This window comes from Antennarius striatus, chromosome 13 (assembly GCF_040054535.1).
Source record: "Antennarius striatus isolate MH-2024 chromosome 13, ASM4005453v1, whole genome shotgun sequence".
NCBI lineage: Eukaryota > Metazoa > Chordata > Actinopteri > Lophiiformes > Antennariidae > Antennarius > Antennarius striatus.
In genome coordinates this window covers 13,881,364-14,025,542 of record NC_090788.1, presented here as the reverse complement: position 1 = coordinate 14,025,542, position 144,179 = coordinate 13,881,364, and the positions used below count along the sequence as shown (strand labels likewise).

General features: G+C 40.4%; 2 protein-coding genes across 4 annotated transcripts; both read left to right on the top strand.

The window, feature by feature from the left end:
• Positions 1–3,863: 3,863 nt before the first annotated feature.
• yipf5 (Yip1 domain family, member 5) lies at positions 3,864–9,561 on the top strand. The gene is made up of 6 exons (XM_068331388.1): positions 3,864–3,951; positions 4,527–4,644; positions 4,769–4,938; positions 7,824–7,969; positions 8,079–8,260; positions 8,385–9,561. Exons 2-6 carry the CDS (start codon positions 4,535–4,537, stop codon positions 8,545–8,547), a joined length of 771 nt encoding a protein of 256 aa, XP_068187489.1. The 5' UTR covers positions 3,864–3,951; positions 4,527–4,534; the 3' UTR covers positions 8,548–9,561.
• A 52,298-nt stretch (positions 9,562–61,859) lies between these two features.
• LOC137606739 (glucocorticoid receptor-like) lies at positions 61,860–143,301 on the top strand. Of its 3 annotated transcripts, XM_068332133.1 has the most exons (10): positions 61,860–62,326; positions 64,899–66,097; positions 107,821–107,990; positions 111,450–111,476; positions 120,798–120,914; positions 131,029–131,301; positions 132,431–132,575; positions 137,096–137,226; positions 138,476–138,633; positions 139,330–143,301. In XM_068332133.1, the coding sequence occupies exons 2-10, from the start codon at positions 64,908–64,910 to the stop codon at positions 139,480–139,482; spliced, it is 2,364 nt and encodes a 787-aa protein (XP_068188234.1). In that variant the 5' UTR covers positions 61,860–62,326; positions 64,899–64,907; the 3' UTR covers positions 139,483–143,301. The 3 variants fall into 3 exon arrangements, with proteins under 3 accessions (XP_068188234.1, XP_068188236.1, XP_068188235.1); XM_068332135.1 differs by lacking the exons at positions 137,096–137,226; positions 138,476–138,633; positions 139,330–143,301 and adding an exon at positions 135,325–135,725; XM_068332134.1 differs by lacking the exons at positions 137,096–137,226; positions 138,476–138,633; positions 139,330–143,301 and adding an exon at positions 135,270–135,725.
• The last annotated feature ends 878 nt before the right edge of the window (positions 143,302–144,179 follow it).

Genomic DNA, 144,179 nt, shown 5'->3' with positions numbered 1-144,179 from the left:
CGAAAACGATTTGCGTCCACACGACAGCATTTTTTTTAAAAAATTCCGTCCACACGTAAATGCACCAGTGCGTTTCGAAGACGGCTATAAGCATGCCAAACCATGTGGTGGCAGTATTGAGTCAAATTTTATGCAATGGGAATCCTATTGGAAAAAATTTATAAATATGCTGTGATGTCATAAATATGACATCACAGCAGTTTTGTCGCAGGCAAGACGTCAGCTTTTTTAAAAAGTCGCGGATACGCCGTCCACTCGACAACGCAGACCCAGCGTTTTTTTAAAAATCCACCTCGGCCGGTGTTTTTAAAAAGTTGCGTTTTCGTTCCGGATATCTGCGTTGTCATGTGGATGGAAGGCGTTAAAAAATCCGTCATCGTTAGGACGGGGCCCTACATACAGGCCTCTAAGGCCCAGTGAAACAATTGAGGCATTTCTTTGTTTCAAACCTTCTGTCATGTGGCCCAATTCTCTGGAGACTGGAGTAGTGTGAACCAGGCGTAGATACAGTTCATGCAGTTGACAACTCTCCATTCAACCCCTGCAAAACTTACAAAGAAAGTAAGAAAAGAGAGACACTTGGTTACTAGGTGGTGGTATTATTGAACACATTTACTGCACATTTGCATGCTTTTTGTCTCTGCTGAGTAAAACCTTAAACAGATGAACATATACATCCATTTATTAATTTTCTTGAAGATGAGACAACCATAATCGTCCTGTCTTGTTGCTGTTCCACCATTGGAGTCATGGGTGTTACTAGAGCCTATCCCAGCTGGCTACCCCAGACATGTCACCAGCAAATCACAGGGCCACATAAAACACAAACAATCATTCATGCCTACGGTCAATCTGGAGTGACCAATTCACGTAAATTGCATGATTTTGGAATTGGGAGGAAGCCAGAGAGCCCCCCTGAAAACCCGCTCAGGCACAGAAAAGAATCAAAACCAGAACTTTCTTGCTGTGAAACGACAGCACGACCCGCTGCACATGAACACATATCACAACAAGAACCAATGCAGTCAGAGACTGCAACATCCCACGACACCCCTGAATTCAAAATTTTACCCTGTCATTTTCTCAGAGAAATATCTAATTTTGGAACAAACTGATTGTTGTTTCAGCGCTGATCTAGCCCCCTCACAGAGCAAAGAAAGCTGCTCTACACAAAGGACCCCACAAACACCAGATGCCCACTAGTTTATTATATGTGTGGTAGTCATATCAAGGGGATGGCAGAGAACTGAATAAAATGAATCAGATTAATTTATTTAATCTTGTAATTGCTCTGAGCAACTGTGCACATCAATGTCAAAAATAGAACTGTGTAGGTGTGCGTGTGAGTACGAGTGTGCATGCGTGCATGTGCCTGTGTGTGTGTGTGTGTGTGTGTGTGTGTGTGTGTGTGTGTGTGTGTGTGTGTGTGTGTGTGTGTGTGTGTGTGTGTGTGTGTGTGTGTGTGTGTGTGTGTGTGTGTGCAAGTGTGAGTGTTTTATGCTCATTCAAATGTTTGTGAATGATGCACAGAAGGAGCTAAATCTTATCGCCCATCTGCACATTTGTAGACAAGAACATATAAGACAGCTTGATTTAGTCCTTGTCTCTCTCTCTTTTTGATCCTGGAGAGGTAGGGAGACAAATCTTAATTGAGGGGACTGGTGGTTGGAGATGAGGGGCTGTGTCAGTAAAAAAAATTCAGTAATTTTAATCTACTCATCCACCCAAGCAGCGCCAGCAGGATTATAGTAGAGACTTTAGAAAAGAAGGCAATCATGAAAGTATGGCAATATACTGTCCTAAATTCAGTTACCCTCACTGGAACTTTTCAATTGTCATTCATTAAATAGATTAAGGACAAATGTTATTCAAGTTCAAAAATGAATAAATGTCCAAAGGAAGAAGAGAGGCAATAGCGGGAGGCAGCTTGTTTTTTCTCCTTATGTAGTTTGCCTTTTTTTTAATCCCGAAACAGGAAATTCTCTTATCACTCTTCAAGTAGTTAGACATGTACACATATATATGTGTTGTACAGGACCCTGAACAAACACACAACACACTAGGGGCCTGTACGCATGCAATTAGTATGTATATGTAAGGGGAGGCAAAGTGAATGGTCACGTAAGGGATCGCGCCCCAAATGAGCAGCTTGTGGGGGGGATGGCGCTTTGCTCAAGCGTGCCTCGGCAGTGGCTGGGAGGTGAGCTGACACCTCCCACCGTAAACTCACACTCTGCAGGATGTCTTGGCAGGAGCGGGAATTCAACCGCCAATGGCTGGGCGATGTCTGATCTTCCAAACGTCTGCTCTACTGCTGAGCCACTGCCGCCCGTCTCTTTTGCTGTGAAAAGACAATGGCGCTGTCTTTAAGCAATATTGGATTGAGTTTACATTTGGGCTGGGATTTAGTTGCCAGAATTTGATTCTAAGACCAAAATATGATGGATACTGATATCCTTGCAAGAAATGTCCTTATAACTGCATTGAAACAACTGCATTCTGCAGCACTTGCCTAAAGACCTCTCTCTGGAAAGCCAAGAATCAGGCATATTTTTTCTGTCAAAGACGAAAGCAGCTGCATAAGTCTCCTCTGAATAAGGATAATGTTTGACTCTACGCTTTTCCCCACTGCATTACTTCTATCATTTCTCATTTTGTATAGAATTCTGGAACTCCAGGCTAGGAGCAGAGCCAAATCTTTATAATTATGTTCCTTTGCCCACTGCACCAGTGAATCTGTGGTTAAAATTGTATTGTTACAGATGCCCAGGAGGGTTTTCAGCGCCGAGGCACAAATAAGTCTTTTTTAATAAACCGCATTTAAGATGCAGATGTAGTAGATTTTACAGAGGTGACAGGGGGATATTGGAACAATATATTGATTTCATAGTTCTTATAAAAGGTCAGTTTGAGGATTTATCATATTATTCATCTGATTTCACATATATTTTCTTGTCACAGTTACACATTTCACTTGCACTCTTTTTTTCTTTTAAATAATGATGATAAGAGAGTTGAAAGGATCTAATTTGTACCTTCAGTATTTGGCTGGCATTATGTGATTATTCACTCTTTTGCCTGTGCAACATATTTCAAAACATTTTGTCATTTTGATGATAATGTCGTCAGTTACTTTCATAGTACTGTGTTCAGTACTGTGTTCAGTACTCTTATCGCACTTGAATATAATATATTGGTCAGCCTAGAACTCCGGACCTTGATAGATCTGTACCTCTCCCCTGAGGGCAGCAGAGAGAACAAGCCTGTGGCCGTGGTGTGAACTGTCACCATGTCAGGTCCTGTGAGATGTGCATTCCCAGGAACTTGAAGTAACTGACCTGTTCCACCAGGTCCCCTCAGATTAGAAGAGGCATTGAATCCTCCTTCTTCCTCTGAAGTCCAACAGAAGGAAGGAGTTCAGTGCCAGGCTGTTGAGGGAGCACCAGGTGGTGAGGTTCATTGGTCATATGCCTTTACTATATGTTGGTTTAGAAATTTTCAATAGGATCAGGAGTTATTTTCTGATTTTTTATGTGCATATTACATAGCACTACAATATCCAGACCTACTCTTGATATACGTATATACAGTATATAAAATGCCTCTGTATTTCGTTTCCCTAGAAATAACAGCAAATCAAAAAATATTTGTCATTTCAATTACTTTAAACAGTAAAGTGCATTACGTAGAATTAAAGTCATGGTCGTTCCTATTTTTGTGAACCTAGACAGTTTTCCAGCTTTAAATTTCATATATTTCATAGGGATTATTGCGTAGTACAATTAGACGTCAGTAGAGAGCGCCCTTCCTGCTATTTTTGAAACGTAATTTTGATTGTACCTTCATGCTGTCCGTCGTTAACGTCTCACCCCGGAAGTTTAACTTTTATCTTGACACGTAGCAACCACAACCAAATTGGTCCGGTCCTGGGTAGATTGTCAAAAGTCACAGGTGAGTGTTATTGTTTTTGGATGCTTTTATATCTGAAGAAAGATCATTTTTCAGGAACATTTTGTTGGGATATAGAAGCCACTTTTTATCCTGAAAAAAATGAAAAACCACGTCCTAACATCTGTTATAGCTAGCATCAGCTAGCTAAGTCGCTGCAGACGTAATTTATCGTTAGCCACCCAAACATTTTTTGGCTTGTTCCAATTATCCTTTGGGACCAATGTGATTGACGAACAGTTTATGTTTTGTTGCAGTTATTTAATACAAACAGGGTGTTAGTGTACGAAATATGCTTTTTAATCCATCCTGGTCGTTGTGTGTTAAGCGAAGTTAGCTATAGTCTCGTTAGCTCACAGCTGTAACATTATTTAATCCATACGAAGGCAAATGACCTTTATTGATGGATGAATAACGCTTTTGCGTCAAGTTAATCTTAGGTAATGGTTAACGGCGTTGGTGTTCTTATTGTTCATGTGGGACTTTGACTATTTGGTCAAGAGAACATTTTTGTTGAGGTTTTACAAGTTTCAGCTGATTGTATCCCTCCATCAGTTTTTTTTTTTTTCATATGACAGACTGGGAGATGTCAGGATTTGATCATTTCAACGCAGACTTTTACCAGTCCAGCTACAGCGTAGATGACCAAAGCCAGGGTGGCTATGGCTACAGCAATGCAGAAAACCCCTATAACAAGTAAGTGATGAAATGCCTCTAATATTACGAGTATAAATGAAACTGCAAATCGGCAGTTTTAAATAGTGTGCGCTTTCACTTCAGTGGAAATGTATTGTTGAACTTACCATCTTTTGTTTTCCAGGCAATACGGACAGTATGACTACTCTCAGCCCATGGGCTACGCTTCACCAGGGATGATGCAACCCCAGCAACCATACACAGGACAAATCTTCCAACCCACGCAAACATACACTCCATCCCCAACACAATCCATGTACAGCAGTTTTGATGATGAACCACCACTGCTAGAAGGTTAGTAAAACACAAACCAATTCTATTTATTGACTCTGTTTTTTCCAGTCTGTGGCCCTTATGTAGCTCCTCTGATAGTAGTATATTACAGATATTGAAAATGAATTTTTTGAAGATGTCTCCGGGATTAATAAAGTATCTATCTATCTATCTATCTATCTATCTATCTATCTATCTATCTATCTATCTATCTATCTATCTATCTATCAATAATGACACTATTGCCAATCACCTTATACTATTTATCTCTCAACTTTATTTGGAATCAGTGTTGCACTATACTATTGGTTGGCTTATTACATCCCACTTTAAAGCGTTGATGTACAGTGCGCCCTCGCAAATTCGCGCATCAAGGATTTCGACTCCACCTCATCGTGGATTTTTAGTAGGCAGTCAATAGCCTGACGGCATCTGGAAGTGCAATCTGTTCCGTCAGTCTTCGACTTTCGTGAGACACAAAGAAGAAGTAGTAGTATACTGTATTTATCCCATGAGAAGCGCTTTAAACAGTCTATCAGAGTGTGGGAAAAGGTCATACAGATAGAAGGTGGTTTAATATCAGTATGGGGAGAGTTTATAAATGTTTAAATTACTGTAAAAAATAAGATAAATAGTTTGTATCTATATTGAGGAATTTGTGATTCGCATGTGGTGCCTGAAACACCTTAACCGCAAAGAACAGGTGCGAACACTGACAATATTGTTAGTGTTCGTATCTCCAGCAAATATCTTAGCAACCGTTGCAGATAGAAAGATGAAACAAAAAGCACATTACTCGAGCAGCAAAGGTGATGGAAATGAGATGACGACCTTGACCTAGAGAAAAACTAGGTCAAGGTCAAATTTCAACTTTTATACACTCAGAAACCGGATAAGATAGAAAGACAATGGAGAAGGTCACTGTGTGTGAGACCATAGATCAAAGCTAGTTCTTTAATCAATGACAGTAGGTCAGAGCACTAGCTTTGATCTTTGACCTTGCAATTAGGTTGGGGTAAAATTTTAACTTCAGGGTTGTTGTGGGATGTTGCAGTCTGTGACCGCATTGGTTCTTGTTACATCCCACTTCATAGCGGTGATGTATTATAATTGTCAGTGTTCGTGTGTTTGTCCGTTCGTTCGTCCATTTGTTAGTCCACCAAATATCTTTGCAACCGTTGCAGATAGAAAGATGAAACAAAAAGCACATTACTCTGGCGGAAAAGGGAATGAAAATGAGATGATGACCTTGACGTGGAGAAAACTAGGTCAAGATCAAATTTCAACTTTTGTACACTCAGGCACCGGATAAGATAGAAAGACGAGGGAGAAGGCCAGTGTGAATAAGACCATAGCTTTGATATATGAAAAGTAAGTCAGAGCACTTGCTTTGATGTTTTGACCTATGAAAGTAGATCAAGGTAAAATTTTGAATTTAGGGATGTAGCGGGATGTTGCAGTCTGCTTTGGTTGTAGTTCACTTTAATGACTGCAAATTGAAAACCTTTTTGCTCAGTGAAGTTTTAATCAGCTGATAATTATAAATGAACATTTTACAGCTTTTGGAACAATGCTGTTTCTTTAACTGTGCTATTTTAATTCCTAAAAATACAATCCTGCATTTGAAATTAATGCGTAGTGTCATGTTTAGGACATGAACCTGAGATGTGACATTAAAGGTTTTTAAAGTTTTACTTGCCTGTTGTAGTAATTGACAGTACTTATGGCAGTGATATTTATAATAACACAGAAAGGAATGATGAAACAGAGGGTGGGTATTTTATATAGTGATCATAAACCAGTCATGTAGTGAAAGAGGACATAAAGGTAGTTGGTGTGAGAGAGGAGGGTGAAGAAAACAGGGTTAAATGGAGGCAAATGATTCGCTGTGGTGATCCATGAAGGGAAAAGCCGAAAGGAAAAGAAGATCATAAACCAGTCAGATCTAGTCTGGCCAAACATTAGCGCTACCGTCTCTTTACATAAACCCATGAGAAAGCTTTTCTTTCAGGAATTGAAAGTAAATGGCTGCACTGTAAAATCAAATTGGATGCTTGGAGTGGATTTGCCAATTTTTCTCTTAAATTAATCACTGAGCTGATAAAGAAGTTGATTCTCTGCATTCACGTTGGAGTGGTGAAGCGTCATTTGAGAGTTCCTTGGTTTTTAATTGTACACAGTTGTTCTCTTATATATATTGAAAGGTTTTGCTACATACTATGTTGACTAAGTTGAAAGGGGTCACAAGAAGGATTATTATAGAAAGATACCAAGAGTGAAAACCAATAACTGACTCGTGACAATATCTTTAGTAAGAGATTCATGAAAGTGATTTTTGTTTTGTTAAGCTGCGTACAATTAAGGTCATTTCTAAAGAAAAACAGCAAAATAATCTTGTCTAAAATTTTGACTTTAAAATTTTATACAGCATCTGGTCATGTTTTGCTTTTGTTAATGATAATTGCAAATATTATCGACAATAAAGAATAGCTTTTCCTTCTAGGAGACATTTTAGACTCTGGACACTTAGGTATGTTAGGTATGTTTTCTGACATTTTGGTGGTTAAACTGAAAATTTTGATGACTACTCAAACCTCAAATACATACTGTACATACATCTTCAGTACCCACATTTTCCGCTGTTCCCCGAGACAAGATCAAAATTTGATCACAAAAAGACGCGTCTGCAGATCCTCTTGCAAATTTCTAAAAATAAAGTGTGTACTCCTGGAAGAGAGGAATCAAACGCTAACATTTGGTCGACATTTGTGTATCTGACGGGCCTTAAAATATTGCATTTTATACAGCACTAATGTACATATCCTTCATTTTTTTCTTTCCATCTGCTGTGTTTGATCATATTCTGTTGCCCAACATGTGTCTGATGCGTGTTTCTCCCTTCATAGAATTAGGAATCAACTTTGACCACATCTGGCAGAAGACTCTAACGGTGCTACATCCATTGAAGGCAGCAGATGGCAGCATAATGAACGAGACAGATCTGGCTGGTCCCATGGTCTTCTGTTTGGCCTTTGGAGCAACACTTCTCTTGGTAATTGCTTAGAAATTAGTTAAAAAAAACATTTTTCTGCACCACGTCATACAAACTAAAATAAAAATTGTTGTCACATAGGTCAATTAATGTTATCCTGTTATCCAAGTCAGGTAAAATCCAGTTTGGCTACGTGTACGGCATCAGTGCCATCGGCTGCCTTGGTATGTATTGTCTACTCAACCTCATGAGTATGACGGGCGTGTCCTTCGGCTGTGTGGCCAGTGTGTTGGGTTACTGCCTCCTACCAATGATCGTGCTCTCCAGCTTTGCAGTCCTCTTGTCTTTACAGTAAGTATACAGGAGAGCTACAATTTTGATAAATATCAATATAATCTATTATGGAATTAAATATCACTACCAGCTACAATTACCTTAAATTGATCCTAAGTGGTTGCATTGTTCTGTTTTTCAGGGGCATGATGGGAATTATTCTAACAGCAGCAATCATTGGCTGGTGCAGTTTCTCAGCCTCAAAAATATTCATTTCAGCATTGGCTATGGATGGGCAGCAGCTCCTGGTAGCTTACCCTTGTGCTCTCCTCTATGGGGTCTTCGCACTCATCTCAGTCTTCTAAAAAATAAAAAATTTGAGTAACAGTTCTAAATAAGGCTCCTCCCCCCACCCTCGCTTCCCTGTTTCTGTAATTTCAGTCGTACTTATGTCAGTGAAATGTCATTGCTAATTATGCTATTACAGAAAAATGGAAACCCATGTCTAAAACATCAGATTTTTTGTCCTTTTGTTTTGATAAGTCTTCATGTCTCACTTCATTCTGGCTTGACCATTCTGGACACTGCTTCCCTTCTACATCTTAAAGGAGAGTACTGTAAAATCAAGCTGGTGGAAAATGAACCAACCTGCGTGGACCATGTGAAGCCTTAAAATGACCAACTGCAGTCCTTGAATTTTAAGGTCATGAAGGGGAAGAAAACCAGCAGCTAGTTCACACAGTGGAAACCAGAGAGACAATTTAATGTGGGCACCGAATGGAAAATGCCTTTTTTTCCCCAACAAGGGCCAATAAACAACCATCGGCCAGCCCTGCAGTCTCATTTGGAGACTGTAAAATGCCACGTGTCATGATTGTTTCTTTGGCTGTTGCAAGTAAGTTGCTTGTGGTAAACACCTACAGCTGCAAGACTGGGGAAACATTTTCCTTTAGCACAAGACTACAATAGCTCATTATTATTCTCCACCCAGAAAGGGTAAAAGAAAACTGAACCTCTCTTGTTTTTGTCGGGACTGAGGAGCCACACAACGTGGTGGTGATCTGATCTAAGATGTAAAACGCAATGCAATGTCTTCTCGTGTGTTTTTTTTCTTGAGGTTCACTAGAATTGTAATGCCTTTCAAGAAGACAAAAACAGATTGCACATTGGCATTGTCTCTAGATTTCAAAAACCAAACTACTTTGAATAGTTTTTGAAAAGTATTAGTCTGAGCTATTCTGTATATATCTAAGTGCAGACATGTTTCTATAGGTTGATGGGATTGTCTGCATCACTTGCAGTTCTTACAACTCACTTTTTATGCTTTGATGTGTTGACTGTTCTTCATGTCTGCTCATGCATATTAAAATATGTCAAACAAACAATTTACTTGTAGCTGGTTGTGAGACTTCAGAAAGGCCAAAGTTGTAGATCAGGGAGAATATTGATCATGAAGTAGTTGGTCATAAGCATGCACGTTAGTCACTTGAACACAGTCATTCACATATTATATTGCATCTAAGATCACTAAGAGGTTTTCCTCAACCTCATAACTGCCAGTTTATGGTAATGATGGTGTGGCAGACAAATTATTGTCTCAAAGAATTTGCCTAGTCAGGATCGTATTTATCTCAATTCATTCTCACTTAGACTCACTGAGAAAGGACTCACGGTCTCGGGCTTGGCGGAGCCGAACATACACGAATCGCACACATCACTGGCTGCAGCTGATTAGGCTACATTGATTTGCCTACCTGTGCTACAGGGGATTTTGCGCGCTCAGTAGTCTATTGCCTGTCGTGATGGTAGTCGTCTGATTTCTTTATATTTTAATCCATACTGTATGCTGAGCAAAAAGCAAAACAAAACTGGTTTGACGAATATGTGCAAAATGGATTTAAGTGTATAACAACGTGATGGGAGTCAGCTTTCTGCATGATTTGCAATGCCAAGTTCAGGAACTCTAGTCCCGCAATGGCAAAAATAAAGGGACACCTCCTTAAGCTGCAAGGAAAAACAAAGAAACAGACTTTTCAGTGAAAATGACTTTAGCAATGTCAAGATGAATCCACACACATCTGAACTGGTCTCCCAAAAGCAACAGCAGAACTCACACTGATTTGCAGGTAGGTAATTTCATGTGTGTTCATGCACTGTCTTGGTTTTGTTCTTTGAGAAAGGTGACATTAATGCACAGTTCATTAAATACACCACTAAGACATACTTATGTCTTGAATTTGAAGAAAACAAACAAACATGTTTTTTACTAAAGGGTTCGGTGAGTGAGCATGTGAAACTGGCGGGGTTCAGTACCTCGAACAAGGTTAAGAACCACTTCTCTAATGCTTGTTAGCCCATGTGAAACCACTAGTGAATTACTTATGACCCCATTTAAGTTTGAGTGGCATGTTCTGACTTCAGTGGGATTATATAAGCACTCAGAGGAGTGAGGGATGTTGGCTGATGGATTTACAGACCGCATTTTTTGTCAGTATAATTGTATGATGCAATTATGACCCTTTAGGTTCAGCTGCCATACAGCCTACACATACATACCATACAGTTACACATCTGCTGCATGTCTGTATATTTTTATTATAAAAGCTAGGTTATCAACCTACCATATGTTGAAATTGTTTAAGAGCCACATAAGCTGGAAAAGCTTTGATTTATTCACTTATGAAACAACCATGTTGTTATTGAATGATTTCTATTCTTTTTCCAAGGAATTAATGGGTGCTCTCATTAAAAGTGTTTTTTGTTATGCATTTTTGGTTTATCATAAACCAAGGGATAATTACTGATACAGTACAATTGCCATCTTTATACCGTGGCACATGCAAGTGATAACAATATTCTAAAGCTATAATAAAGCTGTAATATGATTATTAAAAAAGTAGGATCCAACATTAAGAAGCAAAACACACAAACCTTTATGATGGAAAACACAGACCAGACTCCCACAGAGTTTATTGCTGCACATTTGTCAAATCCTGCCAAGTGGCTCCAGGTAACATAGGACCTAGTGATGCTAGGTGGAATTAAAACCACAACTCTGTTCATGATTTGAATAGATTAATAAATCTACAGCGAAAATATTTTCTCGTAGCCTTACAATTACAGATCCCACCTAAAAAGAAATATGTTATGGTCAGTACATAATCCTTATTTTTTTCTTCTCTGACGGTTTCTCTTTGCAATAACAAACAAAAGTCATACACCAGGGGACTGCTTATAAGTATAACCTACTTAGGACAAATAAATGATTTAGAAATGAAAACACAGTGGGGCTTTTTCATATTCAAGTAAATCAACATCAAGCAGATACTTCGTATTTCAAGTAAACTGAACAGAAGTCTGCTACTGTTATGCATCTTCTGTGTATGGTATTTCAATGTAAAAGACATTTGAAAACAAACTAATTTATGCCCATTGAATTTTTCTTTTCAGACTGATAAATGGTCTACTTTTGCAGTTATTAATTTGGCTGTTTTTTGTTGCTTGTGTGTCACAATTTGCTTTTTCAGCTCATTTTATTCTCACATACACAATTCAACTTCTGCATTTTTTGTATTCACAGCTCCGGCAATCTCAGAGACAGCTGGAGGAATTGTGGGAAGGGTGGAAGTCAGCAGGATGTTGACATTCTCACACGGTTTCTGGTTTCAGCCAGATGCTGTCAGTTTTTAATGTCTAGCATCTGGATTCACTCGCTGACATTTCATATTCTCACATTTTACTTCTTGGGCCAAGACTTAAGAGTTTATTCCAAATTCCATGTTTTTTCTTACATAAAACCCCATTCAAAGCTCCTCTCTGTCCTAACCTCGGGGTTCACAGTTTTCCCCACTGGGCGTTTCAGTGTAAAAACTATAATATCTATTTAAGATGCATTCTCATGATGTGTACAGCACCTGTGGAATACTTTGGGAAGGGAAATAGTTTGACCATGTCCCTGTGTAAATTTCCTGTAAAACTCTGAAGTGTTTTTGTAGTTTCATTTTTCAGGTTAGGTTTGACATGAAAAACTCCATATAAGCCATACACTGGCTTTTAAGATCACCTTTTTTGCATTTAGCCACCTTGTCAAAATATGCTCAATGTGCCGCTGTGAGCCAGGACTGTTTGATTCCCCCTGTGGGTTCTTCACTGCACTAAAAATTTAGAAATCTTGAAGGGAGGCATGTGGCTGATGAAACAACATGTACAATGATATCAGCAATAGGGAGGAGCTGTCACCTCCTGAATCACTTACACCTAATCCCCACCAGATGTCAGTCTTCTTCTTCTAGTTTCGGCTTTTCCCTTCATGGGGTTGCCACAGCGAATCAGTTGCCTCCATCTGTCTTCTGCATCCTCTTCTCTCACACCAACTACCTTCATGTCCGCCTTTCACTGCATCCATAAAACTCCTCTTTGGTCTTCCTCTAGGCCTCCTGCCTGACAGTTCCAAACTCAGCATCCTTCTACCAATATATTCACTATCTCTCCTCTGGACATGTTCAAACCATCTCAGTCTGGCCTCTCTGACTTTATCTCCAAAACCTCTAACATGTGCTGTCCCTCTGATGTACTCATTCCTGATCCTATCCTTTCTGGTCACTCCCAAAGAGAACCTCTGCATCTTCATCTCTGCTACCTCCAGTCTCCTGTCTCCTGTCTTTTCATCAGTGACACTGTCTCTAAACCAAGCAACATCGCTGGTCTCACCACAGTTTTGTACACCTTTCCTTTCATTTTAGCTGTAACTCTTCTATCACACATCACACCTGACACTTTTCTCCACCAGTTCCATCCTGCCTGTACACGCTTCTTCACCTCTTTCCACACTCTCCATTGCTCTGAACTGTTGACCCTAAGTACTTAAAATCCTCCACCTTCTTGATCGCTTCTCCCTCACTCTTCCACTTGGGTGCCTCTCATTCACACACATGTACTCTGTCTTATTGCGGCTAACCTTCATTCCTCTCCTTTCGAGGACAAACCTCCACCTCTCTAGCTTCTCCTCCACCTGTTCCTTGCTCTCACTACAGATCACAATGTCATCTGCAAACATCAGAGTCCATAGAGATCCCTGTCTAATCTTGTCTGTGAGCCTGTCCATCACTATAGCGAACAAGAAGGGGATCAGAGCTGATCCCTGATGCAGTCCCACCTCCACCTTGAACTACTCTATGACACCTACAGCACACTTCACCACTGTCTTACAGTCCTCACACATGTCTTTCATCGCTCTAACATACTTCTCTGCAACTCCAGACTTCCTCATACAATACCACAGTTCCTCTCTGGGCACCCTGTCATAAGCTTTCTCCAGATCTACAAAAACACAATGCAGCTCCCTCTGACTTTCTCTGTACTTCTCTGTCAACATCCACAATGCAAATACTGCATCTGTAGTACTCTTTTTTGGCATGAAACCATACTACAGCTCACAGATGCTCACTTCTGCCCTTAGTCTAGCTATAACTACTCTTTCACGTAACTTCATCGTATGGCTCATCAGCTTTATTCCTCTGTAGTTGCCAGATGGGCACCAGCACATCTCTCCATTCCTTAGGCATCTTCTCACTATCTAAGATCCCATTGAATAACCCAGTCAGAAGCTCTGCTGCCACTTCTCCGAGACACTTCCATTCTTCCGCAGGTATATCATCAGGACCGAGTGCCTTTCCACTCTGTATTCTCTTCAATGCCCTCCTCACTTCATCCTGACTAATCTTGGTACTTCCTGGTCCACAACAGCCACCTCTTCTAGTCTTTGTTCTCTCTCATTTTCCTTCTTCATCAACTCTTCAAAGTACTCTTTCCATCTTCCCATCACACTACTGGCACCTGTCAATACACTTCCATCTCTATCCTTAATCACCCTAACCTGCTGCACGTCCTTCCCATCTCTGTCTCTATCTTGCCAACCTGTATAGATCTCTCTGTACTCCTGTCAACTGTCCTCAGTCCTCTCAGTGTCCCACTTCTTCTTAGCTAACCTCTTTCTCTGTATACACTCCTGTACCTCCTCATTCCACCACCAAGTCTCCTTATCTACTTTCCTTCCAGGTAACACACCAAGTACTCTCCTACCTGTCTCCCTGATCACATTACCTGTAGTAGTCCAGTCATCTGGAAGCACCTCCTGGTCATCCAGAGCCTGGCTTAACTCCTTCCTAAAAGTCATGCAACACTCTTCCCTTTTCAGCTTCTACCATTTTGTCCTGTGCTCTGTCTTTGCCCTCTTCATCTTCCTCACCACCAGAGTCATCCTACACACCACCATCCTATGCTGTTTGGCTATACTCTCGCCTACCACTACTTTGCAGTCACTGATCTCCTTCAGATTACACCATCCACACAAGATGTAGTCTGCCTGTGTGCTCCTACCTCCACTTATAGGTCACCCTATGTTCCTGCCTCTTCTGGAATAAAGTATTTACTATAGCTGTTTCCATCCTTTTTGCAAAGTCAACTACCATATCTCCTTCTGCATTCCTCTCCTGGTTATCAAACCTGCTCATCACCTCCTCATCACCTCTGCTTCCCGCACCAAAATGTCCAATGAAGTCTGCACCAATGACAACTCTCACTTTTAGGTATGCTCTGCATCACTTCATCAAAGTCCAACCAGAATTTCTCCTTCCCCCTCCAGCTCACATCCTACCTGTGTAACATACCCACTAACAACATTGAACATCACAACTTAGATTTCTAGCTTCAGACTCATCACTCTACCTGACACTCTTTTTACCTCCAGGACATTCCTAACAAACTCCTCCTTCAAGATAACTCCTACTCCATTTCTTTTCCTATCTACACCATGATAGAACAACTTGAACCCTGCTCCTAAACTTATAGCCTTGCTACCTTTCCACCTGGTCTCCTGGACACACAGTATGTCTACCTTCCTTCTCTGCATCATGTCAACCAACTCTCTACCTTTTTCTGTCATAGTTCCAACATTCAACGTCCCTACTCTCTCAGTCCTATACTCTTGGCGTTCCTCTTCTCTACCCTCCTACGAACCCACTTTCCTCCTCTCTTTCTTCGACCAACAGTCGTCCAATTTCCACCGGCCACCTGTAGGTCAACAGCACCGATGGCGGTCGTTGTTAACCCGGGCCTCAACCGATCCGGTATGGAAGTCATAGATTTGATTTGCATTTGATTTGGCAAAAGTTTCACATTGGATGCCCTTCCTGACACAACCCTCTGTATTTTTCCAGGTTTGGGACAGGCACAATAAGACACCGGCTTGTGGCCGCTTGTGGCTACATTCTCCACCAGATGTCAGTGTTCAGTCATATATGAGCTCTTCTACCAGCTGGTTGTATATTGTGTTTGTTGTGACCGATGGTTACAGCTTGATATTTCCACTTGAGTAATGACTAAATCACCTCTTCTTTTTCAAAACTTCCCTGCGGTCATTATCAGGAGATTTATGGCTCACTCTGGCCCCAACTATCATTTACCAAGAGCATCAACCTGACACGCATTGCTCAATACTGTACCCAGATTTTTTTCAAAGTTGTTTTTCCTTTTTTTTATTGCTTAGGTTTTAGACTAACATAGCATCTGGTGGACCTGTTTATTTTACATGGTTTAAGTGTCCATAATACAAATGCTGTACATTGGATTGGGCCTTGAGAAATTCTAAACAGCCTCAAATTATGTCCTTGGAAATGCCCATTGAGCAAAATAAGATCATTATTAAACTGATTCTAAGTAGACACACAAATGAGAGCACAGCAAACACTTCAATATAAAGAAGGAATGTTGATAAGTAGTATAAAACACTGTCCTGGAAAGACAGGAGTATTCATGTAAATCATAACTTGAAGAATATACATTATGAATCATCTTTTGCAACTGTGCATCCAATAAGAAATCCTCAATGGCGCCAGAATCAACAAGAATATAATTTAAAAAAGTGTCTTTATTATCTTAAACCTTTTTAGAGAGCGAACCAGTTTACCGGTCATTATATCTCCAGGCAATGAAGACTCCCGGCCTAAATGTTATCTAATGGAGGATAATCTCACCTCCATCTGGCCGACTTGAGCCACGGTCTGTCCAGCAAGCTGGCACAGTTGGTTGGTGAATAACAGTTAACAGTGAAACTGATTTTTGTTCTGAAACACATAGAGTGACTGATGAGAGAAGGGATGGGGGTGGGAGTTGAGCTACAGACTGAGATAATAAAGATGTATTATAAATTCATAGCTATAAAACAGTACATAATTATGTTTGCAAAAGCAACATAGTTTGTCGTATTAAGGAACCTTTGAAGCATCTAGATATATCTCAGTTGATGGGGCTACATATTACTAAGTTCATCAAATGTTATATATTTAGAACTGGAAACCGTATAATTAAAGTCTTACTACATTTTACATCATGAGTTTTAAACTTGCACTGCTGGAGTAGACATAAGTTTAACATATAATATGAAGCGACATCAAGCAAAGATTTTTTTTCCATTCCCTTATCATCAAATCACTTTAAGAATATTTTGTTAAATACATTGTGACATGCAAGCCATAGGTAATTGTACCTCCACTGAGAATCTAAAAGACAATGTGATTTAAACAAACTGTTTTCTTTTTGTTCTGCATTCATGCAATGGCAGACTCTATACCAAATGTTTTCAAATACATAGAATTATATAATACATAGGGGTGACACTGTCAATACTGACACTAATTTGGATTTCTTAAAAATAATCAAAGATTATGTTTGTTGTATGCATATTAATAATGCATAAAGAATATAGTCTGTATTTTGAGCCTCATGGTTATTTCATTGATCAGTTTTTCTGGTTGTTTTTCTACAAATTAAAATTGCTGTAAAGGTATACGTATAGCTGTCTCAGTGGTGCGTTTGAGTGCTTGTTCCTGTGCTACTGAGTAAGAAGGAAGTATGGTTTTTGTTTTTGTATCGTTGTTTTGTTTTTGTTTTTTAAATGGACATCAATCCATGGAATCAAACCATGAGTCAGAATTCTCTGGCATGTACTTATCAGTGACTCAGTCCAAATGGATGTCTGGTCTGTTCTCTCTACCTGCCCTTACACAAATAGCAGCTGCCTATAAAAGCAGTGTACTACACTGGCCTCTGTACACTTGACGTCCTAAGTAGCTGCCAGAGGAAGAGGGCTCAGATGAAATCTCATATTGCCAGAGAAATATCTGAATGTCAAATATCTAATGCAGATTTAGAGTTAAAGTAGAAATCTTCCAATGGGAAATTATAACAAAATATAAATTAATTGGGATGTGAAAAAAATGGAAGGTGCCGTTCAGGTTAGTATCATACCATTATAAAGTTGGTCCAAGAGGTCAACATTTTTTCTGATAAAAATAAAACATCCAAAAATGAGTATTGTATAATTGTAACATATTTTAGCAAATTAAACACGTTTTTTGTAAAAGCAGCACTTGTCACTGTGGAAAAATCAGAATCTGTATTCTGTCAAAGGGTTAGGCAAGAGTACAGCAGTGAAGAAGGTCAACAAGGACGCTATACAGGCAGCGGGAATGGAGGCCGGATGTGGGAGATTTTGGTGGAGACAAGAAACAGTGCGCGACTGACACAGGATCACAGGTACAATCCCAGGAACTGACAACCGCTAGGATCCATCGAAGCTTTTTAATTTAAAAGCAGCTGAGGTTGAGGAGGTTGATGCAGTGGAGGAGCAGCAGTCAAATTCCCATCAAGAAAAAGGGGACTGGTGCCGCTCGATTGTAGATTGTTGTAGCACAGGATGTTTAGCTCTGTGGAGTGGTGAAACATAGAAACAGGAACCTGATACTGCAGCACATGAACTGGAAAGCTGTAGGTCAGCATGAACAAGAGGGTTTGGAAGCTTGGCAGCCACTGAGAACCAGGACATAGAACTGCCCGGACCACTGACCAGGAACCAGAAAGTGGAGCTAGTCAGGCTGCACAAGGGGGATCAAAGCAGAGCTGGTGGCACTATGCCTCTGAGCTCTGGCCCTGAGCCTCCAGGGTATCGAGAAACTAAGTCCCAATAAGTCATCAGGAACTTAATTTCTTCTGGGGGTATTTCTATTGCCGGTTAGTCCCCCAGAGAGCAGATTCCTGGGAAGAATTTAAATTTAGCCAATTCAGGGACAGGAACTTGTTGGAGGCTAGTGGGTATGACCATGACTGCACAGACGGCTAGTATGCCAGGAAACAGACAGATACAAAAGAAAGAATGAGACTGGCAGCTAGCCAGGCCCGAGCAAAGTGGATGGTATCAGGCCAAGTTGTATATTGGAATATCATATTTAGAGGAGGAAAAAATACATTGTCAAGGTCAAACATACTATATCCTTAACAAATGGCTGTGATGTGTCTTAATTATTTGAAAAAAAAAGTAGAAATTGTGGGCAGTTGCAGATGCAGCAAGAATGTAGAGTAACAAATGTGGCCTTGGTACACAAGGGGACCAAAAACCTCATAGCAATGAGGCTGATTAGGACCTAATCTTCTCTGAGGGAGCAGTTGAGTGACAGGTGGAAATGTGAAGATTGGTATTCAGAAACGCAGTGCCACCTTGTAATGCATCTGCAAAGCCAATGCCACATGAATATTCACTCAGCAACTGTTAGCCCAGTACTGATTGTGATTTGCCCCTGAGCCTCATTAGTATAATTGTCCCCCCTCATTGCACTGCAGGCTCTTCTGCTAGTTGATTCAGAACTCAGTGAACTAATACAAACAATGGAATGGACGATCAGCAATGTCCAGTGTGTGTGTGTGTGTGTGTGTGTGTGTGTGTGTATGTGTGTGTGTGTGTGTACATGAATGCATGCTCATATGTATTGCAGATGTGTAAGTTGTGTGTGCTTGTACTGTGAAGAGTAATTGATAAGATTGTGCTACTGTGTACACACACACTTTATTTGCGTGAATCTTGGAGGAAGCAGACAAGAAATAATAATATACAGCATGACAGATCATTTGAACCATGTTTAATCTCACTGCAGTGTGCAAAAACAACTATGTGCATAAAGTACTTGCAAGATACAAGTAAAGATTCATCCATTCATTTACTCGTCTACAACTACCTTTCTGCATAGCGGGTCATTAGACTGCTGGAGCTCATTCCAGGTGTTTATGGGTGACAAGTGGGGTACACCAGTGATAAGATGCCAGCTCGTTACTTTTTCTACAAATCAAAACATGCAAGATATGGCCTCAATTTTCTACAGGAAAATGCACATCATGTACAGAAACACACACTGGAGTGGTCTATAAATGCACAAATGATTGTTAAGGCATACTGATTTCACATCATTTCAGATCATGATTGCTGCAAATCAACACTTACTGCAACTTGTCTGTATGCTATGACTGTAGCTACGACTTGCATCAAAACTAAAACCATATATATGTGAAATACGAAAACTTCAATTTGTGTCTGATCAAAATTGTAGCTGTTAGCTCTGTAGACCAATATGACTTCAAAATTAAATAGAAGACAATTAAAAAAACATAACATAAACATGACAAATTCCTACCATCAATAACCACATTTAGCTGTTCTGTGTGGAACTCCATATGATATCAGCATAACAAGACTACAAAATTTAACAAAAACACATTATATAATAGTAATATGGATAAGCTGGAAACAGAAACTGTGATAAAATATTAAGAGTAAAAATATGTCACATGCTTACCTATTTTTTTCAATTTTATGAAAAATACAATATTTATCAGACCATTCCTGTTCTTGTTTGTGTAGGTTCTCATTCGGCCAGGTTATGGTTAACCAAAGTTGTTTAAATCAATCCACTTAAGAACAGTCCTTAAAAACCTTTCATCTCTCATCCAATCCTCTTCTCGTTTAATTTTTATATTACAAAAACCAGACAGAAGCATTCCATTCTAGTTATGTAACACACAACATAAATGCTGTGCATTGATATTATACATATTGGTAAGAATTCAGTGTAACTAATAATTATTTTGTTTAAAATATTCTTCCTAAATATCTAACATAGACACATCAGAGCAGCTTCAAAGACTGGAAACCTTTCTGCTCTTAATCACTTTGCATGACTTTAAACAGCATACAGCAAATCAGCTGACATCATTTTATATTTGTGTTTCCACCAGGATAAATGTGACTCATCATCTTTATTCCATTGTTTCCCTCCCTGAGACATTAATTGAAGAAAATCAGTGATAATCAAACACAGCTGATGAAATAAATGTGTTGTGCAAACAATATACCTGTTAAATTTCGCAGTGAAGCAAATGAAAATTATGGAAGCACATAAAAGTTAACCTGACTGCCTGTATGATGTGAATATTGTGCTTCCAATAATAAGTAATGAATCACAATTATTGGCATTCTTATATTGTTTCTCATGTTGTTTCTTGCACTACACCAGATATTAATAATATAAATGCATTTAATCATGTTGCCTCTTTATTTATTAATGTAACCAATTGCACAGTATTTATAGAGAGGTTTTTGGTTCTCTTTAAATTATACGTATATTACAGCTCGATGATCAAAATCTCACTATTAACTCACTACTTTATCTCCTGGTCATTTTAATACATAGTAAGCCATAATATATTTGGAACATGTAATTTGTAACACACAGTGTTTGAAATTCACCTTTCGCAGCAGCGTCTTGTGGATTTATGACACTAAATCTCTGTCAATGTTTGCTGACTAAGGCACATGGACTGCAAAGGTTTAGCAACTTATTGAGCACAGCACACATGCACTGCATTGCTGACACACTCATCCAAATGTGTACACCATATGTGTGGCATGGCATACACATACAGTAGTTTAAGTGATTAAAAAATAAAAAAATAAAGCTGCACACTTCCCTGCCCCTCATATAATAATTATACTTTATCTATTATTAATAAATGGTCCTGTGGATGGTTCTGGGATGCTGGAGCTATCCATCCATCCATCCATCCATCCATCCATCCATCCATCCATTTAATCCCTGATTATATTTGATAAGAACAGTAAACACCAGTCTTCAAAATAAGTACTTTTCACACATCTTTTGACACAGAAGGATACATCCTGGGACTGGATAAGACACACCAGGTTGTGGTTCGGGAGATATAGCAATAAATCAGTTATAAATTATTGGGTTGTGTTGTTTAATACAAAGTGCACTGGGGAAAGATATTGAACTTGTAGTGCTCAAAAATTAATTCTCCAACATGTGGATGTGTTTCCTGTGAATGGCTATCACTTCTGATGAGCAGGTAGCACCTTGTCACCTTCTGTATGAATTTGTGTGTGTGTGTGTGTGTGGGGGGGGGGGGGTCAATACTAGTTGGTCAAAGTACATAAACGCAGTAAATTTACCCTTCAATACACCGCTAAAGAAAACATACCCATGTCAGTGACACATGAGCCATTCTTCTTTTTTTTTTAAATCCAGGAAGTCAAAGATAAGAGGTGGATCACACTCTTCACTTTCAATACATTTGGCTGCATCTATTATTCGTTGTCCTGATATCTGACATTACCACAGCATTATTTGTGTTCTCCATATATACATGAACGAAATAAATGTACGCTGCTTTTTCGCAACAATAATCACTTTCACGTTTCGTGCCTCAAAAAACATACTGCTTCATTCTAATCATGTGTTTGAGAGTCTTTGTCGCAGGAAGCCACTAGACGCTGTGACGTATCCCTGAGTAACAAGCTGTAATGAAAACATGCTGACTGGGGAAGGCTGGCAGTTCATCACAGTCATAGAATCAAATAACTGGTAATGCTAGGGTTCACATCAATGTGAAATTCTGAGTAGCAGATTAAACTGAAAGACAGAGAAAGATGTTTTTACACTCAACACAGAGATAAGATTTATCCTCTTCTGTCCAGTGGGGTAAGGATAACGTCATAAATATTTTAAGATTCATCAGTGGCACATGCAATGGCAGCAGTATTCGCTCCTGCTTCCCTACACTGGAAACATTTGGATGAATGTCAGAGAGACACAGAGGGATTGGTGGACCTCATAGGGAAAACCTCAAAATTTTCATTATTTATTTACTGGCTATTGTGCTGGATTTTACACTCTGCCCTGAAACACAATGAATGTCAAAGAGGAAGAATATATAGAACACTGACAGACAGGAAACCCTAATCATAAATGATGTAGAACTTACGAAATAACAATGAGATACACACAGTTTGTGGGAAATACAAAGAATGTAAGATGGAAATTATGTTAAAATATACAGCATACAGTTTAGAATCAACCATCAATGAAAGGTCCAGTAAACTATCATACTACCAGATCAAAAGGAAAAAGATTTGGAAATAGTGTACAATCATGTCCTGTATATTTCACTATACATTTCACTATACCCAAACTTAACCAGGCCTGTTTATTTTTTATTTCTATGCCTATTTATGATTTTCTATTCATATATTCTTGATGGGTTATTTATTACTCTTTCTATTTGGTTTTGTACTACTTTCTATGTGCTGGTGCTTTCTGTGTGCTTTTTTTTCTTCTTCTGTGTTTTGTGTACTTACTGTGCTGTGTGCGACTGAGAAATTAATTTCCCTAATGGAACCTCCTAAAGGGATAAATAAAGTTATACTCTATTCCTTTGTCATAGACTTGTTATATGTTCATGCTACTAAATATATACTTTAATTTAAAATATATACTTTATTTTTTGCACTATAAGGCACACCTAAAAGCCTAAAATTTTCTCATAAACCCGTGGTGCACCTTATAATCCGTTGCGTCTTATATATGGATTAATATTCATATTAATATTGGTTAAAAACGTGATCGCTGAAAAAAAGCCGGCAGTCTGGCCGCCAGTCATGCCGAATACCGCCACCAGAGGAGCACCCTCACAAGGCACTCGGGCCCACGCCCCCTAACAACGGTAGTCAAGGCACGTCGCCGAAGTCCCGGCTCTGACTGAGCTGCTCTCAGACGGTAGAGCAGACTGTAGGAGCACCGGTGATTACGTAGCAAAACATACGGAACTTTCAACAATTCTATTAATAAAGTCTGACTGACTGACTGATCTCAGTATTTCCTAACTATTTGGCGTCGGAAATAACCCACTTTAAACTTAATTGGTCTAAAAAATGCCATTGTGCTGTCATCTGGATTCTAGTGACGGTCCATTCTATTAGTCTGTGGAAACATGGAGAAACTGGCATAATGGTGAATGAAAGACCCTCAAAGCTGAACTTCCAGCCTTTTCTGAAATTTCTAGAGCAGAGTCACTGCTTGACAAAGGTGTCTACTGTACTGCAATTGATTTACAAATGTTTCCTAAATTTCCCAGTTTGGGATTAAAAAAAAGTATATCTATCTATCTAGTTGATAGCTCTGGGCGGGCTGCGGTTCTAGGAGTAAAACAGCGTCATATTTGCCAGTAAATTAGCAGCCTGACATTAAAAATTTGTTAAAAAATTGTTTAGGACACACAGCAGCATATAGCTGCACCTCACCTCCGACTGGACTACCGATCGATCAAAACAATATTTAATTAATAAACGAGGACGAACGTCGGAGCTTAAATATCTGCTTCGAACTTCAGATCAGGAAATAATCCGCTCTGTTAGCACTGACTGCACTCGTAATGAATTTAACCAGTTTTTAATGTCAGGTTTTTTAATATGTATGTTGACTTCTTTCTAAGATGACAAAGTGATCAAGTGATCAGGTTTCCTTGATGAGGCTCAGAATGGCCTATTGACATAACAATAGGGGCCACTCCAAGGTAGTCAGGAAGTCATGAATGCAATCATTACTGCTTGAGCAGCACAGCTCTATCTAGTGGACGGATTGCACAACTACAGCTGCTGCAGTTTATCAAATAAATTTTATTCATTTTTTATTGTGTGTGCCTTATAATCCGGTGCGCCTTATACATGAAATAAATTATAAAACAAACAAATTATTGAGGGTGTGCCTTATAGTCCAGTGCACCTTATAGTGCGGAAAATACTGTATATAAAATCTTTCACCTAGCGTGGTGTTGCTGCAAAATCCCTGTTGAGAAACCAAAACTCTTTTGAACTTGTCTTATAAGTAAAAAAAAACCTGCAGTGGAATGCTTAAAACTAATTATAGAATTACCCTTTTGTTTCCAGTATGGTATAGACACATGATGTTAGACATTAGAATATGACAGCTAATTAACATGTGTGCTCTGAAGCTCAGCAGATACTGAATGAGAATGCTTTCATTTTCAGTTTCCTTTTTCTAATGAAGAGTTTTCCTTTTTTGATTAGCTGTGTTTTCCGTTGTGTTGATGTATAAAATTCATAGAACCACTTTTTGTTCATATGTAGGTATGCTATTGGAAAATAAATGTGTATATATGAATTTAATATATACAGAGCACAACGTGTATAAAGAAATTACACAAACGTTCTCAATTACAGACTAAGTGGTTAGCTCAATAGTATGAAAAAGACTTCACTTCTGTGCCACAATGAGGTTTTTTTTGTGCTGCATTCCTCTGTTTCAACTGTGTGATGAATGTCACTAATTAACGGGTAGAGACTCGCTCAATAAATCCCTGGTGTTTATTGGGTCATATGATGCACTAAAACGCAAACCAAACAACTTTGCACAGCAGGTCACACGAAAGTAATCTGCAAATATTTTTCTTTACTTGTATATTTTGATAGGAATCAATCTGACTAATTTAATGTTCTACTTGTACCTTGTACTTTTTCTGGTGATGTAATTTCTAACCATCCCCATAGTCCATATTGTTGTTCTGTCCTCATAGTACTGTACAAGCAGTGCTTGTCTGTGTCATCATCCTTGCATGTATGATGCACAACTTAACAGCAAATTAGATCCCTGTGGTCTGATTGTTGGGGTATTAATGAACCAGAACAGGGAACTGCTGCCTCTCTGAGAGGAAAGTAAGCTATTACATGTGTCTTAGAACCAGGGGGATGGACAGTAGGCTACAGTAATGTTTCCTTTATCAACAGTGCAGCTGTAGAACGTCAGTTTTAGTCAAAAGTGAAAATGTCGCATGTCAGATTCACCCTGCAGTTGGATGAAGTGACTACTTTCTTTGTTTGTTTGTTAGTTAGTTTGTTTGTTTGTTCTCCTCAATTCTATGCAATATGAGCTTTTGGATTTTGTGAAGCAAATATTTGTTGTTTTGCTGCGGGCAGTTTGAGGCCATTGCAACAAAGGTTTTGTTATTCTCTGAGTTGATTGGGACTTTCGCTTCACTTCATTCAGTGTTGGTGTTTGTCCACATTACACACACTGTCAACCAGTTTCTCGCCTCCGTTGTTGTCTGTGTTGGTGTGTTTAACATTAGCTAACTTATATAAACTAATACTTAAACCAAACCTATATTTAAATGGGTCTTCTTGTGGAAAACATGTTTTTTCAGGTCTCTACAAATATGCTGTATAGTGGTCCTTCCTAACCCTACCAACTACTAGAATCTGGAAAACAAATCCACTGTACACTCGAAAAGCTGTCCAAGAGTCCAACAAAATGGCTTGTTTCTGATCGGCGCCCATCGTGACGTCAAGTAGTAGTAGTAGTAGCAACAAAGCTATTAAAACTAAAAGCGACCAGACCTGGGAGTGTGCACGTGTACATAAGCACCACATCGATAGGGGCATGTAGAAGGCTTTGAGAGAGAGAGCTCATTAACACTTAATGGAAAGCCCAAAGAGAATATTGTGAAGCAAGCTCATTTCAGCAACTTTCAATAGCAGAAATTAAAGAGCACGGATTGGTTTGGTGCAATACATTTCAAATACAGTGGTCGGACATCTGGCAGCTGTGTGAAATTAATTAAAAAGTCACTTTTAAGTATTATTAGTGATAATTTCTTGATTCTTAGCAAATTTGCTTTCTTTTTTGGTATTATTGATGCTTTGATGAAGAAGGCTGCTTTTGGCTGAAAATGTTTTAAAGCGGTCATATTATGACTAACACATTTTTTTGGTCTCTACATTCATATAGTGATCCTCCCTAACCCCACCAACAACTAGACTGTGAAAACAGACATGTCCTGTATTATCTGTACAGCCCTCAAACACGTGAAATGGTGCTCAACCACGCTGATTAGAATCAGCTCCTGTCATGACATAATGACTGTAAAATTAAAGAATGATAGCTTGATATCCCTATACCAAAGTGATTCCTCTGTGACGGCACCTCCCTGGGAAACTAGACACATTATGGTTACACACAGGAGAGATAATTACATTCACATCCAATGCCACATGTTGTTATCACAACATCAGACAAAAACTGCACCTACCGAAAAGCAGAAGAGTTGATCCACAGGAGTTTTTGAGATGCTTCATCAGGATCCAATCACACTATTGCTGTTATGTGAAATGTGCACATAAATATTTTTTATTAAAACCTTGTTTTTGTTAATATTTGGACTAAGCCCAATTATATATTCCCATCCATTTAATCCTCAGGTCAGAAGCACTCATCCTTCATTCATGTAGCAAACTTAAATCTTTCAGTAAATCTTTCATAATAGCTGTGTCCGACCTGGAGGCATGGGAACATTCTCTCTTTTGCATCCTAACAGCAGATTAAAGCACCATTGGTCTAATCAGTTCTAATTGACACATCTAATTACTGCTCTTGAGCAAACACGATTCTAATTAGTGTGACAATTAGCCAAGTAATGAAACCCTTGTTTTTAGATAATTTCTCAATAGCATAATTTTTTAAAGGGAGGGGAAAAATAAAGATGATATATTTAGGAAAAAAAGTCCTATTTATGAACCTTTACTGAAGGGCAAGGTTGCCCATTCAGGCTATATCTTCTACCTTCAAGAAAATTTTAAAATATCTGACTTTACATATTCACCGCTATGCACTGGCTTCGTGCCCAGAGTGTCCACCGCCTCACGCCCTATGCCGCCGAGATAGGCTCTGGCTCCCCGTGACCCGCTGTGGCGGATATAGCGGTGGTAATCTGAAGATGACTGACTGACTGACTTTACATATTTAATTTGATGGATTATCAATACAGATTTTATATAGCCTTTCCCTAGAAATCAACATAGGACACAATTACACAATTATCTGCATTAATTGCTTTTGGTTTGTATTTCGCGTGAATATAACCTGACTGCTGGTGATTGTGCACTTTCAGTCTGTGCAATGCAATAATAATGCTTTCCTTTGTCATAAGTTTTTTATGACGTGTTTATAAATTGTTAGTCATATCTACAGGGTTTTTTTTCTCATGTCAACTTATTAAAATATTTTCATTGTAATTTAATGTCATAGACATTCACGGACATGTAGCATCTACTGTTTGTGAGTGTAAAACCAATATTCCTATTCCTTTCAGCATAGTTTTGGTCAAAACAAAATGGGGAAGCCATTAACTCAATCCAACAAGCTAAATTGTATTAAAACTCTTAGTCAAGCTGCAAGGCAGCTGGGTTTATCTGTGCTTGTACTTACAATTAGCAGATGCAAAGCAGTCAACATTTTTTTGTGAAAATGGTTAGTGTTTAGTTTCTTGATAAACTCCTGTTGAATCTTCCTGTCAAACAACATCTGTCAAACAAACCTAAAAAACATTAACAATTTTGATGCCTGGTCTTTCTCTGCACATGCGTGTAACAAATTGTGTGTGTGTGTGCGTGCGTGCGTGCGTGTGTGTGTGTGTTGCATTCTGCCAACACAACTCTACACTAAGCTGTGTCCTCAGTGTTGTGTACACCAACCACTTAGCACATGATGGGTCCACACTGAAAGGTCACAACATAACATGTCTCCATGGTGACAGCTTTGCAGGTAGAAAAATGAGCTTGAATAAGAGATCAGCACCCAGATATATGTGTGCAAGGAGATAAATACACACATACATACTCCTGTTATTATGGAGGGATGAGGAAGTTAGAGGGCCGAAGCAGAAAGCAGGAAGGAGCAATGTGAGAGAATGATAATTTTAACCAAAGACCCTGCTGGGATACTCTATCCATTCTTTACTTTCATCCTCTCAGAGCTGCAAAGAGCAGGAGGACTAGCAGATATGACTCCTCCATAACCATTTGTATTTTTTTGATACACTTTTTTGATAATTGGAAAGACATGTCTTCCTGAAATACTCACAAATAAGTTCAGTGTTCCTCTCAGTTAACTCAGTAAGTGAGGCAGCTTAGCTATCACACTGAATGCATAATGCAAATGGATCCTGACAAAGACAGAGACTAAGTTGGACAACATATTGCACATATGAATGTGCATTATGTTGTTCTGGTTGCAATTAAATACTTTGTTTTTTGGTCCCCCTGTTTAATCCATAAAAACTCACTACAAGATAATATAATAAATATAATATTATTACTTATATTATCAATCATGTGCCTGTACTGTGACTAAAATGCTGTGGATGCAATTACCATAAAGTCCCTCGCTTAGGCAGGCTAAACCATCACTCCCCAGGTATTGAAACTTTAAAAGATTGTTATTCCCTCTGAGAAGTCTGTTGTCTGTTCTCCCAGTTAAAGGCTCACTTTATCCCACAGCCATTTTACTGCACCACTTCTGAATGTAAGAGAAAACAATTGTGTTCTGATAGAAACAGATTCATGTACTCTAGTTAAGAGTAAACAGAAGCCAGTCAAGATGCACACATCAAGAGCCACTTGTTGTGATTGTTTTATGAGATCGAACTATAAAATATGTTCCTTCCTCATTATTCTTAAACTATGTGTATTGAAAGATCACCTTTTTAGATGCAGTGGTTGTGAAACCTCCATAATCCAGTTCCATTGAACTGGGGATTTGTTACTTGATCCTGATTCACTCTTTCTCTCTTGCATAAAGGAATAAGGGAGTGTGATCTCCATCTCTCTCTCCCTGTCTGTCTCTGTGTTTGGAAGGTGAATGAGTCACCTTGTTGAATAGAACATCTGTGAGCCACACATCAGCTGTGAAAACAACAGCTTGCTAAACCCTAAAAACTAAATTGGCAAAAATCCTCATGTACAAATTTGAGTAGGTAATCACCAAACTATCAAGTATCCCTCCCCAGTCATTTTTGTTTGACTAGCTATATACACGTGTTCTGTGGATATTTTACTGATGAAAGCTGCTCTCTTCTGAGGAAAATAACAAAGAAGTAATCATTCATCATTAATGTACAATAGTTTTTTTTGTCTCACACAGTGACTATCAAACCTTAGTTTGACATTTCAACCAGGAGAGACAGGTGAGTGAATGCAGTCAAGATATATATTTTATGTTATAATTAGTCTGTCAGAAAGACTTGACTGTTGAAGAAAGGGCATCGGTACTGAACAGAAGAGCATACATTCCCACCAGATGCTGTTAGTGGTTATAAATGTCCTGAGACTGATGAGATTGATGAAATGATGTGGGTGTATCTGTGAAGAATTGGTGGTGATGGGGAAGTATAGGACCCTCATTACAGTGACATGAAGGAAGTAGCGGCAGACAGAGTAACTCTGTGGGCAAGACGACGACAGGCTGACTATGTAAGTGAGACACCGTGGTGATGGATGGATATAGATTTCATTCAGGGGTGTCAGAATCAAGGGCACTGAATACATATATAATGAATATATGTATGTGTGTGTGTATATACAGTATTTTTATACAGTATACCTCAACATACATATATATGTAGATATATGCATACTGTATATATATATATATATACATATATATATATGTACATATATATATATGTACATATATATATATATATATGTACATATATATATATATATATACAACACACACACACACACATACAAGCGGGAACCCATGGAAATTCCACGGTAAAACAATAATATCACTTTGTTTTGGTTTTTTTCTTGACTGTCATGAGAAAACAAACCGCTGTGTCCGATGAAGCCGTAACGGCTCCGTGTGTGTGGGACGGATGAATGCAAAAACAAAGGCCTCTCCGGCTTTACGGTCCGGCCATCTGGGTAGAAACTTTGATAATTCGGTCCTGGTGAATAAAGCATCCTGGTTCCCAACACAACATCGTGATGTCCGTAGGAAAGGATATGTTTGACGAAGCCAAAACGGCTCCATAAGTGAGAGACATGGACAAATGTGAAGAACGGAGCAAATTTGGCTAGCGGCTCGAACTTCAGGGTAGACGCCAGAAACGTGACAGCGTGAGGTTTTCGAATGAGCTTATTCAAATACAGTATATAAGTGGGGAGTGGATGTACAAGTGGATGTACCACAACCAAAAATGTATTCAGAGCAGCATAATATACTCAACAAAAATATAAACGCAACACTTTGCTCCCATTTTTCATGAGATGGACTTAGATCTATAATTCATTCCAGATACACAATATTACCATTTCTCTCAAACACTGTTCACAAATCTGTCTAAATGTGTGATAGTGAGCACTTCTGCTTTGCTGAGATAATCTATCCCACCTCACAGGTGTGCCACATCAAGATGCTGATCTGACATCATGATTAGCGCACAGGTGTACCTTATACTGCCCACGATAAAAGGCCACCCTGAAATTTGTAGTTTTTTGGCTTTATTGGGGGTCTGGGCACTCAGAACCAGTCGGTATCTGGTGTGACTACCATTTGCCTCATGCAGTGCAACACATCTTCTTCGCATAGAGTTTATCAGATTGTCTATTGTGGCCTGTGGAATGTTGGTCCACTCCTTTTAAATGACTGTGCGAAGTTGCTGGATATTAGTGGGAACTGGTACACGCTGTCGTATACGCCGGTCAAGCACATCCCAAACATGCTAAATGGGTGACATGTCCAGTGAGTATGCTGGCCATGCAAGAACTGGGAAATTTTCAGCTTCCAAGAATTGTGTACAGATCCTTGCAAAATGGAGCCGTGCATTACTTTGCTGAAACATGAGGGGATGTTCATGGATGTATGGCACAACAATGGGCCTCAGGATCTCATCACGGTATCTCTGTGCATTCAAAATGCCATCAATGAAATGCACCTGTGTTCTTCGTCCATAACAGATGCCTGCCTATACCATAACCCGACCACCACCATGGGCCACTCGATCTACAACATTGGCATCAGCAAAGCGCTCACCCACACGACGCCACACACGCTGTCTGCCATCTGCCCTGAACAATGTAAAATGAGACTCATCCATGAAGAGAACATCTCTCCAATGTGCCAGACGCCATCGAATGCGAGCATTTGCCCACTCAAGTCTGTTACGGCGATGATCTGGAGTCAGGTTAAGACCCCGATGAGGACGACGAGCATGCAGTTGAGCTTCCCTGAGATGGTTTCTGACAGTTTGTGCAGAAATTGTTTGGTTATACAAACCAATTGTTTCAGCAGCTGTCTGAGTGGCTGGTCTCAGACGATCTTGGAGGTGAACCTGCTGGATGTGGAGGTCCTGGGCTGGTGTGGTTACACGTGGTCTGTGGTTGTGAGGCTGGTTGGATGTACTGCCATATTCTCTGAAACGCCTTTGGAGACGGCTTATGGTGGAGAAATGAACATTCAATGCACGAGCAACAGATCAGGTTGACATTCCTGCTGTCAGCATGCCAATTGCACGTTCCCTCAATGCTTGTGGCATCTATGGCATTTTGCTGTGAAACAAAACTGCACATTTCAGAGTGGCCTTTTATTGTGGGCAGTATAAAGTACACCTGTGCACTAATTATGATGTCATATCAGCATCTTGATGTGGCACACCTGTGAGGTGGGATGGATTATCTCAGCAAAGCAGAAGTGCTCACTATCACACATTTAGACAGTTTTATGAACAACGTTTGAGATAAATGGTAATATTTTGTATCTGGAATGAATTTTAGATCTTTAAGTCCATCTCATGAAAAATGGGAGCAAAAACAAAAGTGTTGCATTTATATTTTTGTTGAGTGTACATTCATTCATGGAAAGAAGGAACTGTCATCTGGCCAAGGCTAAATGTCAAAAAATACTTTACAGACCTTAGAAATGAGAAAATGTTTCAGACATGGTGCTGATGATACAGCAGTTTCATTTCTCTTCAGCATTTAAGTTTTTTTTGCACAAGTTATGTTTTTTGGTCCGTTGTTCGGATCTCTTTAGCTGTGGTAGCTTATTACTAATGCTCCCAAAAAGACAGCATTAAAGTTTTTTTTGCACAATTATGTTTTTAGGCCTGTTGTTCAGTTCTCTGTAGGTATGGTAGCTTATTACGAATGCTTCCAAATATGCAGTGTTGTTTATTTTTGATGCATTTCACATATTTTGTGATGCAAAGTAAAACTAATGAAGAATTTTATGCTAAACCTTGTTATATGTCACAGTTTTGATACATGTTATAGGAAAGCAAATAAAAAGGCACTTTTGTGTTAGCAAGCAGTAAAAACTGTCAGGTTTACTTATTATCAAATCGGTAACATGTTTATCACTTATGCCCAATGTGACATATATGTAACAAACCAGATCTATAGTACTAAAACTTAATGTTCTGAAAAAAACTTCAGAAATATGTTTTATGTGGTCCACTTGGTCTGTGTTATAACCCACATAATTTTCCTGTAAGGATAAATGGGTGTGGGTTCTCTAGGGTTAACTGGAGTATGGAGTACAGACTTTTGAATGGCAGTCGATGTATTTCTGTCCATGTAGTTGCCATCTACAAGCGGTGATGCATGTATTCACATGATTCAAACATGTCTCGTGATTCGTGTATTTTACGTGGCACTGTGTCTTATTTTGAAAAACATAGTGGCATAAATGACACAAACTGTATATAATTATGTTAGAAGCCTATGGCAACCTTTTTGGAGTTCAAAATCAAATTGATGAGCATGTTTTTGGTTTCTATATGCAATAAAATACAATTTTACTATTTTTGAATTTGACTGTGTGTCTATTTTGCCCCAATGTGTCAATATATTAAGTTATAGAGAAATAATAACTATCTTTTCATAGAGCTGAAGTTGCGCCGAAGATAAACATACCAAACATGGGTATGTTAAATTATTTTTAATGTGGTATATAGAGAGAAATATCAAATGTACCAAAAACATCCAAAACAGGTCAGGGGTCTAAGAGTTAATTTGCATTTATATATGATGTGCTGTCTCGTGGAATATGCAAATTTATAAGTGTGTGTGAATGTATAAGAGCCGTGTATATATGCCATTTCCTACCCATCTATCTAACCATCCATCCATCCAGTGCAGAGCACAATTGTGACATTCACAACGAAGTCACAACAATTGTGACATTGTTGTGAATGTCAACTGCGAATACATGCACATCAAATATTTGCACATTAAACATTTTAATATTTGTATGGTCTTTACAGCCACAATGATTTCCTCTTTTATCAGCAGTGTTGTGTGCCGCGAGGCAAAAACTAGACTAAGACCCTGGATGCAGAGTACAAGAGCAAACAGTTTATTAAGCACATTTATTACGTAGAAACAGAAAATCACTTTCTAAAGAAAGGCTAACCTAATAAAGTAACAACATTAAATCATCTAACATATAACTGTAGCCAAGTAAGTAACAATGAAAATTCACTTTATTCAGGGTGAAACTAGTGAAGACCAAAAACAAATAGGCCCCAGATAAGGAGCCTGATGAAACTCAGACACACGTATATGTGTGTGTCTGTGTGTGTGTGTGTGTGTGTGTGTGTGTGTGTGTGTGTGTGTGTGTGTGTGTGTGTGTGTGTGTGTGTGTGTGTGTGTGTGTGTGTTTACGGAAAATGCATTTAAATAGAATTACCTTTTATCATAAATATTATTATGATCTCTGGTTATATTAGGCCAGCAGAGACGGTCTCGCTGGTCCTGACAGCACAGCAGTCACAATAAATAAATGTAGCAGGTACAATGTATATCTAGTTATATCAAGTAGAGTACAAGTTGCAAAAGACAATTAATAGAGTCAACGCTAGTAAAATTCCCATGTTATGTGCCTAATGAGTGTTTTATCTGAGGATAAGACAGTAATGTGACATATTTGGTGAGCTAGGAGATAGCATGCCTCATCGCCATGCTTGTAACAAGAAGAGCGAGAGCGTAACATAAGGCATTCTACTTTAGTGATAACAATAAGATTAAAGTCAGTTTGGAATTCAACACACTATGACTACATGGTCCAAGGTTTTTCAAAAAAGAAAGGCCTAGACTGTTTCAATGGCTAGTAGAGGTTTATATGTAAGATCTAAATCCTGGACCAAGATCAATGGTATTACAAGGAAGACTGCATTTCCCAGGTTTAAAAATGAGAGACCTCTGCCACCCACATTATATTGCAAGAGCCAGCTAAAGACACCACTCTCAAAGCATATTCAGACGAGCTGCCATCTAATCACCCCAACAACATATGCTTTCAGGTCCCGGGACTTGGAGAACCAAGTCGGAGAAAGGAGGAAGAATCCTCTCAAACCCACACAAAGTAAGAGGCTTTATGTCTTGGCAGAGTAAATCAGTGATGTAATGTTTGACCAGTTATTAAGCTGTATATAATTTCTTACTGTGAGTTGTCAGTGTTATAAACACACCAGTCACTGCACACAATTGCTGTATCCCCTTCCATCTTCTCTGCCCTTGTTGTTTCTCTCTCCCTCTCTCTCTCTGTCTCTTGCAGTCCTTTATAAAGGACTTCAGATTGGAAATCTGCCTTGGTCGTTCCACTTTTTAAAGGTGGCTCTAGCTCTGATCCCAACTGTTACAGACCTATATCCATCCTGCCGTGCTTGGCCAAGATCCTAGAAAAATTGGTTCATAGACAGCTCAGCCACTTCATTGCTTCAAACGATATTCTGTCCAACCTACAGTCTGGTTTCCGGCCTGGCCACGGGTGCACTACAGCCACTTTGAAGGTTCTGGATGATGTTGTTACCTCCTTGGACTCTAAACAGATCTGCATTGCTGCCTTTATTGACTTATCCAAAGCCTTCGACTCTGTCATCCACTCCATCCTCCTGCAGAGGCTCACTACCATCGGTCTGTCATCACACTCCTGCAACTGGTTCGCTAGCTACCTAAACAACAGAGTTCAGCAAGTAAAGTCTGTAAATGTCTTGTCTGACCCTCTTCCCATCGTGAAAGGGGTGCCTCAAGGTTCCATCCTGGGCCCAACGTTGTTCTCCATCTACATCATCAATGTAGCTAGGTTTGCCGGTAATTCCAAGATTCATCTATATGCTGATGATACCATCTTATACTCAGAGGGCCCTTCTCTCCACTCTGCAGCATCCACACTCCAACTCAGTCTCACTTCTGTCGAGCAGTACTTTCATGGCCTTCATCTCTCACTCAATTCCAAAAAAAACCAAATGCATTATTTTTCACCGGAAACAGGATTCCACCACTGCCCCTAAAATCCTCTGTGCCGATGGCTCTGAACTGGAGTTTGTGACCAGCTATAAATACTTTGGTCTCTGGTTGGACTCATCTCTCTCCTTCTCCACCCACATCAAGCACTTGCAATCAAAAGTCAAAGCTCGGCTGAGCTTCCTCTACCGGAATAAGGCCTCCTTCACCCGTTCAGCCAAACGCACGCTTGTGAAAATGACCATCCTGCCCATATTCGATTATGGTGACACCATCTATAGGATGGCTTCTCAATCTACTCTTAGCAAACTGGACACTCTCCACCACTCTGCCATCCGTTTTGCCACAGGAGCTCCATTCAGAACTCACCACTGTGACCTGTACAACCTGGTAGACTGGACATCCCTCCACACCAGACGGCTCCACCACTGGCTTCACCTCATTTACAAATCCATACTAGGAAAAACACCTCCCTACCTCTCCTCCCTTCTACACCACTTCCGTCCTGCCCGCAATCTTAGGTCCAGCAAGCTCATCAAACTCTCCATCCCTAAAGCCCGTACTGTCTTTGGTCGCAGTGCCTTTCGATTCGCTGCAGCTAATGATTGGAACAATTTTCAAAACTGCAAAACTCTCTCTCTCTTTCTCTCTCTCTCTTTCTCGGCCTCGTTCTCTTGTCTTGTATTTATTTTTCTTATATTTTCTGTATAGTGTATGTCTTTGTGTTTATTTTAGACTTCCTCCCCACCCCCACACCTCTAAGAGCCACTGCTCTTAGCTCAGGCAGCATTTGTAAATAAGAACCTGTTCTTAATTGCTTGCCTGGTTAAATAAAGGTTAAATAAATAAAAAATAAAATAAAATAAACTCCCCTCTCACATGTCCCCGTCTAGTGTGGGACATCTCACTCGGCCTCTATTCCTGATCTTATTAGAACTCATACAGATACATCAACACACATTCACCCACAGATTCACACATAAGCATACACTCCCTTCACACTGCTGTTTCAGTTGTTTTTTGGATATGCATGGGAATGTTAGAGCTGTAGATGTATCAAATATATTAATTAACTTCCAGTGTTTATTAATTGCCACTGTTAATAAAATATGTTATGTATTTAAGCCGCTATTTGTATTTTTTTTGTAATTACTGCTATTAGGGTTAGTTTAGCAGGGCTCAAAATTAACTTTTTTTTCTAGGTAGCACTGGTGCTCCCAAATTTAGAAGTTAGTAGCACTAGCAAAGACTTTTTGAGCACCTACCCAAAAGCAGGGCAGTGACGGAGTGATAGAGACCGCTCTGTCCATCTCCATCTTCCGCGCGCTTCTCTCCCTCGCCCAAGAGAGAAGCTGCGCTCTCATTGTTTCCTGGCAGGAGCGCAGTCTTACCCAGACTGTTTTGCGCACATTCTCCTGCAGGTCCACATTCACGTGTCCGCATCAAACAAACTGTTGCAGTAATGCGTTCGAGGGTGCACACTCGGCGCCTACGCGTTTTTCCCACATCCACACAAAACTTTATGAGAGACGCTCACCTGAGGATGCTGCGTTGGTCCGCCTCTTGGTCAGGGGCCAAACTGAGGCACTACCTGGGTGTGGCTTAAATAGCGCATTGTGGCAGTACCTGGACTGAACCATTTTGGTTATTATTGGATTGTTTTGTATTTTAAAACATCACTAAAAGATGTTGTATGTTGCCCCAAACTCCACCATGCCTTTAGTGAACATTCGTTTGCATTTTTCATTTTTCTCATTTTGCTCTCGGCTTGGACTTCAGGGGATAATTCTGCTCAAAAGCTCTGTGCTTTGTTTCATAGTGGCGCTTCATGTTACCACTTTTAATTCATGCTACGTGTTCAGACCAAATGAGGTAAAATGGTTTTGAACTGCCTGACGGAGGAATAAACATAAATTTCGTCCACTCATTGTTTGGAGCTATGCTGTCTCCCTTCTTCTGTGCTTTGCTGTAGCGGTAAACTCACAGCGGTAGGGAGCTGTTTCACTTCCTGATACGCTGACAGCGCAGGGTAGACAAATGATCTGATTGGTTGAACTCAGTGGAGCTATTACCGTATTAACTGGAGGAGCAACGCCCGCCATCTGTAGCCTTGTATTGGGAGTAAAAATGCACCAAGAAAATCTGCTCTCGTGAATTTATCATGGAGTGGTCACAGGTCCGGAGTTTTGAACTGCCAGGCAGGAGGCCTAGAGGAAGACCAACGGGGAGTTTTATGGATGTAGTAAAAGAGGACATGAAGGTAGTTGGTATGAGAGAAGAGGATGGAGAAGACAGGGTTAGATGGAGGAAATTGATTCGCTGTGGCGACCCCTGAAGGGAAAAGCCGAAAGGAAAAGAAGAAGAAGAAGATAACATGAAAAAACTACCTATCTACATCATATCACAAAAATAAATTATGTCCGAGTTCTAGCTTAAAACACGTTTTTCATGGTGATTTTGTGGCCACTTGGCACTATAAGGTTGAGTGAACTAAATTGTTTTTGCTGATATTCTGTCTAAAAAATGCTCCTCATCTAATTAGACTGAGACCCACTCAAACATAGATAAACAAAGCAGATGAGAATGAAAAATTCTATTGACTTTTTTTATTGTTGTTGTCCATTGTACTCTAGAAAAATCTTGGTTGTAAATTCTAAATCATCACAGAAGTCAAAATGCCACAACTCTGCACATCTCCCTTGTTCTTAAAAATGGGCACCATCACACTTCTCCATTCCTCAGGCATCTTCTCACTATCCAAGATCCTGTTGGAAGAACCCAGCCAGAAACTCTATTGCCACCTCTCCTAGACACTTCCATATGCCCACAGGTATATCATCAGGACTGAGTGCCTTCCCACTTTTCATCCTCTTCATTGCCTTCCTCACTTCATCCTGACTAATCTTTGCTATTGCCTGGTCCACAACAGTCACCTTATAGTTTTTCTTCTCTCTCATTTTCCTTGTTTATCAACTCTTCAAAGGCAACTGATTTGCTGTAGCGACCCTTGAAGGAAAAAGCCAAAAGGAAAAGAAGAAGAGTCGCACTGACAAAAATTTGGGCGCAGATGCGACCAAAATGGTCGCAATTTCGAGCCCTGTTCAAGGTCAGTGCTCCACCTGTGATTCAAATGTATTTCAGACAAAATGCAGTTGTTTTTCCATTCCCAGTTTTCAGGGTGGTGCCCTTTATGTATTGTTAACATTAATAAAATTGTACATTACGGAATTAATGATGAAAAATAATTTTCATAACTATTAATCATTTGTCTAATAGCAACCAAAGTTACTTTACACTTTCACAAATAATTGTTGCATTCATTCATTCATTCATTCATTCATTCATTCATTCATTCATTTGTTATTCTTCTTCCACTGTCACAGGTCGCTAGGTTGCTGGAGCCTATCTCAGCTAACTGGGGGCTTGGGGCAGGGTACAGTCCGGGCGAAATGCCAATGTACTGTGGAGCCATAGACACACAAACTCGTTCCTATTTCCTGATCCTCCTACCATCAGCTGCTCCTCTGAGCCTGCTCTTCACAACAGCAGCCCCTCAATCTCATATTTGACTCCTGTGAGGAGCATCGGGGAGTGGTTATAGGGTCAGTGTCTGGGATAGCAGGGAAGGCAATCAATGTACACAGCAGACGTTTGTAGATCTTCCCTTTAATGTTGACCTCTGTTGCGCAAACCTTTCCATCAGGACTGGGTAGGAGACATTGACCCATTGACCCATTGGACCCATCCAATGGGTCAATGGGCATATGACAACTGGGGGTCAATTAGCAGTGGTCCCTTAGTAGAGCAAATAACTGCAAAATTCATGAGAATCGTTCATTTCCGAAAGGAGGCAACAAAATTGGTGGACAGACAGTACTCCTCTAAGATTGCTCTTTTGACAAAACCCATTAGCTTCCTAACCAATGCTTGTCATGAGAGGTAACTAAGTGGGTTGGACATAAGGTCAACAGCCATATCCCATAACGTATCGCTTGACTACAGAAATGTCAACAACAGAAGCACCTGGATGAGGATAGATCTCCAGCTGGAGAGCAGAAGATGCCAGGTAGTGAAAGCCAAAAATATGTAAGCTATTGGATCGATGGCCATTGACCGAAGAATACATGGCACTGAGACCTTCAAACAGAAGGGAAGGTGGAGATCTTTTGTTGGCCTAATCCTAAGTCCTTGCCCTTTTACACACCTTCAGCTGTGTAATTTTTTCACTGCTGCTGTTGACACACTTTAGTCCCCCACCGACCCAGCGTGGACTTCCGATGAACTGCTGCACGCTGCTGACGCACACCGCTGCTGGAACGCTGGCGATCAAAGCTGATCCAGTGTAGGCTGCTGCCGACTTGACACACTGCTGATACCCGGCTGCTCGAATGCTGAATCACACTTCTGTATATATTGGAATGTATGTATAGCGAGAGAGTCAGCTTCACAAAGGATAGGTACAACTCACTAAGTCTCACTAGTTGATCCTAGCGGAGGCTCCAAATGTTACACTGTGGTAAAGGTGGGACTAAAATCACCACACGAGTGATGTCATGCTTCTTCAACCACAGGTATATTTCATTAGTTTTTCATTCTTCCTATCTACACCCTGTCTGCAAACTTTTTCCCTTCTCTTTTTTTCTACTTTTTTTTTTTCTGCAACACCCCGCAAATCTTTCCCTTCTGGTTGCAGACCAAACCAATCCATTTTTCATCTCTACAGATCCAGACATTCTTAATCACAACAGAAATCATTGCAAACTGTTTTTCCAAATGCAATAACAAAATCCCTGAAATCAAACAATCATTATAACATTGTTGTGATTTCTGGGACAAACTCAAAACCAGTGAAATTAATAACAATCGTCATAGCATTGTTTTTCCCACTGTGAGAAACTCAAACCTATGAAATTAATAATCAATTCTATTACATTTGTTGTTTTCAGCCTTAACAGAATTTCTAAACTCCTAGAGATTATTACTATCTCTTTCCCTCTTCTCATAGCCCAATTACTTCACCCAAATAATAACTCTTTTTATTATCTAACCCAGCAGACCCCAAACTTTTTTGAGCCACGGACCGGTTTCATCTAAGACAATATTTTCACGGACCGGTCTTCATCTACTCAATAATCATTAATGACGCCAGGACAGCTGTAGTCTAATAATAAATCATCCGCAGTGGTTTTATATAAAATGCAGAGACATCAACAGGCAATGAAATTTATGATTTTTTTCATTAGTTGATAATCAACATCTCTGTAAACAAAATAATTGTAAGAAATAATGATGTTAAAAACTCGATTCAACTGACTGCTGATGAGCTTTATTTTGAACATTGCGATTTACATTAGTGCATTCAACGTAGGAGAAATATTGATATTTTCCAATAAAAGGGTGAACAAGTCAATCAAACAATGATAATTACAATAATGACTAAGTGGTTGAGTGGTTAGTGGTTGAGGACTTCTTATCTAGGGCTAACAAGAGACAATGACACCTGAAGAGTTCTGGATGTCCGATCTACTCCACCAAGTTTGGTTTTCTTTACGGTCCCTGCAGACAATCCCACTTCAGAAAGACAGGAGGTTGGAAATGGAAGCAGGGTTTTTGATACTTTTTGGGCGATCTCAGGATAATCTGCCTTGACTTTAATTCAGAACACAGGCGCAGTTGTGGATGGTTAATTTAGGGGTAGCTCCAGGTAACCTGTCACATGACTGAGACCTGTCAAGCGGGACAGATACATGTATTTGTCTGTGCGTCATTCCACACAGACGTCAGTTTTCAAAATAAAACATCTTTAGAATGGTAACGAATTTTTAAAAAAGTCAAATTTTCTGTGTCGCCCGGTACCTAATGTCCCGCAATCCGGTACCAGGTCGTAACCTGGTGGTTGGGGACTACTGACATAAACAGATGTAACAAAGAATTGGGTAATTTTTCAAAATAAAACATCTTTCAGACCCCGAAATAAATTAACCGGAAGTAATGTAAATTACTTTTTCTTTCTCCGCGGCCCGGTACCAAGTGACCCACGGACCGGTACTGATCCGCAGCACAGGGGTAGGGGACCACTGATCTAACCTATTTCACCTGACCGTGTTGTTACATTTCACGTAACAGCATTTGGCTTCTTGTCTATTATCCACTATCACACACTATTAAACACTATTACATGAGTGTAACCTTGAACTTTGAATTACTCAACTTTTTGGAGCAGTACTTTGCCACTGGATCTCTGTTGTCAGTGAATTCTCTTTTGCAGTGTTCTTGAAGAACATTAAAGTTCCTCAGAATAGCACACAGCTTGGTTCCATGACAGCCAATTCTTCTAGAAGCCTGATTGACAGTGTATCTTCATCAAGAATCTTTGCTAATTCTTCCATTTTGTCCCTCTTCACAGTAGGCTGAGAGAAAGTGGAATATACAATGCTAAGAAGAGTTTCCAACAGGAGGCACCTCGAGGGGTGCTGGTGTTGAGGATGGTGTATTAGAAGACAAGGTTCCACATGCTGTGGTCTGTTGGAGAGGAAGTTCTTGATCCAATACAGTGTGGAGCAGGAGTGAGAACACATCCTTACTGTATCTGTTGGTTTTTGTAGTGGTACCGGTCCACGTCAGCAGGGATATGGGCGACGACGTGTCTGGTTACTGGACTCACCAAGCATTGCAGTAGTTTCCTGCCTCCTGTCATAGATGTTAAGCCGAGTCTACTTAGCCTGGAACTGGTCAGTCCCATCAGTTGCCTCTCTCCCTGGGGTGAGATGGTGATGTGTGAGGGGTGCTGTTAATGTGAGAGTGGTGTTGGAGGTGTTTTTCTCACACTTTGGGGGCAACAGTCAAAGAAACTGAGAAGAAAGCGTTCAACAGAACAGGAAGGAAGGGGTAACAGGGACTGTAGTGGGAGAACAGGAATTTTTGTTTGTAGTTGTTAATTTTTCTGATCCCCTGACAAATGCTGCAGTTGTTGATATCATTGAAATACTGTTTGCATTGCATTTGCATACTATGTTTCCATTTGGCAGCAGTAATCCCCCAAGATGTGATCAGCTAATATTTCAGTTATAGACAATGACAGAAGGAAGTTATGATTTGAACATATGTGAAAGGTGTGAATGACAGGGTGGAACAAGAATAAACTTTGGCCTACATCTTCTTGATTGTGCTTCTGTGAGAGAATTTGCTAATATTTATGAGGCCAACAAACACCTGTAGTGATAAAGTATCTTCAGTGTTATTTTAAAATAAATATTATCTTTATTTATGTAATTGAAATATAAGCATTACCACTTATTTTAACTATTTGTTCTGTGTTTTGAACTTGTTTCTAGTACTGTTTTTGTTATACCTTGCAATCACAATAACACTTGTTAAATTATTTCATTGATTTAGAGTAACTTCATATAAATTTATATTGTGATATCCCCGGTGTTCTGTGGGGTTCGCAAGACTTCGAGAGGGGGCTTGTGAATGTGAAAGGGGAGTTCTGAGCGGGAGTTTGCCAGTTCGTGAGTGTTTATGGTTATGGCTGGATGCGTTAATTAAAGCTCGCCAAAGAAGTCCAAAGTTGTCATCCTTGTCCGCACGCACAACACTGAAGGGTTGTTACATTGGTGTCAGAAGCTCAAAAGTTCAACCCTGCTTTGGAACGATCATCGCGGAGCCATTAGATGTTAATTATGGATGCCCAGGGTGTCGGACGGGCGAAGGTGAAGACGGAGACAGACGACTGCACGGTGTGCATGCCTGACTGCCGCTGCCAGCTGCGCTGGGGCTACACGGCGGCTGTCCACCCCGGGGCGCATGCACCTGAGGGATGTTGGGAGTCGGAGAGGGACCCTCTTGCCGGCTGTCGGGAGGACAGGGGCGGCGGTGCCAGGTGCGGTTTGTCAGCGGATACAGAGTGAGGGTGGCGGGAACGACAAAGATTGACGCGCCCAGTGCGACACGCGGGCACCTGCACGGCAAGAGGTGGGCGTCCATGAAGATGGCGGCGACCTGCGCTTTTTTTCAACTGATCCAAAGACTCCGATATTCACGGGCAAAGGCAGCTGGGAGGCGTACCGGTCACAGCTTGAACTTTTAGCTGAGGTGGCTGGCTGGTCTGATGAAAGTCCTCCAGCTGGCGATGACGCTGACGGAGGATGCTGCTGCCTGCCTGCTGCTGGTTGACCCGGACGAGAGGCGTGTCTACACGACACTGGTGGGGGCACTACAGAGACGGTTTGTGGAGCCCAACTTGAGAGACTCTGTGCGCTGTACGTTTAAGCACCATGTCAGACTGCCTGGTGAGTCCCTTCATGTGCTGGTCTGTGAGATCGAGAGCCTGGGCAGGCACGCATATGCCAACATGCGCCCTGCTATTTGGAGTGAACTAATCCGCAACCAGTTCGTGTAGGCACTTACACCTGACAAGCTGCACCTCCATGTGCAGTTTAGCCACCCAGTGTCCCTGAGTGCAGCACTGGACTGTGCCATTGAGAGAGAGACTGCAGTCTTTCGCCACGAGACCATCAGCTTTGCCCCCCGTTGCCGCTGCTGTCGTGCCTGCGGTATCGGACCAGAAACCGGCGTGGGCGGAGGAACTCGTGCGCACGGTGACGACACAGGCAGCCCGGGCCCTGCGGAACCACGTTGGACGCCGTCCCCTGATCTGCTGGAGGTGCGGGCGTCCTGGTCATCTGTTCCGTGACTGCAATGCGGCATGCGGTCGGCAGAGGATCTGTGCAGCCCGGTCACTACGGATCCGTGTAACGGCACACCGGGAGCAGCTAGTTTCATCAGTGGGTGTGGGGAGCATGGACTTACCTGTTCAGACTGACGCTGTAGTGACTGTAGGCTGGACGGGGGTGGGTAACTTGTGTCATGTACCCGTGTTAGTGGGTAATGTGTCATGATCACCTCTGGTGGACACAGGGTCCATCGCCACTTTAGTAAGGCCTGACGTCGTCCCGGTAGGGACTGTCCTAGAACAGACCTCGGTGAAATTGCAGACAGTGACTGGGGAGACAGGCTCTATGAGAGGCAGGGGGACTTTTGTGTTCTCACTGGGACTTTTCAAGCGTGGGTGGCAGAGGTGCGTGATCCATGTATCTTGGGGCTAGATTTTCTGTGTTTCACGGGGTGTACGCTAAATCCGAGCGCAGGGGTTCTGGTTTTGCCTGGGGGTCATAGTGTTCAGCTAATGCCCCCCCCCCTCCACAACAAGTGCGAGAGGTAATGCCTACTTACAGCGTGTCAGTGTGCCCTGTGAAGTTCAGCTCGGGGGCTGCCATTCCGCAACAATCCACCCCAGCGCCAACAGCAGACCCTGGAACATCGCCTTCAGGTGAGCCTCCGCAGGTCTCGCTTGATCGAATGGCAGCTATGAGGGATATTTGGGCAAAGAACTGTGTTGGGCTGGACGCCTAGCAACAAATGAGTCTGTGGCAACTGCTGTGGGAATTCAATGGCATCTTTGCCCTTTACGACAATGAGGTGGGCCTAACACACCTAGTGCAGCATGATATTGACACTGGGGAGGCGCGGCCCATCAGAGTGCGCCCCCGCCGTCTGCCTCTGGTAAAGCAGGATGCTGCAGATCAGGAGGTTTGTGCTATGCTTGAGGCTGGCATCATAGAGGCCTCTGACAGTCCATGGTCATCTGTGGTAGTGATGGTCCAAAAGAAAAAGGGCTCCAGGTGAAGATTTTGTGTGGACTATAGGCCGCTGAATGGAGTGAGGAGGAAGTACTGCTACCCCATTGGACGAGTGGACAAGACACTAGACATGGTGTCTGGGTCCGCCTGGTTCTCATGACTCGACCTGCGTAGTGGGTACTGGCAGGTCCCCTTAACGCCCGAGTCACGACCAAAAACTGCATTCAGCACAGGCAGGAGGCACTGGCAGTTTAAGGTCCTGAGTTTCGGGTTGTGCAATTCCCCTGGGACATTTGAGAGGCTCATAGACAGGGTGTTGGAGGGTGTTCCACGCCAGGAGTGCGTAGTGTATTTGGATGATGTTCTGGCCCATGGGAAGAGTTTTCAGGCTGCACTGGACTCTTTGCAGGGTGGTTCATGGCGGGATCGCAAGGGCTGGCCTTAAATTGCACCCGAACAAATGCCATTTTTTGCAGCGGGAGGTGGAATTTTGGGGACACAAATTGAGCAGTGAGGGCATCAGCATGAGGTGAGTGCCATTAGGGACTGGCCAGTCCCTAATAATCAAACAGAGCTCAAGAGTTTCTTGGGCTGGCCTCTTATTATAGGAGGTTTGTGCAAGGGTTTTCGTGCATTGGTGCACTTCTTTTCCAATTGCTATAGAAGACCTTTTTGTGGTCGGTGGACTGCCAGAGGGCTTTCACCATGCTCCAGCAGGCCCTTCTGCAGGCCCCGGTCCTCAAACCCCCGGACCCGACCCTGCTCTTTCTGTTGGATACAGATGCCAGCAATGTTGGCATGGGTGCAGTGCTGTCCCAACGGGGCCCTGAGGGGGAACGTGTGGTGGCCTACTTCAGTCGCATCTTTAATAACTGAGCGGCGCTACTTTGTGACTAGGCAGGAGCTCTTGGCGGTCGTGACGGATGCCCGGCACTTCAAATACTATCTGTGTGGAGTGCCTTTTACCATCAGGACTGATCATGCAGCGCTCAAATGGCTCATGTCGTTCCGAGAACCCGAGAGCCAGGTCGCACGCTGGAAGGAGGAGCTGCAGTCATTCAACTTTACTGTGGAGCACAGGCCTAGGGACCAGCAAGCCAATGCTGATGTCCTGTCCAGACGGCCGTGTGCTCTGGGTGGTTGTAGTTACTGCGACAAAAGAGATGCTAGGGAAGGCCAGCTGCAAGGCGGGTGGGCTGCTGGGGAAGCGTTGTTCACTGCAGGTGTTGGGCAATGCAGACTGGGTGGCTATTCAGGAGAATGATGAAGACCTGAGGCTCGTGAGACGGTGGGTCCTCAGCGGAAAGAAGCTGCCGTGGGAGGGCGTGTCAGGTCTGTCAGTGGCCACAAAAGGCCTGTGGAGTAAATTTGGTGCGCTGCATCTCTCTGAAGGAGTACTGCAGCAGGTGTGGAAAGATCCAGCCACAGGGGAAGAGAGGTGGCAGGTTGTGGTTCCCAAGGCCCTGAGAGAAGCGGTGCTAGGGGCCTGTCATGGAAGCGCTGGCTCGGGTCACTTCGGCAGCTCAAAGACATTGCACCAGCTGAGACAGAGTTTTTATTGGGGCCAGCACCACCGGGACGTCGAAGACTTTCTGCCGGCGGTGTGATGAGTGCGCAGCGCACAAGGGGCCTCTTGATCAGTCCCACGCCCCTTTCCAGCAGCAGGCATCAGGGGCGCCGATGGAGAGGGATGGGGTGGACGTAATGGGTCCATTCCCCTTGACAGACAGTGGGAACAAGTATGTGCTATGTGCAATGGACTATTTCACAAAGTGGCTGAAGCCTATGCGTTGCCTAACCAAGAGGCAGAAACTGTGGTGGATGCACTGATGGAGGGCATGTTCATCTGGTTCGGTGCACCTGAGGCCATTCACAGCGACCTGGGCAGAAACTTTGAAACTAAGGTGTTCTCAGCCTTATGTGAGTGGTTAGGTGCACCACGCCATTACATCGGCAGAGCGATGGTCTGGTGGAACCGCTGTCCAGAGCTCGACGAGCTGCACCCCTGCTTTGCTAATTCTAGGCAGGGAGATCAGAACGCCCGCGGAGATGGCCTTTGGGAGGCCACCAGATGCTGCAGACGCCCCGCTGGGGCCGGAGTATGCTAGCAAACTGCAGGACAAGTTAGAGAAGGCTTATGCTTTTGCCAGAAATCAGCTGGAGGCAGAAAAGAAACCATGACCCGAGGAGTAGGGGTAAGGACTTCAGGGCTGGTGACTTGGTTTGGGTTTATACCCCAAAAAGGAGGAAGGGGTGCTGTCCTTAATTGGACTGTCATTGGGATGGGCCGTGCAGAGTGGATGAGAGGGTAGGTGAGATGATTTACAGGGTTCAAGTTCCTCCTAGAGGCAGGGGTGTGGTTCTGCACCGGGACCGCTTAGCACCTTACTTAGGGAGGGCTGTTCCTGTGTTTGAAGGGGGGTTGGCTTCACAGACAGACTCTGGACCCCCCATTGAGCAAACTTCACAAGACCCTCCTTTGCTCGATGCCCCGGACAACCCGTCTGTTTCCCTGTTACAAGCCCCTGTGTCAAGGAGAGGCCGGCCACAGAGACTACAACGGAGGCCTCCACGGTTTTATTACTTTTTAATGACCCCTCGAGCACAAGGGGCTTCATAAGGGGGGGGAGAGTGTGATATCCCCGGTGTTCTGTGGGGTTCCGAGACTTTGGGAGGGGGCGTGTGGATGTGAAAGGGGAGTTTTAAGCGGGAGTTTGCCAGTTCGTGAGTGTTTATGGTTATGGCTGGATGCATTAAATAAAGCTCACCAAAGTCCAAAGTTGTCATTCTTGTCCGCACGCACAACACTGAAGGGTTTTTACAATGTGTTAGCCTTCCTTAAACACAGATTTATTACCATTTATTCCCCAGAGGACACTGGGCTGTATGTAAATAACATTATTTTTTTATTCTATTATTATAGAACTGTGATCTAATGATGTATGACTGATCTTACTCTATAATTACAACTGTGTTTTAATCATTTAGAAAGTGTCTTTTAGTGGAATGATAACAAAGCATAAGAAGTGGTATATACTTTATACATTTTTGTCTTATCCAATATGTAAAAACAATAGTAAATCATGAAAATGTATTAATCTTCTGTAACAGAGCGGCATCTAGCATTTATCTGTTTTGATTAACAGGTCCCACAAAGTGTCGCAAGCACAGTTGTCTGATGTGCCGCTTGCAGCAATGCACACCAACTTCTTTACATTTTGAGATTTGTTAATGAAGACACTGTGAAGCTTAGCAAGAATAAAACCGACATTAAAGGCAGTAAAATGGAAAGTGTTTAGCCAAAAGTGTTAAATGCTGGGATGTGTGGTAAGGAAAGGCAGGGTATTTTCAAAATCAGGTATGCAGCTACAGTCTTTTGATACTATAATTTTGATCCAAATGAAAACCATGACCCTCACTGCATGTCACTGGTTAAATGGAACAAAGTGACAAAAAATAATTTTTGTCACTTGGTTGGTGTAAAGGTATTTGAAGTATCTGCCGAGGTCCTTTTTCTCAGAAACCCTGATAAAACTATATCACCACATCAAGAAAGTGTATTATGAAAGAAAGTATTAAGTTACTGAAGCTTTTCAGTACAAATTCAAAGAAGGTTAGAGTGTCACTTGGGTTCATTGGTTCATTCATTGCTGATCATCCTAAAGCTAAAAGCCAGAAGATCAGATAACCCATCCAAACAGCACTTCCAGAATTTCCCTGGATTGAGGGCTATTTAATCTCAGCAAAATTATTATTAAGAGCCTCTTTGGTCATCAGAGAACATTTAAGAACTTTATCCTTAAAATGCAACACCTATCTCTATTTGCAATGAAGAAAAGGCCTGTAAACATGTACAAACTAGGCCTACATCTAGGTAACCTGTATTTTTTTCATTAATTCTGTAATTTTAGTATGTACAACTGCTGTTTTATTAACATGTCTCATTATTTTCACATGCATTTTGTTGAAATGCAAATTAAATTTCGAAATACATGACCTCACCTTTCTTGCACCTGACTGCAGTTTATAATTTATATTTAGTCCCCTGGGGATTGAAAGTTCAATTAGAAATTGTCACGCATTGATATTTTAGAACAGGCTCAGAAACAGATGAAGTCTATCCTAGCTCTTGGAAAAGAACACTGTTACATCATCTTTTTTCTATTAGACCAGTTATAGTGGAAAGAAAAGAAAGAAAAAGAGAAAAATGGCATACATGTGATGTAAGAACTGCTCCAAGATTACTAAATTGACCATATTATCAATAGTTGCTGAAAAGTGCTGTGGTCACGCAGGTAAGCTTCAGTGTGTGATTGCAACTCTATATCAAAGGCTGTCACAGACACATTCTTTCTGATAAACATGTTGTATCAGGCTGTTATACAATATACTAACTGCAGGAGGAGCTGATCACATCAAGGTCAACAGAGGCAATAATGGTTGAAGCTGAAGAACAGTGGGTCTGCCAAGGCTACATTGAACACATCCAGAGTACATACCTCCACCTACACCACTGTAACTGTCAGATGGTCAATAGGAAAATAGTTTCCATGATATGTCAACTTGCAATCCTGAAGCAAACTTTAAAGTAAAGTAATGCATTTGAATCTCACTATGAAGATGTTATTTTGCTCAGACCAACCTGATGCTAAATAAATACCAACTTATTCCTTGATCCTAGAAATGTGTCCTATGTGGTCCTACTCCTCTGCTACCCAGTACATATTGATATCTGCAACACATGTAATTATTCATTCATTCATTCATCTTCTAACCCGCTTAATCTGCAAACGCAGGTCGCGGGGGAGCCGGCGCCTATCCCGGCAGTCTCAGGGTGTGAGGCGGGGGACACTCCGGGCACGACGCCAGTGCACCGCGGAGCCACCGCCGCCCCCATGTAATTATTATTATTACTTATTATTCATTCATTCATTTTCAATACCCACTTCTTCCGCAGTCGCGGGTCACATGGTGCTGGAGCTTAATCCCAACAGACAGTGGGCGTGATGCCGAGTACACTCCGAGCACAACACCAGTGCACTGCCAAGCCACATGAATGACACCTATGGGCAATTTCAGACCGGCCAATTCACCTGAAGTGCATGTTTTTGGAGGTTGAAGGCACCCGGACAACCTGGGGAGAACCCTTGCAGACACGGGGAGAACATGCTAACTCCACACAGAGTGGGATTCGAACCGGAACAGCCTTGCTGTGTAACAGCGCCACTCACTGCGTCACTGTGTTGTCCTATTCATTCATTCATCTTCTAACCCGCTTAATCCGCAAACACAGGTCGCGGGGGAGCCGGCGCCTATCCCGGCAGGGCGTGAGGCGGGGGACACTCCGGGCACGACGTCAGTGCACCGCGGAGCCACATAGAAACAAACAATCATTCACACACACACTCACTCCTACGGTCAATTTGGGACCGGCCAATCAACCTGAAGCGCATGCTTTTGGGCAGCGCTAACCACTGCGCCACCGTGCCACCCTGTGTTGTCCTATTATTATAGTAAATATATTAATATAATATATATATATTACTAGCCGGAACCTGTGGAAATTCCACGATAAAACCAAATCAGACTTCAAACATCAAGACTTCAAGACTTCAAGACTACCAAACATTATTTTTGTTAAATTAAAATAAATACTTTTGTTTAATTTTCAGTTACATGTATATTTTTTCTTTTTGTGTTATGTGTAAACATACAGTCAGTTACAATGTAGCTGAGCACAACATGAAACTTTAGCACGGCCGTTTTGAATGAACACTTATGGCGGTTTTCTGCTCGTCCACTCCAGATGTTTGTAATTATGCAGTAAACATACTAGACTAATTATTATCTTTGCTCCATTGAGCTTAAAGCACATTTAGTGCTCTGTCTCATACCCCCCAATTGGTTTATGTCAGCTTAGAGTCACATTTGTGTCTGTTGAGTGACTGAGTTTACAAATCCTTGGGTCAATGCAGGTGAGATCTGGAGCTAAGTCAAAGCAAGCATTCAGTGTTGCTTCAGGCGATCAAAATTTTCAGCTAAGAAAATGAAGAACACACAACTTGAGCAATCACATGCAACACATGCCATATCCTCTAAACTAGACAGCCATAAATCCAAATTGAGTTTTCTGCTTTAGGAATAGAATAGGAACAGTCTGTTCTTAGCTTTCATTTGATGTAATCCTTAAAAAACTGAGCTACCATGAGGGAGCTCTCATTAGTTCAGTTCTTAAAGAATACACCAGCAACAAAAGGTACCATTGACAAAGATTGTTAATGGTAACATGCTGGCATGAGATATCTTTCCAGTTATAGTTCATCGTCTGTGATTATTCTGATTCCTCACTCTAATCTGTATTTGATTGAAGATCACTTCTTCTCCTTTCGGCTTTTCCCTTCAGGGGTCACCACAGCAAATCAGTTGCTTCCATCTAACCCTGTCTTCTGCATCCTCTTCTCTCATACCAACTACATTCATGTCCGCCTTCACTACATCAATAAACTTCCTCTTTGGTCTTCCTCTAGGCCTCCTGCCTGGCAGTTCAAAACTCAGCATCCTTCTACCAATATATTCACTATCTCTCCTCTGGACATGTCCAAACCATCTCAGTCTGGCCTCTCTAACTTTATCTCCAAAACCTCTAACATGTGCTGTCCCTCTGATGTACTCATTCCTGATCCTATCTGTCCTGGTCACTCCCAGCGAGAACCTCAGCATCTTCATCTCTGCTACCTCCAGCTCTGTCTCCTGTCTTTTCCTCAGTGACACTGTTTCTAGACCAAACAACATTGCTGGATACACCTTTCCTTTCAATTTAGCTGAAACTCTTCTATCACACCTGACATTTTTCTCCAGCCGTTCCGTCCTGCCTGTTCACACTTCTTCACCTCTTTTCCACACTCTCCATTGCTCTGGACTGTTGACCCTAAGTACTTCAAATCCTCCACCTTCTTGATCTCTTCTCCCAAGAACCTCACTCTTCCACTTGGGTCCCTCTCATTCACACACATGTACTCTGTCTTACTGCGGCTAACCTTCATTCCTCTCTTTTCCAGGACAAACCTCCACCTCTCTAGCTTCTCCTCCACCTGTTCCCTGCGCTCACTGCAAATCACAATGTCATCTGCAAACATCATAGTCAATGGAGATACCTGTCTGACCTCGTCTGTCAGCCTGTCCATCGCCATGGCGAAAAAGACGAGGCTAAGAGCTGATCCCTGATGCAGTCCTCCCCTGAGCTTCTCTGTCACACTTCCCCACTGTCTTACAGTCCTCAAACATCCATAGTACTCTTTTTTGGCATGATACCATTATGCTGCTCACAAATGCTTACTTCTGCCCTTAGTCTAGCTTCAACTACTCTTTCCCATAACTTCATTGTATGGCTCATCAGCTTTATTCCTCTGTAGTTGCCACAACTCTGCACATCTCTCTTGTTCACAAAAATGGGCACCATCACACTTCTTCTCCATTCCTCAGGCATCTTCTCACTACCTAAGATCCTGTTGAACAACCTAGTCAGAAACTCTACTGCCACCTCTCCTAGACACTTCCATACCATCACAGGTATATGTAGCATATGTATGTGTACATTAACAAATTAACAATATCAAATTGGGCTTGATCAGAAGATTTGGTTCGGCTCTAGGAGTGGAGAAAGGAAGAGACTGACACTGTGGTTTGAACTTGGTGCCATATATTTAAAAAAAAAATCAGAACAACAAAGAATGGCTATTCCCACAAAGAATAAAAAAGCAAATGAAATTTCTAACTTAAATTATATTCAAGGAAAACAAAAAAAACAATGCCGTCAAATGAATACATTTAATTAATACATTCCATTCAAAAGTATAATGAGCCCACTTAATTTGCACATTGAGCACAACGAAAGTTTGGGTTGTCAGGATTTCCAGAGGGATAATGTGCGTAGTGAGGGAAGGGAATGTGTGAATGTGAGTGTATGGGACAGACCGCAAAATTCAGTTCACAAGGATTTTTTTTGTCCAAGTTCTTTCTTTCCTTAGCTCGCCATCCAAACCTGGCCTGAATAAAAAGGAACAGGACCAGTTTCAGCTCGGTGTACACCAAATATATATATACACAGTATATATATATCACTTAATCAATCAAAATCAATAAATAATGCAGTTTGCATCACAATTAATACTGTACAATATTAACTTTGTTCTTTTTTAAAGTGTATGACCGAAGATACACTTAAATACATACATTCAGAGAAACGGGTATAGTTAAGAAGAGGAAGTATACTTTATTTATCCCGCAAGGGAAATTACATTGTCACTCAGGTTAGGTTAGTATAGTATACAGGCCCCCTGAACACAACACACAAGGGGGCCTGTAAGCATGCAGTTAGTACATACAGGTACACATCAAACTACACACATCAGGAGGCAGAGTGACGGGCAGCGGCTTCTGTAACGCGCCCCAAATTGAGCAGCTTGTAGGGGGGACGGTGCCTTGCTAGGAGGTGAGCCAACACCTCCCACCGTCGACTCACACTCGGTTGGAAGTTCTGGCGGAAGCGGGGCATTCCTGTCTTCAAGACGATTGCTCTACCGCTGAGCCACTGCCGCTTGCTAACCCCATTGTATGCATACAGCCTAAAAGCTAACTGTTAGCGCAACTCAACGGTTCGGCTGTTTCACGAACATAGTCGCGCTGTAGTTGGCTCTCACAAGTTGACATTCAGGCAAAAAGTCGATAACGTTTCAAGTCTCTCCTCAAATTTCTCTTTCTCCTCCAGCTCGCATCCTACCTGTGGAGCATACCCACTAACAACTTTGAACATCACACCTTCAATTTGTAGTATCAGTCTCATCACTCCATCTGACACTCTTTTTACCTCCAGGACATTCGTAACAAACTCCTCCTTTAAGATAACTCCTACTCCATTTCTCTTCCATGATAGAAAAACTTGAACCCTGCTCATAAACTTCTAAATTTGCTACCTTTCCACTTGGTCTCCTGGACACACAGTATGTCTACCTTCCACCTCTGCATCATGTCAACCAACTCTCTACATTTTCCTGTTGTAGTTCCAACATTCAACGTCCCTACTCTCAGTCCTTGGCGTTCCTCTTCTCTTGGCGTTCCTCTTCTCTCTCTTCCTACGAGCACATTTTCTTCCTCTCCTTCTTCGACCAACAGTAGTCCAATTTCCATCAGCACTCTGCACGTGAACAGCACCGATGGGGGTCATTGTTAATCTGGGCCTCGACCGATCCGGTATGGAAGTCTTAGATTTGATTCGCATGTTTGATTTGGCAAAAGTTTTACATCGGATGCCTTTCCTGACACAACCCTCTATATTTTTCTGGGCTTGGGACTGGCACAATAAGACACTGGCCTCTTGTGGTTACATACACTCCATAAATTTTGCTAGTTGAACACATCTATAGCGTGTCCAAATAAAACCATTGAAGAGCAAGTTCACAGTTATCCACTGTTCTAATATGAACAGATCTTTTAAAAACAGCAGACTGCAGATTTGATCAACTCAGCAGCACATTACTGAGAGAGAGCAAATAATTTTAGATATTACCATTTTTTAAATGGTTAGACACACAGCATATCAATGTTATTGTAATGTTGATTTGAACATTCTTTGGAGTCAAATTGCCACTAATTATTTCACAAGATGAATCTCTGCAAGTCTCAAATTGGTCAGCAAAACGTAGTTTTGCCTCACTGAACTCCCAAAATCCATATACCTTGATCTGGAAAGAAACTGCTGTCCTCAATTTGTTGTGGGACATTAGCTTTTTAGATCAACTGTTACTTGAATTCATTTGTGCAGCAGAATTGCTGAGGGAGAACATCAAATAAGATTATTCCACCTATCTGGTATATAAAAAAACTGAAGCTGGATGATTTTTGGAAGAGCGAAATTTGGGCAGACCAGGTTGCGGATGTTAACATCTGTCCATGTCGCAGCCACTTTGTTGTTAGCAAATGGTGGCTTATCTGTTCTAAAACCCTCTTTTGCTGCTAATAGATCATATTGCCTTATCAACTATTGAATCCAAAGGTCACTCTGGTCAGTCAATTTGAAGGGCAGCTTCATGTCTTAACTAAAGCAGACACTGATAGTTAAGAACCAAATCTCTAGGCCGTGAGTCAATTATTTACAAAGTGGATGTTTTTTATTCTGGTGTAAGGCAAAGATGTCAAAAGAGCAGTAGAAGACAAAACTGACTGATGATGGGAGGAAGTAAAATCCAACTACTGCTGTTTTCTGTTACAGTACATTCAAAATGGAAATACCCTAATCCAAGCCATCCATTCCTTTTATGACAACAGAACATTTTGCTGTTATTTAACGATTGACTTGCTCATTGTTCAATGTTCAGTAATGGAGAGGATAATGAGTCAACAGTACCTCAGCCGAACCATGAAAAGTAGCAGAGAAGAGGGTGGAGAGTGCATGCAGTGTATGAAATGTATGAAATGTAGTTCAGCTCAATACCTCTGAGTTCATTACAGTTATTATGACATTGAGTGCTTGCGTGCCATCAACCCTGAGCTTTTCATATATTAGAGAGATGCTTCATATTGTCTTCCTTTACAGCAGTTCCATATCTGAAGCTGAACATGAAGCAGAATTACAGCCCAGGGCTGTGTCTTTTTTTAAGAATTGACATTTAACTCAAACATGAGTGATTTTTGCTCCAAATGTGTTGAGAGAAAATATGGCTCAGCTTGGTATGCTTTTCTCTAGATTTTTACATTTTCCACAGCAACATAGATATTTTCTAGAATAAGTCACAGCTAGAGAGGAATAACTATTCCAATGCATAAATAGCTCTGCAGCAGCCATCATGGTAACATCAACAGAACTGAAATTAAAAGAACACATTATGTAAACATCTGAACATAGATGATTAAGTAAAGTATATGTGCAGTAATTTACAGTAACATGGCTGTTTAGCAGGCGGCACGGTGGCGCAGTGGTTAGCACTGTCACCTCACAACACGTCCGGGTTCGAGTCCCGCTCTGTGCGGAGTTCGCATGCTCTCCCCGTGTTTGTGTGGGTTCTCTCCGGGTTCTCCAGCTTCCTCCCACCTCCAAAAGCATGCACCTCAGGTTGATTGGCCAGTCCCAAATTGCACGTAGGAGTGAGTGTGTGTGTGTGTGTGCATGTTTGTATGTCTTTGTATGTGGCTCGGTGGTGCACTGGCATCCCGGAGTGTCGCCCGCCTCACGCCCTATTCCAGCTGGGATAGGCTCCAGCTCCCCGTGACCCGCTGAAGTGGATACAGTGGCGGTACTTGAAAATGGATGAATGGCTGATTAGCCAAAAAATGTTGAATAATTTATTTTCTGGTTTGCTGTATTTTCAAATGGTCTCTCCTCAGGTCTTTGTTGACAGGTAATCTTTTTGTGGCGCCTTTTTTGTATTGGATTATTTCCACCTGTAAAATACAACTGCATTTTCCATCTTGCTTTTGATTGTTTTTTTTTTTATAATGCTATGGATATAAGAGAACATTTTCCTTAATTCCAAAACCGCATTTGTTTGCAACATATAATTATTCCCATGATTTACAGTATGTAATGCACATACTGTATACGCTTAAGCACATACATAAGTACATATTCTACAGCTATATATAAATAGCTGTAGAATATTTTTTGTGAAAGCAGGCCCGTGAAGAATTAGCTAATCCCTCTGATTTCTTCCACATGTACCAACATTTCTAAGCTTAAAATCAATTGATTCAGTCAAATAAAGAAAGAATACAAACTGTACAGGCATTTGAGGTAAACTAAGAATAGGAAATACTGCTCAGCTCATCCTCTGATAGGAGTTAACTTGTTGAGAAAAATCCTTTGTGCACAGAGAGCACCGATTCCTTAAGGATATATATTATTTTATAATAATGTTGACTTCTGTTTTTTTTTTAAAGAATTGGATGTGGATTGGGTAATGTAAGAAGTACAAAGACTGTGTGTGTGTGTGTGTGTGTGTGTGTGCGTGCGTGCGTGCGTGCGTGCGTGTGTGTGTGTGTGTGTACAAACACATTATGTTATGAAAGTAAATGGTGAGAAGAGCTATGATATGAATGAAATAAAGTATAAAATAGCATGATCTGGAAATCAGACTTCTCAACTGAAGCACAGGTACCTCAAAAATGTACTAATGGACAGTACTTTGGAAAATGTACCTAGTTCCGCTCCAGCACAGCCTTGAGTAACTTGATTTTGACATTCCTGGCATTGTACTAACTTTGTAAGTGTCAGTGTGTGCCATTTTGCACACTCATCTCAGTCCTCCTGTATAATAGACTCAGTAAACATTAAAAAAAAAAATATATAATTTAGTTATCATTTAATCTACATAAGTTGCTAGGAGCCATGTAATTACTCAACCACATGAACATAAGTAAATGTTCCTCAACATGGAAAGGCAGAAACGTGGGTATGTCCCAAACACCATTTAGAAATGTTGAGTTATCATTTAGGCTTCCTGTTTGACAGAGGGAGTGCAATATGTTTGACCATATAACCACTGCAGTCCAGTAAGTGCTGCAGTATAGGAGTAAATATGTTTATACACATGCAACTCGGAGATGGAGTTTTATAAAAAAACAAACAAAAATAACAACATAAACAAATCCTTTTAAATGCTATTCCTAAATTTTTGTGTCATGCATATTTATAGCTCTGGGAAATTTCTTTGTTAATATTTCAGACTTTTCTTAAATCAGATTTCTGACAGACAAAACATCACTCAGTGTAAAAAACAGCTCGGGTACTGTTACATTACTTCTCTGTTTTTTGGAAACTTTGTGAACAAACAAATACAAACAAGAGCAATAAGTTGTTTGTAATCTGTCTAGCAGCAGGGTAATTGCTTTTCTTCCTTCTTTAGATGTTTTCTACTTATTCTCTGATTTAATGTCTGTCTCAGAGCACAAATACCAAATGGGTGTGAACTGCCCATTCACCTTAAAAAAGATATCCTTCCTTCCTTTCTTTTCTTCCCTCTAAAAAGAAAGTCTTCCTTCCTCACTGCTTTCTCTTCAATGTCTTGCACAACTCAATTGTGGTTGGAAAATCCTGCTGTGGGAATCCGATCAATCCTTCTGAAGGAGGGAGGAAATGTTCGAATATAAAAATGGCTTTTTTGACTTTGACTTCTGTGGTTCACATTGCTGGCAGTAAGTCAGCCCTGTTCCAGGTCCATGTTTGATAGGGCTGCCCCCTATCACCGGTTCTGTTCATAATCTTTATGGACAGAAATTCTAGGCGCAGCCAGGATCCGGAGGGAGTCTGGTTTGGGGACAAAAGGATTTTATCTCTGCTTTTTGCAGACAATGTTGTGCTGTTGGCCTCATCAAAACTGGACCTTCAACATGCACTGGGATGGTTTGCAGTGGGATCAGGATCAGCACTTTTAAATCCAAGATCATGGTTCTTGACTGGAAAAGGTCGATGTGCCCTCTTCAGGTCGGTGGAGAGTCTTTGCCCCAAGTGGAGGAGTTTAAGTATCTTGGGGTCTTGTTCAAAAGTGAGGGAAGGATTGAAAGTGAGAAGGACAGACGGATCGGTGCAGTCGCTGTATAGGTCTGCCGTGGTGAAGAAGAAGCTGAGTCGTAAGACAAAGCTCTCGATTTACCGGTCAATCTATGTTCCTACTCTCACCTATGGTCATGAACTTTGGGTCATGACTGAAAGGTTAGGATCCCGGATACAAGCGGCTGAAATGAGTTTCCTCCGTAGAGTGGCTGGGCGCACCCTTAGAGATAGGGTGAGGAGCTCAGTCACCAGAGACGAGCTCGGACTACAGCCGCTGCTCCTCCATCTCGAGCGGAGCCAGCTGAGGTGGCTCGGGCATTTGTTCCAGATGTCTCCTGGACACCTCCCTTGTGAGTTGTTCCAGGCATGTCCTACCAGGTGGAGACCTCGAGGAAGACCTAGGACATGCTGGGGAAACTTTGTCTCTCAGCTGGCCTTGGAACACCTCAGGATCCCCCCCGGAGGGGCTGGAAGAGGTGTCTGGGGAGAGTGAAGTATAGGGATCACTCCTGAGACTGTTGCCCCTGCGACCCAGCCCCGGATAATCGGTTGAAGATCGATGGATGGATGGATGCTTTATTTGAAATGTGAATATTTATATTTTGTAACAACTTTGGTAAAAATAAAATGTTTCTCATTTGGGGGCTGCAGTAGCTCAGTCCACCAAGTCTTGGGCTGGGGACTGGAGGGTTGCTGGTTCAAAATATTGATTGAATTGATTGATTGATTCATTTATTTCTTATTTTCTGTACATCATCTCCCGACACCACCAGTGATGTCTTGGGGGTTGCAACCACTACTGTGGGAACCCTAGCGTTCGAGGGCACGTTAAAAACAGTTAACAATTTCAGAGTAGTACCCAAAAACTGCAGCAGTGAATGAAAGTCAAAACGGTTACAAAACGGTAATGACATTAAACAGAATTTATTTCTGTATACTCAATAAGAATTAAATGATAATGCTGTTTTGCAAATGTTAATGATTCAGTAAAGGCTTTTTTAATTCTCACTTTTGGAAAAAGACACAATCATTCGCCACTGTTAAGACAATACCGTTTGCTCCGAGGTTACATACATATTTGTGTACATACACTGCACAATATACTGTGCTTATGTACAAATTTATTTGATCCTCATTTTCAGGGCAAGACCTGCTTTTGAAAAAAATACTACTTATTCGAAATCGAGACCTTGTTTCTGTAAAACATTGTGGACAAGGTCAAAGAAGCTGAAATCTGAATTGCAGCATATATGTGTTATCAGCTCATGTGAGTTTATCAGTCAATGAATATTCAGCTGTAGTCGTCCGTGCAGCACACTTGAAGCGAGTGTAACCCACTATGCATACAATGCAAATGATATTACACAACTGTGGTAACATACTTCCCCACAAATTCCCAGTTGCACATACATATATGCACACTGAGTGCCACATATCCAGCGTTTTCATTATTTATTGGTAAATAGGATCACCCATTGTTACCCAGCATTAAAAACTCGCAGTGTTCTTTGTAATGTTTTGAGAACAGTGTGGTTTTCTCAGCCCCTAGGGAGCTCCTTCCTCTCTCTAGCCACGGTAACTCTTAATGACACATCCACATGCACAGGACACTCAGCTCCTTCTAATTGAAAGACTTGCATGGAGGACCACACGTGCCCCCTCCCTCTTTCATGCCACCAATTTTGCTTCTTCCTTCTCTTTTCTCCTGGCTGCTGGTTTGCATCTGCATATCTTTGTTCCTTTTCTTGCCGATGGCATGGGGAATCTGTGCCTGCATGCACAGCCTGCACTGTCCCCTTCCTGCCTTCCTCTCTTCTTCTTCTTGTTTACCAGAACTCTGATGAACAAATTATTTCTAGTCTGTCTTCAACACAGAAGCGCCATCTGAAAAAAGACACAAGAAAAGGTCTTGTCTGGCAAAAGCAGTCAATAGAATACTACAGTTACAGCTAGATCACTAGTACTCAAGTCAACCCTTCAGTTTCACTTAAAGATGTTTTTGAAACATCTTCTTACTTGATAACTGACTGCTAACAAGGAAAAGTATTTGCTGAGTAAAGTTATATGACAAGTAGCTGTTTCATTGCAGCATAAAACTAATTCACAAAAATTTTGATTGCTTGTCTGAAAAGGGCAAAATGCTTTTGGATCATGGTTTCTTTCGTGTTAGGAAATGCTGCTATTCTGCAGTTTGTGTTAATAATTTGTGTGCCCTTAACATGTAAGATGTAATAAATTTAGTTTAATTAATAGTTTAACTCTCACATGCCACAAAAGCAATAAACATATTTTGAGCTCCAAAATGACATCTTTGCTTTATCAAAGAAGCTGACCTGAAAATGATTAACTTCCTTGATCTGAGGTGGTGAAGTGTTTTATATTATGTTTATGTTATGCCTTTGCTCTAACTTTTGCATGAAGGCTTGTTGAGTTGTGTGTCTGACATTTTAAACCTAATTTTCTGTAAATTTAGATTTTAAAATGACACTGGCATTAAAACACAGGGAGGCCTGCTGTCCCTGCTCTGACTTCTATGTGATACTGACGCCTACGTAACGTCTACGCTTCGTCAGCAACACTGCTTTTTTTCTGGTTGTATGAATAGAGATGTCAGTCATTACTAATATTCTCGCCTTGGAGTTTTCAGTGAGTCGAACATAATGGAGTTGAATCCAGGCGATCGTAATCGTGATTACATGGTCTGGAGGGAGGATGGGGGGGGGGGTGTTGTGTTCTCAACCTTTAACCAGGAGAATCATGTTTAGATCCTTTTGTTTGGTGGTTGAAGAGATTACCGTGTATATCATGTCTGGAGGTCGGAAGAATGTATCCGAAGAAACGCTTTGATAGATTCCCCAGCAGAGTCTCAGTGGAGAAAGGGGCGTTCACCGGCAAGTGTCAAACCAACAGCTGCGTCAAGGAGCCACAGACAGACAGATGGGGACAGGAAAAGAAGCGAGTCCTCCTCAAAATAAAAGTAAGACAGTGATTTTGAAAAAAATCCTATAATAAGACGTCAAATGACGATATATGGTGAGACAAAACGTGGCGTCAACATATGTGTGAACTGTTTTAAACTACTAACAACGGGGAAATTTGTAAAATTATTTGGTAAACGTGAAAGAGTAAACTTTTATTCTGATAGCTGTAAGCGGAAGCGCTCCTTTTGTCCCATTTACTTTGACATCGCTTTACTAACTGTGCGCCATACCCTCCATGAGTTAGCAGCTGAGTGCGCCAGGCCAGCTCGGCTGTCTTACATAACTTTAATATACTCACGGGTTTAATGGCGCAAAAGCAGAGTCTTGCAGCGCAGAGCTGTCGATTCATTTTGGATCTATTCTGAAATACTCGAGCAAGTGTCAGATCGACCTTTCTTTAATACCAAGTTCAAAGTTGTCGACAGATCGGGCGAAACACGCTTACGGTGGATCTCTTATGATGTGTCGGTGACGTTGTTGACTTTACAATAGTTGATATTTCAGACGATGTTTCGCTGTGGTACGAGGAGAGAAGCGCCAACGAATCCAGCTGACATATCACCGACCAACGTTGCTGACAAAAAGGGATTTTATTTCAGAGCTTGTCTGTGCGGACATTGCGCTATTTTTCACATTTTTTATAACTTGGACTCACGGGAGATGACCTAAACGGTGGAACTCATCCCTCATTCAGTGCAGGTATGGCCCCTACTGCAACTTGTGTCCTTAGTATATAGAGCACTAACACTGAAATAGATAAACACTGGTGTGTCACCATGTTAGGCCGACGACGCGCGTCCCGGGGGCTTCGATAGAGGCGCACTGACAGCTTGTATCTGACAGGATCACCACCACCATGTATCAGAAGAAGCGTCTTATTCTGGTGTAATAAAGGGGAAAAATGACCAAAGCGTTTATGACACTGCTGCCTGTCAGATTGGATCACTGTCGGTATGTGATCAGTGCAATTTCCTACCGCAACCAACAGGTTGCACTAAGATTGTAACCTTAAAATTGCGTTGTAATGGAAAAGTACAGTGTATTTCATAAGGAAACTCAAAACTTTTTTTTTTTTGGACATATCGGAAGACCCTCCATTATCAAAATTTGAAGAATTGTGCCGCAATCTGAATGTATTATATAAGATCCGTCGTAACTGTACTGTGGGCGTGGAAAAAGTGGTGAAACCCACGGCTGGAGCGAAAAATAATTTGTCATCTTTCTAGTACACCGCTCTAAAGGAGACCCACAAGTGCATTTATATTACATTACAGCACTTTTTATCACCACAGTGCCTGGACAAATGTCGTCCATGAATATTTCGATTACTGGTTGAGAGGAGAAACAAATATAGTTCATGACTTGCGTCAAGAGTTAAATCGCGTAATTTTCCAGTTGCCCTTTAGACTTATTTTAATTTTGCGGTATTGTGCTTGGCATTTACTGCAGCTAAACTAAATAACAAGATTTTATTTAAGATATACAATCTTGTTATTTGCTAAAATCCCGTCGGTATTTTAATAAATAACAAGATTTTATTTCTTAAGTCAATCTGATCGGCTCATTCTCTGTGATCTCAAATTGCGTGTAACTGTAAATATAATAAAAATAGATGATTGCCATGAGAACCAACCAACGTGATTAAAATTAGTGTAAGCCTTTGCTCTGCCTTTCCGTCGTGGGCCTACTGTTTGTGAGTGGAGACGTGTGAGTGTGCTGCTTCAGATTTGCAGCTTGTATTGTAGAGTAAACATGACCCTCTCCACCATTGTACTGGCAGCGTTGCCAAATATCGCAAGCTTAGTCCCATCACACCCCTCCCTCCCTCCCTCCCTCTCTCTCTCTCTCTCTCTCTCTCTCTCTCTCTCTCTCTCTCTCTCTCTCTCTCTCTCTCTCTTTCTCACACACACACACACACACACACACACACACACACACACACACACACACACACACACACACACACACCACCTCAAACCACAGGTTGTGACATATCGACAAATGTCCTTCAAGTTTTTTCTCCACTCTTGTGGTCAGTGGGGCTCATTTGTCGTTTCATAAAACACCACACACACACACACACACACACACACACACACACACACACACACACACTTAGATATATATATGTATATATATGTGTGTGTGTGTTTCTTTATTTGTTGTCATTCCACCCGTGTCTTGACTAGAATAGATTTTTTTCCATGTCTATTTCTTTATTTAATATCTCTTATGTATTTTACATAATTTATGGCTGTATTATTTTGAACACCCAATAAACCTTTGGGTTTACCAGACCTCAGAATAGTGAGTATCAAAAACAGGAATGTCATACTGGGGTGAAATGACAGAATGCACTGCGCAATGAAGGCCAATGCATTTGCGTTAATGCATTTGTAATACAGTATGTCTATAGCCAATGATGCTGGTTCTTGAACTGAAAATAAAATAAAAAGTGTCCTCAGTGACAGCTGGCTTGGTTACTGCAGTTTATTCTGCTCCTCAGTAGATTATCATTGTTAATGATCAACAGATAATTTCTGAGCTGCAGAACCTCTATATGTGGAATACTTTCATTGGTAGAGCTGTTGCTGCATTATCTTATTTTCTTTGATTTCCATTCAATAAATGATATTGCATTTCATTTTCTTTCCTTTTTAAAATAATAAAATGGTTGGTGGTGATTGCAGTGAATACACACAGGCCCATCGTTTAACATCCGTTGACATTGTGTGCTCTGTATCTGAGTTACTGTTGATGGCACTACAGGTAACACAAGTTCCTCCTTGCCATGTCACGTGTCTTGATTCCCGAGGTGAAAGGAGAGAACAGGTCTCCTCATGTCTTTACTTTTGCCCTCTTTGGTTTGATTAGTTCCTCTAGCATATTGTTTCAGTGTAGGTGTGATCAGGCTAGAAAGACTGTTAGTTGAAGAAGCTGTCATTTGAAGAGAAACACAATTTAAAAAAAACTTAGTGTGGGCATTGGGCTGGTCCAGTAGGAGCTGATGACAGTCCTGCTTAGTGCTTTAAAAATGCTTCATGACAAACTTTAAATGGATATTTTTCATGACACCTGTAACTGAACATTCAGTGACAGGTTCAGTTATTTATTTATTTTTTTTATCTTCTGAACCAGGTTCTGTATTTATCATCTTATCCAGCAACGCTTCAGTTGTATACCCTAATCCTTGTCTGTTTTCTTTCACTGTGTGTGTGTGTGTGTGTGTGTGTGTGTGTGTGTGTGTGTGTATTGTAAACTGTCCTGTCAGGATAAAGAAATGGATCAAGGTGGAGTGAAGCACAACGGCAATCAAGATGACGGTCTGACGTTTAGGGAGGCCACAACCAGAGTAGGAGGAGACACAGGTGACTCAGCTGGTTCACTGATGCAGTCTGCAATGCACCTTCCTGTCTTTGGGGCTGTGCCCCAGCAAACACTGTCGCCAAATGGACAAGGGACAGCCAAAGACCAGCTTGAGCTTGGAGGCCTCTTTGAATCTACTCATCAGCACCATATCCAATCAGACATGAAGATGGATAAATTCATAACAGTTCAGAAACAACACCACGATATTGATCTCTTCAACATGGAGGCCAACTTGCTGAAACAGAGTACTTCTGATCTTGACCACATGTCCACTGCCATCATTAGCACCTCAGAAAACTCTGTCCTGGGCAAATTCCCTTTGCCTGACCTTTTCCCCCAATCCATCAAACAAGAAGAACATTTTTCTCTTGACAAAGGCTTAGAAAGTTACAGCGGACACATAGGCACAGGTCAGAGTGATTTGGATGGCAACAGTTGTTGCCTAATTGATGATAATGAGATTTGGCAACGCCTGGACCTTCCTAGCTCTGTGCCAGGAATTAGTGATTTGGAAGTGGATTCAGAAGTGAAAAACTTGGATAACCTTCTACATGATACCAGGGCTGAAGGTGGTGATCATGTCAGCAGCCTGCTGAACGATACAAAGTCTCTTGTGGGTAATAGAACAATCTGTACTAACATAAACGGCATGGAGCACCCCATTCAGCATCACCCTCACCAGCAGCAGCACCCTCTACAGCACCAGCAACATCAACCCCATCATCAACAACAGATCAAGAAAGAGAAGGATCCCGACAACTCTTTCATCCACATCCATACTTCTGGTGTCAAACAAGAGAAGCTCGATAATGCTGGTTTCTGTGAGGTGCAGTGTCTCCAGAGTGGAATGAGCAGGCCCCATGGACCAGGCCCCATGCCGTCACCTATGGGTGGTGCAGTACCTGACTACCACTACAGAGCCAACCTGTCCTCAACAGTGGGTCTTCAAGACCAGAAGCCTTTTGCCATGTACTCAAACATGCCTGTTGTGGAGGGCTGGTCCAGTGGAAACATGTATGGTGAATCATCCAGGATACAGAGAGGGGATGATGGACTCTCCTCTGTCAGAGCGTTGGCAACATTTTCCCCAAGCTTCTCTAGGTAGGTTTCATTATTTTACTTAACTCTTTTTTTTTTAAAAATTCCTGTTTAAAATTTTGATGTTCTAAGATTTTATAATATGCAAAAAAGTTTGCTAAAATGGAAAGAGGATTTGAAAATTATTCAACTGGTTCAACTGCCTTAAAGGCACCCAAACTACAAACAGTTATCTGTCATCTCTGTTGAGAAACTACCTCTAACAGAAAAGCGCACACATTCCAAACACATTAGACGCGGTTAAATGTTGATCACAATAATTGGCAACAAGTTCTGTGGAACACAAAAGATTTAAAAAATATTTCAATATGTCAGAATTTTATGCTTGAATATCAAAAATCAGTGTTGATCTCCAATGATGGCCTTGAAGTTAAGAGTGACATACCAGATTAGATTCAGTTCCCTGCAGGTCACCTTGAGTATGGGTTTGCGTAATACTGAAAGCAGTGCTTATCATCATCCCCCCTAGTGCACAGACACAGCAGGGCATACATTCCTCCAATTTACCTACATTACAGGAGATGGGAATGCCATGACAAATTAAAATTAGCGGAAAGTTTTAATTTACTTACAGGATTCTTGTGACATGAGACAGATTTAAACAAAGGTGGTAAGTTCATTGAAATGTTGTGTGGAGGTGAATGGGAAGGAAATGTGGAATTGGGAAGTGAAAATATATAGTTGAGATGGAGATAATTATGCTGAAGCAATAACAAAGTAATGTATACATTTTCTGGATCATGTTTTTCTCCCCCAGAATTGCAGATCTGGCTGTTGGGACAAAAAAAAATTGTGAAAGTTCTTATCCGTGATTGTATCGTAATTTTTTTACTTTTCCAAAATGGTGATGTAAGATATTGCTTATTTTAAAGTCATCAGTTGCGTAAAATGTGTCATCCCACGGAAAGTGATTCATTGACAATATGTGATATTTGTAACTGTGGATACTGCCCAGTCAATGTGATAGGCCTAAGCCCTGTGAGAAACGATTATGCATGCAACCTGTGAGAGGGATCTGCTGGACATGCCTCACTTTTGCTTTGACACGATTCTGTTTTCTACTACCTTGGCTGTAAAGTAGGAGGCTGATAGACAGGGTGATCTTTATTTTGTGTTCTATGGCTTTTTTTTTTTAAACAAAGCTTGAATGGGCAGATCAAAAACGTTTGATGTGAAGTAATATGATTCAGTATTTTCTTTTCAAAGTGTTGCCTAAAGCTGTTTAGTGAAGAAGCCGAAATGAACTCAGGTGTCTACTAGCTATATCTCCTCCTTCCGTCACACAAATATGCTCTTGTGTACTTTAAGTTCATCATTATTAATACAGTGGTACCACTACTTACAAAATTAATTGGTTCTGGAAGAAATTTCTTAAGTAGAAAATTTCGTAAGTAGAGACGCATTTTCCAAGCAAATGCCCGAATCCGTTCCAAGCCCCCCAAAATTCAGACATTAATGTTTTATAAAGCATAAAAATTCATGAAAACGTACCAAATACATGTTACAATTGGATGATTACACAATAAATGAGAGTTGTGCATAATGTTAAAAAACAAAGAATAAAGAATAAAAATGATGGCCATTTACCATTTAACTGCTGTCCTTATTGTTATTTGCCCTCTTTGGTTCATGCGCTCTTGCCTCACCATGCTGAACAACAGAGTGCATTCCAGTCCTCCTTTTGAACTTCTCCAACCACCCAAGCTATGAATGTTGCGTTTAGGAACCTTTGGGAGCTGTGAGTAGCAGTTTATACTATATTTTTACCTTTCGTAACCAAAATTTGTTTCGTAACTAGAGGCAATATTTTCCTGTTGAGAAGTTTCGTAAGTAGAAAATTTTGGATTTCGAGACATTCGTAAGTAGAGGTACCACTGCAAATGCACCTCTTTATATTTCATAGACTTGCGGACTTTTTTGCTATCACACTCATAGATTGTATCTTAATAAGCTGTTTCCTGCTTTTTCTTGTTAAGTGATATTATTAAATAACAAACAATATTTTTATTTTGATTCTTTTTAAATGTGTTAAGAATATGTACCACAGCACTGCTGTACCCAAGCTACTTTTTATATACTTGGGCTGTACCAGCATGTTATGTGATTTTATCTTGTGTCTGCAATTGAAATATGCTTACCGGACAAACTATATAAGTTCAAAAAATAATAATTATAATAATTTGCTCTCTGAAATAGCTATTTCTTCTTCAATAAATTCCAAAGTAACATTTTCATTCAACACAATAATAATGTATTTAATTTGCGTTCAGTTGTCTGTCAGCAAATAGAAAAAAATCCATACTCAATCCTTGCTTTAAACAAGCAGCAATCAAATAGTAATTAATTGAAGATTAGTTTTCTTTCAATGTCAGTTTGCATAGAAGTCAAATAGTGTGCACGTTTGAAATCCAGTGTGATATACAGTACAGTGTCTTTGTAGATACAGTGTTCAGTACTACACACTCAAACGCAGTCAGTCAAATGCAGTCAACACACACACACACACACACACACACACACACACACACACACACACACACACACACACACACACACACACACACACACACACACACACACACACACACACATGAATGAATGAGTCAACTCCAAGAGACTCACCTCCCGAGCCATAAACTGTAACTCTGAGCCAGCCCTCCCAGCCGTTCAATTGGAATTCGCTCAGTTTTGAACAGAGGATGTCTCAATCATGTTTCCTGGCTCAAACACGCTGTTATGATAATTAAATAGACAAATGTTATTACTTTGTATCAAAATGAAATAAATCTCCAATCCATTTTTTTAAAATTCTTTTAAAAAGTAGTCCTTTCATTAAGTTCATACTGTATTTCATTTTTTGAAACTTTCTTTTTTACTTTTTTTACTTTCTGCTTGTTCTCTCTGTTGATCCTTTCATCATTGTTTGTAAGGTTGAAGTGTCATCTGAGAAAATTACGAAGAGGTTAAAGCATTATGAAGTGGGAGTGAACTCTTTCTCGGCAGTGTGCGTGCGAGGAGAGCTACACAAAGCAAGACAGATTCTGTGTTTGTGTGTGTTTGTCGATACATACTGTTATGACCCAGCTAGAGGACTGGGGAAATAACATAACTGGGATATAAAAAGGGGGAACATAAAACATTTATTTTCAAATTCTCGCAAAGTACAAGTGTTTAACCAAGGTTGTTCTTTTAATTAACAAAGGAAGGCCAATGGGCGCTGTTCAATGATAACAAAAATGCACTAAACTTGGGACTCTTTAAGAGATTCAAAATGTCAAACTTCACTAAAAAAATATACTAAATGGAACAAAAAACACAACCAGCTCTTTAACGAGGGTGTACACTAATCAAAATCAGAAAATCCAAATCACAAGGTCACAAATCACAAGGTCTCAAAACATAAGGTCACAGTTCAATGCTGCTCTCTAAGGCGTGCTGCCACGGTCAGACAGTCGTCCTGCTTGAATGGCATTGCAGAGCTTTTAAGCTGTCCCTTTCCGGTGACGAGGCAGGGCTTGGACTAACCAAGGAGACGGCACCAATCAGGAGATGGGTTGGCCAGGAGTCCCAGAGACACCACACCTGGCACTGATGATGGAGGGCAGAGCATCCCAGAGCAGTGCAGGGCCAGCAGCTCAGAGGCAGGGTTGCAGAGGGATATACAGTACAATATACACAGATGAGCTATGGCCGTAACACATACACTCAGGGAAAGAAAGATGCTGCATACATCCTCGTTGTCACTCACTCACATTTTAATGCTGAAATGCACTGCAAGATGCCAAGAGAAACTTGTAACATGTTTTTATTTTATAACATAATTGTTTTTTCAAGGTGTTAAAATTAGTTTTGGATGCAGTCAGTGTTTTTTCAAACATTAGCTTTCAATGACTCCATGTTCCTCATCATATAACATTTCTACTTTATGTCAATACAGCAGTTATTTACATTTTGTTAGGCTATATTGTTCCTTAGGATGCATTAGAGGTCTTTTTGTTGTTTTGTTTTCTTTTTTTTTCCACCAGAGTCTAGACTGAATTAAAAGGTTTAACAATTAAATTTTGCTTGTAATGTTCTGAAGTCTTTGTTAAATTAGTGTGCATATTTCCATCATAATCAGATTTTAGAAATTGCAGCACCACATATTATTTTTTGATGCAAAATTGTAGGTGATAGCTTTAATGTTTGGTGGAAAACAACACAAAAGAAATCTGAAGCCAAAATAGCTTGATTGCTATCTGGTGTATGGCTGCAGAGTACCCATTGTAAATCCTTGTCTCGGATTTTGACAACGCTTTATGTGAGGTCATTTTAGGTACACTAAAACTAAGTAACTCACACTACTGTTTGTTGAATTGTTAATTGGTCTGAAGTCCAGTTTTGATGAGTTATTTATCAAAACTACCTGAAATGTCATCTTGTGTGGGACATTTTAAATGTAATTTTATAAAGGAGTTGGAGTTGTAATGTGTCTGTATTTATATATGGCATGTACTGTATATGTCAATCAAAGTGTAGGACAGGCCTGACTTAGTGCAGTACTGGAAATTGAGCCAAGGTGCCAACAGAACGGAAAATCTGTGCAGCAAAAATATAAGAATTGCAAATTAAAGGTGATTGCAGGTGTGATGAGGAATTGGGTGAGTATTATTGTTATGATTTCTTCTTACAGTATCAACACTCAAGTTGGGTGTGTATCTGTCTGGTTATCTTCCTGGTTACACATTGCATTTCTTACATGTTGTTGCTGTAGTGACTAACTTCCAGAGATATATTTTTCTTTACCAGGAGCTTCACCTATGCTGTTTGGTTTTGTTTGTAGTCGTGGGTGTTAATTTAGCACAGTAAAAATACCCTCAAGACAACTTGGACAATTAAATCAAATCCTGGCCTGTCACTTGCAAAACATCATGTGTGGACAAAGCATGTTCTAGAACTGTAAGCTGGCATGCAGGTTTATGTATATTCACACTTTAGATGAGCTACTTCAAAGTTCTGTGTACACTAATTAAAATAAACCTGTTCATCCTCAAATTCATAGTTCCAAAAATGAACCCGTTCACAATTACAGGTAGTCGTCGACTTACGACCACGATTGGGCCCGACAGATCGGTCGTAACTCGACTTGGTCGTAAATCGACTCTTAAGTAAAAATTAAATCCAGCAGCGCTGGTTCTTGGCTGTGGGTCGTCCGGATCGTCAGCTGGGGCAGCGTGTGGGTTGGTGGGAGCAGGAGACGATCTTTTCATAATCATTGTGAGCTTTGTCTGAATTGTTCGTTTGTTTTTCTCATAAATTTCACGATATGGACGGAAAGCATCGTTTGCCATCCGTTCAATCCTTGCAAATGTTTCTATGTTCTATCTCCATTTCTTCAAAGTGTGCACGGAGTTTATTTAACAGGGAAAAGCCTTCTGACAAGCCTATGGTGGTGAAGATTTTTTCTGTTTCCTCCTCTTCTTTCTCTGCTTCTCTCTTCTTCTTCCACTCTTTCTTCTTCCAGCGCAATCAGTTCTTCATACAGCACGATCATTCGTGAGTTCTCCAAGGAAAGGTTTTTTGCCAGTTTCACTATTTTCTCCCGAATCTGATCAAGTTCTTCGTCACTTTCAAATGTGGCTGGAGGGAATGCCCGCGTTACCCGGACATTGTGGTCGTAAAGTCGATCGGTCGTAAGTTGCATAGGTCGTAAGTCGACGACTACCTGTACTTTAAATAATGAATTCCTCTGGGCTATTCTTGTTTTTGTGCGGTAGAACTTCCACATAACAAAAATTCCAGACTATTGAGTGCAACTGAGTACAAGCCACTAACTTCCAAAAGAAAATTTAAAAAAATGTGTACCACGTGTATCTCTACATACTGTAAACCCGTAAACAATGCTCGTAACAGAGCTGGCTTAAAAAAATTCAGCAGCCTATCAGGAAAAATCAATGATTGCTATCTTCATCTATCTGCACAACAAAGCCACTAAAGTCGTCTTCTTTAGTGTCAGAATTGAACAGCTCAGAGTAATGTCAGTACACGCTTTCTTGGTCTCTCTTTGGGGTGACTATATTTGATTTAATTCGAAAAGTTTCCTTGTTTACTCTGATCAGTTTGGTAAATTAATTGGTCTTAAGTGGCATGGATAAATGTTTGGCGGCATAAAGCCCGTAACAATCCATAGATTAGTCATAAACTTGTTAAACCGCAGTTTTTATAGCATGTGAAAAGAGTAGCAGCTTATACTACAAAAGTTTCAGTACTCAGCTGTTCTCAGCTCCCAAACATCACCATTTTCCACTTCCTGACTAAAGGACTCACCAAATACAACACAGAGTCATGGACAGTAGTCAATTTATTAGCCCAGGTAATGTTAAATGCCATCTTTATGCATTACATAAATTAAAAAGTTGGAATGTCACCTTCACCAATGAAAGTATCCTTGAAAATCATTTTACAGCAGGTGCTCAAGCAAAATGTAGGTTTTGTCAATCAATCAATCAATCAATCAATCAATCAATCAATCAATCAATCAATCAACAGTGCTTTTACGGAAATCACAGAGATTGTGCTATTGTGTGTCCTCTCAGTTAACCTTACAATTATGCCATTAAAAATTGTGCTGTTAAAAGTGTGGAGATCTTTTGTGATGCCTTATATCTGTCCGAGTGGAGTGCTACAGTAATGCTACACAAAATATTCTGCATCGAGGTAGAGTGGAAAGTGACACTTATTCCAAGTTGCTGTGCATTATCAAACGGCTCTGTACCGAAAAAGCATAATCACCGAGACATGTTTTACAACAAAATGGTTTTGAATCATGTTTAACTCTTCTACCTTGTCCCTGCACTGGTACCTCATTCCTCTGTGAGGTCATGCAGTTTGCTTGTGGTGGCTACTGTACTGAGCCTTTGATGTCAGCTTTGCTCAATGTACTGTTGAGAGTTAAACGAGGCCACGGACTGGTAGCAAAAAAGTGGTTTCTTTTTTATGACTACTGTAGTTTCCACTGGCTCAATTATGCTGGTGTAAGGTATTATGAGCACCTCCGAAGTTAGTCTTAGAAATATGATGGATTGAATCTGTTACTGTAGGACAAAACTGGTGAACAAATGAATACCACAGCCTGAAAGAAATTAAGGGGGGGAAATACTAGAGTCACAGAAACCCCTCGTCTTCTTCTTCTCCTTTTTATTTTTCCCTTCAGGGGTCACCACATTGAATGAGTTGCCTATATCTAACCCTGTCTTCTGCATATTCTTGTCTTACACTAACTACCTTCACATTCTCTTTCACTACATCCATAAACCTCCTCTTTGGTCTTCCTCTAGGCCTCCTGCCTGGCAGTTCAAAACTCAGCATCCTTCCGCCAATATATTCATTATCTCTCCTTCTCCTCTCCCTGTAACTTCACTCTTCCACTTGGGTCCCTCTCATTCACACACGTGTACTCTGTCTTACTGTGGCTCTTCCACCTGTTCCCTGCTCTTATCACAGATCACAATGCCATCTACACACATCATAGTCCATGGATATTCCTGTCTAACCTCATCTGTCAGCCTGTCCAGCACCATAGCAAACAAGAAGGGGCTCAGAGCTGATCTCTGATGCAGTCCCACCTCCACCTTGAATTCCTCTGTCACACCTATAGCACACCTCACCACTGTCTTACAGTCCTCATACATGTCCTGCACCACTCTAACATGCTTCTCTGCCACTCTAGACTTCCTCATACAATACCACAGTTCCTCTCTGGGCACCCTGTAATAAGCTTTCTCCAGTTCTACAAAAACACAATGCAGCTCCCTTTGACCTTCTCTGTACTTCTCTATCAACATCCTCAAAGCAAATACTGCATCTGTAGTACTCTTTTTTGGCATGAAACCATACTGCTGCTCACAAATGTTCACTTCTGCCCTTAGTCTAGCTTCCACAACTCTTTCCCATAACTTCATTATATGGCTCATCAGCTTTATTCCTCTGTAGTTGCCACAACTCGGCACATCTCCCTTGTTCTTAAAAATGGGCACCAGCACGCTTATCCTCCATTCCTCAGGCGTCTTCTCACTAAGATCCTGTTGAACAACCCAGTCAGAAACTCTACTGCCACCTCTCCTAGACACTTCCATACCTCCACAGGTGTATCATCAGGACCAAGTGCCTTTCCACTCTTCATCCTCTTCAATTCCCTCCTCACTTCATCCTGACTAATCTTTGCTACTTCCTGGTCTACAGCAGCCATCTCTTCTAGTCTCTGTTCTCTCTCATTTTCTGCGTTCATCAACTCTTCAAAGTAGTCTTTCCATTTTCCCATCACACTACTGTCACCTGTCAATTCACTTTCATCCCTATCCTTAATCACCCTAACCTGCTGCATGTCCTTCCCATCTCTGTCTCTCTGTCTTATCAACATGTATAGATCAGTCTTTCCCTCCTTACTGTCCAACCTAGCATACAAGTCATCATAAGCCTCTTGTTTGGCTTTTGCTACCTCTACTTTCACTTTACGCTGCATCTCTCTGTACTCCTGTCTACTGTCCTCAGTCCTCTCAGTGTCCCACTTCTTCTTAGCTAACCTCTTTCACTGTATACACACCTAGTCTCCAGATGACACGCCAAGTACTCTCCTAACTGTCTCCCTGATCACATTAACTGTAATTGTCCAGTCATCTGGAAGCACCTCCTGAGCACCCAGAGCCTGTCTCAACTCCCTCCTAAAAGTCATGCAACACTCTTCCTTTTTCAGCTTCCACCATTTTGTCCTCTGCTCTGGCTTTGCCCTCTTTATCTTCCTCACAACCAGTCATCCTACACACCACCATCTTATGCTGTTTGGCTACACTCTTGCCTACCACTACTTTGCAGTCACTGATACCCTTCAGATTACACCATCTACACAAGATGTAGTCTACCTGTGTGCTCCTACCGCCACTCTTATAGGTCACCCTATGTTCCTGCCTCTTCTGGAAAAAAGTATTCAATATAGCTGTTTCCATCCTTTTTGCAAAGTCAACCACCATCTGTCCTTCTGCATTCCTCTCTTGGATACCAAACCTGCCCATCACCTCCTCATCACCTCTGTTTCCTGCACCAACTTGTCCATTGAAGTCTGCACCAATGACAACTCTCTCACTTCTAGGTATGCTCTGCATCACTTCATCAAAGCAAGAATTTCTGCTTCTCCTCCAGCTCGCATCCTACCTGTGGAGCATACCCACTAACAACTTTAAACATCACACCTTCAATTTGTAGCATCAGTCTCATCACTCCATCTGACACTTTTTACCTCCAGGACATTCCTAACAACATAACTCCTACTCCATTTCTCTTCCTATCTACACCATGACAGAACAACTTGGACCTGTGCTCCTAAACTTCTAGCCTTGCTACTTTTCCACCTAGTCTCCTGGACACACAGTATGTCTACCTTCCTCCTCTGCATTATGTAAACCAACTCTCTACCTTTTCCTGTCATAGTTCCAACATTCAACATCCCTACTCTTTTTCCTATTGTCTTGGCGTTCCTCTTCTCTCTCTTCCTACAAACACACTTTCCTCCTCTTCTTCATCGAACAACAATATTCAAATTTCTAATTCCTGTTAATCCAGAAATACATTAACTTGTCAGTCTTTCCTAATTCTTGACTCGTCATAATATTTAAAGAGAATGCTTGCTCTTGACTTGCCTGTTTGTGACTCTTCTTAGATTTGGTTATAGTCATTTGAATTCTTTCTTTAATTCTTCTGATGTGATGCGTACTATAGACATCCACATTTTTTGGACTATGAACTGATAAATAATCTGTATACACAAAAGCTTCATTGCACATGTGATGACTTTGTGGTGAGCGAGACTGGCTGCGAGGTATTTCTCTATGTGGATTGCCATTACTTAAAATAGTTTAACATGTGCTTGATGGATCTCTCCAGAAGGATTATTGTTAAAGATATCTTTTGACAATGAATTACACTGCAGTTTTTGGTATTATGTGTATTATTAAGTGTTGTATGGCTAGACATTAAACTGACAACAGGAAGGGCATGATTGGGTCTATTTGTGTTTGTTTGCAGCAGTGCTCATGTGGTTTATCTCTGTACACAATAATTTTGTATGTACAACTAATCATACAACTCTGAACCTTTCAGCTCACTGGTCACATGAAAGCTGTTACAGTTCCCGACAGACTTCAGAGTCTCTCTTCAATGTCAAGAGAGGTCCAACATGATGAGAGAGAGAGAGAGAGAGAGAGAGAGAGAGAGAGAGAGAGAGAGAGAGAGAGAGAGAGAGAGAGAGAGAGAGAGAGAGAGAGAGAGAGAGAGAGAGAGAGAGAGAGAGACTACGCTTGGGATATTTGGCATCACGGGATATTTGGCATCACGTTTATTCATAAATGTCAAATTACAAACTAATCGCGTTGACACAAAAGCCAAATGAGATTCACGTAAAGAGGATTTTCAATAATACTGTGCATTTTCTTAAGAGAAAAAAATCTGACCTTTTAACATTTATCAAACTAAAAAAACAGACAAATTTAGAAAAAAAAATCCTTTCTCCACATCATCTCTTCAACAATAATTTCTTTTACTTTGTTCTTCATTGTTTTCAATCTATATAACTCTTTGTCTGTAAAAGCTGGTTCGCCACTTCTTGTTTCACTTTTTACATAAAAGCTGATGCTATCCAGAGACACGTTGAGGTCAGGAAAGAAATTTTCTACTTTTGCCCTTGAACCTTTTGTGTCTTGCAGGAATTTTTTTAACTTTTGCGAATCATACTTTTCTGTTACAGCCTCTTTCACACTGTTGTCATTTTCGTTCTCAGGAGGTGTCTCAGGTGTTTCTTTTTAGAGAGAGAGAGAGAGAGAGAGAGAGAGAGAGAGAGAGAGAGAGAGAGAGAGAGAGAGACAGAGAGAGAGAAAAGGAGGGAGAGAGAGAGAAAAGGAGAGAGAGAGAGAGAGAGAGAGAGAGATCACAAGAATCCAAAACCTGGAATCATTACCTCTCTCTCCTTGATCTGCTTCCGGACCCTTCCCTTACCAGACACCACTGACACAAGTGTATTTCTGGCTAATGCCTTATAAGCTATGATCACATGAAGGAATCTGTGAGTGAACTGTTCTGAAATGAGCATAAATATACCCAAACTGAACTTACTCATTGTTGCTACACAAACTGAGGATTGTATTTGTTATGATTGGCAATAGCTTTATTAGCGTTATTGGGTGACAGGAAGTGCAGAGTCTGGTGGATATAATAGCTCAGGCTGCTGCCCCTTTTATTTACTTGTTATTGAAAATATTTAATTCTTATGTATTATTTTTCTCACTAGTCCAGGGAAAGCTTAGGTTGGCACATGGAACACAGTGAAAATTTGCTTCCTTGCATTCAGTGTGTTGAACCAGTCTGTATGGACAACCTTACTGTTTGTTACTAAAGCCATGCAATGCCGCAAAACAACACGCACGCACACACGCACACACACAGACACACATACACACACACACACACACACACACACACACACACACACACACACACACACACAACAGAAATCAGAGAACATAAGAAGCGTCATATCTCCTGGAATCTTCTTCTCCTTTTCCTTTCACCTTTTCCCTTCAGGGATCGCCACAGCGATTCAGTTGCCTCCATCTAACCCTGTCTTCTGCATCCTCTTCTCTCACACCAACTACATTTATTTCCTCTTTCACTACATTCATAAACCTCCTCTTTGGTCTTCCTCTAGGCCTCCTGCCTGGCAGCTCAAAACTCAGCATCTTTCTACCAATATATTCACTGTCTCTCCTCTGGACATGTCCAAACCATCTCAGTCTGGCCTCTCTGACTTTACAGGGCCTTGCGAAAGTATTGGCCCCCCAATACTGAAAATAGGATGTGCAAATGTGAGACCAAATGACACACAGGTGCACTGTGTTTGTCATTGTTAGTCATTTACGTCAACATTGGATCATTCAGAAGTCATCAGGGAACTTCTGGAGTCGGTTAGCTGAGCTGAGAGAACAAAACACCCGACACATTGTGTCGGGTGTTTTGTCTTGAACTCCATCTCCGCCGAACCCCTGAGACTGACTCACTGAACCCCTTGGGTTCAATCGAACCCGGGTTAAGAACCATTGGTATAGACACTCTTGCTGTCTACCACTGAAGGAGCTCCTCTGCTGGGACAAGGTGGTGTGCAAGGGGTGGTTGGTGTTCCCCATGATTGCCCTGGCTTTGGATATGGTATTACTTTCCAGCATTGTCTCTACAGAGTACAGGCTCTGACCAACCACTGAAATTGCTCTGTGGATGTCTGTTTAGGCATTCAATGTCCCCTTGCCTGGTCCCACTACCGCAACACACAATGGCATGCAGCAGCACATCGGACACTATGGACTGGTGAAACACGCAAAGGAGCTCAGAGCAGATATTGAAGGAGCCCAGTCTCTTTAGAAAGTACATCCTACTCAACCCCTTCTGTACATACTTTCCATATTGGACAAGCAGTCCAGTCTGCTGTGTAGCTGCATCCCCAGGTACTTGTAGTTTCCTACCACCTAAACTTCCCTGCCCTCGATGACCACTGGCTGTGGAGAGGGCGGTGCCTACAGGAAATCCAGCACTACCTTCTTCAGCTACAGCTTGTTCCATTGAAATCGCTCCACAAAGTCCTCCACCAATGTCTTTTACTGCGTCTCCACACTCTCCCTGATACATGCCAAAATTGAGGTGTTATCAGAGTGCTTCTGCATGTGCCATGTATCCAAGTTACAGTATACTGGAAGTCTGTGGTGTAGAGGGTGAGGAACAGGTGGGAGAGCACTGCCCCAGTAGCCCCCCATGCAGCTAGTTACCACTGGTGACAAGTAGTTCCCCATTCAGGTAGCTGTTGACCGGCTTCTTTCTGTTCAGGACAGCCTTGACCTCCTTGGTTACTCTGGGTTTATTGTAGAGTTTTCCAGGGTTATCCAGGCAGTCCACCGGCAGGAAGCCAGTGTACTGCTTTCTCGGAGTGGTGAATGAGGTCTTTCCACAAGTGAAGGAGTTTAAGTATCTTGGGGTCCTGTTCTCGAGTGAGGGAACAATGGAGCATGAGATTGGACGGACAATTGGGGCATCAGGAGCAGTATTGCAGTTGCTTTACCGCACTGTTGTCACAAAGAGGGAGCTAAGCCGAAAGGCAAAGTTCTCTATCTATCGTTCAGTCTTCGTTCCTACCCTCACCTATGGTCATGTGTGATGGGTCATGACCGAAAGTACGAGATCACGGATACAAGCGGAGGAAATGGGCTTTCTCAGGCGGATAGCTGGTGTCTCCCTTAGAGATAGGGTGAGAAACACTGCTATTCACAAGGGGCTCAGAGTAGAACCATTGCTCCTTCGCGTGGAAAGGAGTCAGCTGAGGTGGTTTGGGCATCTGGTGCGGATGCCTCCGGGGCGCCTCCCTAGGGAGGTATTCTTGGCACATCCAGGTGGGAGGAGACCTCGGGGCAGACCAAGGACCAGGTGGAGGGATTATATGTCAACACTGGCCTGGGAACACCATGGGATACCCCAGTCAGAGTTGGTGGATCTGGCCGGGGAAAGGTTTGGTGCTCCCTGTTGAAGCTGCTACCCCTGCAACCCGACTACGGATATGCGGTGGGAGATAGATGGATGGATATTCAGGGTTTATTGTTGAGTTACCCTTGTCCTATCCACCCAAACATAGAAAGGAATAGTCCATCTATGCCTCATTAAGAGCTCCATCCATCCATCCATCCATCCATCCATCCATCCATCCATCTTCCACCGCTTGTTCGGAGTTGGGTCGCCTTCTGGCCTGTTGGTACCCTGCAACTTCCTCAGGAGTCCCCAGGGACAACATGCCCCTGAAAGCCTTCTTCTTTAGTTGGATGGCTTCCCTGACCACTGGGGTCCACCACGGTGTTTGAGGGTTATCGCCCCTTGAGGCATCCAAAACCTTGAGACCACGGCTCTCAGCTGCAGCTTCAGTAGTGGAGGCTTTGAACATCCACCATTCAGGTTTGATTTCGCCTGCCTCCACAGCGATGCATGAGAAGCTCTTTCAAAAGTATGAATTGAAGGCCTCGCATACAGAGTCCTCCTCCAGACGCTCCCAGTTCACCCACACTACTCCTTTGGGCTTAACCAGGTCTATCCAAAGGTTTCCCCCGTCAACGGACCCAATTCCCTACCTAGTGGTGATCAATTGACAGCTCTGCCCCTCTTTTCACCCGAGTGTCCAAAACACATGGTCAAAGGTCAGATGATATGATCACAAGATCGATCATTCAACTCCAACCCAGGGTTCTGTGGTACCTGGTACACTTATGAGCATCGTTGTGTTCAAACATGGCGTTAGTTATGAACAATCCGTGACTAGCACAGAAGTCCAACAACATAACACCGCTCTGGTTTAGATCAGGGAGGCCATTCCTCCCAGTCACGCCCCTCCAAGTGTCTCCATCATTGCCAACGTGTTTATTGTAGTCCCCCAGAACAATGGAGTCCCCTGCACGGATCCCATCAAGGACCCCATTTATGGACCCCAAGAAGGCTGAATACATTAACTGATATTTGGTGCATACGCACAAATACGTCAAGGCGTAGGGAGCGACCGTCTCATCCATCGGGGTAAACTCCAACACAGCTGCGCTCAGCCAGGGGCTTGTGAGTAACCCCACATCCGTCCTGCGCCTCACGCCTAATGGAACTCCGGAGTAGAACAAGGTCCAACCCCTATCCAGGAGTTTGGATCCAGAACCAAGGCTGTGCATGGAGTTAAGCCCCACCACATCCAACTGGTAACGCTCCACCTCCAACACAAGCTCTGTCTCCTTTTCCGCCAGTGGGGTGATGTTCCACATCCCCAAAGCCAGCTTCTGCCGCCTTGGTCTGGTCCGTTGAAAAGGCAAATTCACGTTGCCTTTTCGGGCTGAGCTCGACCGGGTCCTGGGGCAGACCCGGCCTGGCTCCATTCGTGGGCCCCGGGCTTCCTCTGGGCAGGGTCACATTTTTCTTTTGGTTTTTCATGGGGTCTTCTGGACCATTCTTTGTCTGGCCCTTCACCTGAGTGAACCTACCAGGAGTACAAGACAACACAGCTCCCAGGATCCTTAGGACCCACAAACCTCTCCATCACGATAAGGTGATGGTTCTTTGGAGAGGTCATTAAGAGCTGATGGCCAGAATTCATTGACATTTCATCCATGCTTTGTAGGGACCTTGATCCTGATCCCTTAATATATCAGGACACAGACAACTGCTTTACTCAACACATGGTAAGACAAACATTTACACTCATGTTTACACTTACTGTGATTTTAGAGTGATCAGTTCACCTATATTTCGTGTTTTTGGATTGAAAGGAACCCACACAGTAAGATCCCAGGTTGTCAGATGGATTTTAACCCAGGAAGTTTGTCGTGAGGGACTCTAACACATCAATTTGAACAAGTAAAATAACTCTTATTTTATGTAATGAAGTTGAACCAAATCGAATCCTGTAATCTGTACACTTTTTAATTAAAATACTTATACCCATGCTGACCTTAGTCATACAGTATTTTTTATATCATCATCTTATTGTATTCTGTAGAAGCAAGCACAGAAACTGATCAACTTGTTTTCTGATTGATGATTCAAGTTGGTGGAACTTCCTGCCTTCATTTCTTTTTCCACTCCTGGGCTTTCTAACCTGTTGTTTCTCTACTTGTGTTCTCAGCTATTTCTGTCGTGTTTTCTTCTTCTGTCATCTAACACGGGTGCAATCCACTGTAATCCTTTCATCCCGAGTCAGTGAGGATGGGAATGAATGCCCTTAATCTGTTGAGGGAATGCACAAGTCTGTCTTTCACTGCATCCCTTGACTTGTGCTCTTGATAAGACAAGAGCAAAATGGGCTTAAGTTTGACTGAATACGATTGTGACGGCTTAGTAATCACACTTTAAATAGGCACAGAAGGAAGTAGGACATATTTTAATTTGGGAAATTTAGATTCTCATTTGGTCATTTTATCTTTTTCAGGTTTACTAATATGCTAATAAAGTTCGGGGACACACTTCATCAGTGTTTGAAGTCCTACTCTAAAGATCAGAAGGACTGTTTTAAACAATATTTGACTGATATCTGTTCATTAAGTTGCATTAAATCCTGTGAAGCGGTCTTCTCCTTTCGGCTTTTCCCTTCAGGGGTCACCACAGCAAATCAGTTGCCTCCATCTAAACCTGTCTTCTGCATCCTCTTCCCTCACACCAACTACCTTCATGTCCTCTTTTACTACATCCATAAAACTCCCCTTTGGTCTTCCTCTAGGCCTCTAGGCAGTTCAAAACTCAGCATCCTTCTACCAATATATTCACTATCTCTCCTCTGGACATGTCCAAACCATCCCAGTCTGGCCTCTCTGACTTTATCTCCAAAACCTCTAACATGTGCTGTCCTTCTGATGTACTCATTCCTGATCCTATTCACCTGGTCACTCCCAAAGAGATCCTCAACATCCTCATCTCTGCTACTTCCAGCTTTTCATCAGTGACACTGTCTCTAGACCAAAAAACATTGCTGGTCTCACCACAGTTTTGTACAGCTTTCCTTTCATTTTAGTTGAAACTATTCTACCAAACATCACACCTGACACTTTTCTCCACCCGTTCCAGCCTGCCTGTACACGCTTCTTCACCTCTTTTCCACACCTTCCATTGCTCTGGACTGTTGACCCAAAGTACTTAAAATCCTCCACCTTCTTGATCTCTTCTCCCTTCGTCTGTCCGGGGATGAAAATGAGATGATGACCTTGACCTTGAGAAAACTAGGTCAAGGTCAGATTTCAACTTTTTTTTAACATTTTTTGCACATATATCAAGAACCGGATAAGATAGAAAGACAAAACAAAAGGCGTTGTATTTAGGGAGGCAAGGGGGTGAAAATTAGATCACAACCTTGACCTTGAAAAACTAAGTCAAGGTCAAATTTTCACTTTTATACCTTCTTAGGTGCACATCTCTGAAACCTGATGAGATTTAATCACAAAACAAAAAGCAACATTTTCAGGAAGCCAGAGGCACAAAAATGTATAGGTCAGGGTAAACTTTTGAATTCAGGTGTGTCGCAGGGTGTCACAGTCTCTCACTGCCTTGTTTTTGAAGTGTAATTGCATATTAATCTAATCAAAAAAACGTTTAAATATGTCCGAAGATGCCATTCATTTGTTTCTCGACTGGTAAGAAACAAAGTTTAAGATTTCCCTGATCAATGTCAGCAAGGTGGAAAGAGTGCAGTATGAATGCCAGCAGGGTATCAGTCACCTTCCCTGTCAAAGTATGAGACGCTCAATCCCATCAGGCTCAGAGCTGCGTTTGTTGTGATTTGGTGAGGTCTGTTTTGTACCGTTAATATGTAGTACAAAACACCTGTGAAGTTGTGATGCCAGGGGATCATATGGCTTGAGTTGTTTGTGTTTGGAAATGTAGGTGTCTTCCAGAAATTAGGAAAAGACAGAGTTGTCTCTGCAGTGAGAAAGAAACTTTTCACAACTGACACATTTTAGATAGTTAACACATCTGCTATATCAGTTATTGTATATATGGCTCTTAAATATCTCACAAAATCCTGGGACAAGCCTTTCATACAGCAAAGCTTCAAAAAGATTTATGATTTTTAGATATTTGAGAGGCTTCAAGAGCTGGTTTGTAACCACAAACGTGGAATACTCGTTCAATGTATTTTTCAGTTGTGAATGCTAAAGATATGAAAGTAGGTGTATTTTTATACTGCATGCTGAAATACATTTTGTTCAACCAGACCTATTACTGAGCTTTTTTTTTTGGCTGTTCAGCTGGTCACCAGACAATGCAGACACCCTTGTACCAGAGGCCAATTAATAATTTACTGAACCAAGGTTGTTGTACAGTACAAGTGAAGACAAACATTCATTCCCAAAGCTGCCATTCAGATTTATGTAATATTATGATCTATGCTAGCTAGCTTGAGGGAAAACTGCTTAATCCAACTCAAAGGCCCATCAGTTCCACTTGTTGCAGAATCAGTCTTTATAATCACAGGTGATCCACTCTGAATGTTGTCCGAACTACTATTGCACATTTAATGAGGCAACAATAAGCTGATAGAAGGGCCTCTTTTGCTTTTCAGCTGATGGGAGTTGTCATTTGCCATAAATTATACATTGGCAACATTCCTCTTACTTCAATGGCAATGGGAATACCTGTAGATATTAATATATTTTCCTATAGATAAGTTTTACAGTAATGGAGAAATGTCATTTAAATCTGTTTTTCCCCAGGACATTGCCACGTACCTAATGAGCAGTTAGGGATAAAACATCGCTGTAGTACACATCTGGGCTACATATGGGTTTTCAGGTATTGGGAATGAATACCTTTTTTTTTGCGGTGGTAGTATTTTCTTATTTAAGCAAGGTTTAGTCTAAAATGCTACTTCAATACGTGCACATTGCAGCTTCCACTGCAAAAGAAGGAACAAAGAAGGAACAAAAGAAGTGAGATATAATATTGACGTATATAGTAAGATCTAATTTTTACTAAGATGTGCAAGTGTAATTAGAATGAGGCTGATGTAATTCAGTGTTGGTCATTGTGGGTCACTCCAGCATGCACCTGTATCAATGGTGTGTTTCACCTTTACATCAGTCAGTCAGTCAGTCAGTCAGTCATTTTCAGATTACCACCGCTGTATCCACCGCAGCGAGTCATGGGGAGCCGGAGCCTATCCCGGCGGCATAGGGCGTGAGGCAGGGGACACTCCGGGCATGACGTCAGTGCACCTCGGAGCCACACAAAGACATACAACCATGCACACACACACACACACACTCATTCCTATGGGCAATTTGGACCGGCCAATCAACCTGAAGTGCATGCTTTTGGAGGTGGGAGGACGCCGGAGAACCCGGAGAGTATGCGAACTCCGCACAGAGCGGGGTTCGAACCCTGCCATGTTATGAGGCGGCAGTGCTAACCACTGCACCACCGTGCCGTCCTCACCTTTACGTCTTTTGAACAATTTCATGTAGCGATTTGGTGACCACAGAACCCCCCCCCCAAGTTACTGCTTTGTCTGAAATGAAAAGAAATCCATCCTGTACATTTGTCTGAGTATAGTGACCCAACTCTCAGCCACCGTGCTGTTATTCTCTAAAATAGAAGCCCTTCAGCCCCTGCAGTTTGTCTATTTTCAGCAGAGCTAGTGCCAAGGCCCTACTACTATTTTTAAAGGAACTTTAACTTGTGATTATAATACATTTCTGTGAGTTACAGTGTGCTAAAATTTTTTTTTTGCCAAAGCAATGTTGGTAATATATTTATGTGATGGAAACAGAACTGTGTCATTCAGATTATGTGATGTTTATTTTAATTGCTTATTTATCAAGTTTTGCTTTTTAAACAGAATAGGTGGCCTGCCACTTGTATGCAGAACTAACTCATCACCCAGATGGATTGCCATAAATTATTGAATATATTTTGTTGTCCTTTAGGTCAATATGACAGGGCGATAAGACAGGCTTACCTGTGTGTAAAAGATGTAAACTGTTGATGAAGATGTGTTTCTTGGTTTGCATGTTAATGTGAATATTTTAAATAGATTGGTATATTTTCAACAGGCAAGCAATATAGGAGTAAGCATAATAATATGTTTTCTTCACTACAGACTTTATGTTCTCTGTAACTGGGGAGAAGATTCTGTATATATAGGTATTGCCATTCCACTGGAACTACTAGAGTATCGTCCCCCATGCTGTGCATCTAAATTGCTCATCGGAGAAAGAATCCAGTCTTTCAGGAGCCGTACATGCATCACAACCAACACTGCAATATACTCTTATCCAGTGACGTGTCAACATCTACTGGTTGGGCTGGTGCTGACTCACTGAAGGTCAAAATTTTTGTGAAGCACTGATTTGTAGCAGTAATTCAACCACTTTTGGTTTGCATTTAAAAATATGATACCATGCACGCATTTATTTTACTGTCAACATGCATTAGTTATGAACTATATGACTATAGTGATTTTGTCAGTCTCAGTATAAGGTATAAGTTGGTATAAGTTATAGCTGCGACACACCAACATGTTAGCATCACCATCAGCAGCGTTTTAGTATGATGACATTTGCATTTGGATCAGCACTACTGTTTTCGAACATTGCCTCAGTGAACTGCTAACATAGCCGTGGGCTCTAAATCTTATTTAATGTTTTGTAAACAGCAGCATTTTTCATTATTTTTGACATTTGGCAAGCTGAATATTTAATCTATAAAATTAAAAAAGAATTAAAAGTTTATTTCAGTGATGATGATTGCTTGTTCCTGTGGTGGTTCACCTATTGTAATTGTAAATGTCACCAACATTCTAGTCCAATTTGGAGCCAAATTATTTAGTGATTAGAGTGCTTTGTGCAATATCTGTGCATTTTCATCACATGGAGGAATGTGTTTTTCCATACTACTTTGCCTGCAGCTTCTTTATACGTAATTGTTACAGTTTAAACAGAGCAGAGGTCCATATTAATGGAATTAATTAGCAACACTACAAAAAATCATTAGAAAAAAACTATCCAAAAATTAATATGCATTGCATGGCAGCAGAAAGAGTTTTATGTACATAGAGAAAATGGTTTTATACTGTCTCGCCCTCATTGTTAGCTAAAATAGCCACTAGACCCCACAACCTACCAGTTAGTTTTATCTTATAAAGTCGAAAATAATACATTTTACTTTATTATTTGACAGTTTTTAATTATCTTTTTTTTTACAGTGTAGTGTATTTAGATAAACAAACTTATTTATATAATATTCGAGAAACATAGTTCATAAGTAGCGAAAACAACTCTGGAAGTGGGGATTCTATGCTCTGCACGAGGCATTGAAAGCTTCAGGGACTGTTTCAACTGCTAATCATACTTGATTCAGTCCAACATGCTGGACAGGTTCACTAATTGCTAGCAATAAATTAGCCACATGACATTTACAGTATGCATGGACAATTTAACTTTCCTGCCCTCTTTTTTCTCCATTTTATTGTTTTTTAAGAACAGCAACGTCACGCTATGTGAGAGGAAATTGTACTATAGAAATATTTTGAAAAGGACAAATTTTCATCCGTTTTCGTTAAATTTACATACATTTTTTGCCATGGATAGGTATAATTGTTCTCTGAAAAATGAACTGCAATTACTGCACTATGAGAATTGTCTGTTATGGTAAAAATAGTGCCGCAGCACAGTGGCACAGTGGGTAGCGCTGTCACTGCACAGCAAGGTGGTTCCGGGTTCTGGGGTAATGTAACTGAGAGTGGCCAAGTTAGGGGGGGTGAATGTTGGGCGGCAGTTGTTCAATCTGTATGGGCTTGGCGTGGGGCTGGAGGGGTGGCTGATTCAAGACCAATATGGACCACAGAATGGACTGTAGATGTGATTGGAGAGGTGCCATTTCACCCCCTGCCCTAGAGCAAGGAAGTGAACCCCCAAAAACTGCTCCCACCGTCACATGTTGCCATCATTTCATCACTTCACACACTCCATCATTCTCTCCATTGCATGTGTATAGGTCATTTGAAGGATGAGGGTTAGGGTGTGTGTGCCATTGTGGATAAGGAAATAATTGTTTATACATCCATCTCTTTTTTTCTTTCACTGTTTTGAGACTAGTGTCCTGGTTTGGATTCCAGCCTAGCTGTCTTGTGTTGTGAATTTCTGGCACCCAGCAAATAGATGGGCATTAAACTGGTTAACCCTAGCTGGTGACCCCGAAAGAACTCCTCCAAAGCTACAATGATTCATCTAGGGCGAATGCCATTTGTTTAAAATTTTTAGATGGAACACTGCATGTTATGTTGGGTGAATTTTTTTCTGGCTCACTTTTTTGTCTTTGCCCTGCAGCTGAAGAAAAGGATGGTGTGCAATCCTCTGCTAATGAGGGTATGGTCTTGTTTGAACGTCAGGGATCAGAAAGCATTTTTCAGTTTTCCCACGCATGCCAGTATGTGCTACAAAAGTATGCTTGCACCAGTGTGAGTCTCATCTTGAACAAGGGGCATGTCTGCTGAGGCTGGATATGACTCTAGCTGTATCAAATGCTCTGTTGGCCTAGTTCTAACTACACAGGTTAGACTTGAGGACACTTTGATTAATGAAGAGTTACATAAATTTGTTTTTTTATTTATCTGTCAGGACTGAATATCATAATGGGAAGCTATAGTCATTCTTTGATTCAAGACAGAGGAGTGGCATCCTGCCTTGATGATTCATTTAATCTGTTTGCTAAGAATTTGGTCTCAGTAAATCTGCAGCTGCATCATATCTACTGTAGCTTCCCATGTGCTTCCCCTCATGGTTTGAAGCTCACTTGCAATGTTAATTATCAACTGTCTTCAGCTTTATTGAAGCAGTCTTTAGAAACTATGTAAACAAGAATACATGACTATACTTGGGTTAAGCCGGATACTCATTTCAGACAAGATACGGATAAAGCATTTTTGACGAGTAAGAGCAAGGTACGAGTAAAACTTGTCAATACTTGTGCTCGTGCTGAAGGAAAATCCTCATAACCAGCGGTCCGCAATCTTTTTTGCTCCATGGACCGGTTTCATCTAAGAGGCCGTCATTTGCTCGATAATCGTTAATGATGCCAGGACAGCTGATATCTAATACTAAATCATCTGCAGTGGTTTTATGATAAATCCAGGACATCAACAGACAACAAACAGCCTATTTTTTTCATAAATCGATAATCAACATCTCTATAAACAAAATAATTGTAAGAAATAATTATATTAAAAATGTGATTCAAGTAACTGCACTGATGAGGTTTATTTTGAAATGTAGCAACCTACAATCAGTGCATTCAATGTAGGAGAAATACTGATCATTTCCAATAAAAAGGTGATCAAGTCAATCAAATAATAATAATTCCGATTTTTTTTTTTTTAATATACATACTGATTTTAATCCCCACAGGGAAATTAGTGGCACACTTTAGTTACAGGTAGTTGAAATCATGCATATATGTGGTGCACCCAAATGAGCAACTTGTAAGGGGGACGGCGCCTTGCTCAAGGGCACATCGGCAGTGCTGCGGAGGTGAGCCGACGCCTCCCACTGTCAGTTCACCTCCGGGTGTTTATTTGGGCGGGAGTGGGAATCGAACTGCTGACCATGAAATATTGGATGACCTGCTCTACCGCGCGCTCTATCACTGAGTCACTGCCGCCCCCCACTTACTGCCTCACAACACGGCGGACCCGGGTTCGAGTCCCGCTCTGTGCGGAGTTCGCATGCTCTCCCCGTGTCTGCGTGGGTTCTCTCCGGGTTCTCCGGCTTCCTCCCACCTCCAAAAGCATGCGCTTCAGGTTGATTGGCCAGTCCCAAATTGACCATAGGAGTGAGTGTGTGTGTGAGTGGTTGTTTGTTTCTATGTGGCTCCGTGGTACACTGGCGTCGTGCCCGGAGTGTCCCCCGCCTCACGCCCTGAGACTGCCAGGATAGGCACTGGCTACCCCGCGACCTGCGTTAGCGGATTAAGCGGGTTGGAAGATGAATGAATGAATGAATGAATGAGTTGTTGGGGACCGCCGATATAAGAGTAATAGGAGACAATGACACAAGTAGTGTTTTCCGGACGTCCGGTCTACTCCACAGAAAATCCTGCTTCACACAGCACCCGCCCCTCCCTACAGAAACACACCACTGGTTTTCTTCGGCTTGCCTCTATTTCAGTCTATTTAAGGTTACTTGATGAACTTGCTTCTTGTCAGAGCTGAAAACTGCTCCTGTCGCATCGGTCACTGCCTCCAGTCCAGTCGTTTATTGTTGTGTTTTTACCTGCTAGCTCTTAGTTTGACATATTCTCACTTCGGTTCAAATTGATAATGTATATACTGTATAGATATTTTAACCGTTACATAGCACGCACACACACACGCACACACAGACACATACATGCACACATGCTCTATCTCTATCTCTCTCTTTCTCTCTTGCACTAAAAAAAAAAAAAATTAAAAAGAAAAGAAAAAAAAATAGAAAGTTGTGTTGAGTATGACAATTCTTGTTCATGCATACTTTGTAGTTCATAATTTCCTATTGCATGCGTTGTATTAATTAATGCACTTCATGTTCTGAGTTCCTGAAAAACATCGATTTGAATTTTGAATCAGTTCTGTAAATATTTTTAAAATAAACAGTACATATAGCAACTTCTGATCAATCCAAATCAATTTCAGACTTAAAATAATGTACTGATTTAAGCCGCACCCATTTCTGGTCAAACCACACCCACTTCCGGTTTAAGTCCTGCCCATTCAAAGTACAGATATGGATACAGATAATTAAGATGGTTGAACAGATATGGATATAGAGCGGTGTACTCGATCATCCCCAGAGTATACCACAAAAGGCCCTTATTTAGCTTCAGCCCAAAAAAACTAGTGAATTGATTCTTCTTTAATGAAGCCATTATAGGGCTTTCATTTCATTTATATATGCCAGCAATATTTTTTTGACAAGGAAGTTGTGAATTTGCTGAACTGGTTAACGCTAATCTTGATGGAATCCTAACCTTAACCAAATTACTCTATGTGGTATTCTTTTATGTATAATTCCTCTGGTCGAGTACAGGACACACAGGATGTTGGACAGGATAGCGGCACATGACTTCAAGAAATTTACGAAATATGATTGTGAGAAACTTTTTCCAAGGATTTGTGATTAATGGCTGATGTAATAATTATTCACCATTCATATTTTTGGTTTTATATCCATCCATCCGTCTATCCACCCACCCATCTACTTCTACTTACCCGTGGCCAGGTTAAAGGTTTTAAATGCCTTGAAATATACTCATAGTGGACTCTTGTTATATCTGACTGAAGTCATCAGCAGCAGGACAAGCTTTAGTGAGCCTGCTTTGATATCACTGATACATCAGAGAAAACTGAGACAGTCAGTCAGTCAGTCATTTTCATATTACCACCGCTACATCCGCCGCAGCGGGTCACGGGGAGCTGGAGCCTATCCCAGTGACATAGGGCGTGAGGCAGGGGACACTCCGGGCACGACACCAGTGCACCGCGGAGCCACACACAAAGACATACAACCACTCACACACACACACTGACTCCTACAGGTAATTAGGGAACGGCCAATCAACCTGAATTGCATGCTTTTGGAGGTGGGAGGACACCGGAGAACCCGGAGAGAACCCACGCAGACTCGGGGAGAGCATGCAAACTCCGCACAGAGCGGGACTCGAATGTTTTATTCTGGAATGCTTGAATGTTTTGTCCACTTCATGATTGGTAGGTTTTTTCATCAGTTCAGTCACAATTATTCATTAATAATTCATTGTAACTTTTCAAGGAGAAGTGCCAAGCAATTGCATTCAAGACACAGAGGTCAGCTGCAACAAGGACCACAACTTTGTTCTTGAAACCGTCCAATGTACAAGTAACAGTGTTAGGCTGCTTTATTTGCTTTTTTTCAGATGCAGTAGAGTGTAACATAATGCTACAGTATGTTATGGCATTAGGAGCAGTAGTTGCCTGTAGATAACACACCAGAAACATATTTTCACAATGTGTAATGTGTGGTCAGCTCTAAGAGGTGTGTCATCAGATCTGCACTGTCCCTGAAATCACGCATGTACTTCTAAATGAAGACTGCATGGAAATCATGCATGGAAAGCAATGGTTATGAACTCTGCTAAAGGTTCAGTGGGAGATTTATTTAGATTATCAGTCCTTCAAGTGCAGCATAAGGAAGTAACATCAGGAAATGAGTTACTTCAGATGCCAACTGTGATGAAAGTTTTACTAACCCTGTCTAATTGCTTGAGCTACAGTGCCTGACAACAAATTGAGCAGGCACAGCTGAAGAACTATGCCCCTGGTCTGGCAGCCTTCCTCTAACGACAGCATAAAATAAGTGAGAGAAACACTGTGAGCATGGTCTGACCATCTTTATCATATGTGTAATATGATTATACTGTATATTTTGTTGCGTCAAGAGCAGAGAATCATCCTCATTGGAAGAGAGCAACTGGTTCAGGCCAGCATCCAGAATTGTCCATCATTCATTTGGACCACTTATAGTCCACTGATTAGTTGTCTTTTAGTGCTCTTCAATCAGAAGCTACATCAGAGGATAGAAAAAATGTAGTACGGGGCCAAAAATCTACTCACTTGTTCCTACCTTTACACAATTTTTTACTGTAAACCAAATTTGAAAGCTTTTTGATTTGTATTGCTTACAAACAATCAAACCAGTGTTTCTGGTCAGAAATTCTCTTCATTTTCTCATTGGTGGAGGTAAATAGATAAATATAAGTGTAGATAAATGAAAACACTTTGCTGCACATAAAATTAAAACATGATGCCATAGTCATCTGAGTAATGAATAATAATACAGAATACAGAAAAAAATAAGGAAGTTTAAACCATAAATTCCATCATCATCTTTAATTTCCATTTAGAATGAGCAGCAAGCATGACATTTATATCTTTGAAGTCATAGTTAAAGTCTCTACTGAAAAGACAGACTTAAAAAAAGATTTTTCCAAACATACATTTTCTTACAATGAAAAAAGAACAAAAACTTATCATGCCTTATGATTAATAGTCTCTAGACCTGTTTACAGCTAAGCTATTATTTCAATGATTTTTTTTTAAATTTTTGGCAAAAACTGTGCTGGGAAAAAAAAATCATACGTTTTGATTAACATTTAAGTCAGAGCTGTCTTTGCTTTCCACAGTATTCTTTACCTGTCAGTCCCAGTCTGTAAATCCACACATAGGTGAGCCTTTTATAATTGTTTATGTTTATTTTAAGAGCAATCATGGATTGGGAATGTCCATAGAGGACTTGAACTTAAATTTAAAAAAGGCACAGGTCTGGTAAGCAGCATGCTGGAGTGAGCACCCGGGGAAGGATCAATATGAAAAGCATGCACATCCTGTCTTGAGCTCATCTGTGTTGCATGCTTTATTGTGGTTATTCCCTTGATGAAAAATTCTACTCTCTCTGCTAATGGTCTTGTTTACCTCTGTTAAATCAATGCTGTGTTTTCATGGCTATTAGGCTGGAGGGAGGAAATGTGTGACAATCGGCACATTTGTAAAATTTAGTGTTGATGCTCCCATGCCTGTAATGCATGGTGACATAGCTGCTGCTCTGGCCTTCCTTGTAAACATTTTATGTCATGGGGCATACCTCAAAATTGATTATTATATGTGGCTAACAGGTCATACATATGCAAAAGTGTTTCATTTGGCTCTTTTGGAGTTGTTTTTTTTAATAATGTGTTATTTTTAAGAACAATATTTAAAATGTTTGTCTTTTCATATACAAATATATTTTTAAAATATTTTGTATACACAACAGACATACGATCATTGAGTCTTGCACCTTTCTTATTTTAAATTTTTTGCAACAATTCTATTTTGCATTTCTTCATCAACTACTTGTGCCAATTCTATAATAGTTTTGTTTTTGAATCACAACTCACCAATTGTGTATTTTTCCATTAACCAGTATATATCCCAAGAATTCTAAATATCTTGTTATTAATAACAAATTATTAGTAAATTTATTTGATTTCCATAACAACAAGTTGTCGTTGGCCTAAAAAAGAAACCCAATCACATCTTATAAAAAATATTTTTGTTTGCATCGATAGATTGATTGATTGATTGATTGATTGATTGATTGATTGATTGATTGATTGATTGATAGTGACTTTTACTGATTTTGGTGGCATGGTTGTGGAGTGGGTCATCTCACAGCAAGAACGTTTTGGGTTGGAGTCCTTTCTGTGTGGAGTTTGTATGTTCTCCCAGTGTCTGCGTGAGTTCTGTCCAGGTTCTCCGGTTTCTTCCCACACCCAAAAAAAATGCACTTCAGGTGGATTGGTCTGTTCCAGAGGTGTGTGTGTGTGTGTGTGTGTGTGTGTGTGTGTGTGTGTGTGTGTGTGTGTGTGTGTGTGTGTGTGTGTGTGTGTGTGTGTGTGTGTGTGTGTGTGTGTGTGTGTGTGTGTGTGTGTGTGTGTGTGTGTGTGTGTGTGATTGTCATTTGTGTGGTTCTGTGGTGCGCTGACTGGTTCATCTCCCCGCCTCATGCCTGTACATACATTGGGATACAGCTACGGATCTCAGCAATCCCTGAGAAACACAAAAATGAAAAATTGTTTCAGAAAATGACTGAATGAATGAACGAATTAATGATAGGATTTCTATTTCATACACTCGAGATGTTGGTCACTCTCATGAGTGTATCGTATAACCGTTGTGCTGTCATGATGGATTTTTAAAAAATGATGACTAATCACTTTCTTTTATAGCAAATTAATCAGATATACTTCTAATTGACTGATAAACTGCAATTGAAATTTCTGTACAAATTTGAAGTTAATTATTTTTTGCTTTTGTCATTAGCTTTTAGAGCCATTCTAATTTCTTGTGAGTCGAATTTCAAAGCAATGTGTTGTTGGAAGCACAACCCATTTTCAGCCCTGTTGACAAAAGAAAAGGTAATTTCCTCCCTTCATGTTGTAAGCATGTTTTTGGTGTTTTATCTGCAGTTGTTTGGATTACAATAATAGCAAAGGCAGCTGAATCACCTCTCCAGGGCTCTTATCAACCTCTTCATCCCTCCCTTCTCTTTTTTATCAGTCAATGAGTTCATCTGAGTGAAAGCTAACATCTGGAGGATCCGTCTCTCCCTCCAGCAGGTCACAGATCATTGCCAATGCTTACATGTATTCCATTGGTCTTTATCAAGGAGGGAGAGCAGTGCCAGTGTCTTATTGCCTTCAATTATTAGACCTTTGTGTAGCTTTGAACGTTGATTAACATTGTTCTCACTCCCTTTTCCTCACCTCCTCTTCCTGACCTCTCAGGTTGCCTTTTATCATCACTCGCTGTTTTTTTAATCAGATTGTAACAGTAAATGCTAGTGTAAGGGCGTTTTAGTGTTTAAGTCTGATTTCTCTGAGCATTAACTTGAACTGTTTCTGAAGAGAACTCCCTTTGGGCTGTGGGTAAAGCAGGAACAGCTTAGTTCCTGCAACATTGTTTATTCTCAACAGCAGTAAAACAGAGCAACAGCACACAATATGAAAAAGCTCACCTCATCTCCTGGCATCATGATACAATGTCTTAAATAACATAACAGCCAATGTGTGGCACATCATGTAATACCTGATTTAAATGAAGAAAATCCATCTTCCTAGCTGTAAAAACACAGTAAGCCTTATGGCTTATTTCAACTCTTCTTATTTCACCTGAGGGAGGAATGGATAGGAGCCTCCACGAAGAGATATTTTGCGTACTTGGGTTAATGATTGATGTCTTTCATTGTGTGGGTGTGTTCTGTGTGTGTGTGTGCCTGTGTGTGTGTGTGTGTGTGTGTGTGTGTGTGTGTGTGTGTGTGTGTGTGTGTGTGTGTGTGTGTGTGTGTGTGTGTGTGTGTGTGTGTGTTTGATAGAGGGAGAAAGGGCAACCTTATGTTCATTAAAACCAGGATAGCCAAATAAAAGCACTGCTGTGCCCTTATGGACTCAAGAGTGAAAGTCTTTTTGATCTCTTTGATGTCACGAGCAAAAATATGGCAGTAGATTTAAGTTGTACCGAGCTGCAGGCAGCTGGCATCAAAACCCCGTGTCCATGAGAACAATTTTCTTTTTATATATTTATTTTTATTTGCATGGGTACATGTGAGATTTTGTTAAAATGGTCATATTCTCTGACATTAGGGTCTGTTTTGATTCATTTCATTTCACGTTTACTGACTGCTGTTGAAAGCTGACTATGGGCTGGCATGCAGTCCAATCAAATTCACATGCATACTTTAATTTCTATACCTTTATGTTAAGAAAGTGTTGTGTTTAAAAGATTAGAAACTTTATTTTTGGCTTGATCTAATCTGTTATTCAACTACATTTCTGTGTTTTGTTAGTTGCTAAATTTCTGCTATGCAACTTTGCCCAAAGATAGATAAAGCTCAACACTGTATTAAATTGCGGTTCTTTTTTTTTTATGACACTTTGCCACTTTCTGCCAAGGCAGCTATTGTTGCTTATATTATGCACTTTCCAACATTATTTAAAATGTCATTGATAACTTCATAATATGTTGCATTAATATTACATAGGTTGCTTTCCCCAAAATTTTTGGGTCCTGTAAAATTCTCGTCACTATTGTGTATTTGATATCTTGAATGTGTCATAGTGCCTGTTGCTGGAGTCTGAGCTTCAGTAGAGTTGTATTGTGAATTAGAAATCCACTTTTCTTTTGTTGCACTGGTTTGCACATGGACGTCAATCGTAAATGCTTTGTTTGTAAATGCAGTCTCTCCATATCCAGTTATTAATCTGCCCTGAACTATATTAGCTTATAGTTTAGAGCCTGCATGAGCTAACAACCCAACTATGAAGTATACATTATAGTGCATGTGAAAATACAGTTTATGAAAACAGTAGGCCAGCACGTGAGCTGTAAAATAGAATTGCATTTCCTTTGAGAAATGATTATGTGGTGTTGGAAGGAAACCATTTTCCAATCTGTGGTTGCACATGAATGCAACATTCAAGGAGATGTTGAAAGAAAGAAAATATATAAAATTCTGCCCACAGCACTTGGAACAACTGGCAGTATTTATGCTGTTCTCATGTGATAAAACTGCATCACATCGACATATTTGATGATGTGCTGTAGCTGATTACCAGGTTCCTCTGCTCTGATATTGATAAGAAATAAATCTCAATGTTGGACATCATACTGGGCTGAATGATCAGTGTGGTTCTATCTCATGTATTACAAAATAAGTCATTTTGATCTGATTTATTCTCTGCATATCGATTGCATTCAGTCCTGAATCTGATTACTTGTTAGACTACTAATAGAAGCCAAAATAGGTTTAAAAAAAGAAAAAAAAACAAAAACAAAACTTAAATGTGGGGGTCTTTCAGGCTGTTGTAAATATGAGTGAATTGTAATTATTGACAATGGAATTGGTGATTCTTTATAAGTTGTTGAAAGATATAAAAGTTCTCTGCCTGTCATCACCACGTTCATTTATTTCTCTCTGTCAGTCAGCAGTTTGCAGTTGACATCTTCAACTCCATTAATCATTTTGCAGACAGAGATGGTGGGTGTATGTAAATTTAGCCCTCAAGTATTCATTCGCTGTCACCGCTCTCCTCGGCCACTTCTGTAGCTCTGCTTTCCCTGCACTCTTCTTGTATTTGCTCTTCCTACCCGCTTGCCTTCCTGCCTGTCTGTTTGACCTATTTTTTAACATTGAGAGACAGTTAGGCTCAGTCTAATGTCACACTTTAAGGTCTCAGTCATCAACTGGAAATAATGAATATGGTTTGTGGTAAACAACAAGAGACGTCAGACAATAGACTAGTATAAACTCAGCAGAGATACAAAACAGAGGGAAGCTATTAACTTCAGCCACGTGTAGGTTAAGGTCAGAACCAATTATGTGCATTCATACAGTCATAGCATTTTTATGAAGGGAGTCAATAGAATCTGCGAATTTGATGTTAGCAGACAGCAATTCAAACCTGTTGCACCCTTCCTCGGTCTCCTACGACACCAATAGAAACCATTGTGTTAGGCCAATCCTTGAAGGAGGTATCGAGTTTGTGCTTCTGTGGCAGTGTAGTTTACAGCAGGCTGACATTTAACACTGTCAGCTCCAGCCCTCATTCTCTGCATTGTTGTATGTTGAAACCTTTCATGTGTTTAATGCACGAAGTGAAGGCCCAACAGCAGAAAGGCCTGAAGGATTTCTTCTTCCTTCAGCTCAGCACTAATCTTCCATGAATCTCTTCTTTCTTTAGTCACAACATAAATATCCAAGTATTTAATTTTAAGGGTATATTAATTTAACTTTTGATATCTTTAATATTTGTAATGTAACAGGTAGATAAACATGTTTTAGTTCCCAACTGTATGAAGTTTATGTCATTATGATTTATATGTTTATGGCCTTTATAAATATTTTTCAAACCCTAGTAACCTTTCTGCTATGTGATTGCTGTTAACTCTCATGCTGAACATCACTACCCCTTCATGTAACAAAAAAAGGCCAGTCTTGACGCAGTTACTGTTTTGAATTTAATGCGTTATCATAGTTTTGATATGAATAGGTTGTAATGTTGAAATTATTTGAATTATGTGTTTGAGAAACAAAACTTGTCTTTTCTGTCAGCTTGGTGCTGTGTAACAGAAGGACAAAGAGACATGGAGAAGTCTTTCTTGTGGGTAATTTGTAGGGGCCGAAGCATTAAGGTGCTAAATGAAGGCTAATTACATTAGAGCGGCAGGGGAAATGGGTGCTGTGTGCCCTCTGGCCATGGCCATCCATCTGATTTAAGATACACAATGTGTCAGCAGCAAATCGAATCTGCAGGGAGCAATTGAAGTTTCCTTACACACACAAAGCAGTGTTTTAAATCATCCTCTCAGTTGGACTTGATAAGGGCCACAACGTTGCAGCCAGGGGATCATATTTTTGTCAAGCTTTGGTCAAAAATTGATTTCAAAAGATGCAATAATGAGTTATTTTGGTGACAGACAGGATCCAAAACAGATAATATATACTCTAGTAAATGAAAATTTCAAATTTAAGTTATCACAAAAATGATTGGTTGGTCATGTTGGTGGAGATTCTCATTCATCTAGGTCATGGAAATCTTTGAAGGTTGAATGTAAAGCAGCTGAACTGGTGGTGGAGTTTCAGATATTTAGAGGTGGGGTTTTGTAAAACCACCTCTCACCCACATACAATGCGGTCTTATCATGTCTCCCCAGAAATTTTCACCACCATTCACCCTTTGAGTCAAGTCATACTGATAATAATATCAACTCACATGATGTCCCGTTTGGCAAACAAACCACTTCTGTCCTTAATAATGGCAAAGATCCATAGTAGTGCTTTTTAGTTAACTGTATCATGTGACCTTATTGACGCTTAATGTGTTAGTGACCTTAGAAGAGTTTAAATATCTGAAATTCCCCACCAATCATTTAGAACTGAAGACGCTTCAAGGATTGTGCCATTGATGGACTAGCCTGCTGTAATTCTGGCTCGTAATTTATTATCTTCAATCAAGATCATCGTAAATTAATTTAAGAATCAGAAGGTCACTGGAAAAACTCAATTGGTGCTAATGTGGAGACCATAGTCTCCATCATAGTTAAATGCAAGCAAACTAATGTGGAAAATTCCACTGTTCCGGAACTAATTTTGAGATGCACATCTTGTGGCCCTTACAAGGCCTATGTGGAACTTCACTGATATCTGTACGGTGGGTTTTTGAGATGTCAGATGTACAAGGGTAACCCTATATGACCCCTGTAGCTGGACTTAAAATGTAAAAGTTAAATATTCTGTTGGTATTTCCCCAAGTAAATGTTTAGTTATTTGTCTTTGGAGAGTTTTTATTTAACTATTGAAATAGTTATTTGTCATTATTTTGACAGCTGATGACTATATTTGAGAGACTGACTTGTTTAAATAATGAACTGATTAATGTAATGTCTGTCTTGACGTGATTGTCTTTTTGTCGCTACTTAATATAATGTCTCAAGACTTAGAAGCATCGCTGATCATCATCCGTCCATCCACCCATTTTCTTGTCGACAAGACGATACTTTTCTTGTCTTCAGCTGGTAATCCACCCACGCAGATACAGGGAGAACATGCAAACAACAGTAAAGTAATCAAACCCAGAACCTTCTTGATGTGAGGCAAGGGTGCTACATAGTGCACCCTAGCCTAAATTATCACCATTTTTGTACCATTTTCAGTTTTGCATCAGCCTTGTTGATGTAGATTTTCATTAGTTGAAAAAAGTGCCGAATAAACCCAAAATTTCATGTTATCAAGTTGAGTGAATGTAAAATGACAATCACCAGGATGTATGCACTTCAATTACAAGTTTATAAGCATGCAAGATAAGCATGCATGATGTTGCAGAAAAGAACTTACATTGCATTAAACATGGACAAAGTTGAACGGCTGTGTAATCATCCTTCACTGTGTTCCTAACCATGTGGCTCAATTCCATTTAAAGCTCCACATTCCACTACAGCATAGCTACGCTTCAGGGAAGTAACATGTGACTTCATCTAACCTAAGCCTCACCCTTTTCATAAAGAGGCAGTAGAACCTACATCTTGCCTGCTGTTGCTCTCAACTGCTCTCCTTTATTCAGGACTTTATCTGGTGCACCATTGTCATAGAAAGACTTCTCTCTGTCATGTTGACACTTTTATTTGATTGAACTGTGATCTGTTACCTTCTGAGATGTCCTCCTCCACCTACACAGTTAATTCTGAGGCTCTGAGAATAAACAGAGAGTAACTTAGCAGGGTTATATTGTATATATGAAATCAATATCAAGTAATGATTTTGCTATCATAACCCAAAGCAAACACTTCTTTAATAATCAGGTCTGTCCAGAGGTCCTTCTGTGTGTGTGTGTGTGTGTGTGTGTGTGTGTGTGTGTGCGTGCGTGCGTGCGTGCGTGCGTGCGTGCGTGCGTGCGTGCGGGCGGGCGGGCGGGAGGGAGGGAGGGAGAGGGAGGGAGAGAGGGAGGGAGAGAGGGAGGGAGAGAGAGAGAGGGAGAGAGAGAGAGGTGAAATCTAATAGAAGCAAAGTGCGATCAAATTATCAACTGCCATTCAGTGTGAGAGAAAATCACACTTTGTTTTTCCTTATTTTAACTTTCATTTCCCCTGTGCTCTGATACAGCCCACTCTCCCACACTTGTTAAACACAATGGTTTGAACAAATTCGCTCTTGGGAGGCAAGCTTCCCCCTGTGCAAATTGAAAGATTATCACAGGGCCACAAAGAGAAACAATCAGTCACATTCATATTGACACAATTTAAAGTCCCTAATTCACCCCAGATAGACATACATACAGATGGACGGACGGACGAACAGGCAGATAGATTTGAATTTTAATTTGAACTCATGACCTGTGTGCCACAATTTGTTTTCTACATTACAATCCAATTATTCTGTTCAATGGATAACATGTGCTGCAGTTTAACTCCCTGAAGGTAGTGAAATGTCCTTGGTCAGGTTCTCTCACCGTGTCATAGAAATCAAAGACCAATTGAACCGTCTTGTGACTGGTCCCTCTCAAAGCAACCATCAGGGTAGCTGGCACCACCAGAGTAGCTGGCAAAGCAGTCTTCAGGGTAGCTGATAATTGAAGGTTCTAGGACTGAAGTTCTTTCAACCTATGCTCAAACTTGAAACGGGTGAGAAACTTGGTTTGATGACTTGGAGGTGGATTTGGTTCGTAGTGAATGGGTGAATCACAACATCCAGATGAAGATAACTAGATTATAACTAAAACCTGCCCAAATAGTGCCAGTGCACCGCGGAGCCACATACAAAGACATACAAACACGCACACACACACTCACTCCTACGGGCAATTTGGGACCGGCTAATCAACCTGAAGTGCATGCTTTTGGAGGTGGGAGGAAGCCGGAGAACCGGGAGAGGACCCATATATAACACTTTTTTTGGGATCAAAAAGATAGAATTAAAATCAGATTTCTAACCCAATCTTGACATTTGTACATTAGATTGAAGTGAAAGAACATATTCTAGAGGAGGAGTTTGTTGTGAATAGCCCCATATGAGTGTATTCAGGTCTGTTGCGCCTGATAGAATGGCAGTAGCATTTGTGATCTGGAAACTCTATGGTTTAATTTAGGGCTTCTTATTCAGCATAAAAAAACCACGACCATGTTTCAAGGAAAAACACTTTTGGTTCCTATAGAGAGATGTCTAAACGGCATAATTTTGACTCCTGCATTTTTCCATACCTTCTCTAAAAGGTTTTGCAGCTTCTTGCTCTGCTGCAATTAATTTGACTGGAAATTTGACCAAAAATTCCAATGCTGTATAGCATGCATGTTGTGTGAGTAAATGCAATCTATTTAAAGATTGACATTACATGGGAGATGGAGAGTAAGTAATAGTCTGGTGATGTGAATTGATAGCTGAAGTGACATTGATGTGTAGGAGAACGTGGACTTGGGGAGGGTTGAGGGTTGTTTGGAGTTCAGCAGGAATAAAGGGAGAGAGAAAATGAGGGAGCCGTCACGTATTCATATTATGATTTCTGAAACAAAGTTTGCTTGATAACTGCTCCTCTCTAGCAACCAAAGGCTTCTGTCAGTAATTCAAAAACCATAACAACACACGCACATACACCTGTACACACATATGCAAGCTTGCTATCAGCAACACAATCAGTAAATGCACATGTAAGCTGTGTACTTGTCACTGTGTAGGTGAGTCTGGGAAATTAGAATATTTATTTGGGTGCAGCAGCATATTGGGTCACCATGTGGTAAGACAGAAGATCAGAGGCAAGGTCGCCATCCTTATTTAAACTAGTCATCAATTATTTTTGTTTTGTGTATTTTTGCGATTTTTGTATTTCCTTGTTGGAAATTTAAAAAAAGAATGGAAAGAAAAAAGAAAATTAAAAGCAATACAAGCTAAACTGACCTACTTTCATAGGTCAGGGTAAATCAAAGCATAGGTAGATCAAAGTGTGAGTAAGACCATAGCTTTGATCTATGGTCTTACACTGGCTTTCTCCTTCGTCTTCCTATCTTATCCAGTTCCTGAATGTACAAAAGTTGAAATTTGACCTTGACTTAGTTTCTCAAGGTCAAGGTCATCATCTCATTTTCATCCTCTTTGCCGCCCAAGTAATGTGCCTTTTGTGTCATCTTTCTATCTGCAACGGTTGCGAAGATATTTCTTTCTGGATGCAGCAAAGAAAATCTCCCAGAATCCGCATATTTGCTTGAATGAGTTTGACTCATGACTCAATGAGTTTTCAATGGAAATCAGCTCAGATTTCCCGTTTTGTTTTAATGGGAAAAATAGCCACACATTGGTTCCCATCGTAATTATTTTTATGTGGGTCAGAACAATTTATAGTAGCCAAAGACACTTTGCTTGTTGTTCTTTGCTTAGAGCTAATCTGCCCACCTTGTCCATCACCTCATCCTAGAATTAAATATCATCAAGACATATTTCTAACTTTGAGACTATGCAGTTTGATTTTCACTCTGATATAAATTAATGAAAAAGTTGGTGTTTCTGTGTGATTAATTGAAAATCAATATGTCAATTTTTTCACATTTTACATAATAGAATAAACACAGGATAAACTGTACAATGTAGGTACTGTAGGGCGGCACGGTGGCGCAGTGGTTAGCGCTGTTGCCTCACAACACGGCGGGTGCGGGTTCGAGTCCTGCTCTGTGGGTAGTTTGCATGCTCTCCCTGTGTCCGTGTGGGTTCTCTGGGTTCCCCCACCTCCAAAAGCATGCGGTGCACTCTGCGGTGCATCGTGCTCGGAATGTCCCCTGCCTCACACCCTATGTCAGCTCCCCGTGACCCACTACGGCGAATATAGCGGCGGTACATGAAAATAAATGAATAAATGTAGGCATTGTTTCTTTCTCATCTGAGTCATTCAGTGAAGAGTCAAACTTGATCTTCACTTTTACCAGTAATATTGTGCATTCTTAATAAGTCCTGTAGCAGGATTGAGGATGGATACATTTAATCTATTGCTCTAATTATTGAGTCTTGCAGCAGAGGCCATCTCCTATTTTTGCATGATCACGACACGTGATTTTGATGGATAGCTCTTGCATGTTTGTCGGTAAAATCATGAACAAGCTGATTGGCAGATATTTTTCAATGTTTATTTTCGTTCAACCAGTTCTGTGTAGCAGCACACACATACACACAAGTGTGTATGCACTAAGAGCAGTGTGGGTGGAGAAAGACCAGTATATGCAGAGAACTGCAGACTGGTTTTATATGTTTATTCATATCCTCTGCTCCAGTCCTTCACAAAATATCTGCGTGTTTAGTCGTGATAGGCGTCTGCTGTCTGCATATGTGTACTAGATTTTGTTTTTATTGTGTTTGTGCCTTTACACTAGCTATTTGTGGTGGATGTGTGTATGTGTCTGTGTGTATAGATGTACGTGTGTATGTATGTGTCTGTGTATGAGAGAGAGAGAGAGAGAGAGAGAGAGAGAGAGAGAGAGAGAGAGAGATGTAAAGCACATGTTTATTACACTTTTGTACTAGTATACTCTCCTAATCTGCACTCCATGGCTCATTGTCACACTTGTTGGCCCATCCATGGGAGAAGCATGTGAGTTAGAGCAGAGGTTGTGATAAATATTTAATTCAAACGGCACCTTGTGATCATTTTACATTACTAGCATTTGAAGTCATGTCAGGATAGATTAGAATAGAATGATGTTTGACAGCTTTCATACGCACTTAAAAAGAAAAAAGAGACTTCACATTTAACACTTTCTCATATCCAGCTGTTCGTTTCGGTCTCACACAGTTGTAAGGATGATTTGAAAATGTCAGATTTTGTATTAAATATGCACATGTATGCATTTGCTTTTCCTTCAGGTTGTGTAATATGTTGCTACACTGGGTCCCCCAATAGAGCCATTACTGGTCATAAGCATGACAAATGAGTCTTAACGGCACCTTAAGTGTCATGGTCAGACAGATGAGTGCACAGCAGGAGGACACCACACTCTTCGTAATGTGGGTTCAAATAGGATCATTTCTATTTATACTCCACTACTGCTGAACTGATGATCCAGAGTTAAGTCGGCTACATGTCAGAAAGTGTCTGCCCAAATTAGTTGCATGCCAGTGTTCCACATAAAATCTAATCATAGTGCTCACAGGTCGTGCTACAGATGAGTTAAATTACTTTGTGTCACTGTCATACATCAAATTTAAAATGGAAAATCTTTACATTTCCTGTCATGTACTAGATAATCGGTTACTCAGCATGTAGGATAACAAGGCTGCTAGGCTTGTGTTTCAGTTTTGTTTTTCTTTGTGGGGAGCTCAAAAATCACGACAAAAAAAACATGTTCCTAGTTTTAGGATTAATTTATAGCCTCTCTGATGATACACATTTTAAGATAATATCATCTCTGTAAATGTCTATCAGCTTCCTCTTCCTCCTCCCCCTTTTGTTTGTCATTTTGGAAAGGTGTGTGACTGTCGGCTGTTGTATGCTCTGACAGAAATTCACATGGCATTGCTCTCTGAATCCCACTACTATGTGAAACTGTTTGCATGTGTTGAAAATGATCTTGGCTAGTTCGGTGTTAAGTTATGACTAAACGTCTCAGTGTCTTCCAAGATCCACCCTCCTGACACCCCCTTTATCGCAGTCCAATTCACATAAGCCAGTGTTGTCTTTCCAGTGACCATGAGGTGCTGGCCAATGGAAGTTTACACCAATGCAAGCTTGTTTTGAGGATATGTTGGAGTTGCTTGCTGATCTGTCTGACAAAGTTCAAATCTTCCTTCTGCTCATGTCTTGAAAACGTTGCCTAGCAGTTTGAAAACTTTGACAGCAGGTAGCAGGGGCCAAGCTATCTGTAGGCCTCAATGTAAAGTCATTATTAAGCTTGATCAGCCAGCTCTGTTACATAATGTCTACACACATTTGTACTGGTGTTCTGCCAAAACAAAAAAAGGAAAAGAAATATTTAAGCTCTCGTGGTGAAATTTTTGTCATGGACTACACAGCAGTGTCAGTTTAATGTTATACAATTTAGAAGCCGTTTGGCTACAAGAAACCCCATGAACACACATGTTACAGTGTATGTGCTTGTGCTTTGCCCTAAATACATCTACGAAATGCTTTCTTCATTACTTTGAGTTAAAATATAGACAGATGTTAATAACAAAACTTAAAAAGAAGTTGCGGCAATGAATCATGACAAACTTGGATTACAGCACTAATGAGCCAATAACAAAATCATTAACAAACCTTCAAGTATATCTTGTCAGACAGTGTTGTTGAGGAAAACTTTACACAGTCAAATTCAAAAATGGAAAAATTGTATTTTATTACACATAAAAACCAAAAACATTTTGAACTCAAACAAGGTTGCCATAGGCTTCTAACATAAATATATACAGTTTGTGTCACATGGACCACTCTTCAAAGCAGTTTTCCAAATAAGGATTGTGCCACGTAAAATGCACGAATCACGAGGCATGTTTGCATCACATGTCAAAATGCACGTATCGCAGGACATGTTCGAATTACGTGAATACATGCATCACTGCTTATACGATGGCGACTACATGGACAGAAATACGGCGCCTGCCATCTGATTATACCAATAAATGAAGTAATTTGAACCGCTTGTCTTAATCAAATGTGAACAATCATATCTCCGGTTGTCCGGGGTCAATCGGCTCCAAATAAAAACTGGAAGACAGTTTCACATCTATACTGTTGTGTAAACATGTGCACAGCAATCCCCTTGACAGACTTTATTTGTTAAGAATGGCTTAAAAACATCATGTGATCTAAGCATAGGGGCACGATCATAGGGCTATAAGGCTTAATCATAAATATGTTATCTATTATTATTATTATTATTATTATTATATTAATAATAATATTGTTATCACCCCACCTATATATTTGAATAAGCTCACTTGAAAACCTCACGCTGTCACACTTTTTAACTCCACCCAATACCTGTCAATCAAGCGCCCAACCAATCACGGCGCTCAAGCAGTTACGGCGCCCAATCAATCACGGTGCATCTGCGAGAAGGAATGATGTGAACAATATGGCGTAAGGCATCGGGCAGAGGGGCTTCTTGTTGCGGTTATGCCTTTCATCCACACGACAACTCAGATATCTGGGACGATAACGCTGGTCAAAGTGAAGTTTTTTGAAAACGCCGGGTCTGCGCTGTCGTGTGGACGCTGTAACCAAACTTTTTCTATCCAGGGGGTGTCTACCTGAAACCGCTGTGACATTAGTGTGTGTGACACATGTCTAAATGTACACACAGAATGGAGTGGAGTTAAAACCAGCAATTTTCTGACGTATAACAGCCCCAAGTCGAAGACACATTGATAAAAATGCTTAACAGGTGGATATTCGTTCATCTGTTTCTGTCTTTATGGGTCATAAAGTTTATATATATATATATATATATATGTATGTATATGTATATATATATATGTATGTATATATATATATATATATATATATATATATATATATATATATATATATATATATATATATATATATATATAATTATTCATTTATTCATACATTCATTCATCATTCATTCAGTCACGTTCCGCGCCAATGCCTGTTTTGGACTTCCCAGTTAACATAATTGCAAAGTGTCTTAACTGTTCCAACAATTTTCATGTTTTTGAGCAGAAAGTCTAAACAGCAGGAACAACACAGAAAACGGCAACAAATTCTGAGTGAAGCTAGCTGGCTAGCACGAACAGTCTGTCCAGCTATGGTTTCCGTTTGAAATGGGACAATTGATGTAGTATCCAAAATGCTCCTTGGGCATTTGACAAAAACGGTCTTTACATTTGTTTTCATATGTTTGGTATGATATTATTATTTTATCGTGGAATTTCCTCGGGTACCCGCTAGTTATTATTATTATTATTATTATTATTATTATTATTATTATTATTATTATTATTATTAGCAGTAGTAGTAGTAGTATTAGTATTAGTATTTTATTATTATCATTATCATAATTAGTTTTCGAATGGATCTTTCTCTACATAATTTTCTCACTTTGTAAATTTCAGCTCGTCAGACAGAGCAGGAGAGGCTAGCGCTCCCCCGGTGCCAGGGCAATCCAAGTCCAATGGCCAGACACACAAGGTGTGTTTGGTGTGTTCAGACGAGGCCTCAGGATGCCACTATGGGGTTGTGACCTGTGGCAGCTGCAAGGTTTTCTTCAAGAGGGCTGTTGAAGGTATGTCCTGTGAGCATGCATCCACTCACTTGATCACTTTCAAACTTACTCATGACATCATGAATGTAAAGGATGAGATGTCATCAAAAATCAGACTTTGACCTGAGATTAAGTAAATTTCAAAAAACGCATGTCTTGTGAAATAAAAAGTTTAAGTTGTTGAATTGCAGCAACATTTGTATCGGGTATATTTTGTCTATTTATATTGTGCGGCCATAATATACAGTTTGATTGTGTAACAGTATCAGCCATTAAAATTGTAAGGTTAGTTTTAAGATCCTCGTTTGACTTACAGGATCTTTGAATTGTTGTGTAACAGAGAAGCATGTCTGTCCCATATTTATTTTTCTCGGGCAGCACAGACTTGCATTATTCTTAACATTCAAGATCACAATGAAATAATAGCTTTTTGAGTTTTGACAGACACACACTACTCATTTTGCTGAGGCTTTGTGTTTTAGTCCTGATCTTGCGTGTCACTATGTCCTATGCTCCTTTCACTGTCTCTCACTGTATCAAAGCAAAGTCATGATGGTTCACACATACAGACACACACACACGCATGAACTCACACATATACATAAACAGTACATATAGTAGTACCTCGAAAAACAAGTTTAATCCGTTCTGTGAATGACCTTGTCATAAAAACATTTCTTTTTATTAAATACAGTATTTTCTGCACTATAAGGCGCACTGGGTTATAAGGTGCACCTTTGATGAATTGTTTATTTTTTAATTTATTTCACATATAAGGCGCACCGGATTATATGGCACATATAATTTAAAAAAATAAAAGAGATTTAAAAAACTAGTGTGAGTACCTTTAGGCCGCGTCGACGTGATGCCGGAACTTTTTGAAAACACAACTTTTTTGTTGCGTTTACGCCTTCCGTCCACACAACACAGATATCCAGAACGAAAACGCAACTTTTTGAAGACGCTGGCCTAGGTGCATTTTTTAAAAAACGCTCGGTCTGCGTTGTCGTGTGGATGGTGTATCCGCAACTTTTTTAAAAACGCTGACGTCTTACCTGCGACAAAAACCTCTGTGACGTCATATTTATGGGCCCGTGTCTTGTGACAACAAAACACGGAGGATTCCTATTAGATAAAATTTGACTCAATACTGCCACCACATGGTTTGGCATGCTTATAGCCATCTTCGAAAATGCACTGATGCGTTTACGTGTGGACGGAGATTTTTTTGAAAACGCTGTCGTGTTTTCGATCCTGATATTAAAAACTGGTTAAACTCATTCCGAGTGGACCACTCAGTTCGAACAGGGTGGATTATTTCCTGATCTGAAGTTCGAAGCAGATATTTAAGCTTCAATTACAGCACAAGGGCATTTTTTAGAACAATTAAGTTTAAAGTGGGTTATTTCTGGCCCCACAGTAGTTGGGAAATACTGAGATCAGTCAGTCAGTCAAAGTTTATTAATAGAATTGTTGAAAATTCCCTGTTTTGGTACTTTATCATAGACAGGTACCGGGGCTTTCCGCAGACTGCTCTGCCATCAGACAGCAGGTCAGTGAGAGCTGCCACTTTGGTGACGCCCCTTGACTACCGTTGTTAGGGGGTGTAGTGTCTTCTGAGGGTGCCTCCTGGTGCGGCATGACTGCCGGCCAGACTGCCAACTTTTTTTCAGCGATCTTGTTTTTGACCAATATTAATATGAATATTAATCCATATACAAGGTGCATAGGATTATAAGGCACACTACGGGATTAAGAGAAAATTATAGGCTTTTAGGTGCACTTTATACTGCGGAAAATACTGTAACTAAAATTATTTTAATCCAGTCCAGTCTTGTAAAAAGCTTCAAAACATGTTTTTTTTTATCAATCAATAGACATACATATTTTGCCTGTGCATAATTAATTATATAAGTTATGTTCAAGTATAAAAAGAAACGAGAACACACACACACTATGTCTGTACTCCGTTAAAGAGAACGAGATCCTGTCTCAGCTGATGTTTTGTCCATCCACCAACTAGCGGTGGTATCCTGAAGCATTTCTCGTATCCCAGATTTTGCTTGTATGTCAAAAAAAATAATATTGACAGCATGACGGCTCGTATCTCAAAACACTTGTAAGTTGAATAGCTGGTATCTCGAGGTACTACTCTGTGTGTATGTGAGGGTGAATGTTTGTGTGTGTGTGTGTGTGTGTTAACATTATTACATTCATCTTATAAGACCTTTTCTGCTTTGCTTGCAAATATTTCATAGCAGTAATCGTTTCTTTTTTGACTGGTGAACTGTTTAAACTTGACATGGGATGGAAAGTAACAGTATATCATTCAAAGGCTTTCTGCTATTCAATCTGCCCTGTTTCTGTCTGCTGCATTTCATTACTGTGTTAATCTGACTGAAGATACATAATGTGTTTTTAACAAGGCCTTCTGATTAGTATGTAGTCATCGTAATGGATTGATAATTATCCTGTCAATACACCACTCTGCATTTATTATTGACTCAGTACCAGTATCAAATACCCAGGAATGACATGACACTACTAAACATGTTATGTAATTCTGCTTCTATTTTTTCTGCTACTATGTTCCCTATGTCTGTCAATTTGTTTAAAATCTGAAAAATTTAGTACAGAAGTGTTACTCTGCTTTTAAAGTGATTTATTTCCTTCTCACGCATGATTCAGGACTAAAGCCTTGCTGACTAAGATGAAGTAACATTTTCACTTGCCTGTATAGAACATTATGTATAAAAATTGCAAAAGCAAAGTAGATTCTGTGAACAGTAGATCCATTTTAAATGCCTAAGTGAGGACTTCATTTGAGTTATAGGCAAACTGTTACAGATAATGAGATTTGTATGATTATTGATTCCTGTACAACACATCAACTGTTTCATTGTGTAATGCCAGCACTTTAACTGAAGTTTGTCTTAAATTTTGAGAACGTGCTTCCAGTGTCAATAATGAAGTTATATCTGTTAATTTTCTGTGTTGAATAAAATCAATCGGTCTTGTAGAAGAAGCTTGAAGATGTTTCTCCTCTCATCCAAGATGTTTCTTCATACATAGCTTCTACATAGCTGGTTGGGTGTTTCAGATTTCTTAACGTAGTGGGAGTCGTCAGGGTCATTAAGTCAGCTCTCAAAACAGAAGGAGGTCGCCAGCTATCCTCCATATACAATGCAGTTTTGGGTTCCCTCCCTAGGAAGCTCAAATCTTTTTATGCATGACTGTGAGGACCAAATGACTTAACTGTTATCTCAGACAAAGTCCTGACCAGTAATTGAAAATTAAAAAAGCTTCTTGTGTTTGTTTTCTTGTGTGAGAGGAGAAACTTCAAGCTTTTGCTACAGGTCGAGTTGACTTCAGTGAATACAGAAATATACCATGACCTGGAATACTGAGAATCTTCACAGACATCTGTTATTTTTGTTTTTCTCCCTTCTCTATTCTCCGGTCGTTGTCTATATGGTGAAGGATGGAGGGCACGACAAAACACGGATGGTAAATAAATCCACTTTTAATCACAATGATGACAATAATCCTGATGATTCTAATGGTATTTCATAACCTCTGGTTTGCCCATGTGTCTATTCATTAAACACTGAATTATCATCAATCTGCCTGGACACATGTATAGCCTCTTCTGCAAGTTATCTGTTAATGCATGCAAATGTTCTGATTTGGTAATTCAAGTCAGTGTAAATTGCCTGTGAGTGATTTTATGTGCTTCAGTTTCTGCCTGGAAAGCTCCACTTCTTCCCAGATGGTAGATTGAACATTGCAGTCGCACTCTGTCTCTAATTAGGCCTAGTCTTTAGCACTTGACCTACATCATCCTCCAGAGATCTGGTGTCAAAATCACCTCAACTTCCCATTTATGTAATATAATTTAGTGCTTGCAGCAACAACCACATCCGAACATGAAGCTGGACATATTATCAGCTGTTCAATCAATCATCAATATATCTGCATATTAATTGTGAATTATCATTAACTACATGCATTGACAAAAAAAATATGAATTATAAATTAAATGTGTAAATAACATATTTCTCTCTAAAACAGAGGATTTGTTGCCATTATATGTGTATTTAAATAATCCAGTTTGCTTTTCAGTGTTCTTTTTTTCTTTTATTTTTTGAGAATTAAAAGTGGCGTACTTTTATGAAATCATAAATAATCATCCAGTTCTACAGGTTATGTGAAAAATTCAAAATCATTCTTCAACAAATATTTTGGTCTATGCAGTTAATCCAAAAACAATATATGTGTGATATATGGATATATTTTGATGTAGCATTGTTCAATGCTATTGAACAAATAGCATTCTTCAATAGCATGTTGAACAATGCTATTTTTAATAGCATTGTTCAACATTTTTCCACAACATTTGAGGTAAATCGATACTCCACTATTTGGTCTTGTTCTTTTTTTTTCCAAGGGAGGTTATTTCCTGTCTGTGAGTTGGTGCATTATCCGCGAAATAGAAAGAGTACTGTATTTACACCCACACGTAGCATGCAGAATAACCACTCCAGTGGCTTCTGTCTGTCTACGGACACTATTGCACCTGCACATGGGCACATGCACACAGACACACCAAAATGAAGCCATTTCACAGCACATACATCACTGTACTAAACTATGTAACTGATATTATCTTGTCCCAAAAACAGGAAACCACGAGGGCTACGACATCAGCGTTAACTCATGTGACTCACATGATATTACAAAATTTGACTCAGACCTGACTGGCCTTTTGCTTAATGTAAAAAAGATATCAGATGCATCCAAAATATAGAAGGACACATCCTCACTTACTGTACAAGCATATTCAATAGGAACTATGATCAACTGAACAAGCCCTCAGAATTTAATATTTAAGTTATCATTGGTGGAAAAAGCCACTGAGTAAACACTGTATCTCTTTGTCTTTTGGTTACCTGCAAATTCACAGAGGCTTCAGTGTCAGGTCCGTATTGACAGATCAGGGCAGGACAGGGTTGATGTGGGAGTAGGATACATGGGATTCAGCTGGCAGTTTTGACACAGCAGATGGATGTTTATGCCATTGTTTGCACTGACTTTTCATTAGATCAGTGATAGCTGGAACTGACAGCACCAGTGCATCATCTTGTCATCACACCAGCATGCATGCACATTCATTTCCAGTCCATGCGGAATGTGATTATTTAAATCTAATACAGATATATGATATATCAAAACACTGTGCAAATAAGACTTATATGACTTGACTGTTGTATAACTCACCAAACTCAAGTTGCATTATTCCATTTCATAAACCTAAATTTTACTTTTGTTTTACAGCACCGTTAAATTTGAGGTTCTGTAAATATAGAGACATCTGTTAGTACTGTCTTGATTAAAGAAGGCATTTAGCTCAGCCACCATCATTGCTGAGCCCTCTGGTCTGAAACATCATTAAGCCGAGCTAATAATTTGCTTGATGTCCCAGATTCACTGTTTGCTCATAGTAGATGCATTTAGGTGTCTGTATTAGGTGCAGTATCCACTGGCTGTGGAGCTTGATCTAGTAAACTAAATATAAAGTGTCTTATTTAGGAAGCTTACTTTTGTTGGAAGTTGTCCTTTCCAACTTGGAAAAAATAAACGAAAGTAAATATTTTCGTCATTAGCACGGTGTACTGTCAGTCAGTTTGTTATCTTTGGTAATTGCCCTATTGGTGATATAACAGCTCCATCTTTAGACAGGGTATTATATGTTAAGAGTTGGAAAACCTTAAACAGTTCACTTGTAGACACAACATCAGGAAATATATGGCTTTCCAGAATGCAAAAACGCTCTCATAGAGTAGTACCTTGAGATACGAACGACTCAACATAAAAGTTTTTTTGTCCATATTCTTGTTCAAGATACAAGTGGAAATTTGAGATATGAATCATGTTTCGGGACACCACTGCTATTTGGGGGGTATATCAGTTGAGACCCAATCTTGTTCTTTCCAGTGTTTTGTCCGTGGAGTAAAGACATAGCTCATGTGTGCTTGTGACTTTTGTATTTCTTTAATTATGTGAAGTATGCCTATTGATGGGTTGATAAAAAATTCTGTTGTTTTTTGCATATATAATTTAGAGGGTTTTGAGGGTCTTTTACAAGACTAATGGATTAAAATAATTGGAGTTATCTTAAATGGAAAAGGGCAGCACAGTGGAGCAGTGGGTAGCGCTGTCAACACACAGCTAGAAGGTTTCCAATTCAAATCTTCTGTGCAGAGTTTGCATGTTCTCCCCGTGTCTGCGTAGGTTCTCTCCTGATTCTCCGGCTTCCTTTGACCTAAAAAAATAAGTAGCTTAGGTGAATTTATCACTTTAAATTTCCTGAAGGTGTGAATGGGAGTTTGAGTGGTTGATTTTCTTTCATGAGGCTCCGCAATGCTCTGACATCTCACTCGGAGTGTCTCCAACCTTTCTCCTGTGCCATTTGCTGGGCTTGTGCTAGCCGATCGCCACTAAGCGAAGTAAATTCCAGAGTGGCTACGAGGTTTTTAGCCTGTTTAGCCACAGTGGCGTTCTTATTTTTAGAAAAAAAAAGCTAAAACTTACAACTGTTTTGGACTTGCGAAAATCCCTGAGTGATAACATAAGAAAACAAACTTTTTCTCTCGCTAGGCGGTGTGCATGCCGACGGAAATAGCTGAAGTGACTCGAACGCTCCCGATCATTAAATATGCACTCGGGTCATGACCTCCTCTCCCCAATGAAAACAAAAGGATTCTATTTTTACAAGCTAAACCCTCGAATTGGTGTACGACAAGGCGAGGACAATCGATCAAAAGAAAATGAGAATAGAGTGTTTTATAGTTGATTTTGTGTTAAAATTCTAATTGAACAACAAATGGTGAATGCTGAGAGGGGGTAGGAGTGGTGACAGAACAATCAGAAGGTAAATGAAAGATATTATCAATACTTTTTTGTAGTCTTAGACTTTTGATCCCTATGACCAGCAGGAATAACCAGCGATGTATTTAAATGTGTGTTCACCTCGCTTTCTAATTTTCATGCCTTTTTAAATTGAAATGAAAAATCATATTATCGAATTAAAAAACAAAACAAAACTTAACTATGGCATACCAATGGTGTTGGTGTTGGTGGTGGTGGTGGTTCCACGGCAGGATACACCGGCAACACACACACACACACAAAATCATACAAACTATCGAATATTGAGAAGAAAAAAAAAAGGACAAAACTGAAATCAAAGTGTCTAAGTCAAAGTTAAAATGTCTTCTAGTCCAAGTAAAACTTATAAGTAAACATTGAGTAATATTTTGTATGACTGTATCTTCACATAGCAAATGCAAGTTTTCAATTGTTGTATCTCACATTCATACTTGCATAAAGTAGGATAGAAATTAAGATAGTTAAGCTTGAACTGTTGACTTAAGTGTATTTTTGTAGGTAAACTGAACAGAAGATTTTGCCCTCAGAATGCAGGAAAACAACCCATGCACTGTCTTGGACACAGAATGTGGCTTTTTGTGGCTTACTCAATTAGTTTACACTGAGCCACAGTGGCTTAGTCATAATACCTCCTAGTGCAAGCCCAGAATTTGGGATAAGCTCCAGCAACCCCCGTGACCTGCAAAAGCCAAATAGGTTGTCAAAGAAGATGACTGACTAAATGGAAAAAAATGTTTGAGATATGAGCAGATTAACTTACGAGTTCGGTTGTAGAATGAATTAAACTTGTATTAATTAGTCAATAATGTTAATATAAAGCACATTATGCTGCTGTTTGGCCCTTGTGCCTTATGATGTAAGGACACAGGAGAACAAAGAAGAAATTGTACAGTATTTTATTATGCACCCTGTAGTATTTCCCGTCAGTCCAAAATACTGATATTTCAGAGATTGTTAAAAAAATATTTGGTTCTCAAAGACCATTTTGTCAAAGAGCTTCTGTTTCCCTGATGGATCGTCATGATCATGCAGAAACATTGTATTATGTATTTTCATCAATGAAAGGTTGCCAAAGAATGGTAGAGGCAGAACATATTGAATCATCCAGGTAATACATGTCTGGAAGTAGTTTCTAGTGCTAGAGAAGATATGCAGGTATTTGTTGTATCCTCTACATACCCTTGTTTGCTTGTTTGTTACACAAACAAGCCTTGTATTCACTGCCAATTAGTGTTAAAGTGATAAGCCTTTCAGAATCACTGAGAATCAGTGAGTCATCAAGCACAACACAAGAAATTCTATTTGATTCTGTTTGATTTCATACAAAGCTCAAAGAGTGTAAGACAAAGGCAGAATGATCAGCATGATGTTCTGAGGCATACATACATTGATGTCGTTAATTAAGTCTCAGTCTGAACTCAAAAGAATGTGTTGAAGCCTTAAAGATGAGATTCATGTGACACTCCTCAGGCTCTTCCACATACTGTTTATACCAGGGGTCACCAAATGGCGGACCGCGGTCAGGATCCAGACCACGTGATGGTTCTGTCCGGACCCGTGACCACTACATGATAATTTCACAAGAGTAGATTTTCTTGGCACATTTTTACTGACGGTCACAGCTACAGATAGCGGGCACTGCTACTCCAGTTAACACGGTAATAACTCCACTCAGTTCAGCCAATCAGATCGTTTGTTCACCCTGCTCTGTCGGCGCACCTGGAAGTGAGACAGCTTGCTGCCGCTACCACTGTGAGTTTACCGCTGCAGCGGAGCTCAGAGGAAGGGAGACAGTGAGGACAGCATAGCTCCAAACAAAGGGAGGTTAATGAGGAAAACCGCTGGTCAACAATGAGTGGACTGGGGAAATTTATGTTTATTCCTCCGTCTGGCAGTTCAAAACCATTGTACCTCATATAGTCTGAAGACATAGCACTAATTAATGAATTAATTAATGACGTGAAGCTCCACTACGAAACAAAGCACAGAACTTTTTAGCAGAATTAACTCCTGAGGTCCAAGCTGAGGGCAAAATGACCGAGAAAAATGCAAACAAATGTTTACTAAAGGCATGGTGGATTTTTGGGCAACATAAAACATCTTTTAGTGTGAATAAGTGCTTGAAAGCTGTTTTGACATTTTGTTTGGGGGAAATCAGAAAGATGAGATGTGTGGAAAAACTCCCAATGTCAGCTTCAACAGCAACCAGAAAATCAGAAATACTAACAGCTTGATGCAACTTTTCAGAGAGCATCATGCATATCTGTGGCCACTGATGAGTTGTAGCTTGTGTGTGTGTCAGGTTCCTTCACAAAGATAAGGAGCTCTTTGCTGAACGTAACACCACTATGAAACACAAGAGGAGAGGACTTACATGCAGCAATAAGAGATGCTGACAAAGTCCAGTGGTCTCTTTCACCACACATGAGAGACCACCACAAGGTGACCCACCACCACACCTTGTGCACAGGCACACCTTGTGTACAAGGTTGCTTGTGTACAGGTAAATTACTGGCAGGCCACATACCCCTTTCTCTTATGAAGAAAGTTCTGTTTGGCATTTTTCCCCTGAATGAGCCAGTTGTTTCCCCTGAAAGAGCCTGATGTTTAGATATGGCTTCACTAGGTCCTGTGTATGGCCACAGAGTGCCACACTTGTTTATGACTAAACGCATCTGTCTGTCTGTCTGTCTGTCTGTCTCTCTGTCTGTCTGTCTGTCTGTCTGTCTGTCTATTTCATTCATGCTTTCTGAACATGTTAATGTTTTTTTTTAACTTGAACTATAGGCCTTAAATTCTTTAGGCTGGGATGTATTTAATTTAAGAGAAAAAATATTATGCAGCTCTTTTTGCAGTTTATTTTTAATTCTGAGGTTTGTGTGTTCTTCAATCTAACATAAAGGCTTGAAACGTATTTGCCTGAGTCTACTTTTCTTTATGGTGTGGTAAAGGAGCTAGCTGTGCACTCAGTTAAACATACCCTGCATTGAAAATTGATAATAAATTATAATATGGACATAGGGACTGGCTATAGGACACAAACTGGACTTGGATTCGGACCTTTTACTAAGAGGAAATTTTTATAACTGGACCTCCATGACTTTGAATTGAATACCCCTGGTTTATACACGAGTTTGCTGATGCACTGCAGCCCAGGCTACAGTGCTTCTACTGAAATTACATGTATCAAAGATCGAGCTGACAACCACCACATTCTGCAGTACAGACACCAGGATAACACCAAAGTAAAGGCCTTTGTGTTTTGAGACAGAGTACACCAACTCACGACCAGATTTAAAAAATGGTGGATGGTGAGTATGTTGCTTATAGGTTTTCTGTCCCTTTGGAAGGTCCATCCCCGGGACTGTAAAACAATAATGTACTTTTCAGGACAAAATGGCTGAGATTCTCTTGTCCTATATGAATAATTCATTTCAGGGATGAAAGGAAATAACATGAACATCATTGTATATTTGCCCTGTTAATAGTGAAAATCCTCCATTAGATAAAAACTATATACTATCTCAGAGCTTTCCCATGTCACTTCTACTGTTGAAGGCAGGCAAGTTTTGTTGTCAATAATGGAAAAATATTCAAACCAAGTGAGCTTGGCACTTAGAACCACAAACGGTATGGAAGCTAGAAAAGCCAAATTAGTCTTCGATAATTTTTTGCACTGCTCTTAATGTATGCTTCAAATAACAAATAGCTGTACAAAGGCTACTGATGCCACTGGACACATTTTCAGTTTTTTTCCATGGAATCATTGGGTGTTTCGGGTCTTTCAAGATCATACACCATCATCCAGGCAACCCAGCTGTGACTGATCAGACCCAAACTTGTGTTCAATTGTAAAAATCTAGCTACAGCGCCCCATGGATCTCTTTTCTTGAGCTATAGCCATCTTGAGGTTTTCTCTGCTGCTTCGGTGGTATTGCGGGGGATTCTTCTCTTCCTCACTCCATCAATGCACAATCGACCATAGGATCTGGACTGGAATCAGGCTGAAAAGTTCCTACATCTTACCTTTACTAAGAGACACCTTGCTTTCCATCCAGCGTGGCGACTCTCGCTCACCAGTCCCTCGTACTTAGCAAGTTTTCTTTCTAATGCCTCTTTTAGGCAGTCTTCCAAAGAAACTGAGCTCTAACAGAACTACTTCTTTGGTGGGCTCAGACCAGAGTTACATCTGGTCTTAACCCAAAAGAACACAAGGGGACACCAGTATAACATGCACATTTAATGTCCCTGTTCTATTTGTTACACTTGGTCTGTGTTATAAACCGCATAATTGTCCTTTAACGAAATGGCAGTGGGCTCTTATGGGTTAAGGTGGTAGTCACAATGTGATTAGGGAACTTGAGTTATTGCTGCAAGTCTACCGACAGCTCCCAGTCTCTATGGTGGCCACGATACCCGCTGATATTCTTACAGCTGGTCTTGGCTGCTCTGATGAAGGCAATGGCTTGCTTGGAGAGGTGGGAGTGCTTGGCCTATTTGACCTCAGTAGCAAATCAGTAGTAGTCTTTAGCATCAGATCATTGCTCCATATGTACCTTCCCTCTCCCACTGGCTTATCAGCAACTCAGAATGGGCTCTAGGTTTGCACACTTGGAGCACAGAGGATATGGAGGTGACTCCATCTTGCTCCAAATGTGAAGGTTTGATAGGCTGAAGCACACTCCATACTATACTGCATGGATGAGAAACTTGATCCAAAATGGCTCTGCTTTCCACAGCTCCGCTGATGTTAACTTCCTCTCAATCATGTTCTCTCATGACCAAGCCACCTTTTGTCTCATTCCTACTTTCTTTCAGGTTTTCTCCTGAAACCACTGCTCTTACCTCCTCCTGAACTAAAGCAGCATTTTTGTTCCCTTTGGTGGTGTCAATGTAGAGTTGAAAAGGAGCCTAGTCCAACTCAGCCTCTTTTTAACGCCCCCATCTGCTATTGCATAATCTTGCCTCTACTTGTTGAACAGCCTCCTCAGCCTTTCACTTCCGAACAGTCCTCATTTGATTCCCGACTGTTGCCACCTTTGGATTGCTTGAGTATTTGTATAGCAACACTTCCCTAGCTCTCATTACCTTGAACTCCTCTTTTAAGAACAGGAGCGACAGTTGCGGTTTGTTGTGGTGACCCTAGCGTACGATGCCATCTGAAAAAGTATTTTTCAGTACAAGTATACACTTGTACTTTGAAGTGTTGTAGTTTCATGAAACCATCCTTTGTAATCACACCAGTGGCCATTGAATGAATTGTAATCATTTGTGTTGCTCACCCTTAGAACACTTCATCATGACTGGTGTGCACCATTGGGCATCCGCCACACATGATGGATGTATGACAAAATACTCAAATAATGGCTGAATGCCAAATAAATCATGTTGTCAAAGTAAAGAAATATCTCTAACACATATGTCCCTTTTCTTATGATGTTTGAAATGGATGAGACAACATTTCTTTCCTCTGATTGCTGCCTTTTTTCAAATCAAATCAGTGTAATCAATGTTTCATCTGCTTTTTCCCATCCTAATCAAGTATGGTATTTATTCTCTGAATGTAAAAGTGTTACATGGGAAATGTATTCCTATAACTCTTAAATAGCCTTTTACAAGGGCCACTTAACGAAGGTGGACCCTGTGGACTGTTTCTTTTTGTTGGAGTGAGAGAGAGTCCATAATTCTGTATTGTTTTGTGTCTTCAATGTCTGACACTGAGGAAGTTAAACTGTCAATAACCAAGGAATGCCACATGCTTATTTTTTATGCTTACTGCATAATCATGCAGGTGGTAGATGGGGTCATAATATCTTCTCAATGTATAAGAATTACCTGTAATACATTCCTTTCTTCTTCTTCTTCCTCTTGTTTTAACAGGCCAGCACAACTACCTATGTGCAGGCAGGAATGATTGCATCATTGATAAGATCCGGAGGAAGAACTGTCCAGCCTGTCGCTTTAGGAAATGTCTTCAAGCCGGAATGAACTTGGAAGGTAATCAGTCTAACCGTCTTTAGGTCGGACCAGGTCTCATTAAAATTAATAACCATTAAAATTATGTGTAGATCAACATATCTTAAATGTATTTGACTAAATGAAACAGTGAAAAACAACAACAACAACAACAAAAAATACCTGGATAGGATTGCAAATACAGAAAAAAAAGCGGAAAAGAAAAATTACGTATTTACATAGTAGCTTGTTTAAAATCCACTGCATGTGGTTTAGGGTTTCTACGGAAGCATTTATCATCCAAGTTTGGGGTAATCACATTCAGTCAACTGCATCAACAAACAATTCAGGAGAATGTGGTGGGAAGTGGGATCCTGTTCGTGACGCCACTTTGTGGTGGGGGTTTCATTTTTCTTAAGGACAGGAGATAGTGTAAAATACAAGATTTTTATTTGTCAATTCAAATCATGTACTGTATAGGTTGAGTAGCAGTACAATAATATCATCCACAGGTTGAGTATGAGTCCAATAATATCATCCACAGGTTGAGTATGAGTCCAATAATATCATCGATGATATTGACAGACAGACAGGTTCAACAAACAGACAAGTTCAACAAATACTTATCTAAGCATGATGAGAGCTCTGGAGACGATGAAAAAGTCCTCCGGTGTGTTGTTGCAGAACATTCTGGGTACAGGAAAAAAACTTCAAGAACAAACTAGAAAATGGATCACATCTCTTTTTATACCCTACAGGTGTGACTAGGGGGAGGTATTAACCTCGGTCCATATGCTTTCAACCAGTTCTTTACGGGCTTTCAGTTGGTACGTCATGACCTCCAGACGTTACCAAAAATATCAAGTCGACAGTTTCACAAAACTATTTGATGACATAATATAATTAGTCATGCAAACACTGTGAGGATCTGCTGCAGACATTCTTCGTATGACCCTGTGCAGAAACATACATTGTAATTTCAAGTATAGTGTATGAAATGATCTGGCTAGCTGCTTCTGTCAGTGTCAAACTTCTTCCAAGGATACCCACAGACATCTAACAGGAATTATTTTCATGCAGCGTCTTCATGACCTCAAGACATCCTGGGGCCACCTTCACAAGCGCTGAATAATATGACACACAGAACAATCCAGATTGTTGGTTCTATGAAATGATAGAACCAACAATCAATTAAACTAAATTTAACAACTAAAACGACACGTCCACACAGTTCATCTTCCCCCAGAATGAGGGAATAAATTAGCTCCATAAAATGCTTCTTTATAAAAGAAATTAGATTTATAACTGTACATCTCATCCATACAGCATAAAGACAGAGCGCTGGAAGAAGGGAAAATATCTCCAGAAAGAAGACATTACATTATTTTATTATATTTATTGTATTATTTTATTGTATTAAAAACTTTCGACCACATTAAAATGCTAAAAAGAAAAATGCTTCTGTCAAAATCAAGTATGTCATAATTAAGCTTGTCAATATTAAATGCATGTGATTCATTTTAGATATTTTATGACATCATTATGTTATGTTTTACTCAAATATAAAGTAAAATACCGTATAAGAGACCAAGTTTGACCCAAATTTCTTGTAACAATTCCAGCTGAACCCACCCTACTCCTTATTGGCTTACTCTTGCCCAACCAATCATCACCCATCATGGCTACACTCAAATTTCTTTCAGGATCATTAACATCTATCTATTTTTCTATCTATCTATCTATCTATCTATCTATCTATCTATCTATCTATCTATCTATCTATCTATCTATCTATCTATCTATCTATCTATCTATCTATCTATCTATCTATCTATCCATTTATCCGTCTGTCTGTCTGTCTGTCTGTCTGTTGATCAATCTTTGAGCCATCCATCCATCCATCCATCCATCCAACCATCCTTTAGCTTTAAGGCAACACGTACTTCTCAATCACAGGCAGTTAGGCTTGTCATATCCTCTGGTGTGTTGAATAGTGAGTTTAATTATACCGTAGATTCTAAGTCTAAGTAAAATAAAAGTTCATATATGTTGCTGTGATGAACTCTTCCAAATGATGGTAAATTCAGAAGCGTTATCTTGGTTAGCATATGATCAATGTAATGAGCGTGCCATTTGAGTAGATGCCTTGTACTGCTGTGCACATCATCCAAAGGGTAATCACAGCATTCTGTTGTTGCTGTAACCAAGAGCAGTAAAACAGTTGAATTTAGAAACAAAGTCAAAAACAGGAGACATGTCCTCTGGCGTGTGTATTCAGCTGCAGAGATCCACAGTTCCGGTCGGTGGATCTGTCTGCTGGACAACTATTAGATTTCCATCCATCCATCCATCCATCTTCAACCACTTATCCAGAGCCGGGTCGTGGGGGTAACAGTCTCAGGAGGGATTCCCATACTTCCCTCTCCCCAGACACCTCCTCCAGCTCCGACGAGGGGATCCCGTGGCGTTCCCTGGCCAGCCAAGAGACATAGTCTCTCCAGCGTGTCCTAGGGCTTCTCTGAGCTCTTCTGCCAGTAGGACATGCCTGGAACACATCGCCAGAGAGGCGTCCAAGAGGCATCCGAAACAAATTCCCGAGCCACCTCAACTGGCTCCGGTCGAGGCGGAGGAGAAGCGGCTCTACTCCGAGCTCCTCCCTGATGACTGAGCTCCTCACCCTATCTCTAAGGAGGTGCCCAGCCACTCTACGGAGAAACTCATTTCAGTGGCTTGTATCCGGGATCTTGCCCTTTCAGTCATGACCTAAAGTTCATGAGCATAGGTGAGAGTAGGAACGTTGATTGACTGGTAAATCGAGAGCTTCGTCCTGCGACTCAGCTCCTTCTTCACCACGACAGACCTATACAGCGACCGTATCACTGCGGAAGCTGGACTAATTTGTCTGTCAATCACACATTCCATCCTTCCCTCACTTGTGAACAAGACCACTTGGGGCAAAGACTCCACCAACCAGAAGAGGGAACACCATCCTTTTCCGGTCCAGAACCATGACCTCGGACTTAGAGGTGCTGATCCTCATCTCACTCACATCACAATCAGCTGCAAACCGTCCCAGTGCACGCTGAAGGTCCAGGTTTGATGAGGCCAACCGGACAACATTGTCCGCAAAAAGCAGAGATAAAATCCTTTGATTCCCAAACCGTATTCCTTCTGGATCCTGTCTGCGCCTAGAAATTCTGTCCATAAAGATTATGAACTGAACTGGTGGTAGAGGGCAGCCCTGCAGAAGTCCAACATGCACCTGAAACAGGGCTGACTTACTGCCAGAAATGTGAACCAAGCTATGGCTTCGGATCATAAAGGGACCGGATTGCCCGAAGCAAATGCCACCAACCCCATACTCCCGAAACATTCCCCACAAGACACTACGAGGGACACAATCGAATGCCTTCTCTAGATCCACAAAACACATGTGTACTGGTTGGGTAAACTCCCATGAACCCTCGAGCACTCAAAGGAGAGTGTAGAGCTGGGCCAGTGTTCTACGACCGGGAAGAAAACCGCATTGTTCCTCCTAAATTCGCAGTTCGACTATAGGTCTAATCATCCTCTCCAGTACCCTGGACTAGACTTTCCCCGGGAGGTAGAGGAGTGTGATCCCCTTGTAGTTGGAACACACCTTTCGGTCCCCCTTTTTGAGGAGAGGGACCACTGCCCCCGTCTACCAATCCAAAGGTACTGTCTCCAACTGCAATGCAATGTTACAGAGATGTGTCAACCTTGACAGTCCCTGCACATCCAGAGACTTGAGGTACTCAGGGCGAATCTCATCCACCCTCAGTGCTTTGCCACCAAGGAGTTTGGCAATCAACTCGGTGACTTCAGCTTGGGTGATGAATGAGCCCACCTCTGAGACCTCAGCCTCTGCTTCCTCTGTGTAAGACATGGTATCGGGATCCTCAAAGTATTCTTTCCACTGCCCGAGAATATCCTCAGTCGAAGTCAGCAGCTCTCTGCCTCAACTGTAAACAGTATTGGCTGTGAACCGCTTTCCCATCCTGAGGCACTGAATGGTTTGCCAGAATGTCTTTGAGGCTGATCAATAGTCCTCCTCATGACCTCCCCGAACTCCTCCCAGACCCGAGTTTTTGCCACAGCCACTGCTCTACGAGCAGATCCAGCTCACAACCAGGTGGTGATCGCTTGACAGCTCTACCCCTCTCTTCATCCGAGTGTCCAACACACGTGGTCAGAGGTCTGATGGTACCACAGCAAAGTCAATCATCGACCTATGGCTTACAGTGTCCTGGTGCCATGTCTATTTATCGACATCCCCATAAGGTGTTCGTTATTTGTTATTTGTTGTTCGATGTTGTACCTCCTCCACCGCATACTCTCCTACCTGGACGCCGGGGGCTGTGCCGTCAGAGTGCTCTTCTTTGACTTTTCAAGTGCCTTCAACACCATCCAGCCCCGGCTCCTGCAGGATAAACTGACCTCCATGGCTGTGGACCCCTACCTCGTGAGCTGGATTACGGACTACCTAACGGACAGACCCCAGTACGTCCGTATGGGGACTGTTTGTCTTCTATGGTGACCAGCAGCACGGGGGCGCCACAGGGGACCGTTCTTTCCCCCATTCTCTTCACCCTCTACATTGAAGACCCCAAAGAGAACAATGGTCTAATACTTTTCTGTTGGATAACAGACGTGCCCTCAAAAAACCTGGCTTTTATAGATGAGTGGTAAGAAGAAAGCCATTGTTGAAAGAAAACAAAAAAAGCTCCCATTTTCACAACGAACAACATTGGAATGGAAATCTAACACTGCACATCAACTTGAACACACCATCTCCACGATGAAACATGGTGGTAGCATCATTGTGCTTTGAAGAGGGTATTCTTCAACACTGACAGGGACCTGGACAGAGGAAAAATGGAAAAATGTATGGAATTGAATACAGGGTAACCCTGGAAGGAAAACCTGTCAGAGGTTAGAGGCTGCAAAAGACTTGCGACTTCACCTCATTCTTTGTGAGTTTTGGTATAATTTTGAGTTCTGTTAATTGTTGATTTTTAATCCTTTAAAACTGAGCATTGTGTCTGTTTGAAAGCAGACAAATGCAGCTGTGTAAAGTAAATGGATAGAATTATACATGCACAAGACATTTACAAACATTAATACAGACTAATGACTCACTGTCCTGTGTGAGGCATTTTCACTCCACACATCAGTGAATCATACTGTCCCCTCGATTTCTTACACTTTTTTTCAATCTGTGGGTCCTGCACTGAATTTTAGTAGAAAAATTCCATAGCAAATTATTTTGATATTACAAAATAAATTTAAATGATCACAGAAAAGCCTTGAATGTTATTGCCTCCTGAGCACTTTGTTCTAAACAGCTATTAGAAAGGCTACAGAGGGTATTACTCACTCATCTGTGAACATATCCACCTATGTTCCATTGTTATGAGCATGCTGTTCTGAAGTGGTGTGCTGGCATGCAAGCCAGGCAGCATGAAAAATTACCAACCCTTCATACATGTTGATCAGTACATAAGTAATCTTAAATCGACATTTGTAGATTATCAGGTGGTGTTTCATCAGATTATTCTTTAATGGATTCTTTAATGCCGCTGAATCTGCTGTAGCGGGAGCTGGAGCCTATCGAAGCTGGCATAGGGCGTGAGGCAGGGTACACCCCAGGCACGACGCCAGTGCACCCGTTAGCATGTGTCCTGTTACTGAAATAATTTTTCTAAGAATGCATATATGTTGAATATTTTCCACATTGCCTTTTAGAATTGATTAAATCTATAAGAACATTTTAAAGCTCCAGTATGGCCCTTGATTTGGGGACACTTACATTACCCTAGACAGCTTTCTCTACTAAATATCACCAAAGTGAGAAATAATCCTCACTGATTATTTCAGCATATGTAACTCAACCAACTTTCACATTCATCATGACACTCTATCGATAAAAACCTTCACTTTGACCTACTTATGTCACCTATGACATCATGAAATGCCTTAGGAACCAAGAAATGCTGCCCTGCATGGCGAGGCTCGACAAGAGAAAAAATGAAAGTATGAACAAAAAGACAGACAACTTAATAATATTCAGTTCTGTAATGAAAAAAAAGGCAAAATTAATTTATGTGTGCGTTTGTTTTAAATTATTATGCTTTGACATGAACTGTAACTTAATGTAAGCACCTACAAACCTGGGATAGTAAGTGTAACACTTTTCCTCAAGTAATCCTCATTTGTAATTAAATGAACACGTGTAAGTAACTATGTAAAGTGAAAGTCAATCCTCAGAGGAATGTGAAAAGAGGTCTGCCACCACGTTCTTGTGTCCTGGTCTTTACTGTATGCTACTTGACTGCACAAAATTTGCCACCTTGTAATCCTTTTATTAGAGTCTTTCATTTTGTCCATCTAATGCATGTAATCCATCAAATAGTACTTCAAAGTGTCTAGAACCTATTTCACTGCTAAGGCTTTGTCAATGATAGAATACGTTGTTTCCCTTGGAGAAAAGCTTGAAGCTTATGTACTGCACAGGTCCTAAGTCGTCTCCTTTACCCTATAAAGCGCAGCTCCGAGACCCACACCTGATTCGTCTGAATCATCTGTAACGTCAATGGAAGTGTGAAACCTGGACATGACAATACAAGCTCTTGATGCACTTTTTTTCAGTTCAGGGAAAGCAGTCTCAGACTCAAGAATCACTTGATTTTCAGTAAGTCACTAACAATAGCGGAAATAGTAAAACAAATTGGGAAGAAAACAACCATACCAGCCACCGAGCCCCATGAATTCATCTACCTCTTTGTAGTAGAAGAAATGCTTTGAGTCTGACTCACCTGGGAGTGACTGCTCCCACCTCTAATGATGTGTGCCATATACTCAAATTTTGTCTATGAATATAACATTTGTGTACATTTATGACCAGCCTATCTATCTATCTATCTATCTATCTATCTATCTATCTATCTATCTATCTATCTATCTATCTATCTATCTATCTATCTATCTATCTATCTATCTATCTATCTATCTATCTATCTTATCATTAGCTCCTTTAAGGGACCTCATCTACCATTCTTTGAAATGTAGCCGGAGCTCTGTGTAGCCCAAATGGCATTGTTCTGAAACGATAATGGCCCCTGGTAACGTTTTTATAAGATTGAGTCAATGATAGATAGAGATAGATCCATACTTAGGAAGCATGGGATTCATTACCACTGTTATGCGGATGACAGTCAAATTAATGTTCCGCTCAAAAAGAAGAATGTATACTCAATCACTGCATTAGTTAAGTGCCTTGATGACATTAAGGCCTGGATGGCTCTGAACTTTTTGAATTTTAACGAGAAGAAAACTGAAGTGATGGTTTTTGGTGTCACTGCTGGAACACCCCTTCCAGATCTGGGTTCTTTGGCCCAGCATATCAAACCAACCATCACTAATCTCGGAGTAAAAGTAGATTCAGATCTCAAACTTGACAGCCAGATCAGGGCAATATTAAAATGAAGCTTTTATCATTCTAGGCAGCTGGCCAAAATAAAACCAATTCTCTCGAGGCTACAGTTTGAACTAGTAATCCACGCCTTTGTCACCACTAGGCTGGACTACTGTAATTCCCTTTATGTGGGGGTTAGTGCTTCTTCCATCTCCCGTCTCCAGATGGTCCAAAACGCTGCTGCACATCTTTTGACCGGCACCCATAAACATGAACACATTACCCCCATTTTAGCCTCACTCCACTGGCTGCCCATACATTTTCGGATCCATTTTAAAATTATTTTATTTACTTTTAAATCCCTAAATGCTCTTGCCCCGCCCTACCTCTCTGAGCTTCTACACCCTTACGTACCTGCTCGCTCTTTCAGGTCAGCTGATCATCTGCTCCTGAAGCTCAGAGGGGACCATGCCTTTGCTGTTGTACCTCCTAAATTATGGAATGATCTGCCTCAGCAAATCAGACAGGCCTCTTGTCTGTCTGTTTTTAAATCGCTTGTGAAAACCTACCTCTTCTCCCTTTCTTTTAACATCTAGCTAGACATTGGATGTTATTTTATTTTATTTTATTGCCCTGATTGTATGGCTTTATCTTTTACACATGTTTTATGTTTTTAATTTATTTATTTCGCTTACAATATTTGAGCCATTTCATTTTATCTATAATGCTTTTTTTAAATTTATTCGTCTGTACAGCACTTTGGTTGACTGTGGTTGTTGTAAAGTGCTTAACACATAAAGTTGGATTGGATTGGATCAAATATCTTCGCAACCGTTGGAGATAGAAAGATGAAACAAAAATCACATTACTCGAGCAGCAAAAGGGATGAAAATGAGATGATGACCTTGACCTTGAGAAAACCAGGTCAAGGTCAAATTTCAACTTTTGTACACTTTTGTAAACACTTTGAAAATATTGCATTTTGAGATAAGTCCTGCCTTTAAGCTCAGCTATTTTGCTATAAATCAACAATTTCACTAAACCTATCGCACATCGGCTCTGGGACTAGCTCTAAAACTTATGTTCTTCTGACTTTATCCCACCTCTTCTGAGCTTTCCTGTTTTGATTTGTCAACACTGAACTTGATTGTCAACTAAAGGTAAATAATACCATGTGGACCTGGCTTTCTGTGCTACTCATTGTGTTTGGATCTGGTAATTGTGAACATGCCCGGACATGACTCTCAGTTATCCTTAACATCACTCCCAGCTACCAGTGCCCAAAAATGGGAAGGTCTGTGCTTACCACCACTTGGTACAAGAGTTTATCCATTACTCCTGCTGATAGTTCAGCCCTCTACCTGAATAATTACAATTACTAGGGATTAATTTTGATAATCCCAATCAACACACCAAACCTTAACTTTACTACTGAAAGTAACATTCTTGGAGAGCCAGTTGTGTCACAAGAGTACAGCCACTTCCAGAGGGGCAACAAAAGCATTTTCCTCAGTAAAGTGGTGCACTACTGTTTGTTAGGTGTACCTGTACCTCCTCTTGCTGAATACCATGTATTAAGGGAAGTCTGATATGACCTTTGAAATTGTTGACAATTCCCACCAACCGTCTTACCAGAAGGAGAAGCTGGGTAGTTCTGGGACTGTTGAAGCTTTTTAGTGCACATCAAGTCACAAGACAAGCTCCTGCCATCTCTGCAACTTGTTTTGATATGTGTGGACTGGGATTTTTTTTTTATCCAGGTCCAAAGATCGAGATCAATAATTCACGAATACTGACATCTTCAATTTGATCATTGATCTGTTTTTTGAAACCATCCATTTCTCATACAAATATTTCAGATACAACTGCAGCCCTTTAACAGCTTCCTCTTCTTAGTAGTGGAGTGGTACCTCAAGCTCAGTGTCTCTGTAAATACCCAAACTTTCACAAAACATTGTCATTCATGTTCATAGTTACATAGGTACACACACCTGTTTGTCAAAATGAGATAAAGAATATAACAAAGACTCAACATTAGAAAAGCTAAAGGATTTGGTATGTACCAGCATTATCTTTGCTGATGTTGTCTTCATGTTTTATGTTTGGCTACTTTCATCACCACATTCTTGTTCATCTATTGTGGCATGTGCGGTTGATTTTTGTAACATTTTCTGATTTCAAGACACAATACGATGTGTTGTGAACAGACAATAGAATTTTGTCCACTAGTCAGAAATACTGAAATACTGATTTTTAATTGAATTTATTAATTTAAATGTGTATTATATAGATTACATGCAAAAGTATTAAGTCAAGTCATAAAAATATTTTTTCTCATCAACCTAAAAAAAAAAAAAAAAAAGTAATACAATTAAATTAAATTGGGCAAGCCCCTTGAGTTAGCTGTTATTGACTCATTTAGAACCATAATTATTTGATATTTTTGGTCTCTTAACATACTGTATACAACTTCTACTAAAAGTAATTCTTATGATACCAATACTGAAAGAGTATCAATGGATCATCTTTTAGTCTGTAACAGTTTGCTTTAATTTAGTCTCCTCTTTTTCTTTTTTGAAAATGTTTGTTGTAAAATCTGAAATCATAGTGTTAAAGTGTGAGCACCAAATGTCTATGAACTAAAATTGTCACTGCTCAAAGTCACTGTTTCATATGTTCTTCCTCTCCAATTCTTCCCCTTTTTTCCCTCCTGTAATGCAGCAAGGAAAAACAAGAAGCTGATCAAGTTGAAAGTGCAAGGCCTGTCTGGATCGTCAGAACCTATTAGCAACATGCCTGTTCCAGTCATCCCCAGGTGCATGCCCCAACTTGTGCCCACTATGTTATCTGTGCTCAAGGCCATTGAGCCAGAGATCATCTACTCAGGCTATGATAGCACCCTGCCTGATACCTCCTCACGGCTCATGACCACACTCAACAGGCTGGGGGGACAGCAGGTCATCTCTGCAGTCAAGTGGGCCAAGTCACTGCCAGGTAAAAAACAAACAAACAAACAATCAAAAACAAAACCTGTTGCATTTGGTTTACATTAAATGGTTTACATTAAATAATTGCATTGCTGGAGCATACCATTGCTCCAGCAATGCAATTATTGTTAGCGTTATGTTGAGTGGTTGTTTGGGAAAAAAATCAATATTGTTTCAGTCGCTAGATCATTTCACTGAAGTGTCACAGTATTTATTTATGTGTGTGTGTGAAAGATGTGTCATCTGAGGAGAGTAGGTGCAGTGTTACGCTATTGGTGGTGCTGTAATACAGTACTTAGACTTTCACTTCATAAAAGGAGATCTAACTGTATACTTTAATGGTGTCACAAATATCAATCAATCAATCAACTTATTGATATTGACTTATTATTTATTATTATTTTATGAAGACATTTCAAAGCGCTTTACAAATAGAATCTCCCAAAATTCATGGTAAAGACAAACAAAATCAATAATACTGGGTGTAGAGTCTAAACAGTTTTGTTTGAAATACATTAACAAATGAAATGCGAAGAGTTTATGTTTTTATGACCATGGTAGATTCTTACTCACGAGAAGGGAGCCGCATGTCTTGACTCGGGGATTTTCTGTTCTCATTCCATTTGTCTCTAATGGACACGCTAAACATTTAAGATCGGATTTCTTCAAGAAACCCTCAAATCAAAACTAAAGTGAAGCATTTTTGTGAAATGCATGACAGTATGAGCGACAGATCTGACTCTAGTTGTGCTTTATTTGCTCCAGACAGCATGCCAACTCAAAAATGGTGAAAGTATCTTACATAACAAAACCAGTTCCACTCTCATAGTTCTGTCAGCGTGGAGAAGACTCAGCTATTAAATTTTAATTGGAACATACATCTTATATACACATTTCTTTTGTTTTAAGAATTGAGTTCTCATTATAGTATTGTAATCATAGATTCAACAATCACTTCTATATTTCTTGACTACAAGCAAGTGATTTGGAAATATAATGAGTCATCACACTGAGATTATTTCTATCCCAATGCCAAGCATTGGTAAAGAAAAACTGAAGGGGAAATCCCTTTTTGTTGTCGTATCACTAGCATTGCACTTCATTGCTTTCTAACCCACCTTATCTGATCTTCCAAGGCTTCCGCAACCTGCACCTGGATGACCAAATGACATTGCTGCAGTGCTCCTGGCTCTTCCTCATGTCCTTCAGTCTTGGTTGGAGGTCATATGAGCAGTGTAATGGTAGCATGCTCTGCTTTGCTCCTGATCTCGTCATCAACAAGTGAGTGCCATTTCTAGCTGTTGTATATTCAAACAGGCCTTTCTTCTGTGTGTCAACCAGTTTTGATTTTTATTGCTTATTGGGAGAAATGTATATGACAGTTAGCTTTCCTTTACATATTTCCCAAAATACTGGAATATTCCGTTAACATTAAGAATTTTTTTTTCATGTCACCCTGCAATTTACTCGCCATGATTTATAAATGATCAATATGAGTCAGCTTCAAGTATAGCAAGTCCCATGTCTTCATACCCATGTTAACACTGATTTATTTATTTCACTATTCATAGGATAAAATCTGTTTTGTAATATTAGAAGTACATCAGGTAAACACGTTCCTTACCCACACAGAGGAGAATGCATTCATTTCATTCTCAAATACACTGTGCGCTTTCTGGGAGTCACAAAGAGATGCTTCAGGTAGGCAGTATGTTAATTACAAACCCCTAAAGAATTACTGCCTTTGTAAATTGTGAGTAAAAATCTCTTTGCTTACCATAGCCATTACAGCCTTGGGAGGAAACAGAGGAGAAGAGTCATCCTATTAGCTTATATGTGTTAGCTCACCCACTTTCTACTCTTATTTTCGATTTTTCTTGTTCAACATCTGTCAGCCTTTATTGGCCCTTTAATGTTTGTTTACATCATAAAGCCTTCTTCTTTTAGCAGTCATTTCCAAAAGAGGCCTTAATTCCTTGTCCTAGCATTATTTGTACATATATACAGTATTTGAAAAAGTATATCTGAAAAAGCATGCTAAAAGAGTTCAGTGTTAAATCTGTTTTTAAATGACTTATGCTGCTTAGTTACATTACATTATGTTAGTTAATAATTTAAATAGCTTCCATGTATGCATGAGTATTTGAGGCCAATAATATACCACATATATTCTTTCTTTTTTTCCTTTCGGCTTTTCCCTTCAGCGAATTGGTTGCCTCCATCTAACCCTGTATTCTGCATCCTCTTCTCTCACACCAACTACCTTCACGTCCTCTTTCACTTCATCCATGAACCTCCTCTTTGGTCTTCCTCTGGGCCTCCTGCCTGACAGTTCAAAACTCAGCATCCTTCTAACAATATATTCACTATCTCTTCTCTGGATATGTCCAAACCATCTCAGTCTGACCTCTCTGACTTTATCTCCAAAACCTCTAACTTGTGCTGTCCCTCTGATGTACTCATCCCTGATCCTAGTCATCCATCCATCCTGGTCACTCCCAAAGAGAACCTCAGCATCTTCATCTCTGCTACCTCCAGCTCTGTCTCCTGTCTTTTCCTCAGTGATACTGTCTCTAGACCAGTGGTTCTTATCCTGGGTTCGATCGAACCCAAGGGATTCGGTGAGTCGGTCTCAGGGTGTTCGGCGGAAGTCAAGACAAAACACCCGATGTGTCGGGAAAAAACAATGGACACAATGTGTCGAAAATGTTTGTGAATGTTTTTGCCGAACATACACGAATCACTGTGTACGTTTGACACATTGTGTCAATTCATGATGACACGCCCCCCTTAGCCATCACTGGCTGCAGGTGATCGATTAGCCTACCTGTGCTCCAGGGGACTTTGCGCACTCAGTAGTCGATTTATGCCTGTCATGATGGTACGTCATCTGATTGGTTTCTTAATATTTTAATAGAAACTATGTTGAGCAAAAAAGAAAATGGTCGGACGAATATGTGCAACGTGAATTTACATGTACTGCATAACGAAATGTGATGGGAGTCAGCGTTCTGTGTTATTTGCAATGTCAAGTTGAGCAACTCTAGTCTTGCACTGGTAAAAATAAAGTAACACTTTCTTAAGCTGCATGGAAAACAAAAGAAACAGACTTTGTTGTGAAAATGACATAAGAGTAGCACTTGCCAAGGTGAAGCCACGCATATCTGAACTGGTCTGTCAATAACAACAGCAGAAGTCACACTGATTTGAAGGTAGGTCATTTCATGTGAGTTCATGTACTGTCTTGGTTTTGCTCTTTGAAAAAAGTGACATTAATGCACAACTCATTAAATACACCAGTAAAACATATACAGTATTTTCTGCACTATAAGGCACACCTAAAAGCCTTTAATTTTCTCAATTTCTTATAATCCAATGTGCTTTATAAATGAAAAAAGTTTTAAAATAGACCATTCATTTTAAGACGAGTTCTCAGGTGCATTTTATAATCCAGTGCACTTTATAATCCACTGCGCTTTATAATCCAGTGTGCTTTATGTATGAAAATTTTTATTAAAAATAGGCCCTTCATTGAAGGTGCGCCTTATAATCCAGCGCACCTTATAGTGCGGAAAATACTGAACTTATGTCTTAAATTTTGAAGAAAAAAAATTACTGAAGGAGGGTTCTGTGAGTGAGCATATGAAACCGACAGGGTTCGGTACCTCCAACAAGGTTAACAACCACGGTTCTAGACCAAACAACATCGCTGGTCTCACCACAGTTGGGTACAACTTTCCTTTCATTTTAGCTGAAACTCTTCTATCACATATCACACTTGGCACTTTCCTCCACCTGTTCCATCCTGCCTGTACATGCTTCTTCGCCTCTTTTCCACACTCTCCATTGCTCTGGACTGTTGACCCTAAAATCCTCCACCTCCTTGATCTCTTCTCCCTGTAACCTCACTTCCACTTGGGTCCCTCTCATTTACACATATGCACTCTGTCTAACCTTCATTCCTCTCCTTTCCAGGTCAAACCTCCACCTCTTTAGCTTCTCATCCACCTGTTCCCTGCTCTCACTGCAGATCACAATGTCATCTGCAAACATCATAGTCCATGGAGATTCCTCTCTAACCTCATCTGTTAGCCTGTCCATCACCAGAGCTGATCCCTGATGCAGTCCCACCTCCACCTTGAACTCCTCTGTCACACCTAGAGCACACCTCACCACTGTCTTGCAGTCCTCATACATGTCCTGCATCGCTCTAGTATACTTGACTGCCACTCCAGACTTCCTCATACAATACCACAGTTCCTCTCTGGGCACCCTGTCATAAGCTTTCTCCAGATCTACAAAAACAAGAAAGTATTCACTAAAGCTGTTTGCATCCTTTTTGCAAAGTCTACTACCATCTGTCCTTCTGCATTCCTCTCCTGAATACCAAACCTGCCCATCACCTCATCACCTCTGTTTCCTGCACCAATATGTCCATTGAAGTCTGCACCAATGACAACTCTCTCACTTCTAGGTATGCTCTGCATCACTTCATCAAAGTCCAACCAGAATTTTTCCTTCTCCTCTAGCTCACATCCTACCTGTGGAGCATACCCACGAACAACATTGAACATTGCACCTTCGATTTCTAGCTTCAGACTCGTCACTCCATCTACCACTCTTTTTACCTCCAGGACATTCGTAACAAACTCCTCCTTCAAGACAACTCCTACTCCATTTGTCTTCCATGATAGAACAACTTGAACCCTGCTCATAAACTTCTAACTTTGCTACCTTTCCACTTGGTCTCCTGGACACACAGTATGTCTACTTTCCTCCTCTGTATGTCAACCAACTCTCTACCTTTCCTGTCATAGTTCCAACATTCAATGTCCCTACTCTCAGTCCTATACTCTTGGTGTTCTTCTTCTGTCTTTCTACAAACAGTTTCCTTCTCTCCTTCTCTGACCAACAGTAGTCCAATTTCCATCAGCACCCTGTAGGTGAACAGCACCAATGAAGGCCTTTGTTAACCCAGGCCTCGACTGAACCAGTATCGAAGTCATAGATTTGATTCGCATGTTTGATTTGGCAAAAGTTTAACATCGGATGCTTTTCCTGACACAACCCTTTGTATTTATCTGGGCTTGGGAACGGCACAATAAGACACTGGCTTGTGCCTTCTTGCGGCTACATTTATGATTAGCAAAATAACTACTGTAGTTAAATCAAGAAGTATTTGAGCAAAGACCAAGCAAACAATACCAGGCATTTCAAAAATCCTTTCATGTCATTTAAGTTTGTGCTATTGTCACACATTTTTATTATTTGCTAAATTCTACTTGGGGATCCAGTATTGGCTGCTGTCTGTTGATGATTGCTAGAATTGATGAATTGACCTGAAGTATAAATGTTTTTCACTCCAAAAGGATCAATGAGTATTGCAACCTCTGAGTTTTGCCACATGCAGTCTGCGTACAGTTCTGTATTTTCATTGGCAATACAAAAACGGGCCTGAGTTGCAAAGAATTGCTCCCAATAGAAGTGCCACAATGGAAATAGAAGTGAATTATGTCATTGTGCTTAACCCATACTGTGTCTGAAGAATGTGCTCTAATGATATTAGAGGTAGAAAGTAATGTGGGTTGTGTGATAGGAATAGAAAGATGTGAAAAGCCATCAACACTAAGTTTGCACTCCAGTTTTCTTCAGCTTGTTTGAAGTTGTGTACTGCTGGCGCTGTTTACTGAGAATGGAATAAGAAAGAATGTTTACCTAAAACAATTTTTCCCTCCATTTTTGTCTGTCTTTAAACTTTCTCGCATCCCTGCTCCCACACCCTTTTCCCTCTGTTACCTCAGAGATCGAATGGAGTTACCCTTCATGACCGACCAGTGTGAGCAAATGCTTAGGATCTGCAATGAGTTTGTCAGACTGCAGGTGTCCTATGATGAGTACCTGTGCATGAAGGTCCTTTTGCTGCTCAGTACAGGTAAAACAGATCTTTGTATTATGCCACATATGCAGTTTTGTATTTTTTCTTTTTCATTTCAAACTGAGTTATGTTGTGGTGCACTGGAGGTTTATTCTACTTGTGGTGCAGTAGTATTGAAAAGAAAGGATGGGTGAACTATTTGGTTCTGCCTGTAATGGCTGCTGACAGGAATTTGCCATTTTAATCTCAATGCTAATCTTTGGACAAAATACTGCAAATGGTTTTGAGAAGAGATAGTAAAAAACAAAGCATTTAAAATCACCCCCCAAAACAATGTTCAGCATGAAAAAGTATATAAATGGTTCTACACTGAAGACCAGACCATTTTTCTTGTGCATCGTGTTATATTGTGCTAATGCTGCAGAGAAGATGCATTTAGCAGGTGATTTTCTCTTTATGTGTGGTTGAATTTTTTGCAACAGGGAGCTTTTTTTCCATTTGTGTCCTTTGTGGATGGAAATAACGATTAGTTGGGAAGTGAAAATTAAATTCAACTGCAGGTACCTTTTTATCTACCCTTTTCAACATCTCTCAAGTTCAAAAGTAAGACATCAGCAGAGTAGGCATCTGCTCTACTAGATCCACTAAGCTTGAGTGCTGCATTCCCCTCTGGGATTTTGCATAACCTGTGGGCTTTTCTGTTTATTGTGGCTTTGCCTGGACCCAGTGCCAGACAGCAAAACAAGTCTGGAATGTGTTGACACGCAGGTATTGGTTTTCAACTTTTTTTGTGGCTTTAACTTTTAGCAGCCAAAAGGACTGTTAAATCACTTGATCACAAACCATACAGAGCCTTTGTTTTGTATAATTAAATAAATAAGTGGATATTAATAAACCATTAAGATAGCAATGATGGTAATAATAATCATAAATATGCCACAGGTGTGTTTCACTAAATAAAAAATCCAATCTTATCTGTTTTGTAAAAAACATAGTCCGTTCTTAAAATAAATTAAACTACAAAGAGTCCCAAAAATTCACTTATTTTTTTTAATCAATCTTCATTTGATACTGAATGAAATTGAGTATGAATTAAAAAAAAAAAAAGTCACGTCCCTTTCTTCTCGTGAGTGTCGAAGAAGACACGCGATCGGAGGTCTGATGATATGACAACAACGTGGATCATCGACCTCCAGCTTAGGGTGTGCTGGTGCCATTTGTATGTTCTTTAAATATTTTCTTTCAGAAAAGAAAAACAACATCCCTGTCAGACTTTAATTCAGTGGTTGTTTGTGTGCATATGTAGTACCAAAAGCTGGCCTGAAGAGCCAGGCCGTGTTCGACGAGATCAGGATGACGTATATCAAGGAGCTGGGAAAGGCCATCGTCAAAAGAGAGGAGAACACGAGTCAGAACTGGCAGCGCTTCTACCAGCTCACAAAGCTACTGGACTCCATGCAGGAGGTTAGAGACACACACCCATATATACATACTATATGCCTTATATTTATTTTTATTTTTTTTCATTTTATATACTCGATTAATCCCCCAAGGGAAATTAGTGGCACACTCTAGTTAGTTAGTTCAAATCAAGTCACATGCATATGTTAGTGTGTACAGGCCCTGAACAAGAAACACGCACAAGAGGCCTGTATGCATGCAGAGGGAGGTAGAGTGGTGGGAAGCTCCTGTTTGGTGTGTCCCAAATGAGCAACTTGTAAGGGGGACGGCGCCTCGCTCAAGAGCGCCTCGGCAGTGCTCTGGAGGTGAGCTGACACCTCCCACTATCAGCTCACCTCCAGGTGTTTTTTTTTTGGGGGGGGGAGTGGGAATCCAACAGCTGATCTCAGATCATTGGACAACCCGCTCTACCGCCTGCCCTACCACTGAGCCACTGCCGCCCCTTTAGTACCCTACACAGGATTGACTGTATATTATTGATTATATAATAGTATTATACACTGTAACATGGCTTCTTTGTCAGTTCTCGATATTTTCTTTCAGTTATTGTGGCTTCAGGACTGGCTGAGTTTTCTGATTTTTATAAAATACTTTAGAGCACATATATTCCTCTGGGTGGATTTTAACTAGTTAATCTGTAGAGCCTCCTTTTTGCAGCATTGCAAGCAGGGGTCTCACTAATCTGCCTTATTCCTCCAGATGGTCGAGGGTCTTCTCCAAATCTGTTTCTACACCTTCGTGAATAAAACCCTTAGTGTGGAATTCCCTGAGATGCTGGCGGAGATCATCACCAACCAGATACCAAAATTCAAAGATGGGAGCGTCAAGCCTCTGTTGTTTCATCAGAAATGACCGCCTTAAACTGTCAAACAATGCCTTAAATTGTGCCCTGCCTGTGTATTTCTTCGCCTGTAGCCCGCTAGTCCAGCCCATCTCTCTTGATTCCTCAGTTTTACAGGCCCCCTCTTGGAATTTTGACATTCACCATTCAAATTTGGTGTCTTGGAGCACAGTTCCAGTGACGTTACAGTTACTGCCGTAGTTTGACCAAACTACTGAAGGGCAGCAATCCACTTATATTGTAGCCATTCCTATTTGGCTCTGAATGTTTTATGCAGGATGCGTTTTTAGCAATCGATTTTTTTTTTCCTTCTGCTCCGTCCATGGCCCTCTCCTCAGGTTTCTAATGCTGATTCTTTTGGTGGCTACCTGGATCTTACTCTCTCTTGCCTTCAATGTCATTGCTGACAAACCAACAGCAGGAAACATTTTTTAGCCCCTCATCTTGTCAACAATCTGTTGCCAACAGCCCAGCTTGTCTTAGTTTACCCTTCCCAACTCTACTGTGTAAAGAATGTAGTCATATTCTATTGTTGTTATTTCCCGGGGTCTGCTGTCAATGAAGGGTATGAAGCAAAACATAAAACATCAGAAACATGCTCTGAAATGGGAGAAACTTTTTATTTGTCCCCTTGGGACGCAAAGACATTAAACTATTCTCAGCTATGAATCAGTTATTTTTTCTTGAAATTTTACGAATCACCTCACCAATGGAAAAAAGTATATAATTTATAGGTCATTCTTTTCTATATGCGGTCATGGATTTCTAATCACATGCTTGCACACAGAAACAGAGAAAATATACTGTATAAGCAGAAAAAAAATCAGCAAAATGTTTACTCATAATGTATCTAAGAAAGGAAAACAGTGCCTTTAGCTTTTGAAGCTCTTCGTAGCCAGTCTCTCAATATCTTTATTTTTTGGCAGAAGAATCCAAGGTTGATGTCCTTCCATGTATTCTTTTGTTTTAGAGGTTCCATGCTGGCAACTTTTGTTCCAAGTCAAAATTTTGTTTGTGTTTAATGTGTGGGAAGACTCCCCGTTCTTTTTTCTCAGACCTTCCCGTATGGAATACAGCTGATGCATACAGATTAGAAATATGCAGCACAGCTTCAAATATTATGATGGCAATTTATTTTATTTCTTACAAAGGTTGAAAACCACATTTTAAAAAAAGCACAGGAAATGTCTCACATTATGGTAAAGTCCCAAAACACATTTCGTGTGTTCCACTTTTCTCTAAAGTTTATGTGATAGATACAATGCCTCTCCTGTTCAGTATCACATTATAACAGATAATATAATAAACAGCTAGAGTACATTGAATACGGATTATTACATTTATTTTATTTTGAAATGGAGTTCTACTGAGCCAGACTACCTATTTCCACTTCAGTTATCACAGTGAGTTCCAGTCAGGAATAAACTCATGAATTGCTTGAATTAACAGGAATACTAAACTGTTAAATCAGGGAAAAATGAGGACAGTGAAGTCAGCATAATTACCTCACATCCAGGGACAGTGCTGTTTTCACCTGAAATTATTTCCTTGAGAGGCAAAGATAATTATTTTTGAAAACTGTTGTCACAGAGCACTACTTTAGATGAATTATCACCCTTTAACCAGATTCATCTCCTGTTTGCACAAACAACAAGTGGGGTTATTAAGTAGGTCAGCCCATCATGGCTGTAAAAGTAATTGAATATATTTACATAAAGTATATATTTGTTGTGCATGAAATGTAAAAAAATATTTTTTTTTAAAGAAAAAAAGCAAGACGCTTATGATTGATGGACCCTCTGTTCTCAGCACAGGATTTTATCACTGAATATGACATATACTGTATGTAGAAGCTGCAGTTCAAATAATTAGTGAATCAAAGCTCAGGCTTGAGTGACTACGTCAATGGACGTGCTCCTTTAGTGCCAAATGTAAAAACTAGTTTTATACATCTTTTAACAGACATAAAATGAACTGTTCAATTGTATGTTACAAAAATGTTTTTGGGAACTTTTTCTTTGATGATGCTCATTTATTTTTAAAGCTCTTTGTTTGGTTTCATACCAGCTTAATAGTACCGATTGTTATCATCCAGGTGTCCGAGAGAATATTTTTGAAGATGCACAATATGTTGTATTTTAAAGGGAGCTGTAATTTGTACTGCTGTCTAGTAGGTTATCACCAATGTGGTACATTTGTAATGTGAAAACATGGCTGTACCAGCTTGCGTGATGGCCAATGCAAAATGCATTGATGACACAATTGTACAAACACAATGCTTCTCCCTCATGCTCATGTGGTCTATTCTCCTTGTGTTCCTTGTGATTGTCAGGCCTTTATTGCCTAAAATATCCACTGTATGGTTTTTTTGGTGTTTACTCACAGCAGGCTTTGGATGTGCACCAGTCCCTATTCAAGAACCTCTATGTGCAGTTTTGGCTTTTAGCTTCACCTGCTAACTCAGTCCTGTGCTCTAAATAACATGGGCTGAATACCACTAATATCTCTGTTGATTACTCTGGGAAGGATGTGAATGAACTGTGTACTTCTTTTGCATACAGTATTAAAGTTGTTTCCAGGTGGTGGTGATTCAGAAAACCAGCTTTAATGTATAAGTGTAACTTTATCCCTGCTTATTTCTAAATGACCATAGGTGTATATAGCAGCGCCAACATAACCAGTGCAATGTAAACAGTGTCTATATTACAAGATATTTTTACATGAATATAACCTCTATAATCATATACATTTTCCCTTTCAACTGCGTTTAACTAACAGCCTTGTGAAAGGGAGACAGAGAGCCATAGACATGAGATTTCAAATCAGGAACTAGATGAACCCTTAACAAATATCAGTGCTTTTGGGAAGAAATGACAATAGCTTATTTTCTGACATTTTAATACATCAGCTTGATCCTCTTTGATATGAATAATTTTACCCAATCCTTTTTGTACATTCAACAAGTTGAGAAAGTAAATATTTTTGTTTGTGTTTAATAAAGGTAGATGTGTTGAATACATTAGGTGATTGTAAAACATGTTTGTCTTGTGAAGTAAATGTAAATTTAAGAGTCAATGGGAAGGTCTATATGAATGCTCACTGTGCTTTAAAGTTGTAAGAAAAAGACGGAGGGAAGTGAAGGGGATGTGACAGACCGGAAGCTCCTGCATTCTATAAGAGTGACCAAAGCAGAAGAGAATAAAAAAAAATTGTAATTGTGCATTCAAGCAGTTACATTTTAAGTAGCACTTATTAGCAAACTTCTAGTTATTCTTATTTTATTTGAAAAGGGTCTTTTTTTAAAGGTCCAGGCTTTGGATCACATGGTGTGCAGATTGACTAGTCACATTAAAACAGAAAACAACAAAAGAAACTCCATGTGAAAGTAAATCTAATAGAGCCTGATGGAATTGCACTACCCTCATAATGGTTGATAGTCTATTTTGTATAAAATACAAGCAAATGTTATCTTTAACAATTAAGGGCAGATCTTGAACTGGTACATATAGCTATGGCTTTCATTGGTCTGTTTTGTTCATATTTCATTATGTAAATGTAATCCGATGTAGAAACAAAAAATATAAACTGATTGTTCAAAAAATGCAATTGTTTTACTTCTGTATTACACCTTCTCTGTAGTTAGTGTCGATATTTTCACCTAGTTGATTAAATGTTGAATTAAGTTATGTGTTGTTCTTTGACATTGGATTTGGCATCATGTTGGTAACAACTTGAATATTTTCTGTTAACCCTGGTTCAAAGTGGAAATTCAAAAGAAATTATTTCTGTTAAGTTCAAACATCTTACCCAATAAAGTTTCCAGTTTTTCAAAGCTCAGCTCCAGTAGTTTTATCTTTTTTTCTGAGCTCGGTCAAATAATTATATTCCCTAAATGTTGGATGATACATTTATTTTAGTTTAATACGGATAATAAAAATATAATCCAGTTATTAAGATGAGCTAGCATAAAATGTGAAAAACCAAATAATAAATATTTAATATTAAAAAGGCAATATATAATGTAAATTAAGAGCCATTAAAATGCCAAGAGGAAGAGAAGTTTTATTTTCTATCAGATTACCTGAGTTGGTGGTGCAGTGGGTAGCGCTGTTGCCGCACAGCAAGGCCGGTCCGGGTTCGAGTCCCGCTCTGTGTGGAATCGGCATGTTCTCCCCGTGTCCGCGTGGGTTCTCTCCAGGTTCCTCCCACCTCTAATAACACGTGCTTCAGGTTAATTGGCCAGTCCCAAATAGCTCGTAGAAGTGAGTGTGAGTGTTTGTGCGTGTTTGTCTGTCTCTGTGTAGCTCTGCAGTGCACTGGCGTTGCACCCGGAGTTTGCCCCGCCTCACGCCCCAAGCCAGCTGGGATAGGCTCCAGCTCCCTGTGACCCACGCAAACGGATGAAGCGGGTAGGAAAATGAATGAATTATCTAAACTTCCAAAGGTCAATAGCAGAAGGGAGTTGGCAGTCTGTGGTAAAGAAGCCAGTTATTTATTCTGGCATATGATGAAGAAGGCTAATCTGGCTTTCTGTTTAGTTCAAAAATAGACTTGGTTACACAAATTTCAAGATTTATTTCATTACTTTCCCACAATAAAAAAACCTGCTAAACAGACTCTTAAGACTCTTGCAAATAATAGCTGAATAAACTGTCTAAGGCAGGGGTGTCAAACTCGGTTTCACCGAGGGCCACAGCATAATGGCTGT

Excerpts from the sequence above, each read along its gene's own strand:
- yipf5 (XM_068331388.1), top strand. The coding sequence starts at position 4,535 with ATGTCAGGATTTGATCATTTCAACGCAGACTTTTACCAGTCCAGCTAC. Across the intron at positions 4,645-4,768 it reads GCAGAAAACCCCTATAACAA|GCAATACGGACAGTATGACT; the intron begins GTAAGTGATGAA and ends TTTGTTTTCCAG. Across the intron at positions 7,970-8,078 it reads TTGGAGCAACACTTCTCTTG|TCAGGTAAAATCCAGTTTGG; the intron begins GTAATTGCTTAG and ends CTGTTATCCAAG.
- LOC137606739 (XM_068332133.1), top strand. The coding sequence starts at position 64,908 with ATGGATCAAGGTGGAGTGAAGCACAACGGCAATCAAGATGACGGTCTG. Across the intron at positions 111,477-120,797 it reads GGCACGACAAAACACGGATG|GCCAGCACAACTACCTATGT; the intron begins GTAAATAAATCC and ends TTGTTTTAACAG. Across the intron at positions 131,302-132,430 it reads GTGGGCCAAGTCACTGCCAG|GCTTCCGCAACCTGCACCTG; the intron begins GTAAAAAACAAA and ends TGATCTTCCAAG.